The 134,577-nt window shown below is 46.7% G+C and overlaps 3 protein-coding genes and 2 pseudogenes across 4 annotated transcripts; 3 read left to right on the top strand and 2 right to left on the bottom strand.

The window, feature by feature from the left end:
• The first annotated feature begins 28,089 nt into the window (after positions 1 to 28,089).
• On the top strand, positions 28,090 to 28,652 carry LOC103291805 (myosin regulatory light polypeptide 9-like; annotated as a pseudogene).
• A 13,688-nt stretch (positions 28,653 to 42,340) lies between these two features.
• SCPEP1 (serine carboxypeptidase 1) lies at positions 42,341 to 71,935 on the bottom strand. Its single transcript, XM_054709288.1, has 13 exons — positions 71,838 to 71,935; positions 70,376 to 70,524; positions 66,993 to 67,082; positions 64,507 to 64,662; positions 64,080 to 64,154; positions 62,258 to 62,330; positions 58,068 to 58,105; positions 57,228 to 57,356; positions 56,768 to 56,861; positions 55,564 to 55,677; positions 53,314 to 53,451; positions 48,595 to 48,758; positions 42,341 to 43,053 (listed from the first exon to the last, which is right to left on the bottom strand). Exons 1-13 carry the CDS (start codon positions 71,902 to 71,904, stop codon positions 42,991 to 42,993), a joined length of 1,350 nt encoding a protein of 449 aa, XP_054565263.1. The 5' UTR covers positions 71,905 to 71,935; the 3' UTR covers positions 42,341 to 42,990.
• Positions 71,936 to 72,994: 1,059 nt separating this feature from the next.
• LOC114233794 (transmembrane protein 170A-like) lies at positions 72,995 to 74,816 on the bottom strand (annotated as a pseudogene).
• COIL (coilin) lies at positions 74,630 to 94,722 on the top strand. 2 transcript variants are annotated; one of them, XM_008147740.3, is made up of 7 exons: positions 74,630 to 75,069; positions 80,561 to 81,659; positions 81,787 to 81,870; positions 82,378 to 82,425; positions 84,980 to 85,049; positions 88,393 to 88,487; positions 93,799 to 94,722. In XM_008147740.3, exons 1-7 carry the CDS (start codon positions 74,825 to 74,827, stop codon positions 93,883 to 93,885), a joined length of 1,728 nt encoding a protein of 575 aa, XP_008145962.1. In that variant the 5' UTR covers positions 74,630 to 74,824; the 3' UTR covers positions 93,886 to 94,722. The 2 variants fall into 2 exon arrangements, with proteins under 2 accessions (XP_008145962.1, XP_028010579.1); XM_028154778.2 differs by lacking the exons at positions 84,980 to 85,049; positions 93,799 to 94,722 and having other exon boundaries at positions 88,393 to 88,481.
• A 9,792-nt stretch (positions 94,723 to 104,514) lies between these two features.
• Positions 104,515 to 120,586, top strand: TRIM25 (tripartite motif containing 25). The gene is made up of 9 exons (XM_008147915.3): positions 104,515 to 105,184; positions 110,041 to 110,136; positions 113,840 to 114,073; positions 116,756 to 116,912; positions 117,514 to 117,579; positions 118,316 to 118,342; positions 118,963 to 119,046; positions 119,126 to 119,224; positions 119,895 to 120,586. The coding sequence occupies exons 1-9, from the start codon at positions 104,591 to 104,593 to the stop codon at positions 120,425 to 120,427; spliced, it is 1,890 nt and encodes a 629-aa protein (XP_008146137.1). The 5' UTR covers positions 104,515 to 104,590; the 3' UTR covers positions 120,428 to 120,586.
• The last annotated feature ends 13,991 nt before the right edge of the window (positions 120,587 to 134,577 follow it).

Below are 134,577 nucleotides of genomic sequence, written 5' to 3'. Positions count from 1 at the left end.
TTTCTCTCTCATCGATGTTTCTAACTCTCTATCCCTCTCTCTTCCTCTCTGTAAAAAAATCAATAAAATATATTTTTTAAAAAAAAAAAAGCAAATGAGAGGAGCTTGACAGCAATGGCTAAGGCTCAGGGAAGAGTCAGAGAACTAATGTGAGAGACACAGAAAACAAAGGTAAACAAAGTAAGTTAGGAGGAGAGGGAAGAGGATGGCAAGAAAGTAAATATGGAAAACTAAGAACTTTTAAGCTATAAGCAGTATCTATACTAATAAAAGGGTAATATGCTAATTAGACCAGGAGACTGGACATCTTCCTACCATCTGACTTCCTTCCAGACAAAGCCACGGTGGTGGGGGCCGAGGCAGAGGTGGTTAGGGGCGATCAGGCCAGCAGGGGAGGGCAGTTGGGGGCCATGAGGCCAGCAGAGGAGCGGTTAGGCGGCAATCAAGCAGGTAGGCAGGCAAGTGGTTAGGAGCCAGCGGTCCCAGATTGCGAGAGGGATGTCCGACTGCGGGTTTAGGCCCCATCCCCTAAATCCGCAGTCGGACATCCCCCGAGGGGTTCCAGAATGAAGAGGGTGCAGGCCGGGCTCAGGGACACCCCCCGCCCCCCCGTGCACAAATTTTGTGCACCGGGCCTCTAGTTTATATCATAACAATGCATACTACCTCTATACTGAGGATAAGGGAATAAAAAATGTAGGAATGAGCCAAGTCCTTACCTTTCAGAGTAGAAAAGCAAATCAGATAAATAAAAAGGAAGAAAAGATGGAAAGGAAGGAAGAAGTATACTATTTAGAAATACAGAGATAGGGAGGACAACTAGATGAAAGCAGCTGCCTCTGGAAGAGAACAGGACAGGAGGGAGAGCACTCAGGGCAAATGGCTGTTCTTTCAAACCTGTGAATAGTCAAAAGTCAAAACTTCCTACAAGCAATACTTTCATAGAAAATTAATATATTCTTAAGTATTAAGTAGCAATGGATGTTCTATTACCATACAGCTTTTAAGTTTCTTTAACCATCATAATAAATATGTATATCATGTCATCTATGTATAAATTTATAATGCTTTATTTCCCAAAATAACTGATGCTAATTTTGCACCCCCCTCCCCCAACTGCCCTGCTGACAACAGTAATAATCACAAAGAGAATATGCTTATTAACAGACCCTTGGGAGCAAGGCATCTGGTTCCCACACCAATGAGGCCTAGCCAGCATCAGGTAACAGGACCCCCTGGGCCTAGTCATTTCATAAAGATCTGAATACCCAGTGTGAGCCAGGTTCTGCTGAAGATGCAAAAGCCCTCAGGAAGCAAAGGTGGAGGGAGAGGTAGGTAGGGAGTCACATTTCAGATCTCAAGATACTACAAAGATGCAGCAAGCAAACGTAATAAACCTGCAGCCTCTCAACCGCTTCTGAGAACTGAGCCCTAGGCATCCCTTGTACATGATGAATTAACTATACTCCTGGGCATCAAGTGCTGTACTAGTTGGGAGAGTTGAGAAACAGTCACTCGGCCATCTTCTGTTCTGCAGTTTAGAAAAGGAACCGAGGTGGAGAAAAGCTGGATGAAGAGCGTGGGAGAGGGGAAGCTTTAGACAGAACAGTCAGGGAATGCCCCTCCAAGAGGTGGCAGCAGAGTTGGAACAGTAAGGGGCAGCCATGCCAAGGTCTGGGAGGACAGGGAAAGGAGAGGGGAAGAAAGTTCCAGGCCGGGAGAACATGTGCCAAAGTCCTAAAGCAGGAACAAGCTTGGCTGACTCAAGAGGCAGCAAGAAAGGGAGGTGAAGATGAGATGAGGTTGGAGGGCTGCTGACAGAGAAACTGCTCCCCAGCCTCACTGGGCAGACGCAGTGCTGAAGGTCAAGAACCTGGAGGTACAGGTTCACCAAACTTCCTCAGAGAGGGAAACCAACTTGCCCCAACAGCCAAGGGGCTATAGTTTCTAGACTAATAATCAGAGGCTGATTCCAAATCTATGCCAGAAACAGGGTGCCTCTGTGGCTGATAGCACAGCAGGTGCACACTGTGTGAGTAAACAGGCCCACTTTTTACTTCAAGTTCTCAGCAAATACATTTGTATGAAGCCCTGGGGTCACACCACTTATTAGCCTGGTGAATGGGAACAGGGATACACACACACACACACACACACACACACACACACACACACACACACTCAGCCCCACATAAGCCCTTGCCACTTCTTTGAAATACACTTTGCAAAAACAACCTCACTCTCCAGCCAACATAAACCATAGGCAACAGAAGGGGCCTTATATGGCTTGAAGCTTTCATAATCAGAAACAGATAGATGGGCTGGAGTTGGCAGCTCCAAGTTAGAGGAAAGGAGGAGCCAAAAAAACTGGGCGGGGAAAGAAAGGATTGCAGTGTGGAGCAGAACTCATTTGTCAAACTCCTTTTTCATATCTCATCAGTCTCCTTCTAACTGGCTCCCTGTAAGAATTCCTCCTGAGGGACATCTGCCTCCTCTCATGCTCTTATTTTGGTTACACCAGTACTCAAGCTGCCAGCACATCCATAGTTTTACAGAATTTTTTTAGTGTAAGTTTGGTGGCCTGCCCTTAGGTTGGGTGACTTCCCATGAAAATAGGTTGATTTCCTTAGAAATTGGCTGCTGGGGCAACAAGTGGTGTCATTCCCCTGGACAGCAGTCCTGAGTTCCCCCGCTCACTGGGCTGCCTTGGTCACATGCCTGCCTGGCCCAGGAGGCAGGGCTGGGCCCCAGCCACAGATCCAAAATAGAAAAGGCAGCCCCAGGGACCTCTTAAGCCTACCTCTCCCCTACCACCACCAGCACCAACACCCCATGATAGTTTCTAGGGTGGCTTTATTCTCCTTCCTCCCGATTAGAAAGCAGCAGCACTCAGGACCTGCTCTGTACACTGAAGCCACATGCACTTGGCCCTCCTAAAGGATACCAGCTGCCCAAAATAGCATGACAGCGCAGGCTTAGCCAGGTGGGCCTCAGCAAAGGCAAAGGACAAAGCAAGGAGGTTTTTCTCAGCACAGCCTTTTCTCACCAGAGACAGAGCAAAAGGCACATCAGACTGCAGGCCTCCTTCCAAGGCAGCTCAGGGCAAGTCCCTCCTGCTCCTTTCTCCTTGAAAGGCAGGAAGGAGGGGCAAGAAGATTTACAGAAGACTGGACTGGCCTTCAGATCTGCTGTCTGGGGCCAAGGTTGGAGGAGAGGGGGGTGGGAGTGGCAATGGAGAGTGGGGCTGAGGGCTGGGCTTGAACAAATCCTGCTGCCTCCTCCAACAGGACCAAGCTACTGATAGGTATCAGGCTGTTGAGGGCCAGGGGATGGTCTCCTGACATCCATGTGAGGTCTGAGAGGCCACATTATTATTAGCCAGAGAATGATGAGTGACTTCAAGGTTGTCTTCTCAACCAGAGAACCGAACTAAACCAAAGTCTTCAGAGTGTTTTCCAGGCCTTCAGGCATAGCTACTGTCTATGTCACAGTCATCATTTGTGCAGCTCAAAGGCACCAGATGGTTACATAATTCTGATGATAAGACATGGCTTTGGAAAGAAAAAGCATAAAAGAGTAGGATCCTGAACATCAGTTTCCTGACAAATGAAAATGTCCTGTAAAATGGGATACAAATATCTCCATCATGGGGCTGAAATGTGGCTGAAATGACTCAAAACACCTAACAGTCTGACTCAGACTACGGGACAAATAATTGTAATCTTTTAAAAATCCAGTTTCGTTTTCTGGATGAGGCTGGAAGGTTAATGGGGCAGTAAATAAAAAACAGCCTCTAAGCATGGAGCTTGAAATACAGAACCCTGATCCAGGTCCAAAGCCAGCCCAGCCCTGTATCCTGGGATTAGAATACCTTCCTTGGGGCCTCAGCTTCCTTATACACAAAGTAGAAATACCTAACTTCACAGGGTTGAGAAACAATAAGAAGGGAACAGTTCAGAAAAAAACGTCCTATGATGCCAGGTATACAGTAAGTGCTCCATAAGTGTCTGTAATGCATCTTATGCTATCTGGCTCCAAGAAAAGAGTCTCTCGCATTATATACCAAAGGTCAGTCTATCAGGGTTCAAACTAAGTATGTCCAGTACGAGAGAAGGGGCATCTGGAACTAAAGCCCACTCCCCAGAACTGGCCCCACACCAACATTTCAGGATTCCTACTCTACCGCAGCTCTCCCCACCACCTTCTGTAAAAACAGGCCTCCTAACACTGACATGGATTGGAGGAATGGAATGAAAATGAGTTTGTACGGTCTCTGCAAACTGTTTAGCAAAGGACTCACACTGGGATCCTACAGGAAGTATTCAGGTGGGTGAAGGACAAATAGGTCAGTTGACATCTGAAGACAGGCCTTAGAGACCCAGCAAAGACCGTTATGATAAGCAGGCTCTCAAACCAAAATGGCTTTCCAACAGCTTAGCATTTGGCTCTTTGCTTCATACATTTCCAGATCCCTCACTACGCTCCTCAAACTGTTTCATAATTGATCACTGCCCTCCAAACTGGCAGATCACAACTTCTCAACGTGCCATGGAGCGATCTGATAAATAATTTGTCACCAAAGCTGTTTGGTTTATGGATTATGAAAAATGAAGCCCAAGCACGAGATGCTTTAGCTTTTAGAGTTGGGCAAAGAACTAAGACCAGTGCTGTCCGATAGAAACTTCTGGGATGATGAAAATATTTTAAGACCTACATTGTCCAATACTGCAGCCCCTGGCCACATGAAGCTACTGAACACTTGAAATCTGACTAATATCACCAAGAAACTAATTGTTAAATTTTATTTTATGCTTAAAGCTTTAAATATAACTAGCTACACATGACTAGTTAATAATACCCTAAAGACAAGGCAGTTCTAGACCCTCTCCTCTAAGGATCAATTTAGATGAGACTAGGAAGAGTGTAAAATATAAAAACATTTAGCACAGTAGTACCTTAGAGTTAAGAGAACTTAAAATGCACCTAAAACTGGATTGGGGTTTTTTAAGTCTTTGCCTTGTACTATCCACTAAGGCAAGCATCCTAGCCCAAAACCACTCCTCCCCATAAAACAACCCTGCAGGCCACTCTATTCTTCCAGGAGCCCCCAGGCACTTTAGTCTAACAAGGTCCCAAAGAACATAATCTGAATGCCTTTGATGTTGACCAATCCTGCCTAGAACCACACCCAGGTTTCCCCCCTGAAAGCTGTACCAAGCCCTCACCCCTCCAATCCAGGGCTCTTGCCAGCTAAGCCTAGTGTTGAAACAAGCCTAATCAGCCTGCAACACTGTATACATTTACTTCCAGAACTCACCTGGGGCCCCACTTGGTTCCTAAGTGCATGGGCCTCAGTGGCACCTGGTTAAGTGAAGTCAGCCAACCAGCATTACCAGATGGGGACAGAATGTTTACTATCGACTGTTGCAAACTATCAAACCGAGTTGTAGAAACATCCAAATGGTGGGGACCTGGACAGAACAAAGACCATTTAGTAGGAAGAAAGGAAAGCTAAGGAATAGGACATCTTGAAGGTTGCTTATTGCTAAAAGCCAGTCCTCAGAAGGCTGGATGACAGACACACTCCTTCACTCTAACAATCTGATTAGAAAGCAACACAAAGATTAGGAGTAACGCCCATCTTTTTGACTATGCCTTGGTTCTTCTCACAGAAGCCCTCTAAGGGCCCTCTATTAAGTCCAAACCCACACTTACCAGTTTTTCTACACCTCAATTTGTATTTCAATTGACCACTGAAACAATACCTCCAGCTTCACCCACCTCACTTGTATTCAGAGGTATGAGGATGAAAGGAATAGGGAGGTGTTTGCTCACAACTCCCCCAACACAGTAGCTATCAAGGAAAAGGCATCCTCTAAATTTTAGTTCCCACATCCCCACCCATTACTTCTCCAGCCAGACTCTGTCCAACTCAAAACACTGTCATTGACCATGTTTTCCACTGTCTAGGTTTTAAATTAGGTACCAGGGCCAGCAGGTTTGCTCAGTGGAGTGCCTCATATGACGGATACTTAATGTTAAATGATCATAAACGTGAAACCTGACTGAGGCACGACCAGAAAGGGATGTGGAGGAAGCAGAACTTGCCCTAGGAAGCAAAGATTAGGATTAAAATGCATCCCATATAGATAAGCAACTCAAACAGTATGACTTGATTTAAATGGCCAAGCAGCCTGAACTTCAAGTAGGGGAAAGACAGGTAGTTTAATTGCTTTGCCCATGCACTCTACCCGGCTTGAGAGGCCTTCACTCACACCTTCAATGGGACAAGAGGCCCATAGGATTCAGCACCTCCCAGAGCAGAGGAATACTCCTCAGAATGGCAAGCTGAAGGTATTATCTTGTACACAAAACTGTCGACTTCCCCAGAGTAGCACAACAGACCAAGCTGCAGAGAAACCCTTCCATTCTAGACTCACAGGGAAGATTAGGAAGGAGTTGCCTGGGGAGAATGGGCTGGAAGGCACCAGCTCACCAGGCACAAGGGGTGCCCACTCCTCAAAGCCCTGAAATGAGCATTCAATCAAGTCATATTTGTTGCAGGCTAGAGCCAGGAGGCTGGCTGACAATGTGGGGAAACCAATTTGTTTTCCTTTTCCTTCCAACCAAGTTTCCAGGCCAGAAGCCGGGGGAGGGTACTTTTAATAAAATTCAAATCACTCAAGTGATTCAAGAGAAAATGTCACTCTCAGAGATTCTTCAAGAGGGAATAAAAACAAGGCTTGAGAACCCATCATGCACAGTGCTGGGTTTCACAAATATTTCAACTTGTCTTTAGGGTGAGGAGAGAAAACGCTGTAAAGGCCAAAACTAGCTTTCACCCAAGCTAGGACACGAGTCCAAAGCCCACCAATAATTTGGGTTACCAGGTAGAACAAAACAAATTGCTTTAAAATATTGATGCTCAGCAACCTTACACTGGGGACACATCCACTTGGCACCTGAACAGGCCACTTACAGCAGACACTCTCACTGGCACCCTGCAGTGTCCACGTGTCAATGTATTTCCTAGATACAGCTGGGAGGAGGAACTGATAGTCATAAGACTCCAGCAAGACACAAATCCATTAGACTTGTCTCACTCACATGCTTGAATGGGATCAGTTACCTGAAAATTCTAGGCCATCATCTAACAATACTCATGACAATAGAGCCCATTTAATTCAGGTTGGCACTGAAGCTTCAGTGATTTGCATACCTGTAGGATCCAGAGGACCTCATCGGGACAAGTGACAACTTCTCTGCGAATAGACACAGGAATCACTACCCAGAACCCACAAAACTAGTTAAGAGGTGAAAGAGGAAAGATTCAACACAAGTCAGAAAGCTCCCAAAGCATAACTTCACGTGCTTCCAGTGCTCAGAAAGTCTTAAATAAGCAGGTAAACCCCTTGAATGCCAAAAACAGAGGAATCTGATATATGGCCCTACATGCATGCTGCTCTTCTCTTCGTTTCAAAGATGCTCTGTACCTTTAAAAGCAAAGAAGATGGGATGGTGCTTATTAAAGTCCAAGTTTTGCTTTCTAAATAGTTTTTAATTTGGGAAGGATTTAGTTACCAGAGCACGCTAAGGTTATTGTTTGCCAGAATTAATGGCTTACTGTGAACAATGTTACTTCATCAGTAATTGCAACAAAAATTGGGGGGAGGGGGTAACAGCAAACCAATGAACAGAGAGAACTGCACCGTATCCAGCAGTCCAGATTTCCCTGCAGTAGATAAATTTAAACATCAAGCAGCATGAACTTCAAGTAGGGGAAAGACAGTTTAATCTAATTGCTTTGTCCATGCACTCTACCCGGCTTGAGAAGCCTCCACTCACACCTGGAATGAAGTGCACCGGGTTTGTGTTAGCAGCGGCCAACCAGGCATCACCGCTGGACAGGAAAATCGCCAAAGGCCCAGGGCTTACTCGCAGTCCGGGGTCGATTCCGCACCGCCCACCACCAACAGCTCCCTTCTTCCCCGTGCCTCCCTTGGAGGGGAAATGGAAGGAAGCGTACCCTAGAGCACAAAAAGAGTTGAACAGGAGAAAGGGCGCACCGAGTGGGTTAAGACAAGGGCCTCTCCAAGCATATTGAGACCGGGATCCGCGAAACTCGCTCGGTCCCTCCAGACCGCGGGCGGGAAGGTTGCGGGGTGCCAGGGGAGCGCGACACGTGACCTATGCGCCGCGGGGCAAGAAATCGGCGGGCGCACCAGGCAGGACCCGACGGCCTCCGCCCCTCCGGACACCCTTTAAGGTGTTGCAAATGCGAATCCTCTTGAGAGACACCACCAAGCTTTAGACTTCAGGACCCTAACTCTGTTCTAACGGTCCCTCGAGGCGCCCAAAACAGGGATCCAATCACAACCGGTCGCCTAGAACCCATCTTCCCGGTTCAGCAAACAGAACCCCTGCCCTGGGCTGAACTCCCAGGGGCTGGAGTACCTGCTCAGGTGTGCCAACGCCGGGCCTAGGAGGAGAGCAACCCAGAACCAAGCAAAAGGGCCCGGAAGTTGGATGAGGTTCCTGAAGTGACCAATTCAACTCCAACCCCTCAGGAGGGAGAAAGGGGTTGCCCGCGGGCCTTGGGGCACCTCTTCGCCCTTGTGAGCACCTGGCCCTGCCCACAGCCCGCTCTGCCACCGCCTCTCCCGGCTCAGACTGGGTACACACGACCTTTGAAAAGTAAACGCGTGTGAGTTAGGCGACCTTGGGTGGGACACGCTCAGTCTCCCAGGAAGGTGTGCGCGTTCGGGGAAAGTTAAGCCGCAGAGCGGTGGCCCGGGCATCGCGTCCTCACCCCCGCCCCCGAGGATGGTGACGCGCGTGGGGGGCACCGCGCGGCTACAGAGCGCCGCCCCAACCACGCACACGCGATCTGTCAGCAGGAGCCGACGGGCAGACAACCCAGACCGGGGAGATGAGGGGGCGCGCAGGCGACAGAAGGGAAAGAAGGGCCTGCTTGACAGCAGGTTGCGGGCCGGAGCCTCTCCGTCCGCACTCAGGGTCCGGGGCCTCCGGCAGGCAGGGCACCTGAAAGCGCATTGCACTCCGCACCTGCACCCCAGGCTCCCCATCACCCCGACGGCGTCGTCCTGCCGCCCCGGTTGGTGGTCCCCGGAACAGCCGCCCTCATCGGCTCCAACTTACCAGCTCCTCGGCCACCGTCGGGATACAGAGTCCTCGCCCGCCGCCGCCCCCCGACCCCCGCCTCAGCCCTGAGGCCCAGCCCCACAGAGCTGCGCTCCGGCCGCTCCCCCACGTGCTCGCCCAGGCCGTTGGAACACAGAGACATTAAATACTGAGGACGCGCAGCGACGTGCCCGCGGCGCAACGCAAGGCCCCGCCCCCCGCCCTCAAGCCCCAGCTCCGGCCCCGCTCACCTGCGCGTGCGCGCCGCGGGCCACTCCGGCCTGCGCCTCCTCTCCCAGCTGCGCCAGAGGGGGCGCGGTCTGGAGTGCTCCGCCAACATCCCGCGGCCGCCACCCGGAGCCGGGACTTGCTCGAGCTCTCGCGAGATTTTCTGTAATAGCGGCTGAGCTTGGGATGCGGCCCGGCTGTAACCTTGCGAACCCCGAGAGCCTTCGAAGCTCTGCTTCGCAATCCCAGCGCGGATTCTCCTGAAATGAACACTCTATCGCCTCTGAGCAGTCTGGAGGGGTCAGTTAGACCATTTATTTGCCTGCCTCGGCACCGAGAGCCCCCTGGAAAAGGCGGAGGAACCGGTGAGGGGCTGAGCTCCCCGTGCTTCCCCTTAGCCATCATTACCTTGTAATACATAATCAGGTGACCATTAATAATTGCTCAATTGCATAATGGGAGTACCTGGGACCACTCTAATGGAACTTTCTTGCCCATTTTCACAACTTGATAATGTCGAAGTGAAACAAACACTTTCCTCTAAATGGGTTTGGGTTTTGGAATACTTCTGCAAAGAAATAGTCACCGAGCTGAAGCCGGTTTGGCTCAGTGGATAGAGCGTCGGCCTGCGGACTGATAGGTCCCGGGTTCCATTCCGGTCAAGGGCATGTATCTTGGTTGCGGGCACATCCCCCGGTGGGGAGTGTGCAGGAAGCAGCTGATTGATGTTTCTAACTCTCTCTCTCTCTCCCTTTCTCTCTGTAAAAAATCAATAAAATATATATTTTTTTAAAAAAAAAGAAATAGTCACCGAATTCTCCAGGAAACTTGAAGAAATAATTGCCCCTGACAAATCCACAGGGTGGGGTTCTGCTGGCCAGGCCTGCTCTTAGTCCTAAGATTAGGGACTTTAAGTGAACATTTATTGAATAAAATATAAAAAAAGAGATCAAGCCGAAACCGGTTTGGCTCAGTGGACAGAGCGTCGGTCTGCGAACTAAAGGGTCCCAGGTTCGATTCCCGTCAAGGGCATGTACATTGGTTGCGGGCACATCCCGGGTGGGGGGTGTGCAGGAGGCAGCTGGTCGATGTTTCTAGCTCTCTGTCCCTCTCCCTTCCTCTCTGTAAAAAATCAATAAAATATATTTTTTAAAAATAATAAAATAAAATAATAAAAAATAAAAAAAGAGATCATGCTAAAAACGAACCATTACTTGGGAGAAATGCTTAATCTTCACTAGTGATTACATGCAAATTTAAATGACAATGAGATATCATTTATTGCGTTTTAAGTATAAATTCATATATATTGCAATTGCAGGGTGTAATTAGTGCCATGAAGGAAACAAATAGGAAACTGAAATAGAAAAATAACAAGAGGAGTCCTTTTTTAGGTCCTGTGGTTTGAGATGGCCTTTGGTGAAATTTAAACCTACTGGATGAGAAGATGCTGGCCTTGCAAATTGTGCACTTAGCTCTACATACTATATATTTCATTTATTTCCTGACAATAGGCAGTATTGAGGGCATGGCACACACAGGGCACTCAGTAGAAAATATGTTTAGTGAATAAATGGGACGACATTCAAGAAGGTTTTACTAAAGACTGGCACAATATAATTTCTGTTTTTAAAAGGGATCTGTAGCTACTGTGGAAAGAAAGAACTAGAGGAAGACTGGCGTAGAAGCAGGGAGAACAGTTGGGAGGCTGCTGCAGTGGTCCGGGTAAGAAATGATGCAGACCTGAGCTCAGAGTCATGGCAGTGGGCATGAACAGACTGCTTTGGACTCAAAATATATTTTGGAAATAGTAGCAACAAGACTCGCTCATGCTGTTGGAGGTAACATGAACAATGCTTCCTTTGGCTTGAGTTACTGTGTGAAATGGGAAGCTTTTAAGTTTATTGAGATGGGGGAGACAGTAGCAGGGAATTATTAGTTTCATTTTGGACCCATTAAAATTGGTACCGTTTTGTGACATCCGAGTGCAAGTAGTAATTAAGTTGTATATGCAAGGCGAGCTCAGAGAAGTGGTCTGGGTGGGAAATATAAATATGTATTGAAAATCATGTAAAAAGTAGATATTTTTAAAAAGACAATGTCCTGATGGTGGTGGAGGTAAGAAATGTCTAAAGAAGAAACTGAGAAAAAGATGTATATTTGTGAGGGGGTAAGGGGAGAGACAGGTAAAGTCCTAGAAGCCTTGGTAGGAAAAAATGGGGAGAGAGAGAGGTAGAAGAAAGGGGGGAGTTGAGGCAAGAATATGGGTATGAGAAGGAGTGACAGAAAACAGGGGACAAATGAGATCAATATGTCAGTCATATCTTATGTGTGAGAACATGGGCAAACCCTGCCAGGATAAAAGGAATGAGGGGACAACGGAGATGTGGAATACTAGGTAAAGTACAAGACACAAATCAGCCCAGCCAGTGTGGCTCAGTGGTTGAACATCCACCCATGAACCAGGAGGTCACAGTTCAATTCCTGGTCAGGGCACATGCCCAGTTTTCGGGCTCTATCCCCAGTAGGGGCATGCAGGAAGCAGCCAATTGATGATTCTCTCTCATCATTGATGTTTCTATCTTTCCCTCTCCCTTCCTCTCTCCGAAATCAATAACAATATGTTTTTTAAAGTTTAAACAACTAATCCTTAAAAAAAAAAAAAAAAGATACAACTCAAAGGGGAAAAGGTGAGAACATAGAGTTAACTGTATTCACAATTATTCAAAGGTGTAGCTGAGGAGGTGGCCACAAAGTCAGGGCAGTTCAGAGGTCACAGGGTGACCCTAGTACAGTGATGGGCAACCTTTTGAGCTTGGTGTGTCAAACTTCGCCAAAAAACTGAGCATAACTCGGGTAGTGTGTCACTTTGAGGAAAAAACATTATTTCGCAAATGTTTCATCCTCAGGAGCAGCAAATGTTTCATCCTCGGCATGCGGCCGCCTCAGCGGCCGCGTGTCATCAGAAATGGCTACGCGTGTCAGTGCTGACACGCGTGTCATAGGTTCGCCATCACTGGCCTAGTCTAAGATTAGAAGGTGGAGGAGTGAGAAGGAAGGTGAGAATGGAAGGTAAGCCTAAGAACTGGCCTTGAAGAAAGTAAAATCACATTATTAGACTTAAACTGTAATATCAGCTAAAAGTGGGTAAAGGTCTTCTTGAGGCAGGGATTTTAAGCTAGGATGCATAAAACAGCAGTTCCCATCCAAGGGGAGAAGGTACCCAATTCTATCTAATCAAGAAGCTGCCCTCTCTGATGAGTGGAAATGGTCAGATCAGAACCCGACACTATTATTCCTCTAAATCCTATAACTCACAGCGTCATTCTGACTCTTTACCCGCCAAGCAACTTTCTGATAATTCTCTCCAAGGAGAGAGGCTGTGATTGATGTATGGGAGGCACTGGTCCACCTGACAGGTCGATTTTTATGTAACTGGCCTTTCTGTTTTCTACATCTCGAACATCTTGTGAATGTTTTTCGTTTGAGTGAACTTTCAGTTCTAAGACTCAAACATGAGGAAATCTCTGAACCTGTCATGAAGCTGAGGGAGGGCTTGATATAAGACCCTGAAGGAATTTCACGGGAACATCATCTTGGGAGGCTCTTTTAAAAAGTTGTCTTCTCTTGGAAGCCCCTTCAACTTCAGGGGGTACATACTTGAGAAATGTCCTACCTTTCCTACCGGAAGCATCTATAGAAAGAACTTATTTTTAGTGCTAACAAACATGAACTGCCTTTACCCCTGCTTAACTGAGTCAACAAATGAAACTAAACCCTTCTCTCTACCCCACTCCCTGTTCCCTAAACTGAAGAGGCATTTGGTTCCGGCCCAAGAACAGGGGTGTCTACAGGGAAGAATAAATGATCTACTCCTAGAAAAGTACATGGAAAGAGTTGGGAAATAACACTAATGGCTAATACTTAATAAGCTGTTAATGCCCAGCACTGTGCAAAGTACTTCATCCTAATCCTTCACCAACCTCAAAAACTAGATACTCTTATTATGCTGTATTCCTAATTTATAATGCTTAGTTACACAGCAGTAGAGGCAAGAGTTTAACCCAAGAAATCATGGATTAGCCAACTCACCATGCTGCTGCTGGAGGCAGACCTAGAGATCCAGGAAGCAGTGTTATATAGGAACATGTATGCTATAGACTAAACTGTGTCTCTATAAAAAAAGATGTGTTGAAGTCCTAACCCCCAGTACCTGAGAATGTGACCTTATTTAAACACAGGGTTGCTGCAGATGTAATTAGTGCAGTTGAGGTTATACTGGAGTAGACTGGCCCCCTATACAATATGACTGATGTCCTCATAAGAAGATGGCCATTTGAATACAGGGAAACACTGAAAACACCACATGATGGCCAAGGATTGGCATTATGTATCTACTAGGGGCCCAGTGCACAAATTTGTGCACCTTGAAAGGAACTGTGGGCCACGAGGCTGCGGTGGGCACGGGGCGGGTCTCGGCCCATCCTCCTTGCCCCTGCCTAGCCCCTCCCACCACAGCCCCTGGTCCCCTGTCTGCTGTCAGCCCCCCTCCCGCCGCCGCTCCCCACATGCTGATTGCACCAGCTCCACAATTGCACCCGCTGAGGGCTGGCACCAGCAGCGGTGCGAGCTGCAGCTGCTGCCCCAATCACCCCTCAGGAGCAGGGGGAGGTGAAGAAGCCCTCAGGAGCGATCGGGGCCAGCAGCTGCCGCTTGCACCCACTGACTGTGCCGAAAAATCGGGGCTGGCACCAGGCACTGGCAGCGGGTGTGAGCCAGCCACCGGCAGCAGGTGCGAGGGCTGGGTGAGATTGCGGTGTTGTGGGAGCAAAGAATTTCAGTAACCACCAGAGGCTCACCCTGATGACAGCAACTGGCACCCCACCTTCGTCTGGCACTCCCGATCACCTGCTCCACCATCCTGCCGTGGACAACACCCACCATGTTCCGCGCTCTGCTGCCTGCTGCTGACGAGTGCCATGTTCCCCGTGCGCGTCCCCTGGTGGTCAGCGCACATCATAGCCACCAGTTGTTTGGTTGTTTGGTTATTCGGTTCTGCCATTCGGTCTATTTGCATATTAGGGTTTTATATGTATAGATACGCCAAGAAACACCAAAGATTGCTGGCAAACCACCAGAAGTCAGGAAGGGTTCCCCTCAGGTCTCAGAGGGAGCAGGGCCCTGTTGACATCTTGTGCTAATTTGTTATAGCAGCCCTAAGAAACTGATACAGCACCCTTCTCTCTGGAACCCATAGATGCCAGGTAGTAAACAGAAATGGAAAGTCATTCAGCAGGTGATCAAAGGGGCTGTCCCCTTCCTGCCCTCTGGACCCAAGATGACATGGCTCCACCAGGCAGAGGCCCTATGGCTTTGGTGAAGGGCCTCACATAGGCACTCCCCAGGCTCTGGCACCATCACCACCACATATTTCTTGGGAATTTTCCAGCTATATAGTATACTTAAGATCTTAATTCCAGTTCTGCTCAGTGGGTGCTGGTCGGGGTATGGCTGCCATTTCCCAGAGCCCCCTCCACTCTTCCCCGCTTCTTCCAATGGCAGTTCAGTTTGGAAGTGGAGCCTAAGAAAGTCTGTAAACTACTTCAGGCGGGGTGAATGAAGTTCTACCCAAAACCAGTGTAGATCCTTCAACTATAGCCAAGCTCATGCATGTAGAGAAACAATGAAATAATCAGAGATTGTTACCTTCCTCATTTTGCTCCGTGGGAGATATCTCCTGGTCCAACTGTTGGGATCCTCCCAGGAGGCCACTGGGCCATGCTGGAAGCTTGGCTATGGATGTTTGAATTGCCTGGACCCTATAAGAAAACTGCAGTGAGCCCTCTCTGGCAGGGTTTATAATTTGCTGTGCACTGTTTATTTTGTTAGTTTGCATATGTTTCAGTGCGTCATTGCAGGTGAGGTGGCCTGAAACAGCAAGATCTAGAAGTCTCAGGTAACTGCAAGGAGACAGTAACTTCCCTGGGGATGGGGCTCAGATACTGCACCCAAATTTTCCATTTTCCTCAACCTCCACACATCCCTGCGTCTCTCTGGAACCATTTTCTTGCTCTATCCATTCTAAAACATGGCACATTTCTTAGTAATCTCTTTCTTTTTATGATGAGGCTCTCCAGTTTCCCACAGACTAACTGTTCCACTCAGGTCTGCCCCTGCTCATAGTGGCATTGTGCAAATTGGCAGATAGAAGTCTGTGCCCGGCTTCACGGTGAGCAGAGTGCAATAGCACAGTCTAGATTTCAGTCCCTCCTTGCCCTTGGGCTGGATGTCCTTGAACAAGACATGACCTGCACAACCCTCCATGACATTCCTGCAATTCAGAGTTTGTCCTAACAGAGCTGGTGCTACCATGGCACAGTCACCCAACCAGGCCTCTGGGGATTTTGTGCACCACGCTGCATTGGCTTCATTCATTTAATTGCTGCCAAAGCCTAGAGTCTTGCCATGCTCGGCACAGATACTTAAAAAAAAACACAAAACCACTTGTAACCTCAAGTAACTTTACCTAGCCTCTCAGTTTCCCTGTCTGTAAAATGAAGATAGTAATAGGACCTATTTATAGGGTGTGGAGATTAAATGAAATAATCCATATAAAGTATTTTACACTGTGCTGAGCTCAAGAAATAAAAGCTATATTCTATTTCAAGGGCTTTTATCAATCCATCAAGAGCAAGTCAAGATTCATTCAACCAATATGTATTAGCAGCTATTTTGTGCCAGGCCTTGTTTCTGTGGTTACCAAGGTGAATACTCCCAACCTCGTAGGAAAGGCAGATGTGAACACAGGTAAAGGCCATGTGCCATGGGGTCAGTGCTGTGACAAAGGTGAGTACAGAGAAGGGATGAGAAGTGATAAAGGTCAGTGAGTTTCACTCTGCTTGTGTTAGGGAAGCTTGCGTGTATAACTCACTGGTACTCTTTCTGCATTTGACATTCACCAAAATAAAATGTCTTGCTCCAGTGATATATTGTTGCACAGCAAAACACCCCCAAACTGAAAGTGGCTTAACACACTCACTGGTTATTCAGCTCCATATATTGTTGGCTGGGAGATGTGACAGATTGGAGGATCCAAGATGGTGTCACATATCTAGTGCCTTAGCTTCAGTGGTAGGAACAGCTGAGCTGGTCAGGCATTTATTCCCCTCTTCTTGTGGCCTCTCCAGCAAGGAAGCTGGACCTCTCTTCATAGGCCCAGACCTAGGCTGCATGACTCAGGTTGCATTCTATTGGTTAAAAGAAGTCACCGGATCAGCCCAGATTCAAGGGAAGCAGGCTCCATGCACTTCCAGATGGCAGAAGAGGCAGGGTGTTGTGGACATGGTTAACCTACCTCATCTGTTCTATCATAGTCCATTTACAGCCAGTTTATGACTTAGAAGGCATCCAATTGGTGAGATTCTGTGGCTGCTTCAGAAATCAATGATGTGAAAATGCAGTGTGGTGTATATATAGCAGTGGTCAAACATAGAGTTCAAACCCTTATTTCAGTACTAACTTGCTGTATAACCCTTGGGCAAGTAATTCAACCTCTCTCCCCACCCTTTCCTCATCTGTAAAATGAGGGGCAGTAAGATCTAACTTGCCAGGGTTATTTTGAGAATTAGAATGCAAGGACCGTGCTGGCTCATGGTAGGTGAGATATTTGAGCAGTGCTGTAACACTGCTGTTGATATCAGGTTTCTCCCCTTTCTTCTTGAGACTGGTATATTTGGACATGTTGCTTCCACCTGTCATGGGAGCATCCAAAAGACCTCTAGTATTGCCAGCCCTTCCCTGAAAACCTCAGCAGTTATACCATGGACTTGGGGCTTGGCTTTGTGAATTTGTTCAAGCGTTTGGAAAGCAATTTAGTAATTATTAACAAGAGTCATAAAAAACGTTCATATCCTTTGACCCAGATTTCCAGAAATAAAAACCAGATTTTCAGAAAATTATCCCAATGGAATTGACTCAAAAGAAAAGCAAAATCCATACTCATCAAGTCCTTCATTGCCATTTTCTCTAGAACAACTAAAAATAGGGAAACAGCTTAAATGTCCAATTGTATGGAATTGGTTAGCTAAATTACGATACAAATAAATACTTACTGGAATATTATATAATTCCTAAAATGACAATTATTATCACTATAGGTTAGCATGGAAATTTTTAAAAATAAAATGCTAAGTGACAAATTCAGAATTCAAAGATTTCTTTACATGGACAAGGACCAGAGCCAGAGATGGAAAAACAACATTTTGGGGTGGGGGGTGGCAATGGTAAGATATGTACACGTATAATACCTTAATAAAAAAAATTGAAAGAAAAAAAAAAAGAAAAAAAGAAAAACAACATTTGTTAGTGTTTGGGAAGTGGTTTTGGAATTAATTTATTTTCTTTATAAAAATATTCTTTGTGCCCTAACCGGTTTGGCTCAGTGGATAGAGTGTCGGCCTGTGGACTGAAGGGTCCCAGGTTCGATTCCGGTCAAGGGCATGTACCTTGGTTGTGGGCACATCCCCAGTAGAGGGTGTGCAAGAGGCAGCTGATTGATGTTTCTCTCTCATCGATGTTTCTAACTCTCTATCCCTCTCCCTTCCTCTCTGTAAAAAAATCAATAAAATATATTTTTAAAAATATTCTTTGTTATTTTAAATCAAAATCAGGAGAAATATTTAGGCGAGGCCATCTGGGAAAATTGTTTATTAAAAAAGAAAGGCCACATACGCCTGAAACCTATAGAATTTTATTAACCAATGTCACCTCAATAAATCCAATTAAAAATAAAAAAAATAAAAAAGAAAGGCCACAACATAAATGCCAGAGAATAAATTGCAAAGCTTTTAAGAGTACATGTGCTTGGCCCAGGCGGCGTGGCTCAATGGTTGAGTGTCGACCTATGAACCAGGAGGTCACGGTTTGATTCCTGGTCAGGGCACATGCCAGGGTTGTGGGCTCAATCCCCAGTCGGGGGCATGTAAAAGACAGCCGATCGATGATACTCTCTCATCATTGATGTTTCTATCTCTTTCTCCCTCGCCCTTCCTTTCTCTGAAATCAATAAAAATATATTTTTAAAAAAAAGAATACATGCACTTAAGCTTCTCCCTGGAGGTTCTAATTCAGAGTCCCAGATAGGGCCCAATTATTTATAGTTTTTTAGAGCTCCGCAAGTTAGTTTCATGTGAGATCCACTGAGATAGACACTCTTTATCCTTTCAAATGATCTAGTAAACACTCTGTCTGATCAGAAATAGCAATACAAGGAAAATGTACATAATTAGAATGTTTTCCCTCCAATAAAATATGTTCCTCCTGGTAACCCTCTTCCATTTCCATGTATTTAGTTGTACTCTGATAAATTTCTAGCCAGTGTACATAATCCAGAACACAGAATAGACAGCTTTCGGTAAACATGTGTGGTTCTGTACAATGTAAGGGAAAAACATGGCATAAGAGCTGGTGGCCTGGGATTTAACAGGATGAATAATAGGAGCAGGAAAAAAAATCTCATCTCCCTATCAGTCAAAAAGTATTGACGGAATTTCAAGGGCGATCTCCCACTGGGACCAGCTGTGGTCCTTTCCTGAGGACAGAGTACTGGGTAGTCTCATGAGATTTAATATGCATATTTTTCGTTCTTTTTGAATGCTGGCATTAATTGTAGAGAGTTATTGTTAAAGAATGAAGACTAGAAACAGAAAAAGCCAAATACAGCGTGTTCTACCAAGCTTAGCTTCCATAGAACATAGTGAGACAGTAGATTCTTTGAGAAAATCCTGGAATTAACCAGTTTTCATGAGGAGGATGTTTCCTGAGACCATCATTTCCCAAAGTGTGCTCTTTGTAAAAAGCAGTTCCTCAGAAGGCTGGAAGGTATTGCTTGAAAAAGAGTTCCATGATGTCAAATCACTATATTGTACACATGAAATTAACTTCACTAATGTAGCCCAGCCAGTGTGGCTCAGTGAGAGTCAACCCATGAACCAAGAGGTTACTGGTTTGATTCCTGGTCAGGGCACATACCTGGGTTGCAGGCTCAATCCCCAGTAGGGAACACGCAGGAGGCAGCCAACTATGATGTTTCTCTCTCATCGGTGTTTCTATCTCTCTATCACTCTCCCTTCCTCTCTTTCTAAAAATCAATAAAAGCATATTTTTAAAAAATATCACTGTCCTAGCCAGTTTGGTTCAGTGGATAGAGCATCGGCCTGCAGACTGAAGGGTTCCGGGTTCCATTCCGGTCAAAGACACATGCCTGGGTTGTGGGCTCCATCCCAACTAGGGGGCATGCAGGAGGCAGCCGATCAATGATTCTCTCTCATCATTGATGTTTCTATCTCCCTCTCCCTCTCCCTTCCTCTCTGAAATCAATAAAAAATGTTTTTTAAAAATAAATAAAATGGAATTCTCCCTTGATGACCAGTTTTTGTGTCATACTCAGCTGCTTACATTTCTTTTCTTTTTGTTAGAGTCCAGCACATCTGAGTTCAACATTCAATTATATTTCATTTTCTGAACTGAATTTCTCTTCCGCTTAATAACGGCATCAGCAGCTGACTTTCTTTTCCAAAGGAAAAAACACACTATGGTTATTGTTATTTTTTAAATCACCCAAGAAAAGGTTCTGTATGCCCAACCACGAGCAAAGAACCACAGTCATGGTGAGATGGAATATTGGTCATTCATTCAACTATTATCCACACACTCAGGTGTTTAAGGTGTTTCTCCTGGCAAAATGACAAGTGACTGCATGTCACGGATTTTCAGAGTCACTCAGAAGTATTTTAAGTGGTGGTTGGGGCACCGACAATGCCAAGGTTGATAATTTATTACCTGTTCTGTTGCTATCCTTTAGCCACCGCTTGTTCCTCATGCCTTCTGTTTTACTAAACAACTGCTTATCGTCATTGCCTTGCTCCACGGCTTCCGTGTGCTGCCTGCCAAACTGGACAGCCTCCCAGCACCCACACTTGTGGGCTGCCTTTCCAGGGCATACTCTGAGTGGGTGTGTCAAGTTCCAGGTCCCCACCCCTTCCAGTGCTCCTTGTGTCTTCAATGCTCTGCACCAGGTTAGCTAGGATGACCGCATTACCAATAATGCATTGAGCATTGGATGTACTGACTCATGGAAGCAGTTTTAAATACCTCTGCTTGCTCCAGGGAACTACACCAGGAGAAAATAAAGGCATCTGTGAGATAGCTTGCACCATTAAATTATCTCAGATGAGCCATCCTAAACTCTAACAAGTTGAGCAAGATTATCATTGACCACATCCTGGCCATCAGATTAAGCTGTGGTTCAAATGTTTGATTCAATGGCACTTTTATGCTCGCTTCAACTCATTGGACCCCTTACCCCTTGCCTAATCATTGGGTAGAGTGCATTTTAGTCCGTTTTATAGAAGCAAGAGCAGCACACTTTTATTGTTCTAGGTTAGTGGTCGGCAAACTCATTAGTCAACAGAGCCAAATATCAACAGTACATCGATTGAAATTTCTTTTGAGAGCCAAATTTTTTAAACTTAAATTTCTTCTAACGCCACTTCTTCAAAATAGACTCACCCAGGCCGTGGTATTTTGTGGAGGAGCCACACTCAAGGGGCCAAAGAGCCGCATGTGGCTCACGAGCCGCCGTTTGCCGACCACAGTTCTAGGTGATTACGGGTTTTATCATCTCTCCTCTGAGGATCTATTTTGACCATATCTCTGACTTATTGTGTGCTGAGTCCTTGGTTGGGAGCCCACTGTTCCATTGTAATAGTATTCCTTTGCGAAAATGAAGTATATATGTATTTTTCATTCAATAAATGTCTTAACTTTTAAATGATCCACTCTACCACTGAGGACGTCATGAGAATTCTGCCCTGATTTGTGCACTGAGGTGTGTGTGTGTGTGTGTGTGTGTGTGTGTGTGTGTGTGTGTTGCAGATAGTGAGGGACGAGGTGTGTGGAACAGATATGATCCTTGGAAGAGAAGGTCCGTTCTAGGACTTATAACTGTGACAAGTTCCCTAAATGACAATAAAAGGGAAGGATCCTGCTGGTTGGGATGACTTTGAGCCAGGTTTTCCCCCAAAGACTCAACACCTTCAGCTTCCCCTAGTTTTCCTCCTATGGAATTTCAGCTCATTCTTTTTTCCCCCCTCCAATTACAGTGTACCTTCAATAGTATTTTGTATTAGTTTCAGGTGTACAGCGTAGGGGTTAGACAGTCACATATTTCACAAAGTAATCCTCCCTATATTTCATCAATTCATTCTTGCTCTTACTCTGGACGAAATGGAGCCATCCCTTCTTTTCCTGACCCTACTTTGACTAGAGGCCTCAGCACCTTTCCCTTGAAGGCTCAGGCTCTCCTAAGCACCCGTGGTAGGCCAAATAATGCCCCTCCCCCCCCCCCCCCCCCCCCGCCAAAATGTCTACATCTTAATTCTCAGAACCTTGACTGTGCTACCTTACACAGTCATTAAGTGAAGGATCTTGAGATGAGGGGATTAATGAAATCCTGAAGTATCTGTATGGGACCAACATAATCACAAGGGTCCTTAGGAGAGGGATGCCACAGGGGTGTATAGTCAGGGAAGGAGACGTGAGCCGAGGAATGTGGACAGCCTCTAGAAGCTAGAAAAGGCAAGGTAACAGTTTCTCCAGAAAGAAGGCAGCCTGACCAATATCTTAGCCCAGTAAAATCCATTTTGGACTTCTCACCTTCAGAACTGTAAGAGAATAAATCTGTCTGGTCTTACGCCACTAAATTTAGGGTGGCTTGTTACAGCAGCAAAAGGAAACTGACACAGTACTCATGGCAGGCATTGACTGGAAGATAGAGACAGAGGGTTAGCTAAAGCTGGGCTGCCCAATATGGTAGCCACTAGCCACATGTAGCTATTGAGCAATTGAAATGTGGCTAGTTTGAATTGAGATGTGCAGCAAGTGTAAAATGCACACCAGATGTAGGGCCTTCGTTAATATTTTGGATACCTTGAGTTAAAGAAAATACATTATGATTATACTTTCACCTGATTATTTTTACTGGGCTCAACTGTAGCCACTATAAACGTGTAAATTACCATGTGACTTGCATTGTATTTCTATTGATCAGCACTGCTACAGAAATTGGATGAATCCGCTCTTCAGTTTCTGATGTTACTGTGAAATCCAACAGGGTTGTCATGGCCTTCACCTTCCAGCTCCTGTGCCTCTGGTTCCTGTTGAGGACTCCACGACGCTGCTGGAAGGGGACCCAAACCTGCCTGGCTGGGGCCCTGGTATCGGACCTTATGTTTTTCAAACTTAAATTTTGTCGTCTGAAAGCCATCTTTAAGAAAAAGAACACAGCCCAGTTGGAGTGGCTCAGTTCATTGAGCATCATCATCCTGTGCACCAATAAGTTGCTGGTTCGATTCCTGGTCAGGACACATACCTGGGTTGTGGGTTCGATCCCCAATCAGGGAGAGTACGGAGAACAGCTGATCAATGTTTCTTCTCTCTCTCTCTCTCTCTCTCTCTCTCTCTCTCTCTCTCTCTCTTTCTCTCTTTCTCCCTCCCTCTCTCCCTCCCTTCTCTCTAAGCATGTCCTTGGGTGAGGGTTAAAAAATAAAATATTAAATGAAAATAGCAATATTATACAAAAGAAAGAAAGAAAGAAAGAAAGAAAGAAAGAAAGGAAGGAAGAAAGGAAGGAAGGAAGGAAGGAAGGAAGGAAGGAAGGAAGGAAGGAAGGAAGGAAGGAAGGAAGAAAGAAGGCACAAATTTAGGCATAGGTCTTGGAGCAACCTGTGCAAATAAGGAACCTTAAAGCTGAGCTTCATTGGCCTAATGGGAAATCTGCCTCTGCCCTCTCTCCCAAATCTCTCCTGGGGCGGCTCCTTTCTCCCAGTCTTTAGTATGCCAAGAATCCCACTCTCCCTGGATCTCTCACTGGTTCCTCAAACAGCATCCAAATTGGCCACCACTGCCCTTGACCCAAGCAGAAGGGGCCCAGGCCTTGAGCATTGGAGGACCGCACACATCATGAACACAACAGATAAGTGTATCAAGGAATGTAAGGATGCCCATCAGTTGGGATTTGGCCCCCAGTGCTGGCACAGCACAGTCTACTAGTATAAACCCAAGAATTTGCTTTGTTACATTTTTAGTCCTATGTCCTTGAAACAGAAAGGGACTAAGACCAAATGCCATGAAGATTTGTAGGTTGTGCTGCTGCTAATATGGAGCTAGACACGGCTTCAGAGTGCGAGGAGGAGGAAGCACTTAAGAATAAAAGACAAACCAATTAACATGTCAAATCCTTCCTCTCAGATGGCATGAATAGACTCTTGTATAACAAGGTATTACCCAGCTGTACATGGTTCTGCTGTTTGCAACCGTTGCAAGTGACAGCCAAAAATATTTCATGACATTAAATAATTCATATTACTCTTAAATTTGTGTGTCTGCAGGTCTAGATGCAATAATCATGAAACATTATATGAATTGGCAACTGGATGGACAAATACAGTGGCAACTAGATGCATATCGAAGGCTAGAATTATGAATTTTGATTTAAAAATGTAATAAGATGTGAGTTTCCCAAAAATGTAGATATAAATATCAGCTTTATTTAAATAATTTTGAAAATGAGTACAAGTCAAGATCATCACAGAGATAGAAAATTCAAAAGTGGAGCTCAGAGAAGAAATAGAAAGCAGTCTGCTTACATTTCAGAAAAATGGAAACAATGAAAGTGAGCAGACTTCTGCTGAGCATGACCCACATAAAATTTGCAGACAGGACTTTCAAATTATTTAATAAAGATTTCATCACTAATCAAATGAAAATGAACCAAAAAAAGTCTTCCAACCCACAATTTGAGAACCTCAGATAAAACCCCTGACACTTCATATTCTTCAAGAAACAAAGACCTAATTATTGGTTAAAACAATGAGGACCATTTAAAAAAAAAAGAATTATTTATAACAAAGTTATGACTCAGAAAGCCAAATGCAATTCTGGCCTGTCCGTTAACATGTGAAGAAAATTGCATTTAGAACAGCCGCCACTGAATGCGAAAACTAAAAACCTCTGAGCTGCACGGCGCTTGTTGGATTGTGATCCTGAAAAGTGGCTGTCACATCCTCCTGACAGTATAAACAGGTCCCTAGAGAATGCAATCCAACTCAGATTAATGATTACAGTTTTTCCATGGCACGAGCATGGCAGAAAATTTAATATTTAATTTTACAGCAAAATGATTTTAGATGGAGAAAGAAATTGTAGAAATAGCTTTTATATGTTTTTTATATCCTAAGTCCAAAGACATATATTTTGTTACTGCTGTGACAGCTTTACAATGAATTCTTAAGATCAGTTTTGGTCAATTAAGCTATTTGTGTCTGAAAACCCTTCTGTTCTTGACTAAAGTGAAACATCTGTAGCTCAGTGGTTGAGCATCGACCTATGAAACAAGAAGTCATGGTTTGATTCCTGGTCAGGGCACATGCCTGGGTTACAGGCTTGATCCCCAGTGTGGGGGCGTGCAGGAGGCAGCTGATCAATGTTTCTCTCTCATCATTAATATTTCTATCTCTCTTCCTTCCTCTCTGGTCAATAAAATTATATTTAAAAAATAAAATGAAGTGAAACATCGCATGCACACAAAAAATTCACATGCTATTACTAGAATTCATTTTTAAAAGATTGAATAAGCAGCAAAACAATAGTATTCAAAAAAGGCAAACAGTGTTCTCATATGATGTATGGTGTCCTTATAAAATAATATTAGTGTGCAATTTTTAAAATATATATATATTGCCGAAACCGGTTTGGCTCAGTGGATAGAGCATCGGCCTGCGGACTCAAGGGTCCCGGGTTCAATTCCGGTCAAGGGCATGTGCCTTGGTTGCGGGCACATCCCCAGTGGGGGGTGTGCAGGAGGCAGCTGATCAATGTTTCTCTCTCTCATCGATGTTTCTCTCTATCCCTCTCCCTTCCTCTCTGTAAAAAATCAATAAAATATATTTAAAAAAAAAATATATATATATATATATATATATATATATATATATATATATATATTGATTGATTTCAGAGAGAAAGGGAAAGGGAGAGAGAGATATTCGAAACATCAATGATGAGAGAGATCATCGATTGGCTGCCTCCTGCACGCCCCGCACTGGGGATCGAGCCTGCAACCCGGGCATGTGCCCGTGGCCAAAATTGAACCCAGACCCCTTCAGTCCGCAGGCCGATGCTCTATCCACTGAGCCAGACCAGCTAGGGCATGATCAAGCATAATGATGCATTTGTTCTAAGCTCCTGGTGTCCCCTGTGATGCTGGCATATCCAGCCACTCGTGGAAGTTACAACCAAGGCCTCTGTGTCCAGTACTGACACTTCCATACTTACAGTTTGGCTCACACATCTTGCCTCTCTCCGTAGGGGACCATTGCTGGTCCACAGCCACTTGGGAGCACCCTCGAGTTAAGCGCCACCTGTTCTTCCTCCTGACAGTTCCCGGCCAGCGAGTTCAGTCAGAACCTTTCACTTTCACATCCAGCCCGAGCCAGGGAACCGGGTGTGTCCCTCAGACGCTTGGCGGGAAAGCCGGTTCCCAACCGTTAAGAAGCAATTAAAACGGAGGCCACCCCTGTGGGGAGAGGCGGGGCACTTTCTAACAGCATAGCATCCCAACCGCCACCACGCAACGCCTGGCCAGATCAGCGGTGGTTGTAACTGTGGCTGGATCAGTATTTCGAAGTTCTGCTTCACCAAATTTCCAGAGGGCTTCTTGCACACCCCACCCTTTGCAACTATGAGTCAGTCTTCCTGGGAACCAGAAAACAGGTGGCAAATACAGGCCCATTACATTAAAAAATGCAGCTGCACTCAACCAAGAAAGATTGAAAGGACATTTACACAGTAATATGATCCTGTGCTTTTGTCTGATGTTTTTACTTTTTCAGGACTTCAATTTTGCTCATTAATGTGCAGTGAGAACTTGGAGTCAGAGGAAATACAAATGTAAAATCCTTCTAGATGGTAACCATTTTCTTCCAGTCATTCATAGTTATCTCACCCAAATCTCATAGCAATGAATTTTTTTTAAGCAACTTGCCCCTATTGAGAAATTCCAAAACATCTAATTTGGAATTTTTTTCTTTTTTATTTTATTGTCTTAAATGCCTTATCTTTTGAAAAACTTTTTTTTTATTGATTTCAGAGAAGAAGGGAGAGGGAGAGAGAGAGAAACATCAATGATGAGAGAGAATCATTGATTGGCTGCCTCCTGCACGCCCCCCACTGGGGATCCAGCCCACAACCTGAGCATGTGCCTTTGACTGGAATCGAACCTGGGACCCTTCAGTTCGCAGGCTGATGCTCTATCCACTGAGCAAAACTGGCCAGGGCTGAAAAACTTTTTATTATGGAGAAATTTAAACACAGATAGTTCAAAGAGCAGATGGTCAGTGTAATGAACTTTATGCATAAGCATCATCCGCCATACCAACCAGGAGCCTGTGGCTAACCCTGTCTAATCCATATGCTCATCCACTTCTCCTTCCATATTTTAGTTGTTTAACTAGTACTTTTATTAAGGTATGCCTTTATTAAATGTATACCTTTATTATGTACAAAATTTATGTACAATAAGCTGGATTCATTTTAACATACAACTTGATGAGATGTTTAACATACAACAGATAAAAAACACACCTTGAAAACATCGCCATTATCAAAATAAAGAACATTTCTATCATCCTCCAAATTGTCTTGTGCCCTCTGCAGTCCATCCCTCCCTCTGCTTCCAGTCCCAGGCAACCATGACCTGCCTTTTGTTGTTGTTGTTAATCCTCACCCAAGGATATTTTGTCTATTGATTTTTAAAAATATATATACTTTTATTGATTTCAGAGAGGAAGGGAGAGAGAGATAGAAACATCAATGATGAGAGAGAATCATTGATTGGCTGCCTCCACTGGGGATCGAGCCCACGACCTGGGCATGTGCCCTGACCGGGAATCAAACCGTGACCTCTGGTTCATAGGTGGACTCTCAACTACTGAGCCATGCCAGCTAGGCCATTGATTTTTTTTATTTTTTTACTTTTTAGAGACAGTGGAAGAGAGGGAAGAGTGGGAAGAGAAAGAGAGATGCGGGGGGGGGGGGGGTGAGATAGATAGAGAGAGAGAAACATCAATGAGAGACACATCAATTGGTTGCCTCCTGAATGCACCCCGAACAGATACGTGCCCTTGACTGGGAATCAAATCCGAAATCCTTTGTTGGTGCATGGGCTGATGCTCTACCACTGAGCCACACCGGCCAAACATGATCTGCTTTTTTTCCGACAGTATGTATTCCCTCCTGATATTATTTTGAAGCAAATGTCAGATAGCTTATTTTATCTATGAATATTTCAGTATACATCTCTAAGAGATAAAACCTCCTTTTAAAAAGAATGATAATGCTATTATGATACAGCGTAATCAACAGTAATTCCTTAATACAAATTATCTGGTGCAGAGCAGGTGCGTAGCCTGCACACTAGGCAGACGTCCCCAAGGGCTGTGGAAAGGGAGAGAAGTGGAGATGGTGAGCAGATCAAACAAGCTTCTCAGCTGCTGGCTGCTCAGGAGCGGCCTCCCCATACCCAGTTGTGTCCTTTGCTACAAGCTGAGTACCTCCGCCAAGGTTGCAAATTTAGGAAATAAAAATACAGGGCACCAGCTCTGCGCACTGAAAGAGTAACTTCTCCGCACCAGGGAAGCCCACCCACCTGAAGCCAAGATGTTCAGTAAGCGAGCCAAGGCCAAGATCACCAAGAAGCGGCCACTGCGGGCCACATCCAATGTCTTTGCGATGTTTGACCAGTCCCAGATCCAGGAGTTTAAGGAGGCCTTCAACATGATCGACCAGAACCGAGATGGCTTCATTGACAAGGAGGACTTGCATGACATGCTGGCCTCCCTGGGGAAGAACCCCACGGATGAGTACTTGGAGGGCATGATGAGCGAGGTCCCTGGGCCCATCAACTTCACCATGTTCCTGGCCATGTTTGGGGAGAAGCTGAATGGCACGGACCCCGAGGACGTGATCCACAGTGCTTTGCCTGCTTCGACGAAGAGGCCTCAGGTTCTATCCATCTTCAGGATCTGCTCACCACCATGGGTGACCGCTTCACAGACGAGGAAGTGGACGAGATGTACCGCGAGGCACTCATTGACAAGAAAGGCAACTTCAGCTCCATGGAGTTCACCCGCACCCTCAAACACGGTGCCAAGGACAAAGACCACTAGGCCTCCCAAGCCCCCCATGTCCAGGCCCCTGTCCCAGTCACCCGCTCCACACACACACAGTCTGCACCTGCTCATGCCCATGGGTCCCAATCAGGGGAGACTCCCTCTGAGGAGTTAGGATCCCGCCCCCAGTGGAGGAAACAGGCCCAGAGAGAGCAGTGCCAGGCAAGGATCACACAGCCACTGTGAGGCAGGGGTGCCCTCTGTGACCCTTCAAGAAAGGATCATCTAGGGAGCTGGGCCAGAGGGCTGGGCCCGAAGGTGCCAAGGGAAGGCCCCGAAGGAAAGCCCAGGCTCAGCTGTTCCCTGCCCATCCCCGGGCTGTCCCCACAGGAAGGGCCCTGTGCACCACTTCAAGTGCACCCCATGCGGGGCATGAAGCCCTTTCCCAGCTGCCACAAACTCACGAACCGCACCATAGCACGGTCCTCCTGAGGACAGGGTGACAGAGCCCTCCCCTCTGCCCTGCTCCAGAACACCCCCAGCCACGTGGAGTGAGCTCCTCCAAGAGAGGCGGAGTCTCTAATAGAAGGCTAAACACTGGGGGGAACAAAATACAGGATGCTCAGTTAAATAGTTGGATTTGAACTTCAGATAAAATTTAAATATAACAGGCCTCCACTACTTTGTCTGGCAACCCTACCTCCCCTCCCTGTTCCCCCATTGAGAGTGGAAGGATGCTCTTCTGGACCCTAGAACACTCCTCAGCTCCTTGTGATCCTGCCTCAGGCCCAGGTACTCCCCCTCCCCCAAAGTCTAGATATAGAACTGTCATGACCTAGGGGTGTCTAGAGGGCTGGTAACTCCAAAAGCAATGCTCCATCTGACCAAGGTGGGACTGGGTATAATGAACTCCAAGTCCCCAAAGAGGTAAGACATCTCCCATTCCCCACCCCTCGGACCCCCCATCCTATTCTGCCCAGAATCGCTCTCATGCATGTCCATCTGGTCTGGCTTTGCAGAACCCAAGCTACAAGTCCAAGTCCCCTCTGCTTTTTTGACAGGTTCTGAAAGGGAATAGGAGAAAGCCTAATGAATCCGAGGAACCCGGGAGTGAGCTTTTCCTGCCGCTTTGATACGCAGTTGTTCTTTGGGTTGAGAGATCTAAATGGCTGTTGTGACAATGTGAATCGGGTTTCATTCTTCAGCCACCGTTTCAGGAATAGGAAAAACAAAAGCCAACTTGCTCTGACGTGTTGTATCAAATGTCAACACGATCTCGCCAAGCACTGTCCTCCTCAGAGTTTATTTTGGGTGTCACACACCTTAGAACATGTTGATGAGCCAAGATGCAAACCCAACTGTCTGGGAGATTTTCGGGCGGCAAAAAGACCTGATGCTCCCTGTGTCTGAAAAAAGGGAGCTCTTTAACCCGCCGTCACAGGAGCCTGCACCTGGCAAACAGCATCCCATTGGATACAGTTGTTGTCATTGCAATTGTATTTATTGTGAGATATGTCGTACATCCAGAGGAGTAAAAGACACCCCACATATGTACAGTTTAATGCATCATTATACATTGGATACCCCATAACCAGCAACCACGTCTAGACCATTCAGTCACTCATAAGCCTCTGTGGACCCCCCCACCTCCATCACCTTTCCCTCCACCTCCAGATATGGTCACTATCCTGACTTGTAGAAATAACCTCCTTGCTTTTCTCTTTACTGTTACTGCTGTCTGTGCACTGCCAAACAAGCCTCTGTTTTTAAACTTCATATACATGAAATTATATTGCATGTGTTCTTTGTGACTTGTTCCTTCCTCACAGTGGTTCTCAGGCCAGCAATGTGTCCAGGCTGGTGGATTCAGGAGTATGCTGTCCTCACCAAAATCACTGGCCTTGAAGTCATACAGACCTGCTCTGGCCTCCTAGCTCAACCCCAAAGGCTGTCAGTTAACTGTGTCACTTGTCCTTTCCTCCTTTGCAAAACTGAAACAAATTGAACCTCTGGACATGAGCACCTCAAGAGCAGGAGAGTACTTCATTTGTCATTCTGTTCTCCGCAGCTCGGAGGGCTGGTCCCCGATGAACCTTGGGTGAATAAAGGAGTTGTGGTGAGATGATGCATGTAAGGACCTACTAATACAGTACCCGATTCAGAGCCAGTGAAGCTAACGTCATTATTGTTATCAGTGATGTTTGAATAGGCACCCACAGAAACTGTGAGATAACAAACGTCTGTTGCTTTAAGCTGGTGCATTTGGGGACAATTTGTTACACAGCAGTGGATAAGTAACACACTGTCTCTTCTGGGATGAAAGGCGCACTGGCAGTTTGCAGAGCGTGTGGCAGGTGAGAAGATGCACTGTTCAGATCCCCTTTAGGAATGGGCTCCTGCCCAAATGCAAGGAACACAATTAACTGACAGCCTTTGGGGTTCGGCCCAGCTTTCAAGATGCAATCATGCTCTTCCCAGCCAATAGGTGAGCTGAGATAGTGGGGCAAGGACCTACCTGCCGGAAACCGATCATTGTCCCACTAATAGAGAGATGTGGACAGGGAAACCGGGCTGGTCAACCTTCAATGCTCTGAAAGGTCGGAGCTAATCACTCATTGTTTAGTTTAGAGACATTGGTAGCTGAAGCAGCCTCCACCTGTTAGTCTTATGTAAATTCTTGCTGATTGGCTATTATTGGGATTTCCTGCCTAAAGGAGATGGGTGTATCCCATAACCTTAAAAAAAAGGGATAGCAAGGCCAGAGCGGGGTGTAGTCCTCCCCCTAGAGGTGGACTCCTGCCTGGCTCCCCATTTCCCTAATTAATACTTTTCTAGTCTCTCTCATTTGTGTGCAGCCTTCTCCAGAACCCGAACCCTGAACCTGAACCCTGAACCATGCGGGACGTGAAAAGGGGTTCCCACACCTACCCATTTCTGCCCAAAACATGCTCTAATGGGTGGTCTTTGCTTCAGGGCTCCGTGTTGGGCTGGCAGAGACTTGGACAGGACTGCATGGAGTCTTATGTGTCCATGAGCATCACTCCCCAATAAACCTTTCCATTCTCAACCCCATCTTAACCCGTGCTTCCCAGATAACCCCTGCTGTAACCAAGGACCACACCAGCTTCATAGAAACCCAAGCTTCCTCATTGGCCCAGACATATACAGACTCTGCCCCTTGCTAGCTCTGTGACCCTGTGACCCTCAACCCCTCTGAGCCTTTTTTTTCTCACATGTAAGATGGATGATAAAAAATGTGGGGCTCAAATGGGATATTTATAGAGTGTGTAACAGAATGCACAGTATGCAGTGCTAGAAAAAAGATTACGTACCAACTAGTGGCTTTACATTGTCCATAAAGTTTTATTGGAAATTAGTTTAATACATTGTCTGTTGTATCTATAGTAGACCTTTAACATTCATGAGGACTATACCCTATAATCTTTATGAAACCCCAAACTACCAAATGCCGCCATAGCATATACTGTCACCCATAAAAAAAAGGTACAACTCGAAATTCTACATGACTCTTTTTTAACAGCTCTATAAATAAGGAGTTAACAAAAAGAAAAGGAGTTAAAACTTTATAAAGCTGTCAAGTTATGCCAAAGCAACTTGGTGAACTGTTCCTCTTGATTGCATTAGACTTTATCACATCAGAGGGCCGAGTCGCCTCTGAGTACCACCCTTTTAATAAACCCAGACATCTGAAATGTAACCTGTCCAAACCGGTTCCTCGCAGTCTGCCTCACTTTGGGAAGTAATTCCAAGCCAGAAAACGGGAAGCTATCCATGACACCTCCCTCTGTCTTAGTCCCCACTTCCAATCCAATGTCATGTTTTATCTATTTGTTCTCCCTTCAAAAAACTACCCTAAACCCACCCACTTTCCATCTCTACCAGCACCACCCAGTCTTTTCTCTCCAAAAGCCTCCTAATTGGCTTCCTTTTCTTTCTTTCTTTCTTTCTTTCTTTCTTTCTTTCTTTCTTTCTTTCTTTCTTTCTTTTTTATTGATTTATTGATTTGAGAGAGAGATAGTGAGAGAGAGGGAAACATTGATTTGTTGTTCCACTTATTTATGCATTCATTGGTTGATTCTTGTAGGTGCCCTGTGCCCTGATACCCTGACTGAGAATCAAACCTGCAACCTTGGTGTATTGGGATGACGCTCTAACCAACTGAGCTACTTCCTCTTGCAGTGAGAATAAAGACCAAACTTCTTGTCAAGGCTTAGAGGCTCTGCACGAGCGGGCCCCGGCCCACCTTTCAATCTCACCTCCACTTCCCAAACACTCCCTCCCATTTCAACCTTGCTCTTGTCTTAGGACCACCCCCGGCGCTTTCTGTGTTTAGAACTCTCCTCGCCAACTCTTTGTGTTGCAGGCTTCTTTGCCTCCTTAAGGTCTGAGCCTGAACGTCACCTGCTAACTGCTGTCTATATTAGGGTCGATCCCTCCCAGCCTCCTCCAGTTTCTCTCAGCCACAGCAGCCAGTCATTTGTTTTGCTGCATGTACCTCCGCTTGTCAGGACATATGTGTCTTGTAAAGGTTTCCCTCAGTTTCTTTGAATGCAGGGGTCTTGTCTCTTTTGAGCATTTAGTGCCAAGTCCACTGCTGGCCACAGTACAGGCTTGGTGAGTATCCGGTGGATGAATTTTCTAGGTCAGAATATCACTTTTATTTTTAACAGTGATTCCCTCCCCGCCCCGCCCCCCTGCCCCCCTATTGCAAAAGCCATACCTTGTCATTGTAGAAAAGATTAGAAAGTACAGATTTAAAAAATAAAACATGCCCGGCTGGCGTAGCTCAGTTGGTTAGGCATCGTCTGGTGCACCAAAAGGTTGCGGGTTCGATTCTCAGTTAGGACACATGCCTGGGTTGCGGGCTCCATCCCTGGTGGGGGATGTGCAGGACATAGCTCATCAATGTTCTGCTCTCACATTAACGTTTTTCTCTTTCTCTCTCCCTTCATCTCTCTCTTTGAAAAAAAAAATTAAAAAAAATAAATAAAGTGCCACCTCTACCCTGGCTGTACTATCTCCTGTGTCCAACAGTAGTGAAGATGTCAAAGCAGAGCTGAGGGAGGGGATCACAATCCATAACCCCAAAAAAACAACAATTCCATTTTATTCTTCACTGCTTCTTTCCAGCCAGCCCCCCATTTGTTTGTCACCCCCCCCCCCACCTTTTACCTTTCCCCCACATTCCTCACCTGGGTGGCAGGTGATGGCCCAAAGAGGACTTCCCTCTTCCCTGGGTCTTTTCCTCTCACTCCCCACTCACCCCTGGACACACGCCAATCGCTCTTGGAGTCTTGCCCAGGTTAGCCACCCTCTTTTCTTATCCAGCTCTAGCTTTGCTGCCTCCCTTCAGCCCAGGTGTCTTCTTAAGTTTTTTATTCCAAACCAGTGCCATCCTCCCCCTGCTTTGAATCCTGGTTGATATATGAGCTCCCTCTACCAACACACCCCATCATGGAAGCTCCTTAGAAAAAGAAGGACAATGGAAAAGCCTTGCTAGAGCTGTGGTGCCCGTGGGAGTGGGGGTTGGGGAGGGTTCAGCAGCCTTTGCCTGCCCTGGCCTTTCCCCCACTTCCTCCCCTTCTCAAGGTCACTGGTTTCAAAGGTCTCGGCAAGCCTGTCCCGGGTTCCTATTTTTCCTTCTGTGGGTTTCCAGCTCCTTAACAGCAAAAGGGATTTGTCTCTGGTGAAGGTTGCCAAAGGTGGGGGCTGGAATCTCCGAGAAAGCAATTACCTTGAAGAGCCTTCCCTGGAGAACAGGCTCTCTCTCTTCCAAATGAGAAAACTCTCACTTCGTGCCAATTAGTCCAGAGGGCACTTGGAACTTTACCAGCTGAAATGCTACAGACTCTTAAAGGGAAAGTGAGCAAGGAACAAGAGCAGACTTCTCGGGGCTGTGGCAGCAGATAGGTGGCTTTTAAAGAAAAAGCACAAGGCAATAATGAGCCGTTACCCTGGTGCAGTGGTCGGCAAACTCATTAGTCAACAGAGCCAAATATCAACAGTACAACGATTGAAATTTCTTTTGAGAGCCAAATTTTTTAAACTTAAACTTCTTCTAACGCCACTTCTTCAAAATAGACTCGCCCAGGCCGTGGTATTTTGTGGAAGAGCCACAGTCAAGGGGCCAAAGAGCCGCATGTGGCTCGCGAGCCGCCGTTTGCCGACCACTGCCCTGGTGGAACACACTGGAATACATTGTCAAAACCCACCACCGCCAAAACCGGTTTGGCTCAGTGGATAGAGCGTCGGTCTTCGGACTGAAGGGTCCCAGGTTTGATTCTGGTCAAGGGCATGTACATTGGTTGCGGGCACATCCCCAGTGGGGGGTGTGCAGGAGGCAGCTGGTCGATGTTTCTCTCTCATCGATGTTTCTAGCTCTCTATCCCTCTCCCTTCCTCTCTGTAAAAAATCAATAAAATATATTTAAAAAAAAAAAAAACCACCACCAATGAAAGTTAAATATTCAGAACTCCCCACCCCCCAATTCCTGCAACAGAGAGGAATTGACAGGAGTGCTCCAGCATGAAGTCAGAAGAGAAACAGTCCAGAGATGGAAGACGCTGACCATGCCTTGCCATACTAGCAGTCAGCAGATATGCATCACTGCAGATTGCCCAGGACCAAACCAGAGAGGGTCGGACCTGCAATACCATCATTTGTCCACCATCCAGAACTGAAATATCATTGCTGTTATGAACACATAAACAACTGTTGGACATAGAAACCGGGACTCAAAAGAACTGTTGGCCCAGAAAGAAACTCACTATAGACTGATTCATTTGCCTCTCAGCATAACTATTATTGCTTGTCTCATTTTCGGTTCCTATAAGTGTATTCCTAGTATCACACGAGCTCACTCATCTAGGGGAAATGATGAACAACATAGACTGAAGAACAAGAACAGCATTGATCAGACTGTCAGACCTCAGAGGGAAGGTTGGGGAGGGTGGGGACAAGGGAGATAGATCAACCAAAGGACTTGTGTGCTTGCATATGAGCCTAACCAGTGATCACGGACAACAGGGGGAGGGGGGCATGCGTGTGGGGGGGTTTGGGAAGGGAACGGGGGGGGGGGTTGATGACAAATATGTGATACCTTAATCAATAAAGTAATTTAAAAAAAAAAGAACTCCCCCCCCTACACTCCACGAGTGTAGATTTCATTGTCAAGTTCTACAACCATCTCATTTACCCTAGAGATGAAATCAACTATTCTGAAACAGACTTGTAACTGTTCTAAAAAAGACTTACCTCAGAAACCTACTAATATCCATATGTAAATGGCTAATTTGATAAGATTAGTTATGTATCATAATAAAAGAATGGCTGAGGGTGGTTGCATGTTTCTTTTTAATCGCATTGGCTTTGGACTGCACCACAGGATTTCCTTTGAGACAGGTCTGCTACCTCTGTTTGGCTTTGCCTAAAACAGCACTCCACTTGGCTTGCTTTGCCCAGGTGAACAACTGGAGAAGTCCAGAGGTGTCAGACTGGAAGGAGGAAGCTTGCTCGGGTTAACATCTTGCCATGTGTAAGCACAAACTGTGGATGGCCCTCTCCAGCTTCCTTGAGGATGGCTGTGCACGCACCTGAAGCTTCAGTCCCCGGTGAGTTAGGGGGATTGGGTAGGGCGGGGGGGGGGGGTGCGGGGAGGGGGAGGGAGAAGGAACTTGAAGAAACTGGCCAAGCCTGTGGTTTGGCAGAGAAGACGGTGAGAAGGCAAATCTGGTCCCGGGAGAGTTCAATACACCAAAGGACATCTAACTAAACTATATCATTGATGATGATATTTAATTCTGGAGAAAGTCACCTGGAATCAGCTATTTGCTTTTGAGTCTGCCCCTGATTTTGACTGCTGACCAATTCTAATGCCAGGATTGCCGGTAAACATCACAGCAACATAGTGCACTCCCTTTGCTGCCCCCCAAAATAGCCACTGTTTGAGGAACAAAATAAGACCTGATTCCCCAGTCCTAACATATTGTAGATCTGAGCCCCAAAGTATCCGTGTTTTCACCAGATTTTATTCACTATAACCAAAGTATATTCTAACAGTCTTAACTGGGCACTTTGCTTTTCCTTCTTAGATTGTCATTTTTATTTTATTTTACTTTTAAAAAAATATTTTTATTGATTTCAGAGAGTAAGGGAGAGGGAGAGAGATAGAAACATCACTGATGAGAATCATTGATTGGCTGCCTCCTGCACGCCTCTTACTGGGGATCAAGCCTGCAACCCAGGGATGTGCCCTTGACCAGAATGGAACCCAGGACCCTTCAGTCTGCAGGCCGATGCACTATCCACTGAGCCAAACCAGCTAGGACAGCATTTTTATTTTAAAATATTTTCTCAGTGGTTTCTTACTCAGGGCTTGACTTGAGCTTTAGCAAATTAAAAAAAAAAACAACTGGTTATTCTTCTAGGAGCAAAGTTAAGTGTTTTCCCAGAGAGATGCCAAATGCCACTTTATTTTTGGTTGCAATTTTCTCAAGAGGGCCTTTTAATCGTTCTTGGAGTAGGGCTGGTAATCTCTGGAAACAAGATAAGCTGGGAGACCTTTACCCTGCCCCAACTCCTCCTATTCCTTTACACTTGAGGCAACTAAATTGGACGCTGGGTGTCATGAATCCTCGAGTTTTACATGGAGTTTCCTGCTACTGACACTGAAGTTTTCTTTGGTGTTGGGATCAGGAATACTTAGGAAGCCAAACCTAATGACATGGTCTCAAGGTACATTTGAAATGCTTTTTCCCATGGCAGTAATTCTCCCTGGGTTTATGAAAGAGTGTAACAATGCCATTCCTAATTTCTAAAACCACTCTGTATTTAGTTAGAATTCGGTTTGTCTGTACGTGGTCGAAAACCCAAACCACCAGGGGCTGAAGATAGAAGTTGGTCTTGAGATGGTGGAAAACTGGTGGCTCCGCTCTTTAATGTTCTCAGGGACCATGGCTTCTTCTAGCTTCTCTCCTCAACACTTCTATGCTTAGATCCTTATGCTCTTTACTCTTAATGGTGGCATTCACATTCTAGCCAGTAAAATGGAATAAAATAGGGGAGGGGGGAATAAGGAGAAAGGTATCCATTGGAGGTATCTAGTTGCTGCCAGGGGAAGACATCTGCTTATATCCCATTGGTTAGAACTTAATCACATGCTCACACTTAGCTACAAGGGAGGCTGGGAAATGTAGTCCTTTTCCCCTAGATGGCTATGTGCCCAGTTAAAAATTTTATTTCTAGCCCTGGCTGGGTAGCTCAGCTGGTTAGAGCATTGTCCCAATACCCCAGCGTTGTGGGTTCAATCCCCAGTCAGGGCACATGCAAGAATCTACCAATGAATGCATAAATAAGTGTATCAACAAATAGAAGTTTCTTTCTCTCAAAATCAATCAATAAATTTTTTTTCAAACCTAGCTGGTTTGGCTCAGTGAATAGAGCATCAGCCTGCGGACTAAAGGGTCCGGGGTTCAATTCCAGTCAAGGGCACATGCCCGGTTGCAGGCTCGGTCTCCAGTGGGAGGCGTGCAGGAAGCAGCCGATCAGTGATTCTCTTCATATCATTGATGTTTCTCTCTCTCTCTCCCCCTCTACCTTCCTCTCTGAAATCAATAAAAATATTTTTAAAAAATTTTTTTTCTCCAAACAGAATTAAAGGGAGCAACCTTGTTTGGGGCCCAGCAAAAGGTCCCTTTGCTCCACCAACCTTCAATAGTGCTGTATGAAAACCTCCCTTTCCATCCTGTCAATGTCCAGTCTTACTGATCTTCATTTCTAAAGATTTCCACCCTGCTGGGATCAGTTCCTTGGCCCTCCCGCTTCCCTCTCCTCATTCTTGTTAATTAATCTAATGTTTTTATTAGAATCTGTAAAACCCATGAGGGAAGCAATTTCAATATGCTTCTGGGATTATTGCTGATTTTGCAGCATTAAGATTACATTGGGTACCCATGAAAAAGGGGTCACCTTAACCACAGCATTTACCATGACCCGAGTGACAGGCACATTCAGCAGGTGAATATCCCAGTCATCATAAAGCCAGTCCCACACGGCTTATGTACAGAACGTATCAGCTGCTTCATGCGAGGTGTTTACCAGGCATTTATAGGGAGAGTCAGACAGTCCCCTTTGCAGAGTAAACAGACCTTACAGTGGCTTTCATCCAGTCCACCAGGCTGGCTGTTTCCTCAGGAATAACGTGCTATGTGTCTGGGTCTTATACAGCTAATTAGAGAAATAATTCAACTGAATAAATTTGAAGATCTGATCGGCTTTATTGAACGATCCATGAATCTTGAGCAGCATCCCGTCTAGCAAGTAGAGAGGCACTCTAGTCTAGAGGAACTGTACACTAGGGAAGGGTTTTGTCCACAGAAACTGAGGAGGACAAGACAGTTATTAGCAAAACAAAAGAAAGGATTATTTCAGGCTAGGTTACCTTCCCTTAGGGGAAAGCAGGGATCTTATCAGGCAGATTACCTCAGCTTCCTTGAGGGAAAATTACAGGCTGACCACTAAGATTACTGTCCTGAAGAAGGTGGAATCTGCAGTTAGGTAACTATTGAGTTTAGGGTCAGTGTCTTGGGCTTCAGCACAAGTGACTTCATTTGCGGCCTGTGGTTTTCTCTTTTTTTTTTTTTTAATATATTTTATTGATTTTTTTACAGAGAGGAAGAGAGAGGGATAGAGAGTTAGAAACATCAATCAGCTGCCTCTTGCACACCCCCTACTGGGGATGTGCCCGCAACCAAGGTACATGCCCTTGACCGGAATCGAACCCGGGACCCTTGAGTCCGCAGGCCGACACTCTATCCACTGAGCCAGACCGGTTTCAGCCTGTGGTTTTCTCTTTAACAGCCATCTGTGATTGTCCAATAGTGAGTTGTGGGTCCCACATCAACCCAGCTATGCCCTTCCACTCCGCAGCACTCAAAACCAAAGACTCTGCCCCTATGTTAGTCACGTTCACAATCCATTTCAGTAAAGGGCTCATCCCTTTACTAAAGGGTCCACAGTCCGTCCCTTACCAACTTGGCACCCACACATGTTGCCTTAAACCACACTTAATCTCCAAACACGGACAAGACCAAAATGGTGCTTCTGCTTGACATGGCACAACTATCCCTCTTACAGCCCAAATCACTCTAACCTTCACCCCAGCAGAGCATCGAGTCCCTTTCCTGTCTCTGGAGGATGGTCATTCTTTTCCTAGCTGATTCACACTCCCTTTCTGACATCTTGCACTTAAATGCTTACATATAAAATTATTTATTACAAGCACATCTTAAATTAGATGATAAAAGGGTGAGGTTACATTTTTGGTTGATATTTATTAAAATACATTCATATCAAAGAAGAAAGAAATGCTCCTAACTATTGCAGTCCTCCTTTCTACAACTGGTCTCAAGGTCACAGCTAGCATGTATAGCTACCATCATCCACTACTTTTTCCGTATTTCTTTTGCCCTCAGCAAGCACCTCAGTGGGTCATAGTTCCTTGCAACGCAGAATGACCCAAACCTTTGGTGAAGTGTCTGGGAAATTAGCAGTTTAAATTGGGGTGTCATTTTCTATTGACCTTAATCAGAGGATGTGGGAGTACTAAAGTGGTACCCCAAAGGATCTCTTGCATTTTCCCTCCTTACCCCAATTGAGTAGTAGCAACCCAATTTTTCCTTGATAGTCAGGCTCAATCACCCAGCCCGTACTTTGTCTGTTGATTCAATGCCCAGAGGCCAGATGGCAGCTTCAAGTTCCAATTCAAGGCAATCTTTGCTGTCTCCCCTGGTGAAAGCATTGCTCCCTTTGTAACCAAGACCTCTAGACCAGCAGAGGCTGAAGTTGCAGGGATGGGAAGCAAACATTTGACGATTGGATCCCTAGGGTTCATAGGGAGAGAAATGACTTTGTTATCCCTTGATTCCTGGACTCCTGAATCCAGGCTTTAGGAGAAACATGATGCTGATTTAGAGCATGTACCACACACTGGAGGACACTGCCCAGCCCTGCAAGGTGCCACTGCAACTGAATCTTCAGAAAATCATTCCATCACCTGTCAAGGCAGTTGCTTCACGCTGATGGGGAATGTGGTAAGACCAGGGAACTCCAAGAGCATGAGCCCATGGCTGCATCTCATTGGCTGTGAATACCATGATGGTGGATGAGCCCTTCTGTAAGGCCACAGATGGTAGTTTTAGCAGAAGCGTTGAGGGCAGGGAAGACAAATCCCTGCCCAGAGCAAGTGTCAATTCCAGTTAAGAACAACTTGCTGCCTCTCCCATAATGAAAGCGGTCCAATGTAATCAACCTAGCGCCAGGTAGCTGGCTGAGCCCTTCGGGCAATGGTGCCATATGAGGGGCTCAGAGTTGTCTCTCCTGTTGGCAGACTGGGCACTTGGCAGTAGTTTCAGCCAGGTCAGTCTTGGCGAGCAGGAGTCCGTGTTGCTGAGCCCATGCATAACCCCTATCACTGTCACCCTGGCTGCTTTGCACATGAGTCCACAGGAGCCGCTGGGGAAGGAGACTGTCTGATGGCTCCAGAGTGGGTCATCTTCCTCTGCCCTTTGGTGAGCATTCAAATAGAACACAGACATCTCAGACTCTGCCATTCAGAATGGTCTGCTCTTATACCTCTTCCTTATACCTTCTGACTTTCCAGTCACATTCTTTCCCAGTCCAACTACCTAGCTGAACCATGATTTGGTGCAGACTCTTTCTTCTGGCCATCTCTCAGCCCAGACAAATGAACAAACAGGTGCACTGCTCCAAGTTCTGTCCACTGGGAGGATTTCCCTTCACCGCCATCGTTCAGGGATGTCCCAGAGAGGGGCTTTAGTGCTATGGCTGTCCACTTGCTGCATGCCGCTCAGGCGGCACTCTCTGTAAGCCAAGCCCAAGGCTCTTCTTCCTCAGTCAGCTGATCATAGGGAATTCCTACGAAGCCACGGGTGTGAGTTGAGAGGATGCAATGTAGCAGGAAGAGGGGCCTTGGGCAAGTCTGGGGATCGGTTACAGGATCTTAGAGCAAGAGATTAACCTTCTCCGGAAGCGATGGAAGGGCTGCCTCTGGGGGAAAGGAAGTTTGAGGTCCCTCGCTCCATTGGGATGTGCCCGTATGACCCATCCTAATGCTCAAATCTGCATTCCTTCCCAACCAATACCCTACCTAGTAACAAAAGAGCCCCTTTGAGGCTGGGAACTCATTTTGTGCTGCAAATCAATACCAGAAGGACCCACAAGACTCAGGAACTAGTTATACTCACAGCCAACGTGGTTTCCAGCAGCAACAGCACGGGTGAGTCCGCGGGATCCACCCCAAGCCTCTCGTGCTCTTCTTGTCCACGGGCACACAGGATGCTCTCTCCAACAGCGGACCACAGGGCGCGTGCGCTGCGCCTCTGCCCCAGGGAGCCCGTTTTAGTCTCAGATCTGAAGGGGCGGCTCACGGAGGTAGAAGTTGCTTTCCCCACGTTCTACAGGAGCGACTTGGTTTGGTTTTCAAAGTCTCAGCCCCACATCTATAGGAGGCAGTGTTCCTTCCAGGGCACTGTAGACGTTATTAGATTCCTTATGCAGACCTCGAGCCACAAATGAAAACTTAAAAGTCCCAAAGGCATTGCCTTAATTTTGAAGAAATGTTGGAATCCTTTGACTAAACAATTATGCTTTTAGGGATTCGCTGTAAGAAAATAGTAAGGATGTGCATAAAAATATAACTGCCCGGGTGAATCACCAGAAGCACTGTTTATAGTAGCAACAAACTTAAAAACTGCTTATAGGAAACAACTGGGCATTTGGTACAGAAATTACGGTGCATCCGTAAAATGGAATTCTCAGCAGCCATTAAAACTGTTAATAGAATGACATTTATTGACATGAAAAGGTGTTTATGACATTCTGATTTGTGAACAAAGTAGACAGTAAGCTAATGACTCAATTTTTGCAAAAAAATATATATGTATATATAGCAAAAAAAAATACTGCCAAGGATATACACTAGCGTGTGTATCCCAGGGAAGGGAGTATACGGGTGTTCATCTTGTTCTTTGTTTGCCTGAATTCCCCACTCTACTTTTTAAAAATATAAATTGCACAGCTTGCTTTTATAATAAGCAAAAGTTAATGTGGTTTAACACCTTCCTTTTGATTAAAACAAATCCATTTAAAAAAATCTTTAAGGTTTTCTTTCCGAAGCAGAAATGACTTCCAAGCTGCCGCAGAGGCAGTGAGTTTGTTCTCTGCAGAAGCCGGCAGGAACCTTCACAATCACAGCCCAAGTCAGAGTCGAGGGGACAATGTGCTCCCACAGCTTTGGGGTGCTCGCTTCAGCTCCCGTGCCCCACGGCCACGCAGCTCACCTGCAGCCCCGTCCATCCTACTCTTGCCCAGTCACGAGCTTCATCATCTTCAGAGCGATGTCCCCTTGGTCAGAAGGCACCTAGAACCAAGCAGGATCAGAGTTAGCGCGCCCGGTTCTGTTCCTGGGGCCAGCTTCAGGGGCGACATCCTGAGACCCGGTTCCCAGGAAGAGCGCCCTGCTGCTCTCTGACAGCAACCTGGGAGGACGGCTGCACCTGGGTGCACCCCTTAACAAGAGGGCCGTTTCTGTGAAAGGACCACTGTGCCTGACGAAAGCTCTTCTGGGCCCCAACCTGTTAGGTGGCAGGTGCCCGAAGTCTGCGTTTAGGAGAGAACTTTCTCCATGTGAGACTGAGCTGTTGACTTGTTGTTGCTCATAAAGGCTGTGCTTATGGTACTAGGCCCCAGCCTGTTCAAACAAGAGGGAAGATTCTAAACATTTTTCAGGATTCTCTGTGTAGGAGACATCCCAGACTGGGGAGAGAGTAGAAACATGGCCCCAGAGGGAAGCGAACAGCAAAACCGATACAAAGAAGCAAACAAGGCCCTTTGTGTGGGTGGTATACCTGTTTTTATATGATATTCAACCTTGTTTTGTTTTTCCCTTAGAGTTTTTTAATAATTCCTGTAAAAAAAAAAAAATCTCCGTCCCGCCCTGGCCAGTATGACTCGGTTGGGCATCATCCCGGGCACTGGAAGGTTGCCAGTTTGATTCCTGGTCAGGGCACATGCCCAGATTTTGGGCTTGATCCCTGGTAGGGGGCGTGTAGGAGGCAGCTGATAGATGTTTCACTCTCATATCGATGTTTCTCACTCCCCCAACCTTCCTCTCTAAAAATCAATCAAGAAATTTTTTTTTTTAATCTCCTTCCCACACACCATCAAAAGGGGGAGGGGCAGAGGCCTGGGGTAGAGAGTAAATGGCTCCACGATTCTCTGTGCCACATCACTGTCCCCGACAATCCTGCCAAGCAAGGCCATGCTGGCATGGTGGGGTTTACCAAAATGACATTTAATCAACTAAAGGGGAAGTGGTTGGGGGACGATTTAATAACAGTCTCCAAGAGCTATTTTAAGGCTGCCCCCAGCTGATCTCTTGTTCTTTTTGTTCCAAACCAAGAGGAAATGTGTCTGAACTCCAGCTCAGAGCAAGCCTGTGGTTAGCTCCTCCTCTCTTCCCCTCCCACCTGCCTCTGTGGGGACCCCTCTCTTAATAGCGTTGTTCTCTAAGACACAATGTGTGCTCCACACTGAAGGTACGCAGGTACTCAGAGCCCTTCACAAAATGCCCTCTTAACCCTGTCCACCTGCCTTGTTAATTCTCGCTTCAGATGGTTTCTTCCTTCTGGTTTCTTAAGGAAGTTGTTGTCTCTTTCCCTCGCTGCTCAGTCATTTGCTCCAACCTCTCCCTGCTGGCTTTAGAGCCTGCCATTCACTAAAAAGGATTACACCCATCCGTGTACCCAACTCGTTCCTTACATGTCAGTCCTTTATCTGTCTCGGCAGCAGGAGACATCACTGGCTCCTCTCGGCTTTGAGGATGCCACATGTCCCTGGCTCCCTCCTACTTTTCTGGTTGCTTCTTTCTCAAGTCTCATTTGTGGATCCTTCTTTTGCCTCCTATCTCTTTTTCTTTTTAATTTATAAAACTTATTTTTTAGCCCTAACCAGTTTGGCTCAGTGGATAGAGCGTCGGCCTGTGAACTGAAGGGTCCCAGGTTCGATTCCGGTCAAGGGCATGTACCTTGGTTGCGGGCACATCCCCAGTAGGGGGTGTGAAGGAGGCAGCTGATCGATGTTTCTCTCTCATCGATGTTTCTAACTCTCTATCCCTCTCCCTTTCTCTCTGTAAAAAAGTCAATAAAATATATATTTTTTTAAAAAACACTTATTGCCGAAACCGGTTTGGCTCAATGGATAGAGCGTCGGTCTGCGGACTGAAAGGTCCCAGGTTCGATTCCGGTCAAGGGCATGTACATTGGCTGCGGGCACATCCCTGGTAGGGGGTGTGCAGGAGGCAGCTGGTCGATGATTCTCTCTCATCGATGTTTCTAGCTCTCTATCCCTCTCCCTTCCTCTCTGTAAAAAATCAATAAAATATATTTTTAAAAAAAAAAAACTTATTTTTTAATTTGAGAGAGAGAGAGAGAAACATCGATTTCTTGTTCCACTTATTTATGCATTCATTGGTTGATTCTTGCATGTGCTCTGACCGGGGATCGAACCCACAACCTTGATGTATGGGGACGATGCTGTTACCAGCCGAGCTGAGCTACCCGGCCAGGGCCTTGCCTCCTATCTCTTAAGTACGGGTGCACCCAGAGCCCTGCCTTTTCCATACTGGATTCCCAAATCTCCGTCTTCAAGGACAAGCATTTGACTCCAGATGCACATGTATACAGGCAGTTACCAAGTCCTGCCCATTCTCCCTTAAATCCCTCCACATGGCTCCCTTCTGGCTGACCAGAAAAGCCTCCTAGATTGGTAAGCTTCCCCAGTCTTGTCCCATGCCCTCTGCTGCTGGGATGTTATTTTGTAGACAAACCTAGTAATTTCATGCTTTCGCTTAAAACCCCTCGATGGCATCCCATCGCTTTCAGGAAAGTCGGAGGTCCTTGCCGGGGTGCGCAGTCTCCCTCCCCAGTCTCATCAGTGTCCCTCCCGAGGCCTCGGCTGTCTGAAGGCTCCTCTGGACCTGCACACGCTGCTCTCCTTGCTCCCACATTCTCCTTTGCCTAGCTAACTCCTGCCCATTGTTTAGGGGCCAGTCTCCCAGGACCCCCAAGCCTGGGCTGGGCCCCCTTCCCTGGGCCAACCCCCATCTTAGCATTTCACCCCATGTCATGAGGGTCTCTGCCTGCCGGCCCCGCATGCCCGTGAGCTCCTTGAGGACAGAGATGGTGCGCCATCCATGCACTCGCAGTGCCTGGCACAGTGACACGCCAATGTTGGTTCAGTGAATAAAGGAAACCAGAGTGAAACTTCAGTTTCTCTTAGGACGTTCGGCATTTTCACTTCTGGGAAGTTCTTAAGAGGAAACTAAAGGTCAGAGGGGTTAAGAATACGTTGTCTGTGCAAATACCATACAATTCACTTATATGTGGAAAATAAAGAACAAAATAAACAAACAAACAAAATGGAAACAGACTCAGAGACAGAGAGCAGATTAGTAGTTGCCAGAGGGGAAGGGGTCAGGAGATGGGGTGAAAGAGGTGAAGGGACTAAGAAGTATGCCGGAAACAAATCAGTTTCACTAAAAGAGAGATGTTGACAGGAAGCCAGGAAGGCTGGTCAACAACCTTAATTGCTCTAACCACTCACCCTTTAGTTGAGATATTGTTAGCTGAAGCAGCTTCCACCTTGGTTTGTCCCATCAAGTTTTTGTTATTTCCTGCCTAAGGGCTACATGTATATTTCTGTTTATCTTGACTAAGATGTTTTCCCCAAAGCCTCAATAAAAGGGATGGCAGAGCCAGAGCAGTCGTTAGTTCTCCCACTAGAGGTGGACTACTGCCTGGCCCCCCATTTCGCCAAATTGAATTTCTTCAAGTCTCCTTTCATTTGTGTGCGGCCCTTCTCCAGAACTCGAACCCTGAACCGGAACCCTGGACCACGCGGGACGTGGAAAGGGATTCCCTACAGAAGTACAAATGGGTAGTTACAGAATAGTCACGGGGATGTGAAGTACAGCACAGGGAACATAGCCAATAATATCGTCATAACTCTGCACGGTGCCAGGTGGGTACTGGAAATTTCAGGGGGGATAGTTTTTGAAGTATGTGATTGTCTAACCACTATGCTGAACACCTGAAACCAATACAAAATAATATTGAAAGTAAACTGTAATTGGAAAAAAGAAAGAAGACTACATTGTCTGTGGTCAAATGTGTCAATAAATACAGTATTGTGAGACCGAGTCTACCAGATACCCCAGCTCCCCTTCCTCTGTATCAGGCTTTCTCAACCTTGACACCGCTGACACTGGGCTGCACAGTTCTTAGGAGTGGGGGTGTCCTATGCATGGTGGGATGTGGACCAGGGTCCTGACTTCTACCCACCAGGTACCAGCAGCTCCCTCCCCCTAACTGTGACAACCAAAAATGTCTCCAGTCATTGCCAAAGTCTCTGGGGACAAAACTGACCCCAGGTGAGGACCAGTAATGTCCCGAAGGAGTAGCTTGTGGGAAGGGGTCTTTGCCTCCACTCGCGCCCCAATCTCTCTCTCTCTCTCTCTTTTTTTTAAAATATATATTTCATTGATTTTTTTACAGAGAGGAAGGGAGAGGGAGAGAGAGTTAGAAACATCCATGAGAGAGAAACATTGATCGGCTGCCTCCTGCACGCCCCCTACTGGGGATGTTCCCACAACCAAGATACATGCCGGAATCGAACCCGGGACCCTTCAGTCCGCAGGCCGACACTCTATCCACTGAGCCAAACTGGTTAGGGCCCACCCCAATCTCTTAACACCTCCTCAGCAATCCAAGTAAACATACTATGTGCTTGCAGTGCCAACACAAGACCAGTTCCCTCAGCCCATTTTCCAGACACTTCTCTATGGAGATTCTGTCCTGAGCACAATGGAACCAAGAGGCGAGGGCAGGTTGGAGGGCACCTGAATGTCCCTCTCAATCAACACCTGACAGGAAACCACCATCCTGGGAAGAAGAGAGACTCTGTGTTTACGTGGCCAGACCAAAGCACGGCATGAGGGAAGCTCTTGGCCCTTCTACTTCCTGGGATTCCTCCCTTTGGCTCCTTGGCCGGGGTGTGTGTGCCTGCGCACATGTGCATGTGTGTGCAGTGGATTCAGCCCTCCACTCTCTCCTTCAGCCCACAGAAAGCCACTCAACCAACTTACAACCCGAGGGAAGATAGTGGGCTCGCTTTGCAAATGAAGAGGTGTGATAGCCTCCCTGCCCATCTCAGCAAGCAAGGCCTCTTCCAGCTGAGATCCTGGAGCCCCCAGAGCCAAAGCTGCTGGAAGGCACTCCCCCTACTGTGCACCACGCACCGGCACCCCAGCTTTCCCGAGCACCAAACTTTGGTTTCCACTTCCTGAAAGTGTCAAGGAAAGACAATGTCTCCTCTCTTTCTCTAGGACAAGTTGTTCCTTCAGGACAAACTGTTAAGTGGAAAGTAACATATATTCATTTAAACTAAAGAGTAAGGAATGGCCCAGCCAGCGTGGCTCAGAGGTTGAGCATCGACCTATGAACCTGGAGGTCACAGTTCGATTCCTGGTCAGGGCACGTGCCAGGTTGCGGGCTTGATCCCCAGTAGTGGGCATGCAGAAGGCAACTGATCAATGATTCTCTCTCATCATTGATGTTTCTCTCTCTCTCTCCCTCTCCCTTCCTCTCTGAAGTCAATAAAAAAAATATATTTTTTTTAAAAAGAGTAAGGGACAGAGAGCCCAGCTTAACTCTCTCAGGAGGATTTACTCTTTTAAATGAAAATTTCTAGGCTTCAATGAATGAAACGCTAAAGGCAGAATTTTCTTATAGACCTTGAAACACTTCCAAGCCCAACGTGCTTCGTGTGAGACCAACGCAGGCAGTGCACATGGCGTCCCTCTCAGAAGGATTTAAATCTGGAACAAAAGCAGCCTCTCTCTCACCATGTGTCCGGCTTTGAGAATCCAGTAGAAAGCCAGGTTCTTGTGGCTCTTGACAAAAGCAGACGTTTCAGAAGATGTAGGGTCAGCGTACAGGGGCTTCCACTTCAGCTGATTGAACTTGGGCAGTTCCGTCCACTTAAGTTTCCTTACCCAGGCCTCCTGACCTGATAAGAGAGACAGAGAAGGGCCAGGCATTAACTGTGGGGTGGAGTAGAAAAAAGTCTTAAGTCCTAGTCCCACCCTAGCCTGCATTGCCAACTTCCCTATTCCTGTAATCCCTACCTCCCCATGTAATCTAGTCCTACTATATAAGTAGCTGGCTTATGGGGGGCTGCAGAGCTGATTTTTGTGTATGACCTGCTGCTCTCTCATACTGCCAGCAGTATTGGAATAAACCCTCATATATGATTTAAAAAAAAAATCTAGTTCGTATAACTTGGCTTTTCCCAAAGCATAATAATGTACATAAAACTCACCCTTGTAAAATGCAAATCAAAACCACAATAAGCCTGGCTGGCGTGGCTCAGTGGTTGAGTGTCCACCTATGAACCAGGAGATCACGGTTCGATTCCTGGTCAGGGCACATGCCCGAATTGTGGGCTCAATCCCCAGTGTGGGGCATGCAGGAGGCAGTCGATTGATGATTCTGTCTCGTCACTGATGTCTCTCTCTCTCCCTCTCCCTTCCTCTTTGAAATCAATAAAAATATATGTTAAAAAAAACAAAACAAAAAACCACAATGAGATACCATGTCACAGCTGTTAGACTGGATATAATCAAAAAAGACAAGTAATAACAAGTGTTGGAGAGGTTGTGGAGAAAAAGGAATCCTCATTCATTGCTGGTGGTAATGTAAACTGGTACAGCCACTATGGAAAACCATATGGAAGTCTCTCAAAATATTAAGAATAGAGCTACCAGGAGAAACCAAGATGGCGGCATAGGTAAACACCTGAACTGCTGCCTCACACAACAATTTCAAAACTACAACTAAAAGACAAAATGGACATCATCCAGAACTACAGGAAGGCTGGCTGAGTGGAAATTCTACAACTAGAAGGAAAGAGAAAAGCACACTGAGACTCAGAGGAGCTGCAGAAGGCAGAGGTACCGAGGCGAGCATGTGGAGAGGGCTGGCAACTGAGTGCATGGCTGGCTTTCTCAACCGGGAGGGAAATAAAAGCTCCCGATGGCTCTGAACTCCAGTTCCGGGTGAGACTCTGGGGACCCAGACTCACACGGGGAGAAACTGGACTGTGTGGCAGTGGGCGGAACTTGAGGGCGGCTTTCTCTCAGAGGTGCTTGCAGCAATTACCTTGAGACACTGAGACCGGGGGGGGGGGGGGGGGGGGGGGGGGGGGGGGGAAGGGGGGCTCTTAGGGCAGGGCTGACAGGAAGCCATTGCTGTTTGCTCCACCCTGAGACTCCGCCCCACCCCAGCTGTGCGCAGAGGCTTTTGCATAAGAATGACCTGGTCCTTTGAAATCTAAACTTATCTAACAAACTACAGCTGAGTCAGTGAGACCCAGAACATCCAAAAGGCCCAAGGCCTCACAGCAGCTTGCATTGCTTCACAGCTGGGCCTCATCTGGGCACCTCCAAAACCCAAACAAAGAAGAGGAATCTGCAGATCTCTCCAGAGCTCCTGCTGGGTGGCCTCAGGCAGAGGCTAAATTAGCACCTCCTTGGAGATCCAAGAGCCAGTGTACCCAGGGGTCAGAGTAGGACCATCCAGATTACAACTCCTCAGATCCATAAGGGACACACTCAGGGGGCAGACTCAGTGAGCACCAAAGCCCCAAGGAAGCAAGTCTTGCCCCATAAGGGTGTCTCCAGCACAGAAGTTCTCCCATCATAGACACAGTTGATCCTCACAGCCAATTGGCCTGGAGGCCAATTCCTCCCAGTGATACCAACAACAATCAAGGCTTAACTATAACAATACTGTGCACACAGCCCACAAAGGGGTGCACCAAGAGTGTCCACCTCAGGTAACTGGGGAGGCTGAGCCACTGGGCCCTATAGGACACCTAGCACACAAAGCCACTCTATCAACTCAGGGAAGCAGCCAAAATGCGGAGACAAATAAACTGGTCACAAATGAAAGAAATGGAGGAAAGCAAACGACTGGTTATAGAGTTCAAAACCACGGTTATAAGGTTTTTCAAGAATTTCCTAGAAAAGGCCGATAAATTTAGTGAGACCCTCGAGGATATGAAAAAAGACCAACTAGAAATTAAGCATACACTGACTGAAATAAAAAATAATATACAGAGATCCAACAGCAGACTAGAGGGTCACAAGAATCAAGTCAAAGATTTGAAATACAAAGAAGCAAAAAACACCCAACTGGAAAAGAAAAAAAAAAAAAAATCCAAAAATATGAAGATAGTGTAAGGAGCCTCTGGGACAACTTCAAGCGTACCAACATCAGAATTATGGGGGTGCCAGAAGAAGAGAAAGAGCAAGATATTGAAAACCTATTTGAAGAAATAATGACAGAAAACTTCCCCCACCTAGTGAAAGAAATAGACTTACAAGTTAGGAAGCGCACAGAACCCCAAACAAAAGGAATCCAAAGAGGACCACACCAAGACACATCATAATTAAAATGCCAAGAGCAAAAGACAAAGAGAGAATATTAAAAGCAGCAAGAGAAAAACAGTTACCTATCTACAAGGGAGCACCCATATGATAGTCAGCTGATTTCTCAACAGAAACTATGCAGGCCAGACGGGAGTGGCAAGAAATATTCAAAGTGATGAATAGCAAGAACCTACAACCAAGATTACTCTACCCAACAAAGCTATCATTCAGAATTGAAGGTCAGATAAAGAGCTTCCCAGATAAGAAAAAGCTAAAGGAGTTCATCACCTCCAAACTAGTATTATATGAAATGCTAAAAGGTATTCTTTAAGAAGAGGAAGAAGAAGAAAAAGGTAAAGATGAAAATTATGAATAACAAATACATATCTATCAACAAGTGAATCTAAAAATCAAGTGAATAAAAAAATCTGATGAACAGAATAAACTGGTGAATATAATAGAATCAGGGGCATAGAAAGGGAGTGGACTGACAATTCTCGGGGGGAAAAGGGTGTTGGGGGTGCGGGAATAGAGTAGACAAAAACCGTACACCTACGGATGAGGACAGTGGGGGGCGGGGGTGTAAGGGCAGAGGGTGGGGTGGGAACCTGGTGGAGGGGAGCTATAGGGGGGAAAAAAGAGGAACAATTGTAATAATCTGAACAATAAAGATTTATTAAAAAAAAAAAGAAGAAGAAGAATAGAGCTACCATATCACCAGCAATCCCTCTTCTGGGTATCTACCTGAAAAGTTTGAAAACATTTATTCATAAAGATATATGCACCCCCATGTGCATTGCAGCATTATTGACGATGGCCAATACATGGAAACAACCTAAGCATACTTTAGTAGATGATTGATTAAAGAAGATGTGGTACATATATATAATGGAATACTCAGCCACGGCCAAAGAGGAAATACTGTCATTTGTGGCAACATGGATGGATCTTGAGAATATCATGCTAATCCAAATAAGTCAGATGGAAAAAGTCAAGAACCATATGATTTCACTTGTATATGGGACATAAAACTAAAAGCAACAAACAAACAAAAATTCATAGACACAGACCACAATATGGTGATTATCAGAAGGAAAGAGGGTGGGGGAGGTAGAAAAGGGTGAAGGGGGGTATAAATGGTAAGAGAAGACTTGACTTTGGGTGGCGAACATACCATGCAATATACAGATGATGTACTATAGAAGTGTACACTTGAAACCTATGTAATCCTATTAACCAGTCATCCCAATAAATTTAATAAGTTGTTTTTAAAAAGGGAAAAAGCCCTTACCCTTGTAAAAATGCAAGTTCTGACTCAGTAGGTGTGGGTGGGGCCTGAGAGTCTGCATTTTTAGCAAGCTCCAGTGATACCCAGGCCTATGGAGAAACCTAACAGCTGGGGAGCCCGACCAGTTTTTGCCTTTCACTCTCCTGCTGCTATATGCTCTGGAGGGAGGCTATAGGGGACCCCTGGAGATGGCAGCTGTCAGGACGACTGAGAAGTCTCGGGTTAGACAGAAATGTGGGAAGAAACGCAAAACCTTTTCATGTTGTCCTTAGCGCCCTTGGCTTACAAATCACAGAAAGATTCAGTCATGCTGACGCTAAGAAACATACCACATCCAGCAGACCCCACGTCTGGTTGGCCTGCTGGTTCTGAGCACCTGCCCCTGTGCTTCTACTGGCCCTGCTGACCCCAGAAGTGGGCATGCGGACAGCCAGTGTGACAGTGGCTCTGCAAAGACCACTTCCCCCAGGTCTTCGTTTTACAGAGTCCTTAGGGTTTAATCTTAAATCACCCTGCAAGGTTTTCCCTCAGTGAAATAGTCCATCTGTCTAGTGGTCAGAAAAATGTCTTCTTTTTTATTTTTGTGGTAGGGTAGGTGTTGTTTTTTTCTTTAACTATACTGAAGGGCCTCAACAGTTGGATGGAGAGGTCACTTCTCAGAGGGGTCACAGGTGGCTCCACCCTCTTCCAAGAATCAAGGTTGGGGGTGGATGGATAAGACAGGAAATGGCCTTCTTCCTAGCACCTCCATGTCACCAGCCCCAAGATGGATGTGCCTGAGGCCAGTTTCCTTCCAGCTCAACCCAGGACATTGCCTCCACGTGCCACTCAAAGTGGGTTCCTACCCATGGTGTCCACGATGAGGTCGAGCTGTCCATTATACACGGTCACGTTGACCCCAGCTTCCAGCAACTCGTCCACCACGCTGATGACTGGCTTCATGAAGTCCCCCTCCATGTTCAGGAAGACGTTGTTAGCCTGGCCTGCACATGAGGAAGGAGAAAGAGGGAGCAGCTTGGAATCCACCAGAATAGGAGGTACCTTCCAGCCCAGAGCATTCTGGGCCCTGGCACCCAAATGTCAGCCTGTGCAGCACCCAAAAGACTGAACACACAGATGCTTCACCCACAGGGACCAACCAGCCTGGGTCTCCATGCCCTGAGCTCGTTGTGCAGAAGGCAAGCATAAACAACACATGCTCTGATCTCTCAAGTGTGGTGATGACAGCAATGGCATTTTTATTGGTTTGTTTGTTAATCCTCACTCAAGGATATTTATTCCATTGATTTTCAGAGAGAGTGGGAGGGAGGGGGAAAGAGAGAGAGAGAGAACACTGATGGGTTGCCGCCCACATGGGTCCTGTCCAGCACCGGGGATGCAGCCTGCAACTGAGGTACATACCCTTGACCGGAATCGACCCCAGGACCCTTCAGTCCGTGGGCTGTCGCTCTAACCACTGAGCAAACCAATTAGGGCTAAGTTCTAAGTTCTGAACAAGTGAGGCTACCCTAGTGATAAACCAAATCAGACCCAGACCAATTTAGAGCTCGCCCTCAGTAAGCCCTGTGGAGGAAGAGTCCCCGGCAAGAGGAGAAGGTGACCACGTGGAGGGCTAGCCCCCAGCAAGAGGAGCTGGTCAGTACAGATTCCCAGTGGACTCCTGACCACCACCAACCCCACCATCATCAGCATACTGAACAATAACGATAGCGTATACGGTTATTTTTATTTGCTAGTCACTGTACTTTATAAGCAACATCTCATTTCCTCTTCATCACTATCCTGGGAGGTAAGGTCTCTTAACTTGTACCAAGGTTAAAGAAAATGAGGCTCAGAGAGGCTACAACACATGTCCAGATTGAAACAGCCAGTCAGTGGCAAACTGGGATGGAAAGTAGGCCTGGCTGACTCCAGAGTATGTAGGCTTAACCACAAACCGGAACTCAAGACACTGGAGGTATTGGCCAAGGTCACTCTGTCCTTTCCAAACCATACATAGACACGCCGGAGCCAAAGAGAGTTTGGCTGAAAAAAAGTAGTCGCTAGGCCCGTCCACCCGACCCAGCCTCCCACCAGAGAAGCAGGGGCTGGAAAACACCACCGTAAATGAAGATCAAATGAAGGGCTTGGGCTGCAAACATGTGCTCACAGGAGCCGGAGCTGGGCCTGGCCCCTGTGGCTGCTCACGTTTTCTTCCCAGTGCCACGACAGCTCCCCACAGCTGTCCTCATCCCTTGTGGCACTGACACCACATTCTTCTTATTTGATCACATTAATTTCTTTCTTCATTTCTAGAAAACTCTGAGGAGGAGATGAGGACACCAGGTCTAAGATGAGCCTTCAGCTCTCTGCAGGTGGGGAGGATGGCCCGTGTCCCCTGAGGACGTCAGGCCAGCGCCGAGTCTCAGCAGCTGTCACAGGGCCACCCTAGAAAACCTCCAGACCATCACTTTGGGGGATCAACGAAACTCTCCCCAGCATGGAGTGTTTCCTCTCCAGGAGCTTGGGCGTTCCACTGGCTCCCAGCCTTTCCACAGGACTAAACAGGTCCTTATCCAAGATTTCCACCTGGCCTGGTCTCTGAGGACCCCAGTATCTCCTCACTATGGCCTTCAGGCCAGAAGGCAGTAAACACCTGGACCACATCTGGCATCAGGAGGAGGCTGGCCAGAGAACTGGTCAAACCTGTCCAAAAGGACCTTTGTCTAGAAGTCACACCTGTAACCAACGGAGGCCTCAGGCATGGCTTTTCTAAGTCTCATCTAAGTCTCATCGTGCTATTATGGAAAACTTCAAACTGAGAGGAAAGTGAAGGGAAGAGCGTACTCACACCTGGCTTCAACAATCATCACCTCATAACCAACCATGGCATTTCTCTCCCAACCCACCCCTGACTTTGAACCAAATCTGGCATGTCACTTGCTGTCTTTTTTTGCTCCTCTACAAAATGTGGACAGTAACACCGTCCTACCTGCAACGTATGATCACCACCACCAACGAAACCCATTCTACCAATTAAGGCCTTTGAATGTGCACCTTTCTTCACCTCCTCCCCAAACTCCACATGTGGCACCTAATTAGGTCGCATAAGTTACCTCCCCAGGAGCAATCCTTGGGAATAATTTTGAGCTTCGTTCTGATGGGCCCGTTCATGAGCTGGTTTAAGTCGTCCCGATTTAGGTGTCTCACGTGGCGTTGGTAAAGCCGAACTGAAACAGACGTACACAGCGAGTCAAAGGAGTGGAAATGGGACCAAGAGGACTTTCCCAAGCTGCTGTGCGAAGAGGGAGGCTTTCGGCTGGAAAATGAAAAGTGTCACCTTGATTCACCCCAGATGGAGGAAGAAAGCAGAAACACATGGAAACTGGAGAGGATTTGTTAGTGTTGGTTGTTGCATTTCAAGTACTTTGGGGCCACGGAGAGTAGCCAGCATGGACAAAAGAAACCAGCAAGCAGTGGCATCTAGAGGACTCCTGCAGCCTTGATCCGCCTCTTACAGAGGAGGATGCCACATATGGCACCCACCATGATGCTGGGGCAGCTGAAAGACAGCGCAACCCAGCCTGCAGTAGGACTGGCATCGTCATCCAGGGTCCAGAAGCTGGTGTCCAAACTTCAAACATACTACGTGAGAGAAACCGGATGTTTCATAGACTACCCATTGCATGATGCCATTTCTACGAGATGCCATGAAAAGGCAAGTCTAGACAAACAGAGAGCGGAGGAGTGGCTGCCTGGTGCTGAATCAGCTGCACGCAGACATGTGGGATCCTTCGGGGAAACGGTCTGGAACTGGATTGTGGTGATGATTGCACAACTCTGTGAATGCACTAAAAACCACAGAATATACACTTAAAACGGGTGAATTATATATTAATGAAGCTTTACAGTCCAGTGATAGATGGTTACTAGACTTACTGTGGTGATCACTTTCTAAGGTGTACAGATGTTGAATCACTGTGTTGTACACCTGAAACTAATATAACAGTGTAAGCCAACTGTAATTTAAAATTAATAAATAAATAGGTGGGAAGAGGTCAACCAAAGAACTTGTATGCATATATGCATAACCCATGGACACAGACCATAGGGTGGTGAAGGCCTGGGGCGGGGAGCGGGGGTGAGGGCGGGCTAGAAGGGGTCAATGGGGGAAGAAGGGGGACATAAATGATACCTTCAACAATAAAAATTTAATTTAAAAAAATAAAAATAAAAGAGTAAAATAAAGCTTTGAAAAGAAATTGGTTTCATCTCGCACAGAGGATGAGGCAGGGGCCAGCGGCTTCCACGTTCACTCACCTAGGTGGCTCTGGGTGAATTCTAGGCTTGACTTCGTGGTGGACATGGGAGCATTTTTAGTTAGGATGTTATAGAAGTTCACCCCGTCTGTGTTCTGAAATATAGAAGTATATTTGGCTGTTTGCTGTCTTTATTTCTCCATTATCAACGTTGCAGAACAGAAAGGCACCTGGCCCTCCACTGTATCCCAGGCCAGCTTTCTCTTTGTAAATCTGCCTGGACCAGAAAGAAATGCAGCTCGGCAGGCTCAGTCAGCCCAGCCTCTGGGGGGCGGGGGGCGGGGGGAGCAGCTCATAGGAGCCAAGCAAAGATGCTGGAGAAAAACCATGAGCCATGTCTTAATGTAAGGCAGCACAAGCTGATTTTTGGAGCGCCTCAGGATACACCTCCTAATCCTCCCCACACCAACCAAAGGCCCTTTATTCACGGGAAAGAAACCCCCGAGCGTGTGCCCTGTTACCTGTTCAACGACCATTTCTGCTTTTCCCCACAGCTGGGTGGCCTCCTTGTAGAGCCCCTTATTCACGGCATCCAGGACTTGCTCTGCCACCTGAGACACCTCTGCCAGGCCTTGGTCATCGAGAAGAGACTGCAACGCAAATGAACAGCACAAGGGCCCACTTTGCTTAGAAACACAAATCTGGCTTTGCTACAGTTGGGGCTGGGTAACAGAAAGAGTGGGAAGGAGAAAGGGGAGTTTATACATCCGAACGTGTCCAAGTCACCTATCTATTATGGAAGAAACACAACAAAACGTTAACTGAGTCTAGATGGTGGGTATATGGGTGATCATAGTGATCTTTTCCCTTTCCTGCCTATTTGAACATTTAAAAAAATATATTTTTATTGATTTCAGAGAGGAAAAGAGAGGGAGAGATAGAAACATCAATGATGAGAGAGAATCATTGATCAGCTGCCTCCTACATGCCCCCTACTGGGGACCGAGCCCAAAACCTGAGCCCTTGACTGGAATGGAACCATGGACCGTCGAGGCTCTATCCACTGAGCCAAACCAGCTAGGGCTGAACATTTTTATAATAAAGAGTTGAGGGGATTTAAAAAGCTGTGTTTTCTTGTACCTGAAGAAATGGGATAACTGTGCTGATATTTCTTTAAATTTGTCACCAAGGCCAGCGATAGCTTAAGGTGTCCGATTTGATATGGACCCGAAGTCCCTAAGGAGCAGTGTCGACCACACAGGCGCACTCAGCTAGCTTTGTCCTTCCTGGGGACAGAGCCAGAAGAGGTGTGCTGGGCTGCTGACGACGGAGGGTGCAGAGGTGAGGGCCCGCCTACTTACCATGCTGTACAGGTAAGGTCCCCAGGAGAGCACCGAATCTAAAGAAAAGCACACGTAACAAAATGAGTCGGTCATGGCTCCGTCCTTCCAAAGAAAAACCTAACTAGCCTCCTTTCCAAAGCTGAAGGAGCCAGGAAAAGAAACCGTGGCTGTACATCCCAGAGCCCCTTCGCGCACCAGGGCCCATGCAGGAGGGGAGCCGATGTCTCCGTGGCTGGGAGGAGGGGCGAGGGTGTGGGGGCCTGTGTTGGCTCATTCATTTGGCCTGATACTGGGCCAGTGAGTGAGTCAGCCAGAGATGGCACCCCACGGGCAGGCTGTTGATGCAGCGGAGGCTCTTATCTGCAGACTTCAAAGCCATTTGACAGCTTAAAATATTTCCCCGCCCTCACATTTCTGCTCTGCTTCCTGCTTGCTCCTCCAATTTGGGGACACTCGCTTCTGCCAAGTTGCTAATTAAGGAAGAAGACTAATGATTTCGTAATTCCAGTGTCTGTGGCTATACTGCCAATCAGTTCATCTCTGTCCCACACGTATATGGAGAACTGACAAAGGGCCTGAAGCCAGTAAGGAGCTTTATAAGATATAAATACGAGTAAGACTTCAAAGAGAACAGGGGGGCCTGGTTTAGACAAGTTCACTATTACCATGATGCTAGGTTAGGCCAGTGCCATTGAGACATGTGCCAGCCAACCAAGGATCAAGGATCACACGTTTTAAAGTCCATTTAAATATGTCACTCCTTTGCTTGAAAGCCTTCTGTGGACCCTTAAGGCTAAGCATCTCATCTCAAAGTATGTTTCAAATAACCTCAGTTCTACAGAATTTTAATCTAGGTATTAAAAGAAAACATTCTTTGGTGAAATAGCTTTGGGGTTATGCAAAATATAACACATTTCTTTAATGCATGACTTCTCAGAGCCTTTGATGTGCTTGTGAAACTGAAGGAGGCGGAGCCAGAACTTATTTGACCACAGAGTCCTTTGGATAGCACCTCATCGGACTGGTATTCTTGAGTACACCCTGAGAAATGCAGGCATACCAGGCCCTCCTGAACCTACCATTGACCTCTCCAGTCAACCTTTAAGCTAGTGACTTCGTTTCCTGAAATGCAAAATTGGCTGCAGTTTTCCAATGCATCCCACTCCCTGCTTGATCTAGGCCAAGAATTGAGAAACTTTTTCTCTTAAAGGGACAGATAGTCAATATTCGTGGCTTTGCAGGTCGCTGTTGCAATTACTCAACTTTGCTGATGCAGCCTCCAAACAGTATGTAAATAAATGGGCGTGACTGTCCCAATAAAAAACTTATCCACCAAAGCAGGGTGGCAAGGCAGACTGGACTTGCAGGTCATAGTCCGCTGACCTCGGGTGCAGACCTGAGATGTCCAAGAGGATTTTCCGCAATGATGGGAATGCTCTGTGTCTGGGCGGTGCAATACAATAGCCACCAAACACACGTGACTACTAGGCACTGGAAATGTATATAGTGCAACTGAACAATTAAGACTTTTATTGTAGCCCAGCGGGTATGGCGCAGTGGTTGAGCACTGACCCATGAACCAGGAGGTCACGGTTTGATTCTTGGTCAGGGCACATGCCCAGGTTGCAGGCTCAATCCCCATTGTGGTGTGTGCAGGAGGCAGCTGACCGATGATTCTCTCTCATAGTTGATGTTTCTCTCTTTCTCTCTCTCTCCCACTCCCTTCCTCTCTGAAATCAATAAAAAAAAAGAAGAAGAAAAATAATATCATTGTATTTTAATTAATTTAAATTTAAATAGTCACAAATAGTTCTATGGCTCCAACACTGAACCGAGGACATGGAACACACCTGTATGTCTTTCCCAGGACCTGACACAATACCTACTACCCAGCAAGCCAGTAATGATTGTTCATGAAATTAACAGTACTTCTCCCTCAAAAGGGGAGTACTTCTGGGATGAAGGGGTGATACTTAAAGTGGTCTGGAAGGAGGGACTAAGATCTGGACAGGAAGAGTCATAAGGGGAGGTGGGTCATGGCAAGGTGAAAAGATTTTGGACAAGATGAACAGCACTAGTAAGGCCATGTTGTTCAACTTACTGGTCTACTGGAGGAAATGTAGTATAAAGGTTAACTGCATGGATTCCAGTGCCTGCTGCCTGGATTTGAGTCCTGGCTTTAGCTGTGTGACTCTAGAAAAATTGCTTAACCTCTCTGAGTTTCATCATCTCTAAAATCGGGATAATAACAGCATCGATCCCATGGAGCTGTTGTAAGGATTACATGAAGTTAACACATGCAAAGTGCTTGGTGTTGTTGTGAAACTGATGAGACCCCAGGAGGAAGTATGGGAGCCAGTGCTGTAATTTTGAGTGAGGCATCTGGCAAGAATCCTGCTAGACTCTTGTGCTTCTGATCAAGGCACCTGCTGCTTCCTGATGCCCTAGGAGGTCCATCCAGGAAGGACAAACAAGCAGCAGCCCTCCTCTCAATGATGACTCAGATCTCGGTTATGCCATTATTCCCTGGAGATGCCAGAATGAGGGCAAGAAATAACCATTCCAAGTAGCATCAGGATGTCCTGAGTCCATTAGGGACACGGCTCTGTAAACGCATTTACTCCCATGTAACGACCACCTCAGTCAAGAGATGGAGCACAAACAGCCTGGAAAGGTCCCTCATGTCCCTTTCTAGCTTATTCCCCTCCCTCCTCCATGGGCAACTCTCTCCTGATCCCTAACTTTATAATTTGGTTTTGCCTGTGAAAAGTCAGCTTTTGTTAGGTTAGAGCAGTAGTTCTCCACCAGGGGTAATTCTGCCCCCAGGGGACATTTGATAATGTCTGGAAATACTTTTGGTTGTCATACTGAGTGGAAACACTGGCATCCAAAGGGCAGAGATGGTCCTACACTGCACAGGAACTCTCCCCACAAAGAATTATATGACCCAAATGTCAACAGGACTGAGATTTTGAATCCTATGTTAGAGTGAACCCACTCAGGTTTATATATGTTTTTATTGATTTCAGAGAGAGGGAGGGAGAAGGAGAGAGAGATAGAAACATCAAGGAGGAGAGAGAATCATTGATCGGCTGCCTCCTGAATGCCTCCTACTAAGGGAGCGAGCCCACAGCCTGGGCATGTGCCCTGACCGGGAATCAAACCATGACCTGGTTCATTGGTCGACACTCAACCACAGAGCCACACCGGCCAGGCAAGGTGACTATTTTAGATGTCTGAAGTCACACCCCGGATGTCTGCAACATAAACAACTTTTATTTGTACTCCCAACAAGGATGCTGATGCTGAAGTTATGAAACTGTGCACCTGAGTTGCAGCACCTGATGCTAATCTTGTCTCATCAACATGAGCAACAGATGAGATGTTCACCCCAATGCTCATGCTCCCATCAGGGGACAAGATGACAAACAGACCTGGGTTTGACTCCTGACCACGCCACTCATTCTGTGTGTCAGAGAGCAAATTCCATCACCCCTTGGGCCTTTAGCACAAGCATGTCAAACTCAAAGGCTAACGCGGGCCAAATAAACAAGGTTTAAGTTTATACAGGCCACACAAAAAAACCAAAAGCTTCAATTTTCATAGAAACGAAGGTTTATTTTGAAAAGTATAGAATAAAAAAAAAAAAAAAAAAAAAGGAACAAGAGCCATGATAAAATTAAAGTTTTCTTCCTGGCACTTGGCATCTCTTCTCTGCTACTATCTTTCCTACTTCGGGGGAAATCTTGTTCTCAGTGATTACTTTAAAAACTAACCCAAGGTGAGTGTCAGTAATTCTAGATCTGACAGGAGACTTATTTCCTTTCATAACTGTACATAACTGCTCACACCGTTACACTGGCTGGGTTGCAAAAATAGTCGTTAATGGGCCGCATGAGGCCCACGGGCTGTGAGTTTGACATGCTGGCTTTAGAATGTCGGCAACTGTAAAATTTGATTATTTTGTTCTAAGAATCAAATAAGAGGATTAAGTCCAGTCCGTAGCAGCCCATGGTGGATGCTGTGTAAATGAGTTCACCTCCCCAAATGTCTTGGATGGCCCTGGGGCGCACACATTTCTGTGTTCACTTCTCCAAGGACTCAGAGAAATTCCACTGCCTTGTTCTTTTATCGGGATAACACAGCCCAAAGTCCCAGGGAAGGGTGGGGAAAGGAAGTACAGAAATGTCTACGAATTCCATACTTACCTACAGGGGAGATCCAGGAGTCGCCCAAAGCAACCCCAGAAAAGTTGCACTTGATGGTCCCTTGCTGGATGGCCTGAAAGAGGAGGAGCCAAGAAACATCCTTGCCAAAGGGACTCAACAGGAGGGAGCCCGGTCTTCCCACGCCGCCTTCCCGAGCCCAGAAAACGTCCGCCCACCCTTTCCAAGCGTCCCCAGTCCCTGAAGACCTCAGACACCCTCGAGAGAACCAGAGTAACTCCTTCCTGACAACCTTTGCAAAATGAGTGGGAACTGTTGAGTTTCTCTCTACTCGTTTCACAAGGGTGTTGGCAGGGTGTGTGTGTGTGTGTGGGGGGGGATCCTGCGCATCCCCTATCTTTTTAGGAGGGACACTGCCCCAAGGTCCGATTTCTCAGAGGGCTCCTTGGGTACCATCCTCACTGCCCACGCTACAGTCACTGAAGCGTTGGGAGGCCTCCTTAGGGGGTCCCCAAGGGTGGGAGGAGGCCTTAAGACTAGGAGCTCATACTCCTTTGCTCCTCCCCCCCTTTTTCATTTAACGGTAATACAGTAGCAGGAAATTGGAAACAATCTGCATATCATGGGATAGGCTAAATGAATTATGACTATTTCCATGGTACATGATGTAATTTAATCCTAGCCACTAGACCACCAGGGACTCGGTACATGATGTAATTTAAAAAACAACAACAAAGCCCTGGCCGGTTGCTCAGTGGTTAGAGCACTGGCCCGAGGACCAGAGGGTCTTGGGTTCAATTCCCAGTCAAGGGCATGTACTTAGGTTGCAGGTTCCCCAGCCGTGGTTGGGGCACGTGGAGGCAACTAATCAATGTGTCTCTCTCACGTCAATGATTCTCTCTCTGTCTCTCTGTGTCTCTCTCTCCCTCTCCTCCCTCACTTCCACTCTCTCTAGAAATCAATGGGAAAAATATCCTTGGGTGAGGATAAAAACAAATAAACAAACAAAAAAATGAGGAGTTCTTTATAAACTTATATGAAAACATCTCTAAGCTATATTGTTGAATTAAAAAGAGACATAGTATAGTGTATAGTGTGTACTGTCATTTGTATAGAAACAGGAAAAAAGAATATATGTGAATTAGCTTTCATAGGCATGACATACCCCTGGAAAGGTACAGAAGAAACTAATAGCAGAGGTTGCCTTAGGAGAGGGGGACAGAAGCAAGGGAGAGAGTTGTTACATTACCCCTTGTATAGTTTTGGAATTTTGTTGTTGTTTTTTAAATATATTTTTATTGATTTTTTTTTTTTTTTTTTTTTTTACAGAGAGGAAGGGAGAGGGATAGAGAATTAGAAACATCAGATGAGAGAGAAACATCTATCAGCTGCCTCCTGCACACACCCCACTGGGGATGTGCCCACAACCAAGGTACATGCCCTTGACTGGAATCGAACCTGGGACTCTTCAGTCCACAGGCCGACACTCTATCCACTGAGCCAAACCGGTTAGGGCTAGTTTTGGAATTTTGAACTATGTGACTGCACAAGCTATTCAGATATCTAAAATAAGAAAACAATGAATATCCTGACTTTGAACATTGGTCATGAAAGTGAAAGAATTAGGCATTTTTCTGGCTTTTCCAGAAGGAACTTATTTTAAGTTACCTAACTAGTCCCTGATGATGAGGACAAGTTCCACTTCCTGGAGGAACAGCAGCTAATAGAAGTGACAGAACAACAGGAGAAAAGCATCATTTGAAAACTCCTAAGGAAATTATTGACCTCCGTGAGCATTAAAAATGGATGTAAAACAATCCGTTTCTGTGTGAAACCAAGACGACAAAGTCATCGTCCTTGTTACCTTATGAAGTTCCAGAGCAATGCCAGCAGCCATTTTTCCTCCGTAGGACTCTGAGAAAATGTAGAACGGGATCGTCTAGCAAGAAAAGGAATTGACAAAGAACTGAGCATCCTGAATATCTTCTTATGCACACGAATTAATTTCAAATTCCTACTGCACGTCATGGCCTGACAAATCCGCTTTGCGTTGTCTCTCTCCCTCCCCATATCTGATTACTATGTCTGCTTAGAATACTGGCTCCAGGGTCACTCCTTCAAGCTAGAAACCACCTTGAGCGAGGAGAGAAACCAAAGCCCACAACCCGGTCTGGGGCGTAGAAAGGTTTCCCTGGAATGAGCCGGGCGCTGCGCTCGGGGAAGTTGATTCTGGTGGGCGCAGTGTCACTACTGCGAGCCCCTTGCTCGGCTGTTCCCGAGGCTTTGCTCACCTGGAACTCCGGGCGGCAAGTGAAGAAGGACTCCAGGAGAACCATCATGTCCGATGCCACCATGGCAAGGTCTTTGGCATACATGCCGTCCTTGTTCACGTAACTGAACCCGGTGCCCACGGGGTTGTCCACAAACAGGAGATTGGCAGACTGGAGCTGCATGCCACAGAGGTAAAGCAAATGTCAGTCAGGCAGGCAGCTGATCGATGTTTCTCTCTCATCGATGTTTCTAACTCTCTATCCTTCTCCCTTCCTCTCTGTAAAAAATCAATAATAAAAAAATATATATATTTAAAATGAATTCATTTTTAGGCAAAAGTGATTGGACAAGGAGGGGGTGGGGGAAGACAAGGATGGCTCTCCCATTTGTGGCTCAGGCACCTGAGCAGATGGAGGTATCATTTTTTTTTCTTTCTTTCTTTTTTTTTTTTTTACAGAGAGAAAGGGAGAGGGAGAGAGTCAGAAACATCGATTAGAGAGAAACATCAATCAGCTGCCTCCTGCACACCCCCTACTGGGGATGTGCCCGCAACCAAGGTTCATGCCCTTGACCGGAATCGAACCTGGGACCCTTGAGTCCGCAAGCCAACGCTCTATCCACTGAGCCAAACCGGTCAGGGCTGGAGGTATCATTTACTGGAAACAGGAAGTTGGCTGGTTATGTGAGCAGACAGAGGGTCTGGTGTAGGACACAGAATAATGACCTCAGTTTGGGATACGTTGAATATGTATGAGGGGCATCCACATGGAGACATCTAAGAGGCAAGAGGCAAAAGAGTTCTGGGGCAAAAGTTCTGAGCTATAGACACTGACTTAGGGGTCATCACCTTCTATGTGACATTAGCGGATGGGCTGCTGAAGAACACACAGAAGCGAGAGTAACCAAGGACAGTGTGCTGGGAGATCGCAACACCTAAGAACGGAACCTGCCAAAAGTGCTGCAAAGGAGTCCAGTGAAGATGAATGGCAAGAAGGACCTAGTGGCCCTGACCGGTTTGGCTCAGTGGATAGAGTGTCGGTCTGGGAACTCAAGGGTCCCAGGTTCGATTCCGGTCAGGGGCATGTGCCTTGGTGGCGGGCACATCCCCAGTGGGGAGTGTGCAAGAGGCAGCTGAATTGATGTTTCTCTCTCATCGATGTTTCTAACTCTCTATCCCTCTCCTTTCCGCTCTGTAAAAAATCAATAAAATATATTAAAAAAAAAAAAAAAAAAAAACAAAGAAGGACCTAGTGGCCTTGGAACTGGGAAGCCAGCATACCCTTGGGGACAACGGCTATAGCAGAGTGATGGGGACAGACTGCAGTGGGTCAGGGCAGTGCTTCCCAACCCTGTCATGGCCACAGGGGAGATAATACATGCACCACATCCGAGCGTTAATATGCTGGGTTCCCTAGGACCCACTCTTCCCGCCTCAGCCCCCAGCTCTGAGGGTCAGTCAACACTGCGGCACCTGGGTGCTAAGTTCTGGGTAAAGGACAGCAAATACAAACAATTCTTGTAAGAAAGGGGGGTAGCTGGTGGACTCGTGGGGTCAGGAGACTTTGTATTTCAGCTGGGAAAGACCTCCAGTTTGGAAGACAGACTAGCGGGAACATGAAGAAACAGAAAGATGCTAAGTGAGCTCAGCAGGGACGAGCCACATCGTTGTTCTGAGATGGGCAGGAGGAGAGGAGAGTCAGAGGGGCAGAAAGGTACATTCATTGGCGAGGACAGGAAGTGGCTGGTTATGTGTGATGGCTGTTTTCCCGGGGAGGCAGAGAGGCAGGCTGGCTCCCGATGAGGGAGAATGGCTGGAGCAGGAGCCCCGAGGAAGGTGGGGAACATGGGCAGCCAGTGGTATCAGGAAAGGAGCAGAGCAGAAGCCCAGAGCAGGGCGTGGCCAGGCCCTGAGCTAAGCCCACAACTGGGCAGCAGCCCCACCTTGACAACAGTGTGGTCTTGCCCTCCAGTTCTTGGCAGCCTGGGGGTAGGGGCCGAGGGTAGGGGCTGAGCAGGGAGACAGTGGGACTGACCCCAGGTTGGGTGTGGAGAGGTTGCAGAGGAAGAAGGATAAGGGAGCCAGGGGGTGGGGGCGGGGTGCTGACCTGAGAGGGGTTAGGGGAGGAAGTGCAGCTGGGAATGAAGATAAGGGGGGGAGACAGAGACCAGAAAGGCCTCAAAAGGGCAGAGGACAGGGGCTTGAAGTCTTGAAGAAGTCAAGAGGCAGGGGTGGAGGAGAGGAGACAGGGGAAAGGATGGGAGCTTGTGGCCAGAGGGTGGGACCCCGAGTCAGACTGCAGAGACAGCCAAAATGTGGGTAGCGACAGGGTCCAGGTGTCTGCTAGAGTGGCTTCTGTGGGCAAGTGGAGAGAAAGGTCACGAAGGCAAGAGAGATGGGGGGTGGGAGGAGGTGGAGGTGGGGGTGCTGAGGGGCAGTGCTGCTAAACTTGTGACTCTGCCCAGCATGGGGTGAGCCCGGGGAGAGGCCAGGCCATGCTCACAGTACCCAGGTAGTTTTTCGTGGTTTGAGATCACAGTCAAGGGGCCCGATTTCCTCAAAGTTTCCAAATCCAGTGCTGGATCCGCCCGGACCACCCTGTGGAAGAGAAAAGAAACAAACAATCCTGAGAAAATGTGCCTGAAAGTCAGTGAGTCCATGAAAAGAAACAAACATTAATCCTGAGAAAAAGTGCCTGAAAGTCAGTGAATCCATGGCTGGCCAAGATTCTTGATTCTTGAATCTTGGCCAGCCATGGACTCACTGACTTTCAGGCACTTTGCCTAGCTCGTCCCTCAAAGATGAGCAATAAAGGCCCAGGAAGGGGACATGGCAATTATAGGGACTCTACCAGGACTGGACTCTGGGACTTGTGTCCCTTGAATAAAGGAGTACTGCCCATCCCCCCACTCGGCTTTGGATGCTCTATTGTGGCTGCGGGAGGTGACCACTCCAGCCAAGGGCACCGGGAAGCTGGCTGGAGGACACTTGTGCTCTCTGTGAGAACACCTGACTACCAACCCTTTGTCTGGAACTTTGGGGTGGGGTGCTGTCGTGGCCAGGGACACTCCAGCGGCTCTGAAACACGGTAAATGTGTCAGTGAGCCAAGTGACATGCTGAATGGAACAGCTCACTATTCCACTCAGACGACGACGTGACCTGGATTCTCAAAGACCTGCCCAGAGCAGTCCGCGCATGTTGCCTCAGTAGGTGTCGAAAATAGATCTTTTAATCTGAATTAGTAATTATTTGTTCGTTAATCATCATCTTTTTCCTCTCCCTTGGGCCGCTGAGGAAATGAAAAGAAGATTAGTTTCTTAGCCAGTTGATATCCCTCCAATAGCATCTCAGTTCCCGGGGTCATTCTAACCAAAGGTCCTGAGAGGAGGCAAATAGGGCAGGGGTCCAGTGCAAAACAAAGGCAGGTAGAACATATAGACAGGGGCAGACTCGGCAGTTCAAGCAAGCCTAGTAACAGAAACCAAACCGTGCTGAAAAATAAAATGAAATGTTTTTGAATACAGAGCGGAAGGCGTGGGAAACCAAGCGAGGGCCTGCAATAAACAAGGTGTACGTACGTACGCACACACAGAAACAGAGAAAGTCCGGGCTGGTTGCTGGGCACAGACAATGAGGACCTCAATCAGGTAGTGACATGAACAGATCTGAAGCAGGCTTGTAGCACATATACACTCCTAGAACAACTTGCTTTCTTGGCAACCCATTCTTTGTGCCCCCTCCCCGTTGGGGAGTCTGAATCTGCTTGTAATAAATTACTTTTACTTAAATCTTCTGGTCCATGTAGCTCATTCTTTGGCGTCGCAAGACAGGACCCCGGGAAAACACCTCGGCGCACCGTTCCGGTTATCAGTCACAAACTGGACCACGGACCATGAAGAGAAATCCGGGGCCAGCGAGGGCTCCCTCCTCCAGGGGCTCCTGCCCTCTCTGAAAGGGGACCCCTGCCACGCCGCTCTGGGACAGGGAGCTCAGGCCCCAAGCTGCTACAGCTCCTGATTTCTACAAGTTGGCAAGTTAATCAGATAAAACCGTGGTCGGCAAACTGCGGCTCGCGAGCCACATGCGGCTCTTTGGCCCCTTGAGTGTGGCTCTTCCACAAAATACCACGGCCTGGGCGAGTCTGTTTTGAAGAAGTGGCGTTAGAAGAAGTTTAAGTTTAGCCGAAACCGGTTTGGCTCAGTGGATAGAGCGTCGGCCTGCGGACTCAAGGGTCCCAGGTTCGATTCCGGTCAAGGGCATGTACCTTGGTTGTGGGCACATCCCCAGTAGGGAGTGTGCAAGAGGCAACTGATCGGTGTTTCTCTCTCATCGATGTTTCTAACTCTCTATCCCTCTCTCTTCCTCTCTGTAAAAAATCAATAAAATATATTAAAAAAAAAAAAAAAAGAAGAAGTTTAAGTTTAAAAAATTTGGCTCTCAAAAGAAATTTCAATCGTTGTGCTGTTGATATTTGGCTCTGTTGACTAATGAGTCTGCCGACCACTGAGATAAAACAAGGATTCCCTGCTCTACAATCAACCACAAGGAAGGTTTGCACCTTCTAGGCTCCGTGGTTTGCAAGTTGCATTCAGGAAACCCCAAAAAGTGCCTGAGGCACAGCGCGTGACCAAGGGGAGGTCCAGTGGGTGGGACTCAGCCCTGGCTCCACCCCAGCCTCCGCACTTCCGCTTTTGCTCCGATGTCAGCTTTCACTCGGGGATGGGGAAGTTCTGCTAATTAATGAAAAGTTGTAACAAAATACCCTGGCTGAGACAGCAAAGCCCAGAAAAGGGAAGTGTTGCCACAGCTCTAAGTGGCAGGAAGGCATCGGGTACCCAGGTCCCTTGAATGGCAGTCCTGGCTTGTCCACTGCAGAGCTCTCCCCAACAACCTGCCACCGGGGTGGCCAGAAGTTCCGGGGCTACACATATGGGTGCTTCTGCGGCATTTTCATATCTGCACCCTTGGCTGAGCCTCACCTCCAGCTCATCCAAGGAGCCGCTTTGGTAATCCTGAGAGCCTGGCCCCTCCTGGCAAACTGCTCATCTTTGCTCTATCTCACCAGAAGGCCAGCATGGACCCGGGGCTCTGGGAGGCTGCTTGTGACTACTGGCGCTTTTGCAAGAAGTGACATTTGCATCCTACGCAAGTGAGGACCAGGGTGCCCTATTTCGTGGTGAGCAACCCGGACGGAGCCCCAGCTGGGCCAGGCCTACAATTTCCAGAGCCTGAGCAAGACCATGTCCCTCAACGCCTCCCTGGAGACTGGTCTTCCAGGTGGGTGTGGACCATCCCTGGACAGGTGTTTTAGGAATGCAAGGAAGAATCCTCTGCCTGCCCCCAAAGGCCTCTTAACCAGGTCCATGCCTTCCACCCTGCAAGCAAAGCTCAGGATCAGAACGCAGACACACCTAGGGAGAAGGAAGAGGCCCAACGTTTAATGCTAAGATACAAGAGGCTGAGTGCTTTCAAAAGACCCATTTTTCTGGGGGCAAGAAGTTAGGGTCTGGGAAAGGGTTGGGAAACGGGGATGGGAGGCGCCGGTCAGGGTACCTCAGCCTTTGCTTTGGAACTGTTCAAAACACTTTCTATCGGTATATAGTCAAAGCTGTCTTCAGAAGCTTCTGGTAAGGTTTCTGCCACTGCCTGGGCTCAAACAAACAAACATGGCAATAGAACCCCTCACTCTCTGATTTGCCCTCCTTGGAATACCACTCACTGCCTTTGCCTACTTCAGAAGGGTGCCGAACCCCCGAGCCTAGGAGACCCCTGGCTGGCTGCTGGATCAGTCCTTGATCACTGGCTGAGCTGTGAGCCCTTAAGAGCAAACAACATGTTAAGTGGGGGAAACTTGGCCTCAAACCTGGCCAAGCAGCGAAGCCACTTTTACCTGAAGCCACATAACCAGGGGCAGTTCTGTGAAGTTCTTGCAGGGGCTGGTGGCATAATAGAGCCACCAGAACATGTGGGCATCCTTCCGGACAGTCACATAATCCCAGACTTCTTTGCCTTCGTCTGGGGGCAGGTCGACGATGGCTCCTGAAACAGAAGCACAATTTGGTTTTTCCTGAAGGATGTCCAACGTCGGGGTAAATTCCAAGTCCAGTAAAGGTGGCCATGCCAGGCTAGAGACGGCTTGGTTTATATTTTAGGCAATGTACTCACTCCAATATATTATGAAAATAAGGGGGGAAAAAACAAACCAATTCCTGGCCAGGTGATTTCGTTGGTTAGATAATTAAGTTGGTGTCATCCCAATATGTCAATGTTGCAGGTTCGATCCCAGGTTGGGGCACATACAAGAATCAACCAATGAATGCATCAATAAGGAGGAAAAGGCTGACTTAGGGATTACCCTTGTTGACTGGAATTTTCTACCTTTTACTTCTTCCTTGCTTAAATTTCAAGCCTCTGCAGCAAGTAAAAGAACAAAAATCTGGTCTTGAGAAGAGAAGGAAGTAGATGAGGAGACAATGAATGCTGTTTGTAACTGATAAGGCTAGAGATTAAGAAAACCAAAAAGTGTCTTGAGGAGAAAAACAGAACTGCTAGGATATTACAGATATGGCTATAAGAGTCTATGTACAAATAACATAAGAATGCGGGTTTCTTTGAAAATGACAGATAAGGCTGGGGTCCCTTTTGACCTATGCCCTGATACTCTAACCTGGGAGTGACCACTGTTAACATTTGGGGATCAACATACTTGACAACATTTCCCAGACACAAACTGAAGGGCATATGATCCCCATTTTACAAAAAAGGAAAAACAGTTGTTAAGCAACTTGCCTAAGATCACAAGGCAAGTTTGTGGCCAGTAGAATTCTGTTGATTCAGACCAGGAAACATTTTGCTGGGCGGGGGGAGAGAGACTGAAAATCTATTTGCAAGTCACCCTTTAAACACGAATTTGTTTTTGCCAAAAAGGACCTTGATGAGGGGAGACAATATTCTGTCCGTTCTGATCAAGGGGGGAAAGGCCTTCTCTCAATGAAACGGCCCATTCGGGGTAGGATTTTTCAGTCTTTTGAACAGCCAGTGACGGCAGGGGGAGGGGGATGGCATTAAGATCGTGGAAACCTCATTGATCAGCAGTTTCTCCAAATCATACATTTTCCACAACTGTTTCTACCTAGGGAAGAAGGGAGTATCAGACCACCCAGAGCAAAAAAAAAGGGGGGGGGAGGGGTAGAAAAGCACTTTCAATTAGAAAACAAACCAACAGAAAGCCGAGAGGTTCAACAGCACAGGGGAAGAGATTTGCTTTAAAAGGCACAAACGTACTAGCAGACTCTCATCCCTGGAGAGAGAAGAAGGCACCGGTCACTGACACATCTTTTGCCCGAACCTACCAGTACTCAGGCCCAGAAGCAGCAGCAGTGGCAGGGACAGGAGACAGACCCGCGGTGCCAGCTCCATGACGAATACCGCGCTGCAGCATCAGCAATAGGCTGGACCTGGTGCCCCACCACGTGACGGCGGCGGGCGGAGCCTGGACTGGACCGGGGCGGGGCGGGGCGGGGACTGGGTGGGGGCGGAGCCTTGGCGGTCTGGGGGCGGGGCGGGGCGGGGCCTGAGCGGTGAGGCGACTGGCAGTGTCCGGGGCGCCCTCTGCCGGACGGGATAACCCCGGGCACGGTTCTGGGTGGCCTGTCCTGCCTGCCCCTCCACATGGTTCTTTGCCGTTTTGGGGGGGCAGAGCGGAGAGGAAGAGACGTTTCATGCATTTGACTTCGGTTGTGCGGCAGAACTGAGACGCTACAGAAAAATACCCAAGAAGACCGTCCTTCCCGCCCTGCCCATCTCTTATTTCCCCAACAAAAGTCCTGGCATTTCAAAAACTGCTGCGTCTGCCCCAAATCAGATGAAGCTTCGACCAGCTGGTCCTGGAAAACTGTGGGATTCCATTTTCAGAGATTTTTAAAAATTATTTTTCTTATGAAGTTACGTATATTATGGACATTTTGGAAAGTTGAGAAAAAAAATGTTAGATCCTACATAACCATTGTTGACATCTGGGATATTTTTTTCTCTAGTCTTTTATGTCACCTTTTAAAATACAATGATAAACAGTTATTTATTTATTTTCTCTTGATAATTTGTCATCAGCATTATTCTGTGTTGTTAACATCATCTTCACAACAGTTTGTTTGTTTATTTATTTGTTTATTTATTTATTTTAGAACAAATAAGATTTAGTGCAGTATATTCTGCTAACCCAGAAGCACTGTTGACGTGGCTTTGGGTAAAGATGCACATGTAAAACTGCTTACATTAAATTTCAAAACAAAACAAAACTTGATCTGTTTTGGTTGAGAACAATAGGAATCCAAAAAGATCTTTGATTCCTGGAGCTTCAAATTGAAGGAAGGGCTGGATGCTGTTCTTCACACACTTCATCATCCAAGTTGCTTCCATTTGAAGAACTGAGAAAACACTGCATTCCATATTGTATCCTTTGGAGAATTCTAAAAAACGTAGGTTTGACATCATAGCATAAGGGTATATGCTATAGAGAGGCTAAAACCCGTAAAAGGGAGACCACCACTACACAAAACGTGTGTCCAAGTGCCCAAGGCGAGGGGTTCAAAGGGTATCATTTCCTTCCCCGTAGCTTGGTTCGCTCCAGCAATTACTGCACTTGTCAAGAGCCCAGCAGCCATTGCTCCCACGATGCTCATCAACAGGATGCTTACAGGCATGAACCTACCATATTTGCGATGCCCAGGGGTGAAGAGGGCCAGTAATCCAGCGGGGACGTGAAAGAAGAGGGGGGACACCAGTGCCATGGTACCGTAGCACATCTCCGGGGAAGGAGCCGAACGGAGAGTTGGGGCACAGTGTTCCTTTGCCCCCTGAGCGGGAGCTTCAGGCTGAGGACCTGCTGCAGGAGCCCAGCTGGCCTCCACGGCTGCTGTTCCCCTGTGTTCTGCTCTCCTTCACAGCAGTCATTTTAAAGAGGGTATTGGGGGCCGAAACCGGTTTGGCTCAATAGATAGAGCGTCGGCCTGCGGACTGAAAGGTCCCAGGTTCGATTCCGGTCAAGGGCACGTACATTGGCTGCGGGCACATCCCTGGTAGGGGGTGTGCAGGAGGCAGCTGGTCGATGATTCTCTCTCATCGATATTTCTAGCTCTCTATCCCTCTCCCTTCCTCTCTGTAAAAAATCAATAAAATATATTTTTTAAAAAAAAGAGGGTATTGGGGGTTGGGAAGGGGAAAAGAGAAAAAGAGTGTTAGAGATGTTTTCGTGTGTGTGTGTGTGTGTGTGTGTGTGTGTGTGTGTGTCTAAAGGTCATGTTTATCTTAGGGTGTACTGAATAACTCATCCACTGAGCTAGGAATCAAGAATACGCCGGGGCTGTAGGATGGTCAGGTTATACTTCTAATTACTGGTTCAAAAGTGCACCATGAAAAACACAAAACAGAAAAAAAAAAGTACATGTGACAAGGCCTCTCCCTATCCTATTCCCCTCCCTGTCCTTCCCCTCAGCCCCTCATAAATGGACAGATGTTTTTATCTGAATCTCTGTGAAATGGCAGAGTCCTGCCCGTGAAGGGAGAGGGCACTGAGATTTGGGGCAGAGAAAAGAAATAAGTAACCAACTTAACATGGGTGGTCCTTGACTAGTCCAGTGACCTTGGGGAAGGTACTTAACTTTTCTGAACTTTTAATCTTCAAAATGGGAATAATAATAATAATAATAATTCATATCTTTGTCATGAAATCTAAAGGAGTTAATATGTAGGAGAATGGAACGGAATCGAATGATGTAAAATTTCTGATTACAGGTTAATAAGAGGACTTATTTTTATATTTTAATGTGGATGGTGGTAGGAATTAAACTGCTAAGGTATTTAAATTCCACTTTTAAGAGAGTGATTAATTTTTCTTTTTTTTTCTTTGAGAGTGATTAATTTTTTAATGTTAATATTTACAATACATTAGGAACAATATCTTTATGACATCTATGATGAAAAGTTTGTCGACTAAATGTATTTGGGAGTTTTAAAAAATTCTTTGCGTAGACTAGCTAATATCTTAGAAGACAACTGCCGAGAATTGCTTTATCAGAGAGTTTACACGGAGAGTTGCCCCAATTCGCACTCTACATAGTGCTCGGTAGGAAAGGATAAGGGGATTTTATTTATTGGTCTTCTTAGCCTCGACCGAACTGAACTGAATCAACACCGCTCGGCGTTGCCATTCACGAAGGCTGTCGTAGCCACTTGCCACCCATAGGTGGCGCACGGCGAGCGGCTCCAGGGGGCGGGCCGCCCGGGCACGCCTCCCCGGAGCGCTGTGGCGTGTCTCGGCTTCCGTAGAGCATCGAGCAAGATGGCAGCCTCCGAGACTGTTAGGCTACGGCTTCGATTTGATTACCCGCCGCCAGCCACCCCGCACTGCCTGGACTTCTGGCTTCTGGTCGACTTGAACCGATGCCGGGTAGTCACGGACCTCATTAGTCTCATCCGCCAGCGCTTCGGCTTCAGTCCCGGGGCCCTCCTCAGCCTCTACTTGGAGGGGGGGCTCTTGCCCCACGGCGAGAGCGCGCGCCTGGTCCGAGACAACGATTGCCTCAGGTGCGCGCGGAGCGGGCGTGGGGTGCGCGGCGGGCCAGGGACGCGCCTGCGCTGGTGCAGAGGTGCCGCGGGCTTGCTTCTGGAGACCGAGCGTGGATGGGGGTGGGGGGCGGGCATGGGGATGGGGTGAGACCCTGAAACTGCGCACTCCTGACCCGCAGAGATTCTGATGAGTCGGGGAGGAGGTTCAGGACTGCGCATGGTAACGGGCATCCTTCCCGGTGCGTCGGATGCGGGTGGTGAGTGGAGCAGCCTGGGGAAGCCCTGGTGTCGCGTAGGGGCAGGGCCCGAGTTCCTTTCCGCCGTGGTCTCGCTGGCGCTCCTTGATTCAGCCGGGCGCTGCGTTCCGTGCCCTTGGCGCAGACCCGCCCGAGGCCGGCCATCCATCCCCTGGCGGCTCAGGTGCGAGAGAGCCCAGCAGAGGGCGGGGTAGCCACGTTCTCTTCCTAACCTGCAGCCTGTCCAGACGCGGTGCACCTGCGATAGCCCCCCCGAGACTCCCGATGGGTGTCATTCGGGGTCTCACTGGGCGTGTTGTGGCTCACTTACCGAGGTGTGTGGACCTTCTGGGTTGTGAATTGGAAAACAAACGTTTTAAGTATGCCTTTGGAAATTTAAGAAAAAAAATGATACTGAGTATGGAGGAGCAATTGGGATGTGAGCTGCCCACGTGTGGTTGATGTGTCTCAATAACATGGTAAGACATCGTCATTTCAATTCGGATTCCTACCTTGGACTAATTTGTTCAGGGCTTCTTTCTTTAAAAAAATAAATACGTTTTTATTGATTTTGAGAGAGAGAGAGAGGAAGGGAGAAGGAGAGAGAAATAGAAACACCGATGAGAGAGAAACAGCATCTATGGGCTGCCTCCTGCATGTCCCCTACTGGGGAGGAAGCCTGCAACCTGGGCGTGTGTCCTGACCGGGAATCAAACGTGACCTGCAGGTTCATGGGTCGCTGCTCAACCACTGAGCCCCCCCTTACCCCCAGGCTGTTTAGTTCTCTCTTTCTAATGACAATTTGAAATAGTCCAAATTTTGAGTCCTTTTTCCTTTTTATTCACTGTGGAGTAGATTTCCATTTTCTTTACGTCTTCAGGGACTATTTAAATGGTATTAGAATTGTGAGGACTGCATCCTCTCCTGGTAAGTTTTTTTCTGCGGCCCTGCTCCTTGGCTTGTAGATGTCTCCCTTGTGTTTTCACATACCTTCTCTGTGTACAGACACGTCTCTTTTCTTTAAAAAAAAAAAATTATTTTGAGGGAGAGAGAAGAGTGAGGAAGAGAAAGAGAGAGATCGATTTGTTGTTCCACTTATTTATGCATTCATTGGCTGAGTCTTGTATGTGCCCTGACCGGGGATCAAACTGCCACCCAGGCATATTGGGATGACACTCTAACCAACTGAGCCACCTGGCCAGGTCTACACATCATTCTTTTTAAACGCCACCTCGTGTTCCGTTGTGTGACCATATCAATTTACCGAACCAGCCCTTAGTCATGGACATTTTAGGTTGTTATATTAGTTTGGACTGCTATAACAAAAATACCATAGTCTGGGTAGCTTATAAACAGAAATCTATGTTTTACAATTCTAGAGGCCAGAAGTCCAAGATCAAGGTGCCAACCGATTTGATGTCTGGTGAAGGCTTCTTTCTGGTTCATAGATGACACCTTCTCCCAGTGTCCTCATTTGGTGGAAGTGGACAAGGGGGCTCTGTGGGCTCTTTTTTTAAGGGCACTAATCTTATTCATGAGGGCTCCACCCTCATACCCCAAGCATCTCCCTAAAGCCCCATCTCCTAAAGTCATCTTATCGGGGGTTAGGATTTCAATATATGAATTTGGGGGACACAAACATTCAGACCATAGTAGTTTTCTGTTTTTCACTGTTCTATACTGCTGTGAATATTCTTGTGTGTCTTGGTGTACTTGGGCAATCATTCAGTAGGATACATTCCTGGAAGAGGTCCTCTTTGGTCAAATTGGCCTCTAGGAAAGTTGTACAGGTCTATATTTACGCCAATAATACATGAGTTGCTTTTGTTCAATATTGTGTGAACGGTAAGAGAGCAGAGTGATAAAGAGCTCAGGGTCTGGATTCAGAACCCTGCATTCGAATCTTAGCTCTCCAGCTCCTTCACTGTGTGCCCTTGGTCAAATAGCGTTAGCTCTCTGGCAGTGATAATGCAGGCCACTACAAGCAGCAGCCAGACAGGAAGGAGGCTTCGGGGAACAGATGGGACCCAAAGAGGGTGCAGGTCTATCCTTTCACCCTCCTTGTTGAATTTCACCTCCATTTGATAGGACATGACTTTAAAAACCCACCAACTCCTGTTCTCAGAGGGCTGAAACATTCATTATATTAATAAAAGAGCAAACACTGAGCCCAGCACTGCTCTAGATACATATAATATATTTTAAATGTTTTTATTTCAGGGAGAGGAATGAGAGGGAGAGAGAGATAGAAACATCGATGATGAGAGAAACATGGATCGGCTGCCTCCTGCAAGTCTCCTATTGGGGACTGAACCTGCAACCTGGGCATGTGCTCTGATCTGGAATCGAACCAGCCACCTCCTTGTGCATGGGACGACATTTAACCAACTGAGCCACAAAGGCTGGGCTATATTTTTTAATGATGGAATCCTAGAAATGAAATTGCAGATTTAAAGGGAATACCTTGCATTTTGATAATACTACCCAGTTTGCCCTGCAAAGAGCTTGAATGAACAGTGGAGGGTCTTTTAAAAATTTCTTGGACTCAAATCTCTTCCATTGCTAACTACACAGGTAATTCACTTCTCTTTGTAAAAGGACAGTTACACTTGTTGTCTGATCCAGGTGGAGAAATGAAGGACATTGCCAGGGAAAGTCTACACCCTGAAAGGAATGGTAACAGACCCAGGTGAACCATTTCTTATTCTCTGGATAGCATTACGTCTCTCAGTTTTATTTTGTCCCATACTGAAATTATTCTCACCAGGAATAGCAGGTAGTGAGGCTGCAGCAATCGCAGGTCATACCTTCATGCCACATGTGCGCAGATCCATTGTCTTGAGAGCGGGCGAGATGATGCCAAGGGCTGCTTTTGAAAGCACCAGGAAGTTGCAGGTTCCTCTGAAAGGCAGGGGTCCTGCATATGCTAGATGCAGCCCCTGCCGTGTTCCAGTGATTTTAATAAACCACCAGCACAGAAAGTCTTGCAGCCATTTTCTTTTTTTTTTTTTTAATATATTTTATTGATTTTTTACAGAGAAGAAGAGAGAGGGATAGAGAGCTAGAAACATTGATGAGAGAGAAACATCGATCAGCTGCCTCTTGCACACCCCCCACTGGGGATGTGCCCGCAACCAAGGTACATGCCCTTGACCGGAATCGAACCTGGGACCTTTCAGTCCGCAGGCCGACGCTCTATCCACTGAGCCAAACCGGTTTTGGCCCATTTTCAAAGTTGGTGCAAAGTTTGGTTCTAGTTGGTTGTCCCAGAATTGAAACCTGAATCAAAACAAATTGATGCAGAATAACAAGGACCAATCTGGTATGCCAGAAGTTCCCAGTAGTTTTGAAGTCACAGGACGCCAACTAGCTTTTGCCAGATGGAGGGAGACTTCCTTGCTGCTTCATGCTGATGTCCACAGCTGGGACAGAGGGGAAAGTGTTTCCGTAATTCAAGTCCCTGTCCTTCCAGAGTTTTAGTTCTCTATTCTTTTCCTGATATCAGTAGCTTTTATTTTACCTTGACTTGTATGTGTCTGTGTATTTGGTTATCCTGAGGAAATTAAGGATTTTTTTTCAACTACCACATTGAATGATAAATCCACAGGATTACTATATCTTAAAAAAATTAAAGAGCGTTTATAATATGTCTTCTTATTCACCAAATGTACTTTATGTTCAAATATGATTGTTACCATCTTTCCCTGGTTACTAAAAAAAAAAGATACTTGATGAAATATATAGCTAGATGTAAATGTATTGAAAGTATGTGTGTTTTTAGCAGGCATTTTTGAATACCCACTATGTGCTTGACATTGGGGACACTCAGCTTTTCATTATTGGGTGCACATATTAGAATTAGCTGTTTCCAGTTAATGGAGGAATAGAATTCCTTTCCTATAGTGAAATAATTTCATTTTATTATTATTATTTTTTAATATATTTTATTGATTTTTCACAGAGAGGAAGAGAGAGGGATAGAGAGTTAGAAACATCGATGATAGAGAAACATCGATCAATTTACCACTTCCCCTTTCCCCTCTTGCACACCCCCCACTGGGGATGTGCCCACAACCAAGGTACATGCCCTTGACCGGAATCGAACCTGGGAACCTTTCAGTCCGCAGGCCGACGCTCTATCCACTGAGCCAAACCGGTTTTGGCTATAGTGAAATAATTTTAGATGATGTGTGTATTAAGGTTCTCCAGAGAAACAGAAACAATAGGAGATGATACAGACATGGATACATAGATATAGATATGAGATTTAGTATAAGGAATTGGCTCGTGAGATTATGGAGGCTTAGCGGTCCCAAGATCTGAAGTCGGCAAGCTGGAGACCTAGGAAAACTAATGATAATAGTTCCAGTTCAAGTTCAAAGGCTTGAGAGCCAGGAGAGTTAGTGGATAGTGTAAGTTCTAGTCCTAATTCGAGTCCTAAGGCAGGAGAAGACCCATATTCCAGCTCAAAAATGCTTAGGCAGAGAGGGTGAATTCTCCCTTGCTCAGCCTCTTACTCTATTCAGACCTTCAATGGATTGGGTGAGGCCCACTCATTTTGGGAAAGGCAATCTGCTTTACTCAGTCTCCTGATTCAAATGTCAATCTCATCCAGAAACACCCTCACAGATACACCCAGAACATTGTTGAACCACATAGCTGAGCACCCCATGGCCCAGTCAGGTTGACACATACAATTAATAATCACAAAATGTCAGGGAATTTTATGACTATCACTAGCCCAGAGAACAAATTGTTCAGTATTTTCCTAAATTTAAACAAAATAAAAATAATATCTGATTTTTTTTTTTTTAAAAGGAGCCACATTTAAAAACAAAATTGGACACTTGGGATTATCACTGTTTGGCGTTGGCAACATAGTAGAGTGGAAAAATTGTGAAGTTAGACAAACCAAGATTTGAATCCTATTTCTGTTGCTTATTAGCTTTGGTTCTTGGGCAAGTTATTTGTCTGAACTGTAGTTTTGTGATTTGTTTGAAAATCAAAGAAACCTACTTCATGGTGGTATTTAGAAAAAATGTATAGCAAATGTTTGGGACACAGTAAATAGTCAATAAATAAAAGTAGTCTGTTGAAAGTTGACCGTAAGTGATGCCATAAAAAACATTTTGTCAAAAAGAGTCTTTGTCCTTCAGCGATTTGATGATTTTTCATTGACTGACGGCAGTGACAGTTTGCAGTCATCTCAGTATGTATAACAACGTCCTGGAGACATAGTTACTCACTAGTTTTCTCTCTTGTTCTTTTGATAGAGTTAAATTAGAAGAGAGAGAAGTCGCTGAGAATCCTGAAATAGTCAGTAATGGTGATAGTACTCATTTCTTACCTAGAAAAGCAAAGAAGCGGTCATTTAAGTTGGAGGAGGATGAAGAAACTGATTACAGAAATTCAAAGAAGCATTGGAAGAGGCGAGAGAACAACAATGAGAACACTTTGGATCCAGAACCAAAAGCTGTCACAGATCAGAATGGGAGGGGAAAAAACAAAAGGAAACACAAAGCCACACGTGATGTAGTAGATGAGGATGACAAAGAGACCAGGAGAAAATCACCAAAGAAGAGGGAGAAACGTGCGTATAGAAAACAGACGAGGAATCCCAAGTCTTCTAAAGCACAGACAGTGAAAGAGTGGACTGTCCAGAAGTGTAGTCCTCCAAAAGGTTCTGCTCGAAACAGCCTTGTTAAAGCCAAGAGGAAAGGTGGCGTGGACGTCCCTACGAAAGATTGTCCCAGTTCCTCCTCAGAGTCTGAGTCTTGTCATGATTCAGCCAGTGAACTTTTGAGCAATGTCATCTTGGAGGTCAGAAAGTCCTCAGAGAAAGTATCAACGGCATTATCAAAGGAAGGGCCCTCTATAAAAAACACCACGGCAAACAAAGTAGCTACGACAATTGCCTTTAACTCTGCCCCCATCGAGGACAAGACAACCAGAACCTCTGACTCCAGTTCAGACTCGAGTTCAGATTCAGATGACCAAAGCGACGCGTCAAAGAGTTCCCTGGAGAAGACTGCGGGGCCCTTAAAGCCAGTGGGCCTGTTTGCAGGCAGAGGTCGTCCAGGTCCGGGGCCTTCAGCGCAGACCCCAAACGCTCCTGGGTGGAAGAACTCTGACCCAAATGGTGGCAGACAGACTCCTCCTGGTCCTCCCAGCGTGACTTTTCCTACCAGTTTGGGAAGAGGTTGGGGTAGAGGAGAGGACCTTCTTTCTTGGAAGGGAATTAGGGGTCGGGGCATGCGGGGGAGAGGTCGAGGACGAGGACTTGCTGTTCCCCTTGTTTTAAATAAAGACGCTGAATATGAGAAGCAGCAGCATTTAAATGAAACAGTAACAAACTCTTCTACTATTATCCAGGCAAGTAGTCTTCATTGTGAGTTTACCACTTCCCCTTTCCCCACAGAGCGTGTCTGGAGTTGATGTCATGAGTTCGCGTTTTCTCACCAGTAACAAAGTCACATAACTAATAAGTACTATTTTTCAGAATCCAGTACGGACACACAAGGACTACAGTCTGTTACCACTGTTAGCAGCTGCCCCCCAAGTTGGAGAAAAGATTGCATTTAAGGTATGTTTAAAACAACAATTACAACAAAAAGATTATTTTCCCTCCAAGAAAAATTATTCATTAGAGTATATATATAAATAAACACACACACATATATGTACATATACATATGTACACACACATGTATATATACATGTGTATATGCATACATGTGCGTATGCATATGTATATGCACATGTATGTATATATGTACATACATGTATATATACATATGTGTTAAACACACACACACACACACCCTGCCCAGATAATATCTTTCATGTTCTCATGCCTAGTGTGTAATAGGTGCCAGTAATTGTTTTCTAAATGAATAAAAATGGCTTAGGCCAGTGTCTAGAATATAGTAAGTGCTCAATAAAAGAAAGCCATACCAATCACCCCTTTCCCCTGGAACCCCTGTCTTGCTACAGATTCGTGGTCAGGCTCTGCGTGTTTTCTCAGAGATAGGGACCATGGGACTTATGTATTGATGAACTTTTTCTTTCTTTTTTTTTTTTTTTTTTTAAGCTTTTAGAATTAACACCCGATTATTCTCCTGATGTCTCTGACTACAAGGTAAGACTTTTTATTTAAAAACTAGAGGCCTAGTGCATGAATTTGTGCACCAGTGGGGTCCCTCAGCCTGGCCTGTGGGATTGGGCCAAAACTGGCTCTCCGACATCCCCCGAGGAGTCCCAGATTACGAGAGGGCACAGGCCAGGCCAAGGGACCCCACCAGTGCACGATCAGGGCTGGGGAGGGACGCAGGAGGTTGGCCAGCGGCGAGGGGGTGGAGGAGGAGGGGACTGCGAGATGGCTCCAGGGCATGTCTGGCCCATCTCGCTCAGTCCTGATTGGCCAGACCCCAGCAGCAAGCTAACCTACCAGTCGGAGCGTCTGCCCCCTGGTAGTCAGCGCACATCATAGCGACTGGTTGGCTGGTTAACTGTCTGCCCCTTGGTGGTCAGTGCACATCATAGCGAGCGGTTGAGCAGCCATAGCATATCATTAGCATATTACACTTTAGTTGAACGGATGACTGGACACTTAGCATATTAGGCTTTTATTATATAAGATAATTGTCAGTATATTAAAGAAGCCAAAGTCATATATAATACTAGAGGCCCCATGCATGAAATTTGTACACAGAGGCGGAGGTCCCTCAGCCAGGCCTGCACCCTCTCGCAATCCGGGATCCCTTGGGGGATGTCCGACTGCCAGTTTAGGCCCGATCCCTGCAATCCGGGACCACTCACCTGCCTGATTATCCCAACCACTGCCTGCCTGCCTGATCGCCGCTAACCTCTCTGCCTGCCTGCCTGATCACCCCTAACCACTCGCCTGCCTACCTGATTGCCCCTAACTGCTCGCCTGCCTACCTGATTGCCCCTAATCGCCTCTGCCTGCCTGCCTGTTCACCCCTAACTGCTCACCTGCCTGCCTGATTGCCCCTAACTGCCTGTGCCTTGGCCCCCGCTGCAGCGGCTTCATCTGAAAGGATGTCTGGAATGACATCTGGAAGGTTGGTTGGCTGTCTGGTCTAATTAGCATATTGCGCTTTTATTATTATAGATTACCAGTATGAATAATGCAGATTTTTTTTGAGTAAACAATGCTGTAAAGTAAAAAGTAAAAACATTACCGAACTGTAAACTTTTTAATAACATCACTGTGAAGTCTCCTAGTGTTGTTTTCCTTACACTTGGGAAGAATATAGAATGAGAATAATGAATTTAATGTTTTTATTCATTTTTTAAAAATTAGCTTAGACACACAGACTTCTTTGAGTATTCTTCTCCCATATTCTAAACATTGAAAGAAAATAATAAATAGCTCTCAGCCAGAAAATTGGATTGTTTTCATCATAGGAATATATTTTACATATTTGTGAATTACTGAAAGGAAATGTAAACAGACCTATCTTGGGCAAATCAGAATGTTTTGTCACCCTACATAAGTAACTAATTTAATTCTGTGATCTATGAGGAAATGGGAATAAATATAGAATCAATACATTTCATAACTCTACAAACTGTGATTCTAGATGGTATTAAAATTCACATTAAGTGAATGTTAGTCATCATAGTTATTACTGTAGAAAGCTATTTACTTACTTTATTTCCTAGTAGTTTTAGAACTTTTTTGAATTGCTTTCAAAACCATTTTGAGAGAGAAAATTAGTCCCACTTTTTTGCTTTGACCACCAGTTCTGTTACCTGCTTGATCACTGGCTTTTTTTATATATATTTTTTAATCCTCACTGGAGGATATTTTTGAGAGAGAGAATGAAAGGGAGTGGGGAAGGAGAGAGAGAAACTTCAGTATGAGAGAGACACATCAACTGGTTGCTTCCTGCACGTTCCCTGACCAGCTGAGGATGGAACCTGTAACCAAGGTAATGCCCTTGACTGGGAATTGAACCCGAGACCCTTCAGTTCGCTGGCTGATGCTCCAGCCACTGAGCCAAACCCACCAGGGCAGATCGCCGGCTTATTTATTAAGCTTGGCTTCAAAACTCCAATCTCCCTGCCGAATTTGTACCCATGGGATTTGAATTTATGAAGGTGGCTAAGGGAGACCCAGAGAAGCCAATGCTAATGAAAGAGGAATTTATTACTTACATTTCCCAAGAGGAGAGGCAATGCCACACCCTGCAGTGACACAGAGGAAAGCACCTGGGTGTGGTCAGGAGGCAGAAGCAGGAGTGAGGAGAAAGCCTAGGCCAGAGCCTTAGTGGGGTCTCCTGGGGATAGACAGGCAGGGTGCAGGAAACAATCTAGGATTGGCTCATTTCAGTGATGAGCAGGCTTTGGTCTGTAGGGCTATTCCTCATGTGGTACCTGACCCTGGGGTGATTAAGATTAGGGAAAATAGTGGTTTGGTGTGTGGGAGTATCATTTCCCCTACATGCTGATTTAACAAAATTTTTTTCATTGAGATAAAATTCACATAACATAAAAATCCACAGTTTAAACCAGCGGTCGCCAACCAGCAGCCACTGGTGGTTCGTGAGGTCCAAAAGGTTGGCGACCGCTGGTTTAAACCATTTTAAAGTGTGCAATTCAGCGGTTCTAATATATTTGTAATGTTTTGTGTGTTTATCTTTTACTTCAACTTTTATTTTTGAAAGGAAGGAAAAATATTGAGCCACAATCCAGAGACCCAGCAAGTAGATATAGAAATCCTTTCATCCAGACCTGGTGAGTCTTCTAGAAAAGAATTTGAAAATGTAGGCTTTTCACATCTCATTGGTTTCTAAGTAGCTATGCAATCGGGAGCTGCTATCTTCATTGGCCCCATGATCAACTGGCGCTCTCCCCACCTCTGTCAGCACAGAACAGCCGGGCCTGAGCCCACTGGTGGAGTAGAGTGTCCGCTAAGAGTTATTGGATTTTTTTCCCAAAGCTTTTAGGCAAGTTGTTCTTATTACAGTAATTATATACTTTCATAAAAATTACATAAACCGATGAAAATTAATTCCAGAAAGAATTCTTTTTTTAAAACCTAAGTTGAATGCTGATGCAGAAGTGTTGCTAAAAAACTTGCCATTAAGTTTTGTGTGGTTGGGTCAGCTATATAAGAGATTGGGAGGAATTTGGTAAAACTCTGGGAAGCTTTTGTACTTAAATTGCCTTGCTAGTTTTTGCATTCTTGCATCACTTTAAAAAAACTCAAAACTGGGAATTATGCAAATTGCAGGCATACATTAAGGATATGATTTGTCAAAGAAAGACAGCTCTAGTTGGTGGGCTCATAAGATCTGTTCAGCTCTGTTTCAAAAGATTGGCAAATGAACACATTTGTGTTGTTAAATCAAAATAAACTATCTAAAATATTTGCATATACACAGCCCGCACATTATTCTGCCTTATCCCTGATTCACCCTGTTCATTATTGGTTCTGAAATCCTGGAATGAGAGGGCTTTTACTGTATATGGCTTAACTTGTGTTGTGTTGTAGGTCCCTGGCCAGAGACCAGGGGAGATCCCTTTTCTTTAGCAGACCCTAAGGCAATTAGTTTCTATTTGTGTTTAAATAAGGTAGTAATGTAATCAAAACTCCAGTATACAGAAGTTAGTCAAAAGGGTTTTGTTAATCCTCACCCGAGGACATTCTTTCCTTTGCTTTTCAGAGAGAGTGGGAGGACAAGATGGAGGGAGGGGGAGAAAGAGAGGAAAGAGAAAGAGAGTAATATCTATGTGAGAGAGACGCATTGATTGGTTGCTCCTGCACGCTCAAACCTGCAACCCAGCCCTGCTGGTGTTTCTCAGTGGTTGAGCCTCGACTTATGAACCAGGAGGTCACAGTTCGATTCCTGGTTGTGGACTCGATCCCCAGTAGGGGGCATGCAAGGAGGCAGCCAGTCAATGATTCTCATCATTGATGTTTCTGTCTATCTGCTGTCTGTCTGTCTGTCTCTCTTTCTCTCTCTCCCTCTCCCCCCTTCCTCACTGAAATCAGTAATTAAAACAAAGAAGCAAAAAAAACACCCTGTAACTTAGGTATGTGTCCTGGACCAGGAATCGAACCTGTGACCCTTAGGTGTGCAGGCTGACGGTCTAACCACTGAGCAACACCAGCCAAAGCCAAAAGGGTTTTCAACAAAGTCTCTTTAGGCTATTAAGTAAATGATTAGATGTAACCTACACTGATTTCCCAGCTTCATTCTGATAAGGTTTCATTTGAAGAAATCCCCCTTCTTAGGAATGGTGGTCAAATTCCATGGGCATGGCTGGATCACTGCTTATCAGGTGATTGACAGTGATGACATCTAAGTAGAACTTTTCTTCTGGGCAACAAGGAATGGCTTTATCTGTTTTCCAGTAGAAATACTGGTAGTCCTTGCTTTGCATAGTTCTGATATCCATGCACTGCAGTTACCCTGGTTTAGTTACTAACACCAGTCCCTCAGTGACATTGAGTATATATATATATTTTTTTAATTTTATTTTATTGTTTAAAGTATTACAAATAGTAGTACATATATCTCCTTTTATCCCCCGCATTGACCTTCCCCAGCCTCCCTTACCCCCTGTCGCATGCCCTCATCCCACCCCCCGACATTGAGTATATTAATGAGAGTAATTGCATAAGGTGCTACCAGCTCTTTAGTCCACAAGTCACTACATAATAACAGATGCCCATCATGATCGGTGACCAGCCACTTCTTTCAGTCTTGATGATCGGTCACTGTGCTTCGGTTACTCATTTCCCATACACACAGCAAGGTGTGTACCTTTGTTGCTCCCTTGTCCCTCAGTGATAAGCCCACATGACACTTACGAAATGGGTAGTTGAAATAAGTTGGTCAACAAAGATGAAAGCACAACAAAGAAGCAAACAGTGACATCCAAATCAAGTTTAAGTGAGATTATAGAAGAAATAGCTAACCATAGGAATAGTGATACTGTGGTTTATATGAACTTCTTGACTTAAATGAGGAGGGTATTGGTGATGAAAGAGATGAAGGTGTCCCAGAAGTGATATCGACCAAAAATTTCCCAAACTCTCAGAGCTATTTCATGACATTAAAAGCTCAAGGAATAAAGTATTGAAAGCTGATCCAAACTTAGAAGTGAGTATGACAGTTCTTCAGGTAATAGAAAAGATTCTCTCTATCCTTGTTGCCTGACAAGAAAGTAAGTACTGTTCAAACTACCCTTGATAAGAGTCTTACAAAGAAGCCGTGCACTTTAATTCTCAGTGTTTCTAATGTTTTAAATTACAGTGTGCTACATAAATACTAGTATTACTTCTTTTAATTTCCTTATGTAGTAAAGATTTTAATGTTTTGCCAAAACCGGTTTGGCTCAGTGGATAGAGCGTCAGCCTGCGGACTGAAGGGTCCCAGGTTCGATTCCGGTCAAGGGTATGTACCTTGGTTGCGGGCACATCCCCAGTAGGGGGTGTGCAGGAGGCAGCTGATCAATGTTTCTAGCTCTCTATCCCTCTTCCTTCCTCTCTGTAAAAAATCAATAAAATATATATTTTTAAAAAAGATTTTAATGTTTTGACAGAATTTTTTAAAGATTGTGGAACAATCGTACAATAATTTTCCCCATGGATTACTTTATTGTTTTGCGTGATTTCAGCCTACAGTCATTTTTAGGGTCCCACACTACCATGCAAAGTGAGGACTGCTGTATTACTAAGTAGTAAGCATGTGTAATTTCTGAGGACATAGCAAGATAAAAGTATTTTGCAGAATTCAGATTACCTTCCCTTGCTGAAACATAACAGTTACTTTTTTTCTTATCTTGTGGTTGTACATTCTTTTCTGGGAGTACTAGTGATAGTGTAGCAAGCTCGTCTCTTTTTGATGAAGGAAATACCGTCCCTGAAAGGCCAAGAAGCTCCCGTCTGCTGGTGGGGGGTTTTCTCAGGGTCTCCTGTCATGGAGCACTCCATGCTCGCATGTGCGTACCCAGTCTCCACATCAATGCAGTTTGTTTGTGATGGTTTTTCTAAATGATGTAAATTGCCTGTAGAAGAATATTTTCACTCCTGGGGAATGACTTATTGTCTCTCCTCCCTAACATCTAGTTTCATCCATGAAAGAACCTGGGAAATTCGATTTAGTTTATCACAATGAAAATGGATCTGAGGTCGTGGAGTACGCTGTGACACAGGAGAGAAAGGTAGGCGTGCTTCTCTTCTTGGGATTGCTGAGTCATCCATTCTCTCTCAACTGATTACTGGTGGTCTGTCTGGAATACTTTGCAGCTTGCTGAACTGCCTATATTAAAATCATGAAGGAGCCCAGCTAGTGTTGCTCAGCAGTTGAGCATGGACCAGGAGGTCAGAATTCCCAGTCAGGGCACATGCCTGGATTGCAGGCTTGATCCCCAGTGTAGGGTGTACAGAAGGCAGCCAATCGATGATTCTCAAAATTGATGTTTCTATCTCCCTCTCCCTCTCCCTTCCTCTCTCTGAAATCAATAAAAACATTTTTTTTAATTAAAAAAATAAAATCATAAAGGATCTGGGTCTTGATGATGTCTGTCCTGCCTATAATGTGACATATTAATGCCAAGTGTCCAGTTAGGGCATCATCTTGGACCTTAAAGAACCTCTATGACAAGATGCACAGAGTCTAGATTTGCATAGTCATCTACCCTATCTAATAAAAAGAGTAATATGCAAATTGACCATACCTCTGCTACACCCACAAGCCATGCCCACCAGCCGATCAGGAGCGAGTATGCAAATTAACCCAACCAAGATGGCTGCGGCCACGGAGCGAGCAGGAGGCTTGGGTCCCTGGCCGGCCCAGGCCTCCACTCAAGGCTACAAAGTTTCAATTATAGAAGATAAATAAATCCCAACAAAAATGACTGTGGCCATGGAGCGAGCAGGAAGCTTGGGTTTCCTCGGCAATGGAGGAAGCCAAACTTCCTGGCCAGCCCTGGCCTCTGCTCAAAGCTACAAAGTTTCAATTATAGAAGATAGATAAATCCCAGATCCCAGGGCCTCTGCTTGTGTCGCTGGGGGGGGTGTGGCCGGCCTGCAAACCACCACAGGCCCCTCACCCAGGCTGCCCCATGCCCCAAGGGAATCCCCACCCTGATCCAGGACACCCTTCAGGGCAAACCAGCTGGCCCCCACCTGTGCACCAGGCCTCTATCCTATATAATAAAAGAGTAATATGCAAATTGATCATCACTCCAACACACAAGATGGCTGCCCCCATGTGGATACAAGATGGCCTGCAGGGGAGGGCAGTTGTGGGCGATCAGGCCAGCAGGGGAGGGCTGTTGGGAGGGACCAGGCCTGCAAGGGAGGGCAGTTGGGGGCTATCAAGCCTGCAGGGGAGGGCAGTTAGGGGTGACCAGGCCGGTAGAGGAGATAAGATGGGGGCAACCGGGCCTGCAGGGAAGGGAAGTTGGGGGGGGGGACCAGGCCTGCAGGAGAGGGCAGTTAGGGGCAATCAGGCTGCCAGGGGAGCAGTTAGGCATCAATCAGGCTGTCAGGGGAGTCGTTAGGGGTGATCAGGCTGGCAGGCAGAAGTGGTTAGGTGCAATCAGGAAGGCAGGCAGGTGAGCAGTTGGGAGCCAGCAGTCCTGGATTGTGAGAGGGCAGTCAGACATCCCTCGAGGGGTCCCAGATTGGAGAGAGTGCAGGCTGGGCTGCGGGACACACACCCCCATGCACGAATTTTGTGCATCGGGCCTCTAGTATACTATATAAAAGCCTAAGCGACCGAACAACTGGAATGACTGGTTGATCAGTCACTATGACACGCACTGACCACCAGGGGCAGACGCTCAACACAGGAGCTGCCCCCTGGTGGTCAGGGCGCTCCCACAGCCAACCTCCCACAGCCCCTTACCCCCCGGCCCTCCAGCCTCCCGTGGTCTCACCCCCCCGCCCCCAATAGTCCTCGATCACCAGCAAGGCCGAGGGACCCCACCCGAGCACGAATTCGTGCACCAGGCCTCTAGTAGTACATAAGGTTATATAAGGATATCAGTACAAAAGACTAGCATATCATAAAAGTCTCTTATTGACATGTAGGTTCAGAAAAGTGCATATAAGTATAGCTGGAACAATTTTCACACATGAACATACTCACATAACTGGCACCCAGATCAAGAACATTAACAGTTCTTCGTTAAGAACTGGAAATCTCGCCAAAACTGGTTTGGCTCAGTGGATAGAGCGTCGGCCTGCGGACTGAAGGGTCCTGGGTTCGATTCCGGTCGGGGGCATGTACCTTGGTTGCGGGCACATCCCTAGCAGGGGGTGTGCAGGAGGCAGCTGATCTGTTTCTCTCTCATCGAGGTTTCTAACTCTGTCCCTCTTCCTCTCTGTAAAAAATCAATAAAATATATTAAAAGAAAAAAAAAAGAACTGGAAATCTCCATCATGTCTCCTTGTAGTCACTGCTACCTCTCAGACATTGCCACAATTCTGACTTAAAACAGCAAGTTTTGTTTTGAAGAATGACATAAAATGATAATTCTGTCTTTTGACTTTGTTTAAACCTTAAATTGCCATTTTAGGTAGTATATGTTTATGTTTTAGAACTTTTTAGGCAGCCAGACTAGTTGCTGGCAATGGATGGTTCATTAGGCCTTGCTAGCATTAAAGGAAATAGAATCTATATATATAGAGCCAGGTTGTAACATCTATAATGACCGGAAGCTCGACTGAACACCAGGCTGTGCTCGCAGCAGGCAAGTGGGCTGAACTGCTGACCTCTGGGAGAGAAAGAGAGGTAGGGCTTATCAGCAGCAGCAGCAGCAGCAGCAGCTGGCGAGGCCTCTCTCTCTCTCTCCCTCTCTCTCCCTCTCTCTCTCTCTCTCTCTCTCTCTCTGTCTCTCTCTCTCCCCCAGAGGTCAGCAGTTCAGCCTACTGGCCAACAGCCTGGGGTGGGTGCTGATCATCCCCGTCTCTATGATCAGGCCTGGAGATAGGCCCGGAGATGCTGACTGGAATAGAAACCGACCAATCAGAACCAAATCTGGGTGAATTGCAAGGAGCCAATGGCTGCCTAGGAGGCAGAGCTTTTGACGCTGACTGGCATAGGAACCAGCCAATCGAAACCAAATCTGGGTGAATTATGAGGAGCCAATGGCTGCCTAGGAGGTGGGGCTTTTGATACTCACTGCCATAGAAACCAACCAATCAGAACCAAATCTGGGTGAACTGCGAAGGCAGAACCTAAGGTGGGGGCTGAGGAGAGGTTTTAAGGGCAACAGCTGTTTGGTGTAAGGTGTAAGAAAGTGATTTAATTTTTTAATGACCGGTTTGGCTATCAGTTCAGATATAGGGATTATGTGTTTTTGTCTGCCAAGAGCATCTCCTCCTGCTGAAAAAGGCTCTCTCCCCGCTCCCCACATTTAAGCAATCCTATCCTATATAATCTATCTATACTAATAAAAGGGAAATATGCTAATTAGACCATGTGAACCGGCCATCTTCTAGACGTCCAACTTCCTTCCAGACAAAGCCATGGTGGTGGGGAGTGAGGCAGAGGCAGTTAGGGGCGATCAGGCTGGCAGAGGAGGGCAGTTGGGGGCGAGATCAGGCCAGCAGGGGAGGACAGTTGGGGGCGAGATCAGGCCTGCAGGGGAGGGCAGTTGGGGGTGAGATCAGGCTGGCAGGGGAGGGCAGTTAGGAGCAATCAGGCCAGCAGGCAGAGGCAGTTAGGGGCGATCAGGCAGGCAGGGGAGAGCAGTTAGGGGTGATCAGGCAGGCAGGCAGAGATGTTAGGGGTGATCAGGCAGGCAGGCAGAGAAGTTATGGGCGATCAGGCAGGTAGGTGGCCAAGATAGGGGCAATCAGGCCAGCAGGGGGCAAGGTAGGGGCAATCAGGCTGGCAGGGGGCAAGGTAGGGGCGATCAGGCTGGCAGGCAGAGGGGTTAGGGGCGATCAAGCAGGCAGGCAAGTGGTTATGAGCCAGTTGTCCCAGATTGCGAGAGGGATGTCTGATTGCCGGTTTAGGCCCGATCCCACAGGGCCTGGGATCGGGCCTAAACCAGCAGTCAGACATCCCCCAAGGGGTCCCAGATTGGAGAGGGTGCAGGCTGTGCTGAGGAACCCCCCTCCATGCATGAATTTCGTGCTCCGGGCCTCTAGTTTACATATAAGGTGTTTATATTTGAAACTAGAGGCCCGGTGCATGAAAATTCATGCACTGGAAGGGGGTCCTTCAGCCCGGCCTGCCTCCTTTCACAGTCCGGTGCCCTCAGGTGGGAGGTGACCAGGCAATCAGGGGAAGGCAACGCCCCCATCACACCTCTGCTGCTGCCACTGCCGGCAGCGGCAAGCCTCGGCCAGTCCTGGTTACCTGAGCCTCGGGTGGCCCTGGGCTGCTGGGCAGCCGCCATCTGAAGCTTGCCTGTGCCTTGTGCCGGCCCTGGGGGGGCTGAGGGGACTGGGGGACTCTGGAGGCAGGCGCGTGGAGCTGCTGGACCCGCCTGGGAGCGGGCCCATCTGTGCCACGTGCCTGCCACCCCGGTAGGGCTGAGGGGACTGGGTGCCGCCATCTTGTGGCTGTGGGCATTGTCATCTTTGAGGGCATGGCAGTCAATTAGCATATTCCATCCTTATTGGCTGTGGGCACCACCGTCTTTGTGATGGTGTGATGGTCAATTAGTATATTTCCTCTTTATTAGATAGGATGTTACAGATATTGCCTTATACGTTTCAGTATGCTAAACTCATAATTTATCTGACACATAGAAACACTAGCCAGACTTTATGCTTTGATTTGTCTCTAAGATAGATGATACTCAGAGAATTATTCCAAAAACACATTTTTTGGGTCTGTGATAGGATCATCAGATTTGGCCCAGTCTTCTGTACTTCTTCATTTGCAATATACTCAGCCCCATTTTGGGGGTTGAAATGTATTCTTGGAAACTGTGTTGGAAAGTTAAACCTTTAGAGACTTGCTTCTCTATGCCTTTTCAGAGGTCTGAAGCAGAGCCTGTAATTACCTTTTTTGGACACTAGATGGCTCTCATCATTCATCCACATGGCCAAGTGCTCGAATTTGCTTTCTCTTAGTAAAATGTGAAATACCTCCTATTTTTGACAGCCTAGCAGAACTATAGAGCTGCACAAAACGGCATCAACAGTCTATTGATAACCCTTTTGGGCCACATCTGCTTCCCAAGAGGTCTGTGGCCGCCTGTCCATAGAAGCTTGTTAGGCAAATCCTCGTGACCCTTTGTAACCAGCTACCCCTCACTCGTGCCATCCCCCACAACCCCTGCTCTAAATCAGAGAAGGATGAAATGTGCTTAATGTAAAATTTAGCTGCATTTGAGGTAAACAAGTTTTTATGCACTAATTAAACTCAGTTTATTAGGACTCAAATTATTCCAAGACTTCAACCATTCTGCACAAATGGAAATTTACTTGACTGATGTTTTAAATGACTAGAACCTATATGATCTCATAATGAAATCTCTAAACTGAATATTTTGTATTTTTCTTCAGATCACTGTTTTTTGGAGACAATTGATTGATCCAAGACTGATTATTGAATCTTCGAGTAACAACACATCAAGCACAGAGCTTGCCTGACTATGACCTCTCCACCTTGTAGTGTATAAATGCCTTGTTTGTGAAAGTGACTATAACCTGAACTTTAAAAAAAAAAAAGATTTGAAAGTTGTATGCAGTTTTCTATCTTCGTTTTACTGCATAGGACAGAATATCTACCTCATCATTGAAAATAACATGGATGTGCTGCTTTCTAGTCTTTTTTTTTTTTTCAGGTTTAATTTTAGTAACAAAATTTTTTTTTAATGACATTCCCTGTAGGCATTGTTACATACCAGTATGTATTGTTTCTTCTCTTTTTTATTTTATTTTTTGACCATCAAGTAGCCATTGTCAGAAGCAGTTTATAAAGGCAAGTATAAGAAAGTGCTGCACATCTTGTCTCAGTAAGTTTTATTAAGTAACATTTTAAAACATGAAAGCATGTTACTTGACCTAATTTTTTACATTTGAGTTCTATTAAATGTGGAACCTCTTGCAAATTTCAAGTATTTTATCCATGTAATTGTCAAGAATTAACAAGTAGTTGGGTTTGTTGCATGCAGTGAGTTAAGAAACCCTTTCACATTTTTCTCAACTTTAAAGTGGAGGATTCTTAGAGCCCATGTAGAGTAGGAAAGTAAGACCTGCTGTCTGTGCCTTGGGCAGAACTGTTTCAGCTGGGTGAGAGGATTTACTGTGGGTTCAGACCAGGAATGTGTTACCTTGCTGCAAGATCCCGGCACCTGGCTGAGTGTGCTAGATTCAGGATCTTGAACAAAACTTCCTTTCCTATCACTGTTCCACACAAAGCTAAAATGACTAAATATATACTGTGAAAATTGCTTTCTTTTAATAAAAGATCAGATCCCTCCTTCAGCTTTGCGGATTTTTAAATAAAACTATATTGAACTAAATGTTCACGCTGAGTCATCACATTTAGTTGAGTATTGCAAATCTCAGTTGTTTGTTTGTTACGACAATGCAAGAGGTTAAAGTTTTCCGGAACAAGAAGGGTTGCCTTGAGTGAAGAGTCCGATGTTGCAAAGTTTGGTCAGAGTCTGCTATATTTGGGAGCTATTGGACAGTGAAGCTGCTGTTCAATTTTATTTTTATTATTTTGCTGTCCAGTTTTAATATGCATGACATTGATGTGCATCAAAATGCGGTTACTGATTTATGATAAGTGTTACTCCAGAATGATGGGATCTTGGCCCTGGGGTTCTTGTGTAGCATACTTTCCAGAGTTTGGGAAACAAGATTACTAGTAAACGCCAAAGGGAACATTAACAAATGCCCCGGTTGCGGGCTCAGTCCCCAGTGTGGGGTGTGCAGGAGACAGCCAATCGATGATTCGCTCTCATCATTGATGTTTCTTTCCTTCTTCCTCCCTCTCTGAAATCAATAAAAATATATTTAATAATAATGCATGTGAATCATTTAGCACAGGACCTGGCACGTAGTAAGTGTCTGATGAGACATTATCATTTATTTATGTTCCTATTATGTGACTTGTCCAACATCCTGCTCCAAATTTTCGGCAGAACTTGCATCCTCTTAATTTATTTTCATCTGTTAGAAATTACTAATGTCATATTTCATATTAGAGCTGCTGTGTTTAGACTTTCTTTTTAAAATTTTATTTATTTTTTAAATTCTTTATTGTTTAAAGTATTACATATAGTATTACATATGTCTCCTTTTTCCCTCATTGACCTCTCCCCGCTGCCCGCCCCCCCCCCCCCCGACTTCCGACTTTCTTTAATTGTCTCTTTAGGTAAGAGGAAGTCAGCTCCTAATTCTCATCAGTCATGCTTTTATTCTAGAAGGTTTGAAGGTTCAGTATAGTTTTTACCCCAGGGCTGTGGCCATGACCCCCCTTTGAAAGAGGTTATATTAAGATAGTCACTCAGGTTTTTTGTTTTTCAATTAACAGGAGAGAAAAATCATTCTGAAATGAACTGATAAGGGAGTAAAGGAAAATAAATACAATGAAATCCCAGAGAAAAGCATTTGGGATGTAATGGGATTGGTGATTGGCCCTGTCCTCTGCAGGACACTCTCACAGACACTTTGTTAACTTTGCAGTGATGCAACCCCACATGTTAAATGCCTGGATTTGGGGGCACCATTTATAGCAGCGGTCGCCAACCTTTTGGACCTGACGGACCAACAGTGGTTCACGGACTACTAGTTGGTGACCGCTGATTTTTAGGGTTTTACTACATGAAATGTGGCTATAAGGTAATGTCTGATTTAAAAACAAAATACGCCCTGGCCAGGTAGCTTAGTTGGCTAGAGTGTTGTCCTGATGAGCCAAGGTCGTGGGTTCAATCCCTGGTCAGGGCACCTATAAGAACCAACCAATGAATGCTTAAATAAATGGAACAACAAATCGATGTCTGTCTCTCTTTCTCAAATCAGTTTCTTTTAAATGAGTAAAATGTTGAAAGGAAGTCAATCTAGAATTTTAGATTCTTTGAAATGACAAAATAAAGACATTCTGAGATAAAAGCTGAAAGAATTCATTGCCAGAAGGCCTGCACTACAGAATATGCTAAAGTAAACTTGTATCCATAGGAAGGAATGAAAAGTACTGGGAATGGTAAATATGTGGAGAATATATCTCTTTTTATACACAACTATATTTTCTTTGAGGTAACTTTAAAGTAAATGTAATTATGTATAATAATACTGTTAAAAGGTAAACTAAGGCATATACATTTTTGAAGAGTTTATGTAAGCAAACTGATTCAAATCAGCCAGTGCAGAATCAGAAGTGGTTATGGGGGCTCTATTAGCAAGAGGAAAGTCTTTTATTATTGGGGCCAGGTGCAGGTTGGAGGGGGTCAATGGGGGAACAAAAGGGATGTCGGTAATACTTGCAACAATGAAGATAAATTTTTTTAAAAGAAAGTACTTTATTATGTAATTGGCTATAGTGTAAGCAGTTTTCCTATTTAGGAAAGCCGAGTGCTGTTTGTTCTTTAGTTTTGCTTTCCTAACCTCGAGGTGTTTATAGGAAGTGACTCTGGCTTAGATTTTGGCTTGCTCACGTAAGAGCCACCTCAGTCTGCCAACTTCCTTGTTTAATGATTTTCATAATAGTATGGGGTTTATTATGTATGTACATGTAAAATATATGAAAACGATAGCAAATGAGATGGTAAAATTTTAATGTACCAGTAATAAGATTTTAATGTAATAAGATTCTCATATGAATCATTAATGCAATATTAATTCTAAATAGGCTGTGATAAGCTTAGGATGTATATTGTAATCCCTAGAACCACTAGAATATGAAGAAGCATTCCTTGCCTCTTTGTTGTTAATCCTGGCCTGAAGATATTTTTCCATTGATTTTTGGGGAGAGTGGAAGAGAGAGGGAAAAACAGAGAAACATTGATGTGAGAGAAACACATGGATTGGTTGCCTCCTGCACGAGCCCCGACCAGGGCCGGGGCTGAGAAGGAATCTGCAACCAAGGTATGTGCCCTTGACCAGAATCGAACCTGGGACCCTTTGGTCCACAGGCTGATGCTCTATCCACTGATCCAAACTGGCCAGGGCAATAAAAATATATTTTAAAAAAGAAGTATAGATAAAAGACCAATAAGTGGAAATAAAAATGAAATGTATAGTATATTTGATTAAAAGAAGATTAAAAAGAGAAACATAGGAATAAAAACTTAGTTTTAAATGCCTATATTAGAAAAGAACAAAGTTTAACAGTATTGATCTAATATTCCAACAATAAGCTTGAAAAAGAAGAGCAAATTAAACCAAAAATAAATGGAAGGAAATAATAGGTAATAAAAGAAATCAACAACAACAAAAAGCAGACAAATGACAGAGAAAAAGACAAAAGCTGGTTCTTTGAAGAAAAAAAATAAAATCTATTAGGTGGATTAATCAGGAGAAAAATAAAATATAAATTACCTATATCAGAATTTAAAGGTGTTATTGCTACAGATTCTACTGATATTAAAAGAGTAATATGTTGAAATCTAAAAAACAAAATGAGCAAACAAAACAAACTCATATATACAGCAAACAAACTGATGGTTGACAGATGGGCAGAGGTAGTGCGATGGGTGAAAAAGTGAAGAAGATTAAGAGGTTCAAACTGCCAATTATAAAGTGAGTCATAGGGATGTAATGTAAGAAGGAAAGATAGTCAATAATATTGTAATAACTGTGAGGTGACAGATGGTTACTAGATTTATCATGGCTATCACTTCATAAAGATATATAAATGTCTAATCACTATGCTGTATACCTGAAACTAATATAATATTGTATGTCAACTATAATTTAAAAGCAAATTTAAAAAAATGATTACTGGAAGAAAAGATTTCAGGTTGATGAATTCTTAGTTTCCATCAGGAATTTTATTAATGTCTTTTTTGGTTATTTTTACAAATTTAATAATATGATATGATAAAAGGTTGTCCCAGGTAAAAAAAAAAAAAAAAAAGAAAAAATGGTAAAGACCTCTGAAAATTTTGCCTCCATTAAAGAAAACTAACAAAAATTGCCAGGATCAGCCTTTTTGTAACTGTGAAAATTAGCAAAGACCTTGCAACAAATCAGGGAACACTTATTCAAGAAAAGTGGCTGAATTTGGGAAGAACATAAGAACAGCAAGCTGTGGTGTTTCAACTTGCTCTATTTCATTATTCCAACCCCAGCTCTATGGTAGTATGGAAACCAATAGTCTGCAAGCAACTCCAAGACCTTAGAAAACACTGGGAAACATTGGTTTCTAGGCATTTAAGGAAATCTCTATCTGGTCATTAACTGCTCACTAGGCTAATGGAGCAGAGAATCTAGTAGCAACGTATGACCAAGAATACAGATTTCATGGAATTAAGTCAGAAAAGTCTCTAAACAAAAACAACAAACAGCCACATCAAGAAACCCTGGGAACGGGGCAATCTGGTGTCCACGGTGCCACATTGTATTATTTTATTTTTTTAAATATATTTTATTGGTTTTTTACAGAGAGGAAGAGAGAGGGATAGAGAGTTAGAAACATCAATGAGAGAGAAACATCGATCAGCTGCTTCCTGCACACCTCCTACTGGGGATGTGCCCACAATCAAGGTACATGCCCTTGACCAGAATCGAACCTGGGACCTTTCAGTCCGCAGGCCGACACTCTATCCACTGAGACAAACTGGTTAGGGCTATTTTTTTTTTAAATTTCTTTATTGATTAAGGTATCACATATTTGTCCTCATCCCCCCATTCCCATCCCACACCCCTCCCCACAGATGCCCCAACCCCCTGTTGAACTCAACCATTGGTCAGGCCCACATGCATGCACACAAGTCCCTTGGTTGATCTCTCCCCCCTCCTCCCAACCTCCCCTATCCTCCCTCTGAGGCCCGATAGTCCGATCGATGCCTCCTTGTTTCTGGTTCTGTTCTTGTTCCTCAGTCTATGTTGTTCATCATTTCCCCTAGATGAGCGAGATCATATGTCACTAGATATATACTTATAAGAACTGAATGTGAGACGAGCAATAATAGTTATGCTGACAGGCAAATGAATATATTTTTTTTTATATATATATTTTTATTTCAGAGAGGAAGGGAGAGGGAGAGAGAGATAGAAACATCAATGATTAGAGAATCATTGATCGGCTGCCTCCTGTAAGCCCCATACTGGGGGATTGAGCCTGAAACTCGGGCATGTACCCTGACCAGGAATCAAACTGTGACCTCCTGGTTCATAAGTCGATGCTCAACCACTGAGCCACACCAGCTGGGCCACATTGTATTATTTTAAATATCAGGTTTTGAACAAAAAATTATGATATACATACAGAAACAAAAAAAGAATGACCCATATGAGAAAAAAAAAATCAACAGAAATTGTCCCTGAGGAAGTACAGGTATTGGACTTACATAGACAAAAACTTTGAATCAGCTATTTTAAGTATGTTCAAAGAACCTTAGGAAAGTATGAGAATGATGTCTCTCTAAATAGAGAATACGAAGATAGAAAATTGTTTTTTTTAAAGAGCCAAATATAAATTCTGAAGTTGAAGTATACAGTAACCAAAACAAAACATTCATGAGAGGAACTCAGCAGCAGATTTGAGCAGGCAGAAGAAAGAATCTGGCTAGAGGTCAATTGAGATGACCCAGTCTGTGAAACAGGAGGAAAAAAATAAAGAAAAATTTAAAAATAAAGAAAGAAAAATGAACAGAGCCTCAAAGACCTGTGGGACACCAACAAGCATACTAACATCACAGAGTTCCTACAGGAGAGGAGAGAAAGAATATTTGAAGAAATAACAAAGGAATAAAAATAGTGAGAAGGCAATAATGGAGAGAGAAGAACAGAAAAGATGTAAGGCAAAAATATATAGCAAATGGCAGATGTAAATCCTTCTTTATCAGTAATTTAATGTAAATGTTCCAATTAAAAGACAGAAATCAGTAGAATGCATTAAAAACATGATCTGACTTATATGCTGTCTGTAAGAGTCACAATTTAGATGCAAAGCTACAAATAAGTTGGAAATAAAAGGATGGAGCCCTGGCTGGTGTGGCTCAGTTTGCTGGACCTGGTCCCACACACCAAAAGTTGGCCAGTTTGATTCTGGTCAGGGCACATTCCCAGGTTGAGGACTGGATCCAGTAGGGAGCGTGCAGGAGGCAGCCGATCCATGTTTTGTTCTCTCTCTCTCTCTCTCTCTCTCTCTCTCTCTCTCTCTCTCTCTCTTTCTCTCTCTCTCTCACACACACACACACACACACACACACACACACACACACAATATCTTGAGAAAATAAAAGGATGGAAAAAGAGATGCCCTGCAAGCAGTAGTCAATAACAAGATAGACCACATTCAGGTAATAAAACAAGTCTTCATAAATTTTAGAAGATTGAATAATACAAAGCATATGCTTTAACCACAGTGGGATGAATTTAGCCTACTAGGTCTTAGTAAATATCTACTGCATGGAATTTGAAAAACATAAAATATGCCCCTCCCAGTAATTTTTACTGTCTAATCAGCCCTTCTAAACATCTGGGAAACAAAAATTCACAAACATTCTTTTTGTTGTTGTTGTTAATCCTCACCCAAGGATATTTTTTCCCATTGATTTTTAGAGAGAGTGGAAGGGGAAGGGGAGAGACAGAGAGAGAAACATCAATGTGAGAGAGACACATCACTTGGTTGCTTCCCCCAGACGCCTTAACCTGGGCTGGGAATCAAACCTGCAATCGAGGTACATGTGCTTGACCGGAATCGAACCTGCGATCCTTCAGTCCACAGGCCGATGCTCTAACCATTGAGAAAAACTGGCCAGGGCCATTTTTTAAACAATACATTATAATGCTTAGAATTTTAATAAAGAAGATACATTTAAAAAGTCATAACATGCAGAAATAGAGACCAAATGGAATAACATAACTCACATTTCATCAGCTTTTAACTTTATAATTTTCCTTGATTTTAATTTTTGCAAAATTATAACCCCTGGGGTCTTAAGTGCTTTTTAAAATGAAACAAAATGAGCCGAAACCGGTTTGGCACAGTGGATAGAACGTCAGCCTGTGGACTGAAGGGTCCCAGGTTCGATTCCGGTCAAGGGCACATACCTTGGTTTTGGGCACATCCGCAGTAGGGGGCGTGCAGGAGGCAGCTGATCGATGTTTCTAACTCTCTATCTCCAATCCTCTCTGTAAAGAATCAATAAAATATATTTTTAAGCCCTGGCCGGTTTGGCCCAGTGGATAGAGCGTCGGCCTGCATACTGAAGGGTCCCAGGTTCGATTCCGGTCAGGGGCATGTGCCTTGGTTGTGGGCACATCCCCCGTGGGGGGTGTGCAGGAGGCAGCTGATCGATGTTTCTCTCTCATCAATGTTTCTGACTCTCTATCCTTCTCCCTTCCTCTCTGTAAAAATCAATAAAATATATTAAAAAATATATATATAAAATGTGTATGTGTACACAAAATTAAGACTGTCAGGTAATGCACAACACTTGTCAAGAAAAATTATGACAGAACTTAACTTTACTCAGAGCTTCCTTGGTTTATAGTTGAACAGGTTGCTAAAACTCTATGAAGTCTTAGCATTTTTAGCTTCCAGTGCTTGGAATAACCCATATTTTTAGCTTGTGCATCTCTCTTATCTAGTAGGGCTAAAGTTAATGCAACAGATAATCTTCTGTGGACTCCGCTTCGTTTTGCATGCCATGCAGGCCAACAAGATATTGTTGAGTGCACTGGCAGGGTGGCCTGGTTAGTTGGAGTGTCATCCCGTACATCAAGAGGTTGCGAGTTCGATTTCCAGTTAGGGCACATACCTAGGTTGCAGGTAAGGTTCCAGGTGAGGACAAGTAAGGGAGGCAACTGATCGATGTCTCTCTCTCTCTCTCAAAAACAACAACAACAAAACAACAAAAAAAAATCAAAAACAAACAAAACAAAAACAAAGCCCAACCAGAACATATCCTCAAGTGACGATTTAGAAAAGAAAGGATATTGTTGAGCTTCTTGTTAAATCTGGAGCCATGATGGATGCAGTTTCAATCAACAACTCAACTTTAAGTAGAGCCATTGAGAGCTGTAGACTGGATACTGTCAAATAATTGATATTGGTGTTATATTCCAGCTGCTCTGGATGTGGTTGTTTAGGTAAGATCTGGAGTCGAAGCCACAATGGCAGAGCTAATCAGGAAGAGGGAGCTGCGGAGGGGGAGGCTCAGTTAGAGGTAGACTTCGAAGACTTCAGGATGCCCTTTCAGAGGAACAGGGTAAGCTCAAGCATTGGAAGCTGCTTTCCAGACTTGGCTGTGGGGGCTGGTGGAGCAGGCCGTCAGGAAGGACAGGCTAAAAACTGATGGACAGGAGATGTTCAAGTGGAATTTCTTCTTTCCACAAACATTCTGGCATGAGTCAGCAGGCTGCCTCACCCATGAGAGCTAGGTCAGAGGGATTTTATGCTGTTTATTTCCTGGAAACTGCTCCATCCCTCCCCTTGAGGGACAGCATTTCATAGTAGAAAATGCTTGCCTTCTGGAACCAGATAGTCTGGATGCCAATATCCATGGTCTCAGGTAAGTTATTTAGTGTCCCTAAGCCTCAGTTTTCTCATCTGTATTGAGATAATCATACCTACCTCAAAGATTTGTGAGAATTAAATGAGATAGCATGTACATACATCTTAATTTCCTACACACCTCATCTTCTGTCTTCCTCCTCCCTATGCAAACAACAATGTGATATGAAAAAAGAACAAGTGGGCTCAAGGGGTCTGGGGGAATAGATGTAGGGGAACTAGGAATGAGAATGTTGAGTCAGCAATCCTGAGCTAGAATCCCAGTCCTATTTTATATAAAATTCATGACCCTCACCTGTAAATGGATATAAGGCCTTCTGTCTTGTAGGGTTTAGAAAGTCTAGAAGAGATTATAAGGATGTTAGAAACTAACATATGTGACCTTTCTACCACACAGAATGTGCCCCATAAGTGGTATCTATTATTTTAGCAGTAGTCTATGACATTGACCTTTTTCTTATTTTTGCTGCTCACCCTGTCTCCAATGCGAATTCCAGCTCACTCCTCTTTAAACACGGTCTTTCTTTGCCCTCCCCGCGCCTCCCCCACCCCATCCCCTCTCTGGAACACTTCTTGCCTCCTGTACACCCACTTTTCCTACTCCCTGGCCAGAGGGGGAAAAACAGAGCTAGAAGAATGGAAATAAATCTAAGCAAACAATTAAAAAAAAAAAAAGTGTTTAAGTTCCAACATTATTGTTATCTGAGTATATGTGAGAGGAAAACCCTTGTTAAACTGGGATGTCTCCAAACCCTAGTCAAGTTGAATTGGAAATTAAAAAAAAAAAAAAAAATCAGCCCTGACCGGGTTGGCTTAGTGGATGGAGCGTCGGCCTGTGGACTGGAGGGTCCCGGGTTCGATTCCGGTCAAGGGCATGTGCCTGGGTTGCGGGCGCATCCCCAGTGGAGGGTGTGCAGGAGGCAGCTGATCCATGTTTCTCTCTCATTGATGTTTCTAACTCCCTATCCCTCTCCCTTCCCCTCTGTAAAAAAATCAATAAAAATATATATATATATATAAAATCATGTTATATGGCGGTGGTCTGGAAAGAAATCACCCAGTTTAAGCATGAGCGTGTGACTATGGGCTCCAGCCTTCAGGGATCCAACGACGGAATGCAAAGCGCAGGACCAGGGAAGAGGAAGGAAGGATTAAAAAAAGGAAAAAAAGGAAAGGGGCAGTCGTTTAACCGATCCTACAGTTATTTTTTTAGAGTCCTGTCCTGATAAGCCCCCTTCGCTCGCGGAGCGCTGGGGACGTCGCGGGTCCAGGCAGGTTCTCGAAGCAAAGAAGTGGTGGCGAGCGCTTTCGTGCAGAAGCCGGACTTGATCTGGGCTGGGCTCCCGCGCCCTGGGGATCTCCCCCCGACGCCTCGGTTTCTCCATCCGCGCAGTGGCCGTAAGCATAACCGGAAGCCCCGAGCCCCACCCCCTAGTTCCCCACCGGTCCGCAGCGACCCCAGGCTCCCGCCCTACCCCCCGGGTCCCCTCGCGCCGGCCCCGCCCTCGCGCCCGTCCCCCCGCCCCCGCGCCCCACGTGACTTCTCGAAAGGCCGCGGGCCCGCCTTCTCGCCGCTCAGTTTCGTTTCCTGGGCTGCCTCTTGGGGGGATCGTGCAGCCGTACCCGTCCCTGCACGACTCGTCCGGTCCCCCGAGGAGCGCCATGGCGGACCTGTCCCTGGCCGAAGAGCTGACGTGCTCCATCTGCCTGGAGCTCTTCAAGGTGCCGGTCACCACCCCGTGCGGCCACAACTTCTGCGGGTCGTGCCTGGACGAGACGTGGACCGTCCAGGGCGCGCCGTTCCAGTGCCCGCAGTGCCGCTCCGCGTACCAGACGCGGCCGCAGCTCCGCAAGAACACGGTGCTGTGCACGGTGGTGGAGCAGTTCGCGCAGGCCGAGCTGGCCCGCGCCAAGCCGCCCGACGACTGGACGCCGCCCTCCCGCGCCGCGGCCCTCAGCCCCGCCGGCCAGGTGGCCTGCGACCACTGCATGAAGGCGGCCGCCGTCCAGACGTGCCTCGTGTGCATGGCCTCCTTCTGCCAGGAGCACCTGCGGCCGCACCTCGACAGCCCCGCCTTCCGGGACCACCCGCTGCAGCCGCCGGTCCAGGACCTGTTGCAGCGCAAGTGCCCCCAGCACAACCGGCTCCGCGACTTCTTCTGCCCCGAGCACAGCGAGTGCATCTGCCACATCTGCCTGGTGGAGCACAAGACCTGCTCGCCTGTGCCCCTGAGCCAGGCCAGCGCAGACCTGGAGGTAGGGGGTGGCGGCGCGAGGGGCAGCCTGGGCCTGCAGGGTGATGCGGAGGGCGCCTCCGTGGGCATCTCCGCCTACGCTGGGTCACCTGAGTGGGGACACGGGCTTGGCTGAGCCTGAGATCTGGGGCAGAAGAAGACACAGGTGATGTTGCCTGCCTTAAGCCTAGTTAAGTACTTGTCTGATGGTGTTAATAGAGGGTTCTGAACCCCCCAAATAGGAACCCGGGAGGTTCCCTCTGTTCCCTCATGAAATCCTGGCAACACCCAGGAGGTGGGGATGATGAGTTCCATTTTTTAGGTAGAGGAGATGGGGTTCCACGGAAGTTAATTTAGCCCGAGGAACACAGTAAAAGTGGCCAAACCAACAGTTGGCCGGTTCTCCTCAGGTCCCAGCCTCACCACCAAGTCTACAGAGCCCAGGGCCTGGGACTCGCGTGGAGGGTTGAGATCATATGAGCAAGAGTCACAGAAGAGCTGGAGAGTCCCAGGGACTAGGGAGGATCCCTGCGAGTGGGAGGGCTTGGATAGGACGCCACCGACCTGCGGGAGAGCCAGCGGGGAGAGCCAGCGCTCTTGCAACAGAGTACCCTCCATTCCGGCTGTGTGACCGGGAGACAGGATTTGGCCCCGGGGCCTGAGTCCTCCTCAGTAAAGTGAGGAGGGGGGGACCAGGTTGACTTCTAAGGGGTTTTCCAGGTTTGTGATGATTTTAGTGGCCAGCACCTCCCCCGGTGTCAGAGGAAGAAAAGGTGTCACCAAACCGCCCTTCGTTAATATCAGTCTAAGCTCCCCAGCGCGCCTTGATGTCCTTTCATTCTCCCAGCGCTGTCACGGACAACAGGGACTGCCTTCGTGTTGTCAAAAGCAGACCTGAGCCTTGGGGAGGTGTGTAGCAGGCACCAGGTCCTGGGTGCGGGCCTCCCTCTCCTCTGGCCACAGCCCCTCCCCCACCTGGCCTGCCCCTCCCAATCTGAGCTGGGTTCTCAGAAGGCAGACCTCCAGGCCTTGCCCCGGGGAGTTGACCTTTGAGGTGCAACCATCTGAGGCCCAGCCACCTGGGTCTTCTCTCTTCGTCATAGGAGCCTGCTCTGCCCGGATCCGCTGTGGTTTGGGGCAAGTCCCTGCAGTTCTCTGTTCAGTGGGATTGGTAGCATTCCCGTGGCTGGGAGGCTGCAGAGAGAGGAGCTGTGTGGGAAGTGCTTTGTGGGCCAGGTGGGAGTGGCTGTGGACGGGGCTCCAGGCTGAGCTGGATGTTGAGACCTGGGTTTGAAGGCTGGCTGCTTCCTAGCTGGGAAACGGTCAAAGGGGATAATGATAGTACTCATCTCAGAAGGTTATCGGGAGGATTAAATGAAGCGGCCTATCAACAGTGTGTTACAGTGAATGCTCATTTCTGTTACTCCTCTCAGTGGGGAGGAGAGCTTGCTGGGCAGAGTGTCAGGTTGCCCCGATCTGTGCCTCGGGAGGGTGCCTGGGCCTGCCCCTGAAGACTGGGGCAGCCGGGCTCCTCCTGGCCAAGGGCCCTTCTCGAAGTTCTTATCCATGGAGGCAGAAGGCAAGCAGGGGCAGGAGGGCCCTTCTGAGCCTTCCCCCGACCCACCGCTCTCTCAGCCTCCAGGGCCCAGAGCTGCACCCAGTTCATTTGTATGCCATACACGTTTTGATTATATATATATTGATTTTTAGAGAGAGGAAGGGAGAGGAATAGAGAGATAGAAACATCAACGAGAGGAACATCATCGATCAGATCGGCTGCCTCTGACAGGCACCCCTACTGGGGATCAAGCCCGCAACTGGGGCTTGTGTCTTGACAAAGAATCAAACTGGCGACCTCTTGGTTCCTGGGTCAATGCTCAACTGCTGAACCACACTGCTGGGCACATTTTGCTTTTTTTTTTTTTATTTATATATTTTTATTGATTTCAGAGAGGAAGGGAGAGGGAGAAAGAGATAGAAACATCAATGATGAGAGGGAATCATTCATTGGCTGCCTCCTGTACACCCCCTACTGGGGATTGAGCCCACAACTCAAGCACATGCCCTTGACTGGAATTGAACCGGGGACCCTTCAGTTCGAAGGCTGTGGCTCTATCCACTGAGCCAAACCAGTTAGGGCACGGTTTGCTTTTTGATAAAAATATATTTTATTGATTTTTTTTTTTTTCTTACACAGAGAGGATGGGAGAGGGATAGAGAGTTAGAAACATCGATGAGAGAAACATCGATCAGCTGCCTCCTGCACACCCCCTACTGGGCATGTGCCTGCAACCAAGGTACATGCCCTTGACCGGAATCGCACCTCGGGCCCTACAGTCCGCAGGCTGACGCTCTATCCATTGAGCCAAACCGGTCAGGGCACGGTTTGCTTTTTGATTCTTGTAATAGGCCTGTCCCCACCAGCTCCCCCCTTTGCCCATTGTCCTGGCTGCGTCCTTTAACCACTCTCCTTTTCCAGCCCTGCTGCTCCGCTCACTGCTGGTGGCAGAGCCAGCCCTAGAAGGGCAGTGCCGCAGCCTTGGGCAGCTGGCTGGTCTCCATCACTCAAGCGGGCGGACTCAGGACTCTGGTACCTCCCACGTGGAGGACCAAGTCCCCAGGCTGTGAAGGGATCCTTAGAGTTTCCGTGAATTAGGGAATTGTTGTGGCTATTAAAGTCCTTGGACCGCTTTCCTTTTGTCTGGAGCGCTGTGGGCCCCTTTCCACCGTCAGGGGACTGTTAAGTCTGTTTGATTAATGGTGGATAAAAACCTTTCAAAATAGAGAGTTTGGGAGTTCACTACTAAGAGTGGCTCTGGCTCTCAGAGGCAAAACGATTGGAGGCCCCTCTCCCCCTCATCTAGAGGTTCCTTCCAGCTGAGACCTGCTAGGCGTGGCCTGCGGGGGCCTGGCCTTCAGCCTTTGGCCCAGTTTGTCTTGGCCACTCTGAGAGGCCAGCTCAAAGGGCATTGTCACAGAGGTCGAGTCTGAAACATCATTAGTGACTTGGGCTTTCGGGTCGAGTTAGTGTGGCCTTGGACTCTGCTTCTGCTCTTTCATTCAAGGTCAGGTTCAGCCCTGAATATCTCTAGTGGAGTGGGAGAGGCAGGAAAGAGGAAGGGAGGGTCAGAGTATGTTGAACCAGCTAATTAGGGGAAGTAAAATGTCCCCTCCCTTCCTCCCGCCCCCCCCCCTCCCGCTAGAAATTCTGTGTGCTCAGTTTGGACGCATGTCTGTAATTGTAACACTAGGATCTTGTAACACCAGTTAATAGCGACGTAATGTCAGTCAAACCACCTAATTAATTACTCTGTGCTTCCGTGGCCTCCTCTGTAGAGGGCAGGTAACTGCACCTTCACGGTTTTGCCCTTAGCTTCAATACAGGCAAAGCACTAGAGCCGTGGTCAAACTGCGGCTCGCCAGCCGAATGCGGCTCTTTGGCCCCTTGAGTGTGGCTCTTCCACAAAATACGACGGCCTGGGCGAGTCTATTTTGAAGAAGTGGCGTTAGAAGAAGTTTAAGTTTAAAAAAATTTGGCTCTCAAAAGAAAATTTCAATCGTTGTACTGTTGATATTTGGCTCTGTTGACTAATGAGTTTGCCGATCACTGCCTAGATCAGGGATGGGCCACCTTTTGAGCTTGGTGTGTCAAACTTTGCCAAAAAACTGAGCATAACCCGGGTAGTGTGTCACTTTGAGGAAAAAACATTATTTCGCAAATGTTTCATCCTCAGGAGCAGCAAATGTTTCATCCTCAGCATGTGGCCGCCTCAGCGGCCGCGTGTCATCAGAAATGGCTACGCGTGTCAGTGCTGACACGCGTGTCATAGGTTCGCCATCACTGGCCTAGAGCAACGCCTGGCTTGCAGCAGGCACATCATAAACACTACCTGTGATCATGACGGTGGTGGTGGCTATTTTCCTCCCCATTTCTATGCCCCAACATTTCACCTGAGCAGGGAGGTGGGGACTAAGATATGAAAATTTAGAGAAATAGTAAGAGGCCTTGGATGATATGATCTTCCTTTGTGTGCAGTTTATCTTTGTTTCTGCAGGTGGCTAGGGGCCTAGCAATTCTGAATCCCCTTAATTCCATTTCTGGGACTGAGCTGGCAATGGGCTGGTCTGTTGCTGGTTTATTCTTTATTCTTAGGGTGTGGCCCTGGGAGGCCCCCACCTGTGGGTTTACCAGGTGAGCTCTGGACTCTGATTTTGTTCCGCTGCCTCCCTGAGCTGACAGGCCCTCCCATCTGTCTTCTGGAATTGGCAGGTGCCAGGCTTATCTTGGCTCTGTAACCCTACCCTGTCTGCTTTTCTGGTTGCTTGCAGCGGGGAGGGTTGCTTTGAATGACCTCATCTGCCGTTACTGAAGCAGCTGTCCCAGCTCGTTCTGTCGCCTCTTTGTGAGCTTGACCGCCTTGCGGTCTTCCTTGCCGCAGTTTCATCACCTGTAAAATGGGTGCTGGGGAAAAAGCTCATCATCATCCAAGCTGACATGTAGTTTACACACCTCACTAAGTGGGCTGAGGACTTCTGTGGTTTCTGGGTGGTTCACGTTACTCCCACTAGCCCTGCGAGGCGGGAACAGTTGTATCTCGTTCGTGGCCAAGGAGACTGGAGTGAGAGGCAATTGGACAGCTGGGCACTGGGACTGGAACCCTGGTCTGTGTGGCTCCAAATCCTGTATTTACAGCACTGTCTCCCCAAAAGGATGAAGGAAGGTAGTAAATATGAGAATGCTTTAAAAAGCTACAAGCAGGCAAGACTTGGGGTGGCGGAAACACCACCTGTGGGATAGGCTCAGGGGATGGTTCGGTGTTGGGTGCTGGTGGGGGCTGGGCCCAGGTGCTCTCTCACCCTGTTTTGTTTTCTCCACAGGCCAAGCTGAAGTATAAACTGACAGTCATGTACGGTCAGATCAACGGAGCAGTGAGAGCGCTGGAGGATGTGAGAGCCAGGCAGAAGGATGTGCGGGTGAGTGACAGGGCTCTCCACCACCAGCCCTGGCCCTGGGCCTCCCTCCGCCTCCAGGCAGGACAGGCTCAGCTGTCATCTCCACGAGGCTCATGGTGGGCTCATTCACAGTGTCAGAATTAAACGGCAGCCTCGTAAAACATGCCAGGAGCTATGTGTCCAGGAGAGAGCCTTCATAGACCCAAACAGGAGACTAGCTACAAGCCCAACATTGGGAGAATCATTGAAAATTCGTGTTGAGCCCTGACCAGTGAGCTCAGTGGTTAGAGCATCAGCCCACACACCGAAGGGTTGTTGGTTTGATTCCTGGTCAAAGGCACATACATGGGTTGCTGCTTCGATCCCTGGTCCGGTTGGGGCATGTGCAGGAGGCAACCAATTGATGTGTTTCACACTGATTCTAGGGTGAGGATTAACAACAACAATAATAATAATTAGTGTTGAAAATTAGTAATATAGACAGTGGTTATGATTTTTTTTTGTTTTGTTAATCCTCAACAGAGGATATTTTTTCCATTGCTTTTCAGAGAGAGTGGGAAGGAGGGAGGGCAAGGGAGAAAGACAGAGGAGAGAGAGAGAAACATCGATTGGTTGCCTCCTGAACGCACCCCAACCGGGGCCAGGGATGGAACCTGCAAGCCAGGGATGTGCCCTTGACTGGAAATCGAACCCGTGACCCTTTGGTGCATGGGCCGGTGCTCTAACCACTGAGCAATTCTGGCCGAGGCGGGATTGTGATTTAAGTGGGAGAAAAACAGGGAGCAAAAAGTGTATGCCCACTGGCGTTGACCTCTTTGTAAGAAGGGAGTGCATTTGTTTTCCAGGACTAGTGTCACCAATTGCTGCAGACTTGGCTTACAGCTACAGAAATGTGTCCTCGCAGTTCTGGAGGCTGGGAGTCCCAAATCAATGAGTCAGCAGGGCCACACTCCCTCCCGAGGCTCTGGGAGGAGCCCTTTCTTGCCTCTTCAGCTTTTGGTGGCTCAGGCACTCCTAGGCTGGCGGCTGCATCACTCCAATCTCTGCCTCTGTCTTCACGTGGCCTCTTCCTCCCTTGGGGACTTCTCTTCATTCTCTAAAAGGACATTCGTCATTGGATTTAGGACCCTCCTGGCTAATCCAGGATGATCTCATCTCAAGAGTCCTACCTTAATTACATCTGTAAAGGATTTTTTTTTAAAGTAAGTATAGGAAAGCCCTAACCGGTTTGGCTCAGTGGATAGAGCGTCAGCCTGTGGACTGAAAGGTCCCAGGTTCGATTCCGGTCAGGGGCATGTACCTTGGTTGCGGGCACATCCCCAGTGGGGGGTGTGCAGGAGGCAGCTGATTGATGTTTCTCTCTCATCAGTGTTTCTAGCTCTCTATCCCTCTCCCTTCCTCTCTATAAAAAAATCAATAAAAATATATTAAAAAAAAAAGAAGATTTGAATTTTATGTATTTATTTATTTTATTATTTTTAAAAAATATATTTTTATGGATTTCAGAGAGGAAGGGAGAGGGAGAGAGAGAGAGAAAAACATCAATGATGTGAGGTAACCACCGATTGGCTGCCTCCTGCACGCCCCATACTGGGGACTGAGCCCGAAACCCGGGACCCTGCAGCCCACAGGCCGACGCTCTATCCACTGAGTCAAACCAGCCAGAGCGAGGATTTGATTTTTAAATACCTTGACCTGGAGCTGCAGCATCCAGTGTTATTGTGGCAGCTGTGGTTTAGGGAGACGAGGCCTGGGTAAGACTATCAGCTCTGTTACATATTAGCCTGTGATACGTTGGTCCAGATGGCAGATCCGTGAGCCTTTGTTTTCCCATCTGCATAATGGAACCATGGCTTTCTGAAGGTGCGTGTGAGGCTTAGGTGAAAGGAAGCACATGAAAGAACCTGTATGGGTTGGGGCGGGGGGTTGGGGGGTGGGCAGGCTAAACTGCTGTAACAAAGATACCCCCAAAATTCAGAGGCTTAAATAAGATAGAAGTTTATTTTGCTCACTGGGATAGTTCAAGGCCGGACACAGCCACCTGGACTAGTGGGTGTCTGCTCCACGGGGTCATTCAGGGACTCGTGGTCTTTCCTTCATATTGCATCACAACTCCTTAGGGTGTTTTCTGCATCTGTTTGGTGGAAGCTGAGTCACCATTCCATCTCTGTTCTAGCCTGCCAGAAGGGCAACAGGAAGAGTGCTGCATATATCACTTCTGCTCATACCGAATTAGGAACAGCTTAGTCACATGACCAAGCCTCACCGCAGGGAGGCTGGGAAATGTAGTCCGTGGCTTCGCAACCCTGTGCCCTCCTGAGACTTCAGGGGTGCTCTCTTACTGAGACTGAGCACGGGGAAGGGGGGGGGGTGGCATTCGCAGTCACATTGGAGATGGCCGGTTTAGGGGTTGGGTAAAGAAATAACTGAATTTCAGTCTCCCTGTATATTGCCTATCCTGTGTGCATTTCTGTTTTCATGTTGAGTCTGAGCTAGAGCACTGCTGTGCCATAGAAATACAGCGTGAGCCTCATCTGTAACGTCAGGTTAATTTTAACATCAAGAGAAATTCATTTCGATAATACATTTTATTTAACTTAGAACATCCAAAAAAATGATTATTTCAACACAGAGTCAGTGAAGTGTACTAATGAGATATTTTGCAGTCCTTTTTTTGTACTCCGTCTTTGGAAGCCAATGTGCCTTTCACACTCACAGCACATCTTAATTGGGACGAGGCACGTTTCAGGTGCTTTGTAGCCACACCCAGCAAGTGGCTGTGGAATTGGGCAGTCAGTTCCTGAGGGTGGTACTCTCCAGAAACTTTCTAGAGCAGCTTCACACCCTCTCTTTAAAAAAGAAAAATTACCCACGAGCTGCTTCCCAGCTTACGAAAGATAAACATCACCGATGCCGCTGAAGCCCTCGCTCTACGCCCCGCCCCTTTTATATCCCCCTTCCTCTCTTCCGGAAGTAACCACTGTCCTGAATTTATTTCCATGGATTTCTTTGTACTGCTTTATGTTTGTGCGCCTCCCTTTGGCAATAAACGCTGCCGTCCCGTTTGTGTCTAAGCTTTCTGTAAAGAGCATCAGTACTGTGTGTCTTTTTCTACAAGTTGTTTTTCCCTCATGAAATGTGTCAGATTTATGAAATGCATCGCCCCAGTTCATTAATTCTCATTGCTGTTCAATCGTCCATCCAAGGTACATGCAGCCTGTATATTCAGTCTCCTCTTGCCAGGGTTCTGCTAGTTCAAACAGTGCTGCTTGTGAGTGTTCTCGCGTGCATCTGTGGGGATTTTTCTGGAGTTTATTCCTTGAGTCAGTTGTTGGGTCACAGGGTCCGAGCGCCTTCAGATGCGCCAGAACAGTGGTTCTCAACCTTTCTAATGCCGCGACCCTTTAATACAGTTCCTCATGTTGTGGTGACCCCCAACCATAAAATTATTTTCGTGGCTGCTTCATAACTGTAATTTTGCTACTGTCATGAATCGCAATGTAACTATCTGTGTTTTCCGATGGTCTTAGGCTCTACAGCAGCGGTTCTCAACCTGTGGGTCGCCTAGCGGTTCTCAAGAAAGGTTGAGAACCACTGCACTAGAAATTGCCAAATTGCTCTCCAAAGTGGTCACGCCCCTTTGTGCTCCGCGTCTCACCAATGCTTGGTCCCACGGGCTTAGCTTTGTCAGCCTGATGGATGCCTTCTTGTCTTGGCTTCTTAGGAGGCTGCACAAAAGAAGACAGAACAGCTTAGACAAGAATACTTGGAAATGAAGGCGCTCATTGATGCCTCCGAGGCCAGCTCCACGCGGAAAATAAAGGAAGAGGAGAAGAGGGTCAGCAGCAAGTTCGACAATATTTACCAGATCCTCCTCAAGAAGAAGACGGAGATCCAGACCGTCAAGGAGGAGATTGAAGCTGCCCTGACCAAGGGGGGCGAGTTTGAGTTTCTGGAGGTGGGTCTTGATGAGGACATTGGTGAACACTCTTCCTGCCCAGCGTGACGATGTTGATTATAGGGGCAACGGGGCCTCAAGGAGTGGGGTCTGTGAGAGGTCATTGAAAGCATCCCTGACACACAGGCTGTATTCGTTTTAGATGCTGTGTGACGACTCACCACAAGCACAGTGGCTTAGATCATACATTGACTGTGTCACACTTCCCGTGGCTCAGGAGGCTGGGCCTGGCTTAGGGGGTTGTCTTCTGAGGGGGTGGTCTCTCACAGGCTGCGTTCTGAGTGTTGGTGGGGCTGCATTCCTTTTGGGGCTCCCTTGGTGGTTGGTAAATCCAGTTCCTTACGGTGCAGGACCAAGGTCCCCGCTTTCCTGCTGGGTGTGCGCTCTCAGCTCCTAGAGGCTGCCCCAATTCCTTGCCACAGGGCCCTCTCCCAACTTGGCAGCTTACTTCAAAGCTCATGGGAAATTCTCCCGCTAGGAAGGCCCAGTCCCCCTTTTCAGGCCTTTTACCTGATTAAGTCTGGCCCATCCAGGAGACTCATCTTTCTGATGAACTCAAAATCAACAGATTTGGGCCCTGGCTGGTGTGGCTTACTTGGTTGAACATTGTCCCATGCACCAAAAGGTTGCCAGTTCAATTCCTAGTCAGGGTACATGCCCGGGTTGCCAGCTTGATCCCCAGTAAGTGGTGGTGGTGGTGTGGGGCATGCAGGAGGCAGCTGATCGATGTTTCTCTCTCTCCCTCTCCTTTCCACTCTCTAAAATCAATATAAATCATACTTCAAAAAATCAACAGATTTGGGAGCTTAATTACCTCTGAAAAATTTCTTCACATTCACTTGTCCTGCTTGTTCTCAAGGGAGGGGATTATATAGGACCTAGTAGCCCATTTGCAGGAAGAATCCTGCAAGCGCCGCTGCGGCCATGCGGCTGCCGCGCCTGCACCTGCACCTGCACACCGCTGCCGCCTGCCCCGCTCCGCCCCGCTCCGCCATGCCGGGGCTTTCCCTCTGGCAGCCACCTTGCTTTCTGCTTTTCCTCCCTCTTCCTTCTAAGTTGTCTTCAGTCTTCACTCCTCCCTCCCTCCACATATGCAAATTAACCGCCATCTTTGTTGGGTAATTTGCATACTCGCCCTGATTGGCTGGTGGGTGTGGCTTTGGGTGTAGTGAATGTGTGGTCAATTTGCATATTACTATTTTATTAGGTAGGATGTGTAACCTTGGGAAGGGGTGGACTCTTAGGGGCTATCTTAGAATATTGCCTACTGTATGCACCTCGCTCTCTTCCCTAATCCCTCCTCCACACGGTCCCTGGAAGTGTCTTTTTTTAAATTAATATATTTTTATTGATTTCAGAGAGGAAAGGAGAGGAAGAGAGAGATGGAAACATCAGTGATGAGAGAGAATTACTGATCGGCTGCCTCCTGCACACCCCACACTGGGGATTGAATCTGCTGCTGGGCGTGTGTCCTGACTGGGAATCCAACCATGACTTCCTGGTTTATAGGTCGACACTCAACCTCTGAGCCATGCCGGCCAGGTTGGAAGTGACCTTATAAAGCACAGAGCCCTCTGCCCTTTCCGACTTCATGTTCCGTAGTACAGCCCCCAGGCCTTTGATGACCGGGCCCTGCCTTTGCCTGCAGCCTCATGTCTTGCTGCCCACCCCCAGCCCATGCTTCGTGCTGTGGCCACAGCAGAGCACTCACCATTCCTCCTGGCACTGGATCGTGTGTCCCAGGGTCACCAGCTTCCTCCGTCCTCCCTGGATCCCATTGTTTTCTGTTACCGACAATCCAGAGCATGCCCCCTCACCTCTGCGAAAGCTCTTGCCGTTGTGCTAGATGTGCTTGTTTTCCTGTCTGTTTAGGCTGTCAGCTCCGTTCAGTGTGGCCCGTCCTTTATGGCCACCTTTCTTCTTCCTGGCATGTCCAGCCCTTGCAGAATGCCTGGCATGCAGTGGGTGTTCTGGTGAGCCCATTGATTGGGTGATGTGCTCTGATCCCTGGAAGGCCCAGATTCCTTGTTCAGGTCCAGGGGAGGGTAGAGGAGTGACTGGTCCACCCTAGGCTGAAGGCTGTTCGTTTCTTCTCATTCTGGTGTGTTGGAGTAGCTGCCTTGAGCTCTCTGAGAAGGGTGCTGAATCCACATTTGGGCCTCTTGATACCCTGTGACCTGACTCTTGTCTCAAAGTTTGGGACATCCTGGAAGACCCTTCCTTTTCATCGGATGTGCCCTAGCTGAGTCCTGCACCTTGAGACCTCCCTGTCCATCCCAGAACCTGTGTTCACAGCTGGGCCTGAGTCTCCCATGCCGCCTCCGCCACAGCTGGAGGAGTGGAGGGAGCATTTTCCATGGCGGTCAGGGGACCTGGGTCCCAGCTTTGTCCCTGCCACTAATTGGCAGAATTCCTGGCAGGTCACTTGTCATTTCTAGACTTCAGTTTCCTATCTATCAGGGGAGCAACCTCTGAGGGTCCTTCCAGTTCCAGATCACTGTCTTAAAAGTGGCACTTGAACGCCCAGCGACCTCAGGCCTGTAACCGGGAAGGCTGATGGGACTTCCCACCTGCAGGGTGGGTGGGGGTGGGCGCAGGGCAGCTCCCCCCCGGGGTTCTGGAGGCTGAGCCCAGGGCCTGGCTTCCTGGAGCCACCTGCGCTAACCCCCTGGCTTGTTCCAGAAAGCGGCAAAACTGCAGGCTATCTCAACGAAGCCAGTCTACGTCCCCAAGGTGGAGCTGAATCACGAGCTGATAAAGGGCGTCTGCCAGAGCACCATGGACCTCAAAACCGAGCTGAAGCGGTGCCTCAGGAGGCCCGAGGAGCCCATCACCTCAGGTAACCATCAGCACCCCCTCACGGAGCCCCACTGAGACCCCTGAATCTGGATGGGTCCCCTCAGCATTTTGGGGTACAAGAGAGGGCCTTGATCCCGAGCACTGGGACTTAGTTTCAGGGGGCCTGCCACGAAGACGCCCAGTACCTCGTCATGGAGGGCTTGGTCCCATGGAGGAGCATAATCCGTGGATGAATTAGCCCCCCTGCTCCCTCAGTGGTGCCTGGTCTGGGGAGAGGGAGGGGCGGAAACCCAGAGGGAAGGAGCTCCAGGCACCTCCGTGTCATCACTGTGAGCAAGGGCCTCCTCCCGCTGTGCGCTGGAAGACGCTGAAGCTCAGAGAGGGGGCAGAGGTCACAGAGCTGGGTGCTGGTGGAAAAAGACTCGACCCCAGCTACATGTTAAGCCAGAGAAAAGAGGGAGCGCCCCAGACTGGTCCTCCTATGACCTGTCTCCTAGCTCTTGTAAAGGATGGGAGGCGAGAGTGGATGGGATGTGGGGGTGGCTGTCTTTGTAAACCCGCTACCGCCCGCCTGTGGCAAAGCTGGCTCCTGGGGTGTTTTGGAGGAGCCCCATACACGAGCACCTTCTTTGTTGGCACAGGGGAGCCTGCAGAGCATGCCACGGCGCCCACGCCAAAACCCACACGCCCTGTGAAGAAGGTCCCGAGTAAGTAACCCCACGTCCCTGTGGCAGCTGCGTGGCTGTGGCTGGCGGGGCTGGCTGAGACAGTCACAGGAGTCGCTGATCCTTGCCGATGGGCACAGCCCCTCATCCATCACTGCAGAGCCTGGGTGCTGGAAGGGGCTGTGTGTGCCATCTGACCCGTGAGCAGTGGATATTCGAGCGGCCTGGAACAGGAGCTCTGGCCTGGGGCCCGAGAATGTGCATTTCCTACGGGCTCCCCGGGATGCTGACGCTGCTGGTTGGGCCAACACTTGGAGAACCGCTGTTTTCGCTAAGTCGGTTTCCGTAGGCACACGCTCCAGGTAGTTCTTAAGGACTGTTGTGATACTTGGCCAGCGTATTGTTTTTGCTGACTCTATTTTTGCTTTTTGCATTTTTCCTTTTATGGAGATACAATTTACGTCCAGTAAAATGCACAGATCTTAAATACAGTTAGATAATTGTGGACCATTGAATTCGTGTGTGATACTATTACCCACATCAAGATAAAGTATTGCCATTACCCCAGAAAATTCCATCATGCTCTTTAAGCGTCAGTCCTTCCCCCACACCAATCACCATGGAGTTATTTGCCTGTTATCTTTGTCAAGTTAAAACATCCTAGCTTTATCGGGATGGGTCATATTCATGCAAATGAATGTTAGTATGGTTTTTTGAAAGTGTCATTGTGTTGTGCTTTACAATGTCTTAATTCTGGAATTTTTTTTTTTTTTTCTAGAAGAAGAAAAGAAACCCAAGAAAGTTCGTAAGTTATGCGTTTCTGCTCTGTTTCTTTCTTTCTTTTTTTTTTTTAAATAAACTTTATAAACCAAAACACAAGGGGTTCAGTCTTTTTTAAAAAAACATACTTTATTGATTTTTTTTTACAGAGAGGAAGGGATAGGGATAGAGAGTTAGAAACATCGATGAGAAAGAAACATCAATCAGCTGCCTCCTGCACACCTCCTACTGGGGATGTGCCCACAACCAAGGTACATGCCCTTGACCTAGAATCGAACCTGGGACCTCTCAGTCCGCAGGCCGACGCTCTATCCACTGAGCCAAACCGGTTTCGGCTTTTTTAAGTTTTAAAAAATATATTTTTTTATTGACTTCAGAGAGGAAGGGAGAGAGAGAGAGAAACATCAATGATGAAAGAGAATCATCAATCAGTTACCTCTTGCACGCCCCCACTCGGATTGAGCCTGCAACCCAGGCATGTGCCCTGACCGGGAATCGAACTGCAGTTCATAGGTGGACACTCAGCCCTTGGGCCACACTGGCTGGGCAGAAGTGACTCTTGAAAATCAGCTTAGAAGGGAGTAGAGGCCATCAGGTCACTTTGTGTCATGTCCCCAACATATGTTCCTCCTTCCTCATCCCCAGCCGCTGCTGCTGTCTCACCCAGCAAGCTTCCCACCTTTGAGTCCTCGGAGCAGTTAGTGGATTTAAAACAAGCTGGCTTGGAGGGTGAGTTATTGTGGACAAGGGGCAGTGGGAGGTCTACTCTGAATTTGTTCTGAAAATGGCTTTCTGTTTCCTCACCCAGCTGCAGCCAAACCCACCACCGTGCAGCCAAACTCAGTGTCTATCAAGGCCAAGGTGCTGGAAAACTTCTTAGCCAAGTCCAGACCTGAGCTCCTGGCGTGTGAGTAGTACCTGCCGGCAGTGTCTGTTGCCGAAACCCCACCGGTCCCGCGGCCAGCTCTCTCCTCTGGTTTTCCTTTTGACTCCCTGCCATTCCAAAGCCTTGCCACGTGCCGTAACTTCTCCCTCTTCCTCTCCCGCCCAGCTTCTGCGTCACAGAGAAGAGAGGCGCTCAGAAGGGGCCTCCCTCATCCTCTCATTGCCATTTCACTTGACTCCATACCCTCTCTCTCCTTTCTCTGTTCACTTCCTCAAGGCCAGTTCCTCGGCCAGGACTCTGGATCTTACCCCTCTTGCTCTCTCTGGAACTTTATGTTCTCAGTTAGGCCTTAGTAATGGATGGATGGATGGATGAGTGGATGGATGGAAGGATGGATGGATGGATGGACTGATGGACAGATGGATAAATGGAAGGATGTGTGGCTATATGGATGAGTGGATGGATGGATGGATGAATAGGTGGATAGATGGATGCATGGAAGGAGGAGGGACAGACAGATGAATAGATGGATGGGTGGGTGCATGGATGGATACAATAATAAATAGATAGGTAGGTGGGTGGATGGGGGAATGGATAAAACAAATGAATACTACTACCAGTTGAGAAAAGGTTTAAAAGTGAGAGCACCTGGGCTCCTTGTAATTGATTGCTTGGGGTGATGCTCTTGTAGATGCTGTTAAGGTCATCCTGGACTACAACACTGCCTACAGCAAGGTGGCTCTGTCGGAGAACTACACTGTGGCCTCTGTGGCCGAGACACACCAGAGCTACCGGCCACATCCCCAGAGGTTCACATACTGTTCCCAGGTGCTGGGCCTGCACTGCTACAAGAAAGGGATCCACTACTGGGAGGTGGAGCTGCAGAAGAACAACTTCTGCGGGATGGGCATCTGCTATGGCAGCATGGCGCGGCAGGGCCCGGAGAGCCGGCTCGGCCGCAACAGCGCCTCCTGGTGCGTGGAGTGGTTCAACACCAAGATCTCTGCCTGGCACAACAATGTGGAGAAAATCCTGCCCACCACCAAGGCCACGCGGGTTGGCGTGCTTCTCAACTGCGACCACGGCTTCGTCATTTTCTTTGCTGTTGCTTCCGACAGGATCCACGTGATGTACAAGTACAAGGAGGACTTTACTGAAGCTCTGTACCCGGCCTTCTGGGTGTTCTCTGCAGGCGCCACGCTCTCCATCTGCTCCGCCAATTAGGCAGGCCCTGGACACTCTGGCCGACTGCCTGGGGCGTGCCCAGGACTCGAGTGAAAAGGCTGCAGGGTTGATTCTCGGAGATCTTCCCTGACAGTCCCCAGGGGTTGCCAGGATGGGAGGGGAGTTGATGGGAGGTAGGAGGGTGGGGAGATGGGATAAGGGAGGAGTTTGGCCCGGGAAAGGCATGGGGGTGATTGTCTTGTGGGCAAGGAAGCGTTTCTACGTCCTGTTGCCCCCTCAAGGCAGGCTCCCCCCTCCCCTGGTTCTGGTAGATCCCCAGGGTGCTGGGTGCTGGACAGGGCTTTGGGGGTAAAGTCATTAGAGCCCCTTTCCTTTTGGAGAACATCTCAGGCCACTGCAGTCCTTTCTCGGGCCCCTTGGTGGATGCCCCTATGCTGTCTTCTGATCTTGGTGTTTCGATTACTCTCTTTAGGGCTACTCAACTCTATAGAGCAGCGACTTTCAACCTTTTTCATCTCATGGCACATAAGCTAATTGCTAAAACTCTGTGGCACACCAAAACATACATTTTTTGTCAATCTGACAAAAAAAAAGTATAATTTTGATTAGTTCACATGGAACAGTTACTGTTGTGTTGGTTGTTGTCATTTTTTTTATTTGACAATCTCAGGGAAGGAGGTCCGTGCTCCTGACTAAATAGTCAGGTATTGCAATGTTTTAAAAATTCTTGTGGCTGCAGCACACCTGTTGAAAATCGCTGCAGTAGATCGAAAAAAAAAAATTCCAAGTCTTTGAATTGCAATATTATTCACCCTCCCTTCCTGCCAGTACCCACATGTGAGGACTGGGGGTGAATGCTCAGATTTCCTGGTTATATTTTGTGCTTGAGGGCAGGTCTCCACCCAGACCAGAGTTTCCCCAAAAAGTAGGTCCTCTTCCTCCACTGGACAATAGCCTCACCCCCCTTCCTGTCCGTATCACCCCGCTGAGAATTTTTAAATGTTTACTCCAACAGGAACCTCTTCTGTCTCGGGCCATGATCTGAATCAGCCGATGTTGAATTTCTTGTTCTTCTTTTTAATCCTCACCAAAGGACATGTTTTGAGAGAGGAAGAGAGAGAAGTACAGACACATCAATGTTAGAGAGAAACATCTATTGGTTGCCTTCCATATGTGCCCCTACCTGGGACGGAACCCACAACCCAGGTTATGTGCCCTGACTGGGAATCGAACTGGCAACCTGTTGGTGCACAGGACCACACTCAACCAACTGGGCATATGTTATAGAATTTCTAATTCAAGGTCAAGGTGATCCAGGTCCCGTGTGAATGGAAACCCCTCCAAGTCCCAAATATTATGAAGGGCATCTCATGGCTGTAGCCACAGAACCTCGCTGGAGGCCTTCTCCCTACAGCCTAGGCTTTGGGGCAGGGAATCCTGACCTGGTTGCCAGAAGTGTGTGGCTTTGGTCTTGTTAGAGTATCTTGCCTTATATCTTGCCTCTCCTCAGGATAGCTGCCTCTCCCCAGGATTGTGGGATACAGAGCTGGCATAGTTGAGCAGCTAGCTAAGCCCCATCTCTGAAACCTGTTATCATAGGAGAGGTTGTATGTAGCTGCCTCAGGGACCATACTAGCTCATCTGGTGTGACTACCTACAGCTGGGATGATCTTCTAGCAGGTCCCATGGGGGACAGCAACTTCCTGTTCATCCCGGCCACAGGCTGCTGACCCACCGCTGGCCCTTGCACGAGGCGGAGGCCTGTCACTGGCCCTCGCCCCTTTCGCTGTCTTCTTCCTTTGAGCCAATTCTAGATGTGGGCATGGACCAGGCTAGGGCTCAGGAAGACTCTAAGGATCAGCGAGGGAACAAGCTGCAGGATTCTAGCACAAGGGGCTGTTTTCCTGCAGTGTTTCTGTGCAGTGAAAACAACCCCAGTCCATTAAGGGGCGGGAGTGAATGGATGGCTGGAATTTCCCGAGCTCTATCCTGTCAGGATGTGAGTGGGAGGAATTTCACTTCTTGTGGTGGAATGAGTCCTGCTCTGGGTTTGCCCGAGAGAGGAGCTTAGGCCAGGCTCTTTGTGGTATGAAAAAAGTGGTCACCAACAGGGTCTGGGGACCCCAGGCCTTTTCGTGTGGCTACTTGAGAAGGTAAAGCCTCTCTGGCCTTGTGCTGGCATTCCAGGGCACTCGTCAGGCCCAGAGCACGTGGTGTTCCTGACAGAAGTGTGGATCTGTGTCATCTCCCAACAAGGACTGTCACTTCCTTGGGGGAGAGGCCATCTTTGTAGGGGAGGCTTCCCTGCAGTAGTTGACATGTGGTTATCAAACGTTTTCTTCCCTGGCTACCGGGAAGAAAGGTTCTCTGATGATTCTTCTCTGCTTTTGGAGATGGCCAAAAGCATCTTCATTGACCTTCTGAAACAGTAGCCTTGTCTGGAGCCAAGTCATACTTGGGAATCAGCGGGGCTTAGAGGAGAATGCCCAAGATGAGCCCAGGGTCCTACTGGGGTTCTCTCCCGCAGAAATGAAGGCAACAGAGAGGGCGCTTCCCCGGCCATTGACCCGGGAAGGATAGGGAAGCACACGTCCCTCTGTTTATAAGAGAGGCAAGTAGGTAACCCAAGCTCTGTGCAAGGGGCTTTGGAGGTGTAAGTGAGGCGCACACCTCGCTGTCGCGAACCTTACATCCCCTTGCCTTGTAGGGCTACTGCCTCACCCTGGAGTCCTAGGGTTGGAGGGACCTTTGCATTCATCTGACTTCTCGCTTTGCGGAGTAAGTCAAATGGGGAGGTATGGGCGATGCTTACTGCTCTCGCCAACCCATCCTGGAGGAGATGCTTCCTAGATGCCTCCTGCATGCGTCCTGGCACCCCAGGGAAGTGTCAGAAATTTCCAGAGACACAAACATAAAAATACATCCCAGACGTGGGTGTCAGGGACTGTCTCGGTCACTCTGGCATGATAAAGCAAAGGTCAGGGTCAAGTTTCTGTACTATTCAAGACTGGTTGGCTAGTTCCTCCTGTCTTAATGACTCTGAAATCGATCATTGATAGGTTACCGCTTACCTTATGCTGACCCCCCATTGATTTTTGTTAATCACAAGTATCTGAGCTGTTATTTCTTGAGCTTATTTATTATAGCTTTGATTCTTTATGAGATCATCAGGGCTATAGGCATGGATCTTTTGAAACTTGCAAGAAATACGAGGACCAAAGCTGGCTGACTTGCCTTAGAAGCTTGGCATGTAGGAAACCGGTGTTTGGTGTTCTTTCTTGCAGCTCAGTGAGTGTAAGACAGTGTTACCCATCACACTGGGGTGAGCGAATGAGGTGTCCAGGGGCCTCTGTCACCCAGGCCCCACCTAGCTGCTCCCAGATGTTGAGATGTCAGCAGACCTATAGCCCATTTGAGACTGGCCATGGGTGAGAATTCCTGATAGGATGTCCCTTTGGGCTTTGCTTCAGGATAATCCGAGGATGGGTGTTGGGAGAAGGGGTGGGGTATGAATGAAAGGGTGAGCCACAAGCTGGTAATCAATGAAACAGTTACGGGATGGGATAGTTCATTAAAATATTCTTTCTACTGTTGCATATTTTGAAAATTTTCACGATAAAAAGTTTTAAGAATGAAATAAAGCATAGCTCAGGCCAGTGATAGGCCCTGTCGGGTGATTTTATCCTTGTTCGCAGGGGTAGGAGTTGTGGGAGGTGTGGGTTTGAGGTTGTTATATCAAGTCATCCCCTCTTATCTGTGGGGTATGTACATACTTATGATAGTTTCATTTATAAAATTAGGCACAATAAGAGATTAGCAATAATAACATAATGAAAGAGACCAGTTATAACAATATACTGTAATGAAAGTTATGTGAATGTGCGCGCTCTCTCTCTCTCTCTCTCTCTCTCTCTCTCTCTCTCTCTCTGAAAGTATCTGATAACCAATCTGGTAACTGAGAAGGCTACTAAGTGACGAAGGGAGGGCTTACCTACCCAGGTGGGATGGGGTGGGACTTCATCATGCTACTCAGAACTGTGCACAATGTAAAGCTTATGAATTGGTTATTTCTGGAATTTTTAGTTTAATATTTTCAGACCACCATTGACCACGGGTATCTGAAGCTGTGGAAAGTGAAACCATGGATAAGGGGAGATTATTATAATAAAGATTTTGACTGGCCTTTGTCCCTGGTTTCCAGAGGGGAGATTCTGAATCGTTGGCATTTCCCCAGGAAGAGGAGTGTCTTTGTCATTCATGAGCCCCTTGGGTCACACCTGAGTTTATGCTAGTTGAGATGACCCAGGATGGGGCCTGGTCATCAGAAAGGCCAACCATGAGGTTAAAAGGTTGGGACGTCGAGCCAGCTTGACCACGACGCGAGAGGGCCTGGAGATGGATTCAATCAGTTATGCCTTTGTGATGAAACTCCGAAAAAAAATCTCTGGACACTGAAGCTCTGCTGAACACAGCGATGCACCCCGATTCCACGGCTGTGCACTTGGGTCCCTCCGAGACGTCACTCTGTGTCTCTTCCTTTGGCTGGTCTTGATTTGTATCCTTGATAAGCAAACTGTAATCATAAGTGTAGCCCTTTTCTGAGCTCTGTAAGTTCCAGTGAATCATCGAACCTGAAGGGGGTTGTGTGCTATACACTGGATGCTTGTGTAGCCCCAAGATCCAAATGTTGAAACCTAACCCCCAAAGTGATGGAAATGGAGGTGATTAGGTCCTGAGGGTGGAGCCCTCTTGGCTGGGATTAGTGCCCTTAATAGAAGAGCCCACAGAGCCCCCTTGTCCCTTCTGCCATGTGAGGGCACAGGAAGACGCCAGACACAAAATCTGCCCTCACTTGCGTCTTGGATTTCCAGCCTCCAGAACTGTGAGAGATAAATGTTTGTTGTTTAAGCCACCCAGTTTATGGTGCTTTTGTTATAGCAGCCCAGACCAAGACGTCATGGGGACCTTCTGGATTTGTGGCCCGTCGGTCAGAAGTGCGGGCGGCCTGGGGACCAGTGAAGTGTGGCTGTTGTCTGAAGTGAAGTCAGTCTTGTTGGGACTATGACCTTCAGCTTGTGGAGCCTGACTCTGGGGCCAGGTGGTTCAGAATGGGGGGGGGGGGGGGCACTTGCCACCTTGAATAGGCCCTTTGTGGCCCACCTGTCAGAATAAAACACTGTTCTTCAAAGGAGCATCCCGTGTTTTCTCTCCGGTGTCAAGTCTCCAGGGTTTTGTTCCCTCCCACCCCCACCACTGGCAGTTTTTTCTCCCTCACTGTCACTGTACCCACAAAAACACCTGGTGTGTCAGTTGTAGGCTTGTCCTCCCCTTCGGAGATTCCACTTAAATTGTCATGGGATATTCTTCCTTTCCAGTAAAAAGCTCAGGACGGTAACCTGTGACTCCTCAGTAGAAGTACAGGAAAGCTGCAAGTGTATGTGCCTATGAGGGGCTAATCGTTTCTGCTGTTGTCAATCCTTTTGTCCATTGCTTTTCAGAGAGAGTGGAAGGGAGGGAGGGGGAGAGAGAGAAAGAGAAACTAATGTGAGAGACACATCAATTGGTTGCCCCCATACCTGCCCTGACGCAGGCCAGGAGTCAAACCTGCAACCCAGGAACGTGCCCTTGCCTGGGAATCGAACCCATGACTCTTCGGTGCTTGAGTCCACAGTCTAAGCACGGAACAACACTGGCCAGGGCTATGAGGGGCTTTTTTTTTTTTTTTTAATGATTTCAGAGAGGAAAGGAAAGGGAGACTCATTGATTGGATGCCTCCTGCACGCCCCCTACTGGGGATTGAGCCCACAACCTGGGTATGTGCCCTGACCTGGAATTGAACCATGATCTGATTCATAGGTTGATGCTCAACCACTGAGCCACACTGGCTGGGCATATTGTGGAGCAATCTTTTTTTTTTTTTTTTTTACTTTATTTTTTATTTTTTATTTTTCTTGTGTGGAGCAATCTTAATTACTATAAGCAGACTCTTAAAAAGGCAGGTCTAGCCCTGGCTGGTTTGGCTCAGTGGATAGAATGTCATCCTGTGGACTTGGGGCCCTGCCGGAAACTGATCATTGTCACTAATGGAGAAATGTCAACAGGGAATCCAGAAGATTGGTCAACCTTAATTGCTCTGAAAGGTCGGAGCTAATCACTCATTGTTTAGTTGAGACATTGGTAGCTAAAGCAGCCTCCACCTGTTAGTCTTATGTAAATTCTTGCTGATTGGCTATTATTGGGATTTCCTGCCTAAAGGAGATGGGTGTATCCCATAACCTTAATAAAAGGGATAGCAAGGCCAGAGCGGGGTGTAGTCCTCCCCCTAGAGGTGGACTCCCGCCTGGCCCCCAATATTCCCAAATTAATACTTTCCTAGTCTCTTTCATTTGTGTGCGGCCTTCTCCAGAACCCGAACCCTGAACCACGCGGGACGTGAAAGGGGCTCCCACAGGGCCCCAGGTTCGATTCCCGTCAAGGACACATGCCCGGGTTGTGGGCTCGATCCCCAGTGGGGACGTGCAGGAGGCAGCCGATCAATGATTCTCTCTCATCATTGATGTTCCTATCTCTCCTTCTCCTTTCCTCTCTGATATCAATAAAAAAATATTTTTAAAAAAAGGCAGGTCTAAGAGGGACGGGTAGACACAAATGTGATAGGATTCTAGGTCCCTTTCAGGTGATTGGCTCTATAGGGATTTCCCAGGAGGTTTATGTCCTAGGATGGAATAATCTATGGATGGAATGTGAGTCTAGGATGTGAGAAGGTGCTTCACTGCTAACTGGCTCTCACACACCATTTCCAAATGTTCCCAACGATGCGTTCAGGTTTCCATTGCACCACCGGTTCATCAGTTCAGCTTAGTAAAGCATCCGGGAAGGCCCCCTTTTGTACTCATCTCACCTGTCTTCCACGAGCGTCCCATGGCCTTGAAGGGTCCCATTCCAACTCAGCTTTCTCAGAGGTGTCTCCATGAAAGAGAGATTTCTCACTCTTGTACCCGGGCCCATGGCTTCTCCTCACTGGGCCCTGGCAGCGTACCCCTGTGCCCACACTCAGGCTGGTCCAGCCTTGACACCAGTTCTTCCAGGTAGACCTCGCCCAGGCCAGTCCTGGGGCTGGGAGCCCAGTGGACCGATGACCAGGAGTCCGAATGCTCTGCCAGTGTTTGCTCACCACCAGGATCCACCCCTTGCTGGCTGGATTGGCCCACTCTGGGGCTGGACCTCAGTGTTTCAGAAGCCTCGGTGGCTGGAAGCAGGGTCAGAAGGTCTATTCTAAAATCACCTGGAAAACAGGTCCGGCAGCGAAGAGTGGAATCCTGCACTTTTTCTCTGGGCAGATCCTTTCCTTGTCTGGGGCCAGAGAGCCTGGGTGAACTCGGATCACCGATGAAACAATCCAAGTGCAAACGCTTCAGACTGGGCTGCTGAGTGGTTATCAAATGTGTGGGCATGGAGTTGTTCATCGTCTCCCATTGTTTACATATTAAAGTCCATGGGATCAGTGGTGATGTCACTGCTTTCATTTCTGGTGTTAGTAGTTTGTGTCCTCTCTCTTTTTTCCCCTTAGCTTGGCTAGGGGCTAACTGATCTTATTTATTTATTTTGAAGAATCGGCTTTTGATTTCATTGATTTTCTCCACTGGTTTCCTGTTTTCAAATTCACTGATTTCTGCTCTGCTCCTTAGTGCTGCTTTTCTTTTGTTCCCTCTGGATTTAATTGGCCTCCTTTTACTAGTTCCCTAAAGTGTGCCCTTAGATTATTGATTTTAGATCTTTCTTCTCTTTTAATATATGCATTCAATGCTATACATTTTCCTCTAAGCACTGTTTTCACTGTATCCCACAATTTTTTAAAAAATGTTTTTTTAACTGATTTTTTTTTTTTAAAGAGAGGAAGGCAGAAGGAGAGAGAGAGAGAGAAGAGAGAGAGAGAGAGACAAACATTTTGCCTCCCACACCTACCCCGACCAGGGATCAAACCGGCAAGCTGGGCATGTACCCTGATCAGGAATCGAAAGGACAGCCTCTACCTCTTGGTACATGGGATGACACTCAGTCAACTGAGCCACACTGCCCAGGGCCACACATTTTGATAGGTTGTATTTTCATTTTATATTTAGTTGGAAATATTTAAAAATGTCTCTGGAGATTTCTCTTGACCCATGTGTTCTTTAGAAGGGTGCTGTTTAATCTCCACATTTTTTTTTTTGGGGGGGTCGGTTTTCAGTTATCTTTCTGTTACTGATTTCTGTTTAATTCTACTGTGGTCTAAGAGCAGACATTGTATGATTTCTGTTAAATTTGTTAAGGTGGCCCTGGCCAGCTTGCTCAGTGGTTAGAGTTTTGGCCCTTGGACCGAAGGGTCGCAGTTCGATTCCCAGTCAAGGGCACATACCTGGGTTGTGGGTTTGATCCCCACCTCCCGGTAGGGAGGAGTGTGGGAGGCAACCAGTTGATGTGTCTCTCACATTGATGTTTCTCTCTCTCTCTCCTCTCTCTCTCTCACTCTCTCTCTCTCCCTTCCTCTCTCTCTGAAAAATATAATGGAAAAAATATCCTCTGATGAGGATTAACAACAACAAAAATTTGTTAAGGTGTGTTCTATGGCTGGAATGTGGTCTATAGCGAATGTTTCACGTGCGATTGCTGCTGTTGGAAGTCGTCTTTAGATGTTTGGTTCTGAGGCTTGGTCTGTCCTTCATCTGCTGTTTCCTGCCTGTTGGTAAGCCTTGTACTTTCTCTTGCTAGTCAGATGTGACATACATGCTGGGCCAAAGCAACTGCTGTCAGTAGGCCCTGGTAGTGTGGCTGGGAGGTTGGGGCCGGGGGGAGGTCAGGGAGTGCTCTGTAGCCCTGGGATTAGGCCTCAGGCTTTAAGTGACCCCATGCTTCTGGAGTGTGACTTTCACCGTGTTTCTCAGTTTTCCCCTTTGCTCCCCCAAGTGGGACAGGAAGGCTGGGGCGGGCTGGCATCAGGCATTCCTTTACCCGGGTAGCTCGGGCTCTGACAAAACCCCAGCAAGCGAGGCGCTGGCTCACTAGCTCCTCCTGCAAGCAGGCCTCATTAAGAACAAAGGCTCTGGGCATTTCAGAAGCGTTTCTCTCCCTCCTCCCACCGGAAGCTGGAGAGGATTTCCCCCGGATATGGACTGTGGGAACCTGGTTGAGCTCTTGGAGGTAAATCTCACAATAGGGTGGGGGCCCCCATCTCTGGTTCCCCTTGGAGTTTTCTAACGCTGAGTGGTTCGCCCGGACCCTCAGCAACGCGTCCAGTGTTCCTACTCCAGGTTTCGGCTCTCGTCTCCGGTGAGTCTCCGCTCTGGGAAGCCGAATCCCCTGCACTTGTCTGTCTGTCCCTCCAATCTCGGGAGCCGCAGCTTGCCCCGCGTCCTCTTCTCTCACAAATCCAAGGAGAGCTGTGGATTTTTTCAGTCCGTTCCGCTTTTTGCTGATTGGTAGGAGGGAGTGGCATCGGCCGAGCTTCTATGCTCCGCTGGAAACCGGATCTCCATGATTTCATGTTCATTCAGTTCAGAAGACTTTCTGTTTCCTTCACTCCTGTTTTGACCCATTGGTTGTTCATTTATTTATTTTATTTTTCAATGACAGTTTAGAGTCAATATTGTTTTATTTTAGTTTCAGGTGTGCAGCATGCTTAGACAATTATATAATTTATGAAGCGATCCCCCTGATAATTCTAGTACCCACCTGGCACCATACATAGTTATTACACTACTAGAGGCCTGGTGCATGAATTTGTGCTCAGGTGGGGTCCCTCGGCCTGGCCTGCGATTGGGGATGTCTCCCGCCCTGATCAAGGCCTGGGGCTGGCCAACCTCAGGAGGTTGGCTCACACTGACCACCAGGAGGTAGCTCCTGCGTGGAGCGTCTGCCCCCTGGTGGTCAGTGCATGTCATAGCGACTGGTCGACCGATTGTTCAGTCATTGGGTCACTTAGGCTTATATATACATTGAGTGACCAGATTATTATGATCTCTGAATGCATAGTAATCTGGCCACTCAGTGTGTGTGTGTGTGTGTGTGTGTGTGTGTGTGTGTGTGTGTGTGTGTGTGTGTGTGTGGTCCAGCCAGCCTGGCCAGGGGGAGGGGACATGGGCGGTTGGCCGGCCTGCCTGCTGGTCAAACTCCTGGTCAAGGGGACAATTTGCATATTAGCCTTTTATTATATAAGATATATACTGAGTGGCCAGATTATTATGCATTCAGAGATCATAATAGTCTGGCCACTCTGTGTATATAGATTATTGACTGTATTCCCTACGCTGTACTTTACATCCCCACTCACTGGTTATTTAGAAGTATTGTTTGTTTTTCACATATTTGGGGGGGGGGTATCCAGATATCTTTCTGTTGTTATTGGTTTTAAATTTGATTTCATTGTGGTCTGAGAATATATTTTGCATGGTTTGAGTTGTTTTGAGTGTATCAAGTTTTGTTTCGTGACTCAGAATGTGATCTAGCTTGGAAAATGTTATACGTGCACTTGAAAAAAAATGTATATGCTGCTGTTATTGGGTGAAATGTTCTATGTCAATTGGTCAAGTTGGTTGATAGTGTTGTTCAAGGCCTTTATATCTTTACTGATTTATGTCTACTTGGATCAGTTCTTGTGAGAACAGTGTTTAAATCTCTGACCAAAACTTGAACTTTTACCAGTCTTTGTTTTAGGTAATTGGAAGGTTTCTTAATATTAAGTGCATAAATATTTAGGACATTTATGTCCTTTTGGCAAATTGACCTCTTTATCATTATGAAGTGACCCTTTTTATCTCTGGTAATATTCTTTGCTCTGAAAACTACTTTGTCTGATATTACTATAGACATAGTAGCTTTCTTTTGATTAATATTACCATGACATATCTCTTTTTTCATCCTTTGGCTTTTAACGTGTGTCATTATATATTTAAAATGTATTTTTTATAGACAGCATATAGTTGAGTCTTCTTTTCTTAGGCAATCTAACAATCTATTTTTAATTAGTGTGTTTAGACCGTTTACATTTAATGTATCCGGAAGGGTTAGAACACGTCTTCACAGGATGTGCTGCTTTGGCCTGTGAATTATCTTGAACTGAAGGCAACTGAAACCCTGCAGGTTCATAAGAAACTTTTACCTCTCCTTAAAGAATTTAAGTTGGAGGCCTTGCCCATAGTAACTTGTTATGACCTAGCTATGGGGCAGGGCCAATATCTAATTACTGAACATTTGCCTGTCTTATCTTCCTGTGAATGACCTTCCTCTCTGAATCCCAAGGCATCTTATCTCATCCTTACCTCAGATTGACGTATATACCTCATTTTAAGTTTCTGTCTCTGATCTGTCATGCATGTAGGTCTCTGATTCTCATGTATGTCCCCATATGTACATATGAAATTAACCTTTTGCACTCGGATGTCGAGTGTGACCCGACACGGTTAGCATCGGTAGCAGGAATCGAGAAAAAAGCAAGCGAGTGCAAAGGGTTAAATTTGGTTATTTTCTCTTTTTTAATTTTTAAAATATATTTTATTGATTTTTTTACAGAAAGGAAGGGAGAGGGATAGAGAGTTAGAAACATTGATGAGAGAGAAACATCGATCAGCTGCCTCCTGCACACCCCCTACTGGGTATTTGCCTGCAACCAAGGTAGATGCCCTTGACCGGAATCGAACCTGGGACCCTTGAGTCCACAGGCCGACGCTCTATCCACTGAGCCAAACTGGTTAGGGCTGGTTATTTTCTCTGGTTAATCTGTCCCACATCAATTTGATTATTCGATCGGCTGAAAAAAAGGAAATTGTTTTCCTCTTGTGCATAGTTTAGCACAGTGGTGGGCAAACCGCGGCGCGTGAGCCACATGCGGCTCTTTGGCCCCTTGAGTGTGGCTCTTCCACAAAATACCACGGCCTGGGCGAGTCTCTTTTGAAGAAGTGGTGTTAGAAGAAGTTTAAGTTTAAAAAATTTGGCTCTCAAAAGAAATTTCAATCGTTGTACTGTTGGTATTTGGCTCTGTTGACTAATGCGTTTGCCGACCGCTGGCTTAGCATGTAGAATAGCAAATAATACTACGCTAACATTTGAAAAAAAAGAAACACCATAGTTCTCTCAGTTCATTTACTGTTGTTCTGTGAAGTTACTGGTGTTGTACTCTTGAGGATAAGGGAATGTTCATATGAAAAAAAGCTACTCAGTTTGCAATTTTATACTCATCTCTATGTAAAAAGATTCATGACATAGGTAATAGCATTTGAACTGCAGTACCCATATCTATGAATAACATTGGATTACTTACCACCTGATGCTACTGGGACTACCAGATGCAATAACCCTTGAAAAGGCACAAAGAGAAGTGTCACTTGTTTAGAGAACAGAAACTCAGTTCTTAAAATACCCAACCACATTAGTGTTTCTTTAACATAAATGGCTTCTTTTTCGTTTGTTTGTTAATCCTCATCCGATGATATTTTTTTCCATTGATTTTTAGAGAGTGGAGGGGAGAGACGAGGGGGAGAGAGAGAAACAACAATGCAAGAGAGACATATCGACTTGTTGCCTCCCACACATGCCCCTATTTGGGGGCCGGGAATCGAGCTCACAATCGAGGTGTGTGCCCTTGACCAGGAATTGAACTCAAGACCTGTGGTCCGAGGGTCGACGCTCAAACCACTGAGCAAAACCAGCCAAGGCATACGTTGCTTCACATATATATATATAATTGATTATTGTATCACATAATTGTCCTCATCCCCCCATTCCCACCCCAAACCCCTCCCCACGTATGCCCCCATGCCCCTGTTGTCCGTGACCACTGGTTAGGCTTATATGCATGCATACAAGTCCTTTGGTTGATCTCTCCCCCTTTCCCCCACCCTCCCGTACCTTCCCTCTGAGGTTTGACCGTCTGATCGATGCTTCCCTGTCTTAGGGTCTGTTTTTGTTCATCAGTGTATGTTGTTCATTATTTCCCCTAGATGCGTGAGATCATGTGATACAAGAAATACACTTATAAGAACCGAAAATTAGACAAGCAATAATGGTTATGCTGAGAGGCAAATGAATCAGTCTGTAGTGAGTTTCTTTCTGGGCCAACAGTTCTTTTGAGTCCCAATTTCAATGTCAAACAGTTCCTTATGTGTACATGTCAGCACTGACATTTCAGTTCTGGATGGTGGGCAAATGGTGGTGATGCAGGTCCGACCATCTCTGGTTTGGTCCTGGGCAACCTTCAGCAACACATAGCTGCTGACTGCTAGTATGGCAAGGCGTCGTCAGCGTCTTCCATCTCTGGACTGCTTCTCTTCTGTCTTCATGGCTGGAGCAGTCCTGTCAATTCCTCTCTGTTGCAGGAATCCACATGGTCTTGGAGTTGTTTTCTGAAAATATACAAACATATTCTCGACCAAAAGTTAATAAAGGAATCTATTCTATAAATTTGACTTGGGATCCTTTTTCATTTTTTGCCCAAATGATTTTCCTCTGGCTTGTCTTGACACCTTGTGTGTTTTTCATGGGTGTAGCTGCCATAAGGTGTATCTTTGGAGGTGGAGGTCCCAGGGTCCGCAGGTCTGCAGCTGGGGTAGCCGGCTATTGGCTGGAGTGGGTGCTGGGCCGCGGGGCAGTTCCAAGGCCTGTCTTGTTGGTGGTGTTGATGAGTTTCTAAAAAAGGCCGTTCTCCGTTCAAGATGGCGTGGGCTCCGTCCTTGCTGGAGTCCCGCCGTCTGGGGAGTGCCCGCAGCGGTGGTCGTCTCTCCTTGTCAAGGAGAGGCTGTCTGCCAGCCCCTGCTGCTCCTGCGAGATTTAACTTTCCCTCACTCCCTCACACACACCCCACGCACATCCACACACTCTCCTTTCATACCCTCACTCACTCACTTCCTCTCTCTCAGCTCCGTCCTGCCAGCCGCCATCTTTCTCCTCCATATGTTGCTTCTTAAAAAAAAAAAAAAAATCTCAGAAACTTACTTCCACCTTATAAAGCTTTCATTGCTTATTTGTAAGAAGTGATGCCTCTTTATACCTAAAGAAAAGGCTAAAAAAAGAAAAAGAAAAGGCTGAATGCAATTTGTGCTGTTTCCTTTTGAAACGTTTTAAACTCTAAATCTAAATTGACTGCTGATATAGGAAGTGTCAACTCTCTTTAGTTAGAAATAGATGCCAGCAAAGAAATCGTAAAAACTTCTATGAAA

This window comes from Eptesicus fuscus, chromosome 20 (genome assembly GCF_027574615.1).
Source record: "Eptesicus fuscus isolate TK198812 chromosome 20, DD_ASM_mEF_20220401, whole genome shotgun sequence".
NCBI lineage: Eukaryota > Metazoa > Chordata > Mammalia > Chiroptera > Vespertilionidae > Eptesicus > Eptesicus fuscus.
Note: the sequence above shows the minus strand (reverse complement) of the source record. Positions and strands in the feature narration are given on the sequence as shown.

Bases quoted from the DNA above. Each gene is read 5' to 3' on its own strand.
- SCPEP1 (XM_054709288.1), bottom strand. From the start codon at position 71,904: ATGGAGCTGGCACCGCGGGTCTGTCTCCTGTCCCTGCCACTGCTGCTG. The intron at 67,083-70,375 runs GTAAAAGTGGCT...TCTCTTCCACAG, and splicing joins CCCTGGTTATGTGGCTTCAG to GGTGGTCCGGGCGGATCCAG. The intron at 43,054-48,594 runs GTGAGAGAGAGG...GCTTGGTTCTAG, and splicing joins TTCTCAAAGCCGGACACATG to GTGCCTTCTGACCAAGGGGA.
- COIL (XM_008147740.3), top strand. From the start codon at position 74,825: ATGGCAGCCTCCGAGACTGTTAGGCTACGGCTTCGATTTGATTACCCG. The intron at 81,871-82,377 runs GTATGTTTAAAA...TTTTTTTTTAAG, and splicing joins GAGAAAAGATTGCATTTAAG to CTTTTAGAATTAACACCCGA. The intron at 82,426-84,979 runs GTAAGACTTTTT...TATTTTTGAAAG, and splicing joins CTGATGTCTCTGACTACAAG to GAAGGAAAAATATTGAGCCA.
- TRIM25 (XM_008147915.3), top strand. From the start codon at position 104,591: ATGGCGGACCTGTCCCTGGCCGAAGAGCTGACGTGCTCCATCTGCCTG. The intron at 116,913-117,513 runs GTAACCATCAGC...TTGTTGGCACAG, and splicing joins CGAGGAGCCCATCACCTCAG to GGGAGCCTGCAGAGCATGCC. The intron at 119,047-119,125 runs GTGAGTTATTGT...TTCCTCACCCAG, and splicing joins AAAACAAGCTGGCTTGGAGG to CTGCAGCCAAACCCACCACC.